Raw genomic sequence first — 125054 nt, 5'->3', positions numbered from 1 at the left:
ATTCATTAATATAAGATTCATCATTATTATATACTTTGGTATACTCCACAATCTTGTTTAGATGTTTTGTTAACTTCCTTGTGTTATCAGTAAATGCCTGTTTAATTAGTGAAACGATCGATGTTGACAAAGTCAGTTCGTTGGTTTTGCTGTATAACTATCAAGCATATTCGCTGGGTTTACTTTTAATTTTCTTATTTCTTGCAATAAATTTTTAAAAGTTTCATAATTAGCTTTTAAATATGAGTTTTTAAATATGAATTTAAGTAAAGATTTTTCAAATGTATATCCAACCTTTTTACAATGGCTAAACATGAGAGTAAGGTGCATGATGTTAAAATTGTTTGCTTAATTACACTGGTCTGCATCAAAAATGTTCCTAGGGTTTTTTTAGGTAATTCTCAATGAAACTTGCCTTCTAAATCCGAATCTAGGATTCAAATTTCTCAATTAGGTCAACGAGTGTCCATTTTATTGCAATTCCCAGATAACATTTGTGTGTTAATATATTTATAAACAGTATCTAAAGTATATTTATAAAGTTTTATTTATCATTGTCAATTTTTTTACAAGCTAATATATGAGATAAATAAAATTTATTTCATAAAAATAAATAGAAAACGTAAAAACAGTCCCGACAGATACTGCTATGTGCGTAGAAAGGTAACTTTTAGTGATCAGCAATGTACCATAACTACGCCAGTAAAGTCCCTTTACAATGCATATTTCAGAATAAGGCAATAAAGACAAAAGCTTTGCCCCAAGGACCATACTACAGACTGCTATTTTTGTATGACCAATCTTCAAGGTAAGATAACTTCTTAAAAAAACAATATTTAACTGATCCAAACATTTTTTTTTATATATAGTCTAATGAAGTTTAAACTGTTTATAAAAATTGTGTTGAAATTCAACAAAAAAATTCTTTATATTGTATAGAAAAGTGGATAAAAATCTGAAAATAAATATGTGAATTTTTTCAGACGTAAATAAGAAAAACAAACACATGGTGGTCTATCCTGATATTCTTTCTGCCATCAAACCAGTACCACATGGTCCAGGAGTTCCAGTTTCTTCTCCACCTGGGAAAGGCGAACTAGAAGAGGATATGGAAGGTGTAAAAGTGGAAGACACTGACATATATATGACATATGAGCCAACGTCTATTATGACTTTGCCAAGACCACTCATTCAAAATCAATTAAATGACTTGACCAAAGACTTTGGTCTTTCTAAAGAGAACGCACAACTTCTTGTTTCCCGTCTTAGTGAGAGCAATCTCCTCTCTAAAGAAACTACCGTCTATTGGTATAGAAACAGAGAAGAAAAGTTTCGAAGGTTCTTTGAAGTTGATTTTTCTAGCTCGTTGGCATACTGCAGAGTTTCTTAACCTTTTTGAAGTCGGGGAGCACATTTTATCATGACAAAAATTTGGGGAGCACTGAAATCAAGGAGTAAAAAAAAAACAAATACACATACGTGCGACTTTTATTGAAAATAAAAGATTATAACATAACAGTTTAAAATGATAAAATGACAAACAAATTGTTAATAAACATAAATTTAATAAGTAAAAAAATAACATTGAGCAAAATTTAATTCAGAAAAATAAAAAGATTTAATGTGAAACCTGAGCTTGACGATTTTTACAAATTTCAGTGATATTAGGCCTAATTTTAGAAATAGCTACCCTCAATTCTTCATCCAAATTAGTAAGTGTTGCTCGTTTTTTAGTTTTTATGTTGGTGACTATCGAGAAACCGAGTTCACAAAAATATGATGTTGAAAGTTGCAACAAGATTTTAAGTGCCTTCATGGATATAGCTGAGTATTCTTCTCGCACAAAGATCCAAAATCCCTCAAGAACCATATCGGAAAATTTCATTATAAGTGTGCGATCCGATGATAGGTTGATTAATTCTTCTTCTTCTTGGTATGACAACTTACTATTTGATGTATCAACCTTGGCAAAGGGATTACGTATCCGGTCATATGTTTCTACGTTTATTAATGGAAAATAAAATTAAATCTTTTCTTTTAATAAATTTAAATGCTTCGTTACTGCTGAAATAATTTCGTCGGTAGTGTTATCATTAAGAGAAGGAAAGATAACTACTTTTCTACTTTCTTCTTCTCCAACACACGATTTTTCCAAAAAATAACTTTTTTCCAAAAGGCTGTCAATTTGTCGGTCGATGTTAAAAAATTTTCTTTTCTTCCTTGAACGCTGGAGTTAACACAATTTAAATAATCAAAAATATCAGCTAAATATGCCAATTTAGCACATTAAATTTCATTTTGAAGATATTCCACAAAATCATCCTTATTTTTCTTTTGGAAAAAGGTCATCAATTCATCCTTCAGTTCTAAGATACGACTTAACACTTTTTCTCTAGATAACCATCTCACTTCAGTATGCGAAAGCAAAGATTCGTACTTGGCTTCCATAGAGATGCAAAGATTTTTAAAGACGCGATTTTAATGCTGCTGGTAATGTTTTGGATACCAGAGATTCTCTATGCATATATATTTTTTGTACTCGGTCCATTTTTAGTATTTTTTTCTTCCAAATCATTCGCTTTTCGTTTGATAATCCTATCGTTTGTATCAGACACTATTGTGTCTGATAGCAAGAGCATTACTATGTCTGTGTCTGTGCAGCAAGAGCATTACTATCGCTTCCACTTGTACTCGGTCCATTTTTAGTATTTTGTTTTTACGAATCATTCGCTTTTCGTTTGATAAGAAGTTTGTCCATTATGGGGTATTTCTGTAAAAACCAAAAATAATTTGGGAATTAATAAAGGGCTTATTTTAGTTTTTTATTAAGTCCCGGACAAAATTACATAGCTCAGTTTATATTACAGCCGTTAAAACGTTACGATAAACTAATTTTTAATTATTAATTTAAATAAATATTTCATTATTTATTTAAAATTATTATTTTTTCATAATTTTTAAAAATATTTTAGTTTTTAAAACCTTTTAGATTCCGTTTAATAACAATTTTTATCATACGTATTAAATTTAAAACATTAGACGAATGAGCGAATGTTTTTCACTTTGAAGTCACTGATTTTAATAGTCTTAACGAATAATAAAATCGGTGATTGCAAAGCAAGCAACATTAGCTCAAAAAATAAATTTTAAAGTAAAAAAAACACGTTGTTTAAAGTCTTCGTTGTTTGTAAAATTATTCGCTGATATTTAATTTAAAAAAAAATTATTCATAGAGTTTTAAATTAATAAAACTGCCTTTATATAATATAATTTTTTTTATGGTAACTTGAATAAAATGTAATTATTATTAACAATCTCTAGAACTTTTATTTCGTTGTTTGTTAAGTTTAATTAGTTTTTTCTTTTACTCAATATGTATTAGTTAAATGAATGTAAATGTACTTTTGTTTTCTCTTGAGTAGAATAAAAACTAACCTTATTATTATTTGGTTTCCTGTAAACTGCACTTTTTATTTTTATTTTCAAAATTTTGCATTCAATGTAGGTAGGTAATAAAACCCAATTATTTTAGCTTCTTACCTTATCTGTAATCATTACAATGTAATGTAATAAGTGAGTGAACATTAAATTTTGAGTTTCATAATTTCGCGGAGCACTTGCCACTACCTTGCGAAGCACCATTGCTCCGCGGAGCACCGGTTAAGAACCACTGGCACTGCAATGATATAAAAGGCTTAATAGAGGCACTTTGGATTCCTTACCAACCAAGAGAATGGAGGCTCTTTATTGATTCCTCAAGCAGAAGCCTAAAGGCATTACTCCTACACGTTGGCAATAAAATGGCGTCTGTACCTTACGGACATTCAGTTTACTTGACAGAAAGCTACAAGAACATGAAAATGCAGATAGTCTTTACTATAAGCAGAAAGACTGGCCATCTTGGGAGGCATTCACAATTGGCAGCTACAACGTGATATTCACTAGTCCCTCCAGAAAATGTTTTACTTCCTCCTCTCCATATCAAACTTGGTTCGATAAAAATTTTTGTAAAAGCACTGAATAAAGAAGGTCAAGCATTTAAATATCTATTGCAAAAATTCCCACAGATCAGTGATGCCAAGCTACATGCAAGTATATTTGACGAACCCAATATTAGAACTCTGTTAAAGGACAAAAATTTTGATATCAAAATGATAGGTATTGAACGAGATGCATGGCAAACGTTCAGCACAATGATTGAAGGATTTCTGGGAAATAAAAGAATCTCCGAATACGTTTCACATGTCAATGAGCTTATGAAAAGCTTTGAAAAACTATGAGCATTTTTATTGACATACAAGCGCATGTCAATAAAAATGCATTTTCTCCAGTCACATCTTGACTATTTTCCTGATAACTGTGGAGATTACAGTAAGGAACAGGGTGAAAGATTCCACCAGGACATAAAAACGTTGGAAACCAGATATTAAGGAAGTTGGGACATAAACATGTTAGCTGACTACTGTTTGTGTTTTAAACGCGATGGACCAATAACTTTTCACAATTCTTAAACTTGAATATTTTTGAAATTTTTTTACAGGGTTATAAAATAGATCTTAGTGACATATCAATCCAACATTGATAAAAATAATTCAAAACTTAGTTGTTCCGCAACAGTGAAACAAAAATTAATAAAAAAATGTTGCAACTTACCCCGCCTCGGGGCAAGTTGTAACAGTGAACGGGGTAAGTTGCGACACAATACTTTAAAAGCATAAACCTTGCAGAGTTTACAGAAAAATTACTAGTTAATCTGTAATTTCTATTTGGCAACAAAAATTTTATAATTACAATAAAAGAAAGTTGTATTTTCCTTGAGCAATACTTTTATTATGCTAGACTTTACATATACCTCACTTGTTTAGTAAACTAAACCTGCTTTAAAAACTGTTTTTTATAAAAAAAATTCTCTTAGTCAAATAAACAACAACTAAGTTAAAAAAAAGGCAAGAGGAGTATTTAGGATATTTAAGTTCTGCTTTTTTCTGTTTTTAGGAAATAAAATCACAATAACTTTTTGTTTAAAAAACAATTTTTTTAATTCAAAAAATTACATTAATTCCATTTTAATTCAACTTTAATGTTTTTTTTGTTTTGTTGATGTAGATGTATTAGACTTTCTTTTTCTAGAACTATTTTTTTTTCAGCCATAATTCGCTGTTTCACTGGAGTATCTGTATGAATTTCTGTATACTTCCTCTTTGGTCTAGCAAGTATTTCTTTCCTAGGTTGTGCTTTTGGTAAAGGTGTTACATTATTTGGGGAAAATTCTAATGATGCCGGAGATGGAATTGCATCTGAGATTGAAGTTAATATAATAATATCAATACCTGCTTTAGATTGAGTTGCTGAACAATCAGTAACAAATGATAGAGCAAAATCTGCCTCTGAAATTATATCTTTATCATATGGGAAGATTCTTGCCACTCTAAAACCAGATGTTATTTTTTGTAGTGTAAGAGAATGCTGTAAGGCTATTTTTGCAATTCCATATATACTCCTTGTTTTTCCTGGCCATTGTTTCATCCATGAGTCTTGTGCATTAGCGACGCATTTTTTGAATGGTCCAAAAACAGATCTATTTAGAGGTTGCAACTTATGTAAGCAACGAGGAGGGAAGGAAAGCAAAACTATACCATTATCTTTACACAATGTTATTAACTAAATTGATAAATGAGACTGATGGTTGTCAAAAAGTAATAGCACAGGACTTTCTTTTGTGGACTTGACATGGCGAAGTGGTTTAAGTAAGTAACAAAAGTTAAAGTGGTTTAAGTAAGTAACAAAGCACTCCTCATTCATACAGCCTGACCCATTCGAGGCACCAATGCATTAATTTTGTCCACCACAAACTAAGTGATCAAAAATTTTCTTTCTTGGAAATAGAAACATTGGAGACACACGATTGCCACATGCATTTACAGCTAACACCATTGCCATTGGTGTCCCTCGTTCTTTAGATGTAACGTTTTAATAAAAGTGGAAGTAAAAATATTATAAATAAAGGCAATGTAGTGATAATCCAAGATTCGAATTTGGTTCGAGGATTATGGAAATTAGGCATTATTGAAAAACTTTTACCGTCAATGGACGGACCAGTGCGTGCAGCAAATCTACGATGTGTCACCGCTGGAAAAATAATGTATTTGAATCGTCCAGCTAATAAAATGTGTTTACTTGAATAAAATAAATTTGATGTTGTTGAAAATACGTTTGTGAATGAAAATAACATTCAGCAATTTGTCACTACTGTTGGTGGTGGAAATGTTAATCAAATTGTCATAAGCGTAAATCGTTTGGATTGGCTGCTTATATAAACAATTAATGTCCAACTTGAGAATATGTATAAATAGCGTGCTTATCAAAGCTTCGCGCTCTTGGAGTAACCTATCAAACAACAACGGACTCGAGCAACTCTTTTACTACTAGCTGTGATCTACTATTTATTGGTATACTAATGCAACATTGCTAAACAACAAGTTTGATGAATTATTTATTAATATTGAAGTTAAGCAACCACATATGTAATGATATGTGAAACATGAAAAATTGAATCATTGACAACAAATATTCAGAGCTATTCCTTTTTCAAACATAACAGACTGATTAATAGGGGACATGGAGTTTGCAATTATAGTCATGAAAGTATCAGTTCTTTTAATTTGACCAACAGTTATTTACATAACGACGATATTGAGTAAATATGGTGCTCGGTTTGAACAGCTTCAGAAATATTTTTTGTGGGTGTATCTTTAGAGTAGAAGGTTGTAGTGAGGGAAATAACATGGAACTTGTAGATTAAATCAATTAATCCTATAAGTTGTTTAAAAAAAAATCAATATTCAGGTACATTATATATACAGTATTGGACAAAACATTTGCAACCAACATCGAACAATGCTAAAAAGTGTTCCTAATTTTAGATGTCTTAAAAACGAAACGAACTATACTACCACAGCAAACAGTTCAGGAGTCTGGAGTCATAGCATGCCATGATATGAGCAATAAGCTGACAGGTGACAGCACACAGACAGAATTTCGTTGACAAGTGCCATTTTGCAGCGGACAAAACAAGTGCAACTTTTTTGGTTTGTTTCATTTTCTTAAGTCTGGTCCGTGTCAACATCACGGAAGTTTTTAATAACCAAAGGAAGTATCCAGAAGTTTCCAGAAGCATGCAGAAGCTTCCAGAAGTTTCCAGAAGAAGCATCTGGAAGCATTCAGTAGCATCCAGAAATATCCAGAAACATTCAGAAGCATCCAGACGCATCCAGAAGCTTCCAGAAGCATCGAAAAGAAGCATCTAGAATCTTCCAGAACAGGTTCACACAGGTTCATTTTACTCTATATAAACGACATGTAAATCGACATGTAATTCAGTCCGTATATGGAAGTCAATCAGCCAGTATTATCAAGACAGTTTATCGAAGTGAGTTTTATCAAAGTGTTTGATCGAAGGACATCAATACAAGAAGTGAAATACAACAAGTGTTTCATTACATCAATACAGTCCACATCCAACCAAAACGTTGTGTTCTACAGAGCATTATTGTATCATCACAAGGTAAATGTAACACGGTAAGCCTTGAGAAGCGTGATTATTTATTTTTATTATTTTTATGACTTCAAGTGCAAAAATGGCTTCCGACAGTCTTGGATTGGAACTAAGAAAGAAAAGTGTTGGCGATTACGTAAGTGGAATATCACAAAAAAGTATTTGTGATAAATATCGCGTGAAAAAATGGACCGTTTCAAGACTATGTTCCAAATATCGTTCTACGGGGAAGTTGGCAGCAGATAATAAAGGTGGAAGACCGCAATCCACCACTTCTAGAGAGGATTCTATGATCGTCAGATCCGTCAAGAAAGATCCCTGGATATCATCAGTCGAGATACAAAAGCAATTAGAGCTGCTTGTATCGGACCGAACAATCAGACGACGTGCTGTTGAAGCTGGATTGTTTTCTCGACGCCCTGCAAAGAAACCGCTTTCACTAAAAAAGCAGAAGAAAAGACTCCTGTTTGCTACATCTCATATTGACTGGAATGTTCAGAAATGGCGAACTGTCCTGTTCAGTGATGAATCGAAGTTCAACATCATTGGGAGCGATGGCATTTGCCGTGTACGTCGACCGGCCGGAAAACGCCTCGATTTACGTTACTGCCATAAGACCGTGAAGCATGGTGAAGGCAATGTAATGGTCTGGGGGTGTTTTTCTGCTAACGGTCAATACATTGAAACGATGGAATAATGGACCGTTTTATGTATAAAAATATCCTGAAAGATGTTATGTTACCTTATGCTGAATGGAATATGCCAATAAAATGGGTTTTTCAGCAAGACAACGATCCGAAACACACTGCAAAAGTAGTCAAGCAGTGGTTTCAAGACAACCACCTATCGGTGATGGATTTGCCGCTTCAATCTCCGGATCTCAACCCTATCGAGAACTTGTGGGAGATCGTCAACCGCAGAATTAATCGTGAAGGTGTTCGTAATAAGGATCAACTGTTTGAACAAATCCAAAAGGCCTGGGCAGCGATTCCACAAAGTTTCATTGATCACCTGATTGAATCTATGCCTCGAAGATGCAAGGCTGTGATCGACAACAAAGGATTCGCCACGAAATATTGATAGCGAAATACAGCTTGGTCAACATTTTGTCGAGTTGCACTTGTTTTATCCAGAAGGAAATCAACTTTTTTTAATACTTTTGATTAATTTATTAATTTTCGCGTACAAATAATGAACTTTGTGATGAATAAAACTTGAAGAACTTTGTCTCTAAACAGTTACATAGCTATTTCTCTAAATTAAAAAAATGCAGCACTTTTATGTAAAGAAACTAAATTAGCATTATTTGGTTGCACATGTTTTGTCCGATACTGTATATATATATATATATATATATATATATATATATATATATATATATATATATATATATATATATATATATATATATATATATATATATATATATATATATATATATATATATAATAATTTTTTTTTTTAGTTTTAAAAGATATTAAAGTTAGTAAACATAACGATTAATTACCCGTTATATCAGGTTTTTAAACATAACGCCTACATAACGCTAACATAACGTCAGGTTTCGTGTTTTATAACGGGTAATTACCGTTATGTTCCATGTATAATTGGTATGAAAAAACATAACGGCAAATATTGTTATGTTTTTTTCATACGAATTATACGTTGAACATAGCGGGAAATACTCTTTATGTTTAATATATAATTCATATAAAAAACATAACGGTATTTGCCGTTTTGTTTTTTTCATACGAATTATACATTGAACAAAACGGTAATTACCCATTATAAAATCTAGCATTCTGTCTTTTAAAAATATAATGAATTTTTTCAACAGTGTATAAGACTCAACAAATCTCAAATTGCTGTTAAACACGATCTAATACTTTAAATGATAGATGGAACAACTTGCAATGTATTTGGGAACTTGACTGACACAAATTCCAAAAGAAAATGTTATATATGTGGTGCAACTCCTAAAATGATAAACGGTGAACTTGATTTTTAAAAAAGAACACTATGGTATTGGTCTCTCTAATTTCATGCACGAATTCGTTATTTTGAGTGCATCTTACAAATCAGCTATCGTTAAGACATAAAAGTGTGGCAAGTTAGAAGCGATGAAGATAATCTAGTGCCAAAAAACATTTAGAAGATATCAAACAAAACCATAAAAACCATATGGGTCTTATTGTAGATAAACCAAAACCTGGCTTTGGGAATACAAATGAGGGAACACAGCTCTCAGGTTTTTTAATAGGTCAGATTTAAGTGGTGAGATTTCGGGTTTAGAAGACAATCTTATTAAAAATTTCAGTAATTTATTAAGAACACTTTCCTCTGGCAGTGATATTAACTATTATGAATTTGTTCTAAAATCAACACTTTTTATCTTAATCAATATCCGTGGTACTATATGTCTGTTATCATGGTACACTATGTCTGTTACTGTGTACAAAATAATTTTACATAGCACGAAAGTTATAAAAAAATGCCTTCTTTTAATCGGACATCTATCAAAGTCTCAAGATGCCCGCAATAAAGTTTTTTGTCAATTCCGCAAGCACTATACAAGAAAAAACTCACGTATTTCAACAAATATAAAATTGCTCAATTTGCTTTTAGTAACATCCTGTCATCAACTCACTCAGAGAATTGTAAAGCAAGAAAACCGGCAAACTACCGTTAAAAGTTTTGAATTTATTTATCCTACCTGTAATGCCACCACAGCTGGTTGGAAATACAGTTTTGTGTGAAGATGAAGATTATTTAAAGCCCGATTCAAGATAGTGAAAAAAGCAATGATTCATCCAATTATAATTGTTAAGAAAGTGTTTTTTTATTGTACGTTATTGGCTGAATGATAGTGAGTATATTTTTTGATTTTAGACAAAATCTTATTACATAAACTAATTGTTAAAATAAAGTACTTATTTTTATTACTTAATTACCTTTTTTCAATGCTAAAATTCTCTAAAACTTAAAAATAATCAAAAAATGGCCAACTAATCAATAAAACACAAAAATATTATTAAAGACTCTTAAAAATCATTTTGCAGAACAAAATATATTTGTCCACCTAGCTTGTATAAAGCAATACACTGTGTAACCTCATGGTTGATGAGCCTTTTTATAGTAAAAAATCAAATTTTTTTTTAGAGAAAAAAAGCTTTAAAACGAAGATTTTTTTATTTGCTTCTTTTATTCGGCGTTTCTTTCATTTTTTGCGCTCGGGACAAACGTCCTTTTGGCCCTTGTCTCACTATACCACTGGCTCAAGCTATGTTTGTTTGCGTATATGAGGTAGCTATGTAAAGAGAAATGAATAAATTTTAATTTATTTTGTAATAACATAGGTCTTGCCAAATAAAAGTGTTTAGATACTTTGGCGTTTGATGCACTTATAAAAGAGATTTTCAACTTCTTAAAATTTGGTTTCCTGAGCTCTTTTAGTGATTGTATCTGTTATTTTTTGTAAGAGTAGAATAAAGTGTATTTTGTTTTTATGTTTAATGACAACTTAGTTAATTTAAAACACTTATTTCGTTTTTGAAGTTCTTCATTTACATTTTTATACAGATCATTGATGTTAGTTGAAGAGTTGAATAAATATGTATCACTTGCAAAAATTAAAAATTAAAGTTCATTAAAGACTTTTGGAAAGTTATTTATATAAATTAAAAATAAAAGTCATTGATAAATCGATAAAAAAGTTTCCGGTTTTAATTAAAATTTTATTAACTGTAAATAAAAAGTACAATAAAAAGATTCATTTTTTTTCAGTAATACAACTCAGTTGTATTAGATAGTTTATTTAATACACATTTGGTGTCATTATTTAGTGCACTAATCTAATTTTGAATTACTATTATTGTATTTATATCAATAACAAAGATTTCACTCACTTTCACGAAAAGTTGTTAATAACAATGGCCATGTTTATTATTATATTACTTGCACTTTCAAATCTATACCAAAATTGCTTTTGCTTCAAACCTATACCGAACTATACCTAACTATAGTACTGTCAAACTTTTTATAGCTACGTATCTTAATATTTACATTATTGGCATATTTTATATATTATATATATATATATATATATATATATATATATATATATATATATATATATATATATATATATATATATATATATATATTCATATATATATATATTCATATATATATATATATATATATATATATATATATACATATATATATATATATATATATATATATATATATATATATATATATATATATATATATATATATATATATATATATATATATATATATATATATATATATATATATATGTTAGATTTTTATAACTTTATAAGGGAGCATCCATAAATTACGAATGCAGGTATTATTGAAAAATTTCTCAAACGTACAAGGGTAGGGGGTAGGGGGTAGGGGGTGTTCAAGAGTATAAGTGCAGTTTGTCTATCATTCTCATTAATTTTTTTTAAAACTTGATTTTTTATTTATTTTGTTTCTAACATCTTGAAGTTTTACAAGGCATCTCAATTTTGCAATAAATAATATCTATGTTGGCAGTTGAAAGGGAAAGGGAAGTTGAAAGGCAGTTGAAAGGTTCACATTTTTACAACTTATTTGTTTTAATTTAAGGGTGATCAGCCTTTTTTTTTTCACCAATAAAAAAGAAATGTAATGAAAAGCAATTTAAATTCTATTGTACACATTTTTATATAAGAAACTTTTTGAAAACACCCGAAAGTTTCTTGAATTTAAGGGAAAGTTAAGTTTAAATTATACAATGTTTCTTACTTTTTAATGCTTGTTATATATTGCCGTTAGTATTTCTACATGTTTGTTTCCTGATAAAAACTTTTCAAAAGTTCTTGAGAAAAACTAATTTTAGTTGTTTGCTTTGTCTAAAATATAATTATGTAGGGTTAGAATATGTTTTTGGTTAATAAAGCCAAAAATGTATTTAATTATAGGCAACTTATCAAAGCAAAATTATGTTGTTGGGTATGTTGCTCTTGCTTATTCCATAGCCCCTTTCATTCTGTTTAAGACGTCGGAGTGAGAATAAAAAACAAAAGAGATTAAGAACAAAGAGTTATAAGCCATTAATGTAGTTTTTAAGATATGTAGCTATGAAATTATTGTTATGATTATATTATAGACACTGACTAAGACTTCAGAAAAATCTTTTCATGAAAACATGATTTACTTTCATAAACTAATTGGAAAGTCATAGGGCTTTAAGTATGCTTTGGCAATACGTTTTGTTACAGTTAACTCTTCAATAGTAAGAGATTCTTATTTTCTAAGAAATCCAAGAATGCATACTGTCGCTTGTTTTAATAGCAGCATATCTTGTATTGTGAAGCTTTATCAAATAATAAACTGTCACCAGAAATAATAAAATATTAAATGTCACACTATTAAAAAACTATGACATCATCAATACTTCCCTGATAAAGGGCTGAAACAAAACAAGCAGCTTTATTAGGATTTACCTTTAGACAGCTATTACCCTGTTTACCATTATCACATGGCATTTTCAAGACAAACTCAGAACAACAACTTTACTCTCTTATATCTTTTTTTTATAATTAAACTAGAAACTTGAGATTTTTTGAATCAATTAGTTTGACTCAACCTCTTTCCAATCATATATAGAATGTAGTAAGTTTTAAATGGCTTCATTTATATATTATTCATGTCTTTAGACCACTATTGATTAAAAAGATAGAATACGTACGCAATTTGACTCTCATTCTTTATTTCTCATAAAACTCGATTTCATTTTTTAACACGAGTTTAAAAAACCAATATTTTGTTATGTAAAAGAGGAATATCGAAAAAAAAACTAAAATCAGATTCTTGAACTTTTTACTGGATTTTAACGAATAGTGGAACAAATAGTAAATAGCATATTTATTGACAAAGTTTTATGAGGATCTAATTTTATTCGCTAAATGAATAGTACTATTTGTTAAACGAATAGTTCTATTCACTAAACGAGTCGCACTATTCGTTAAAAAAATGCTACTATTTGCTAAACAAGTCGTGCTATTCGTTAAACAAGTACTTCTATTCGCTTAACGAATAATACTATTCGTTTTTCGGAAGTTTAACAAACATTCGGCATTCGACTTCGTTTAACTTTGAAAGGCGCAGTTAAACAAACTTTCCCGGAACTTGATTGAGGTTGGTCTATTTTTTAGCTATTTGACGTAGAAGTTGTTTTTATTCCAATGATTTTTTATTCTGCTGTTATCTATGGACAATGACAAGTATTTGTTTTTTTTTCATGGAATTACGGGAGGAAAATGTTTATAAATTTTATAGACATAGGTCAAAAATTTTTCACATTCGTGATATACTTTTGACCAATTTTCTGCCGCAAATAATTTTTTAAACTTTTGGAAAAAAGATTTTGTTATAACTCTTCAGAAGATTTTTATTTTGTTATCAGGTTATTGATATTTAATTGTATATTATATTGTAATAAATAAAAATATTTATTATTATTATTTATTATAGATACAACTGCTACAAAATAATATTCTGTGAATCTAACAAATAATTTGTAGACTATGACAGTCCAATTGTGCTTCAGTATTGGTATCTCTATGATAAGTGCTTATTAAGTCTATTTTTAAATTGGAAGACATTACCAGCCTCGACAACTTCTTTCGGCAGTTGATTCCAATATGTAACGATTCTATTAGTGAAGAAGAATTCTCTTAGGCAAATGTTAATCTTGGTTTGCTTGATGATGGGGTGTTGATTATTTGTAATTGCTCCTGCAGGACCTTGTAGCTGATGCCAGTTTAGTTTAATTATTGGAGCCTGCCAGTTCACTTTTATAAAGCTATTGGAAGTTTTAAAATAATCAATTAGCATTCCTCTTATTCTTCTATCTTTAAGTGTAGTTAAACCAAGAACTTTGAGTCTTGATTCATGATTAAGTTTACTTAAAGCAGGCACTAGTTTAGTAGCTTGTTTTTGAACTTTTTTAAGATTTTACATGTTTTTTTTTCTATAAGACTTTCCAAGTACATGTTTTTTTTTCTATAAGGATTCCATGCTGAAGAAAATGTTTCAAGATGAGGTCTTGCAAATGATGTGTACAAAATCTTGAATGATTTTACGTTCCAATAAGTTAAAGTTCGCTTAAGCATTTCGAGAATACAATTAGCTTTTGACGTTAATAATAATAGCAATAATAATAGCAATAATAATAGTCATAATAATAATATATTATAATAATATAAGATAAAAAAAAATAATACAAATTATAGGAATAGTAATAATAAGTATATTTACAATAATTACAATGAAAAAATAATAATAATAACTAATATTATAATGTTAGTTATGAGCATAAAATTATTTATAATAATAAATTAATGATTTATTAGGATGGTGTCACTCATACAGATTTCTGATCAAAGGAGTGACACCAATTTTTAAACATATTATAAGTAATAATAAGCAAAGACATACATTGAAAAATATGGACCGTAAGCACATAGATTGAAGCACATAGAACAAACATTAAAACAAACATGTAAAAATCATAATTTGCAGGTTTTAAAATAAAAAAAATAAAAAAATAAACAAAAAGTATTTATGATAATTGTTGTAACGACGAAAAGGAAATTAAAAAAACATTTTAATCGTAAGGATAATATGTCTAAAAGTTAGAATAAAAAGTTTTTCAGAATTTTTTAAAATTGATATTGTTTAAGATGTAGCAAAGGTATTTTTGGATTTAGTTTTTTGGACTCATTCAAAATGCATGCAAGGCTCCTGTTCCATTCACAGACGCACTGATAAACAATAGAATTTTTACCATACTTCTGGGTTTTAAAAGATGACATTTAGTTTTCCATTGTGTATATTTCTAGTAGAGTAGGAATGTAATAGTCTACTTTCTGTGAACAAATCTGTGATAGGAAATGATAAGTTTTTATTTAAGGAGTCAAAAACAAAAAGAAGATTAGCATCCTTTAATAGCGCTGGAAATGTTGGAATGAAAAGTTTTTTGAATGTATGTTTCTATGTATCTGATTTAATTGGTTGAAAGCTTATTATTCTAATGGATTGACGCTGAGATGATAGCAACTTGTTAATACAATAGTTTCCAATTTGACCCCAAATTTGACAACAATATCTAAGATGAGATGAGAATAATGCATAGTAAATATTCTTTAGTGTAACATTATCGACATAATGACGAATTATCAAAAGCATATCGTTAGCTCGAGTTTCTTGCTTAGTTCATTAATATGAAAGTTCCATGAAAGATTGCAATCAATTAATACACCAAGATATTTAATAACTCATAAAGGTAATAGCCGTTGCTTATTAATTTTGATTTTGATTTTAACATTTTTAAAGAAATAGTTTTTTTCTTGGAGATGAAAAAAAAGTTAGTTTAGTTTTTTCTGTGTTGAGACGTATTAGGTTAGCATTTAACCAGTGAACTATACCTTTTAGATCCGAATTAACATTTTTTACATAAAGAATGATACAATTTGTTGATGTGCAAGAGATTTGTGTCATCAGCAAACAGATGAACTGAAGAGAAGTGAACAGAGTTGATAAGGTCGTTAATGTAGATTAAAAATAAAAGAAGACTTAGAACAGAACCTTGAAGAACACCACACAAAACTGATTTATTACTAGAATTGAAACCATTAATACTTACAAATTGTTTTTGATCTGATTTACATTACTCAATTCTCAATTTAGCTATATTGAGAACCTTTCCTAATTAGGCGAACTTCGAGAAGTTTTTAAAACTGATAAAAATGATTTTTTTGCAAAAGTTCACAAGAATACTTAGAAGGAACAGGTTTTAAAAGCCAATTCAGGGTGCATTTATCACCTCTAACTATATCTTTATATTAAAAAGTTTTATATTTATTTAATAATATATTTATCTTCAAAAAGAACTTCACATAAAACAGAATGTTTTGGTTGGAGTCCAATCTGAGCGATTAACAAATCGTACCCAAAATTGATTTAAGTTTTGATCTGTTGGAAAATGAAAAGATGCGATTTGTTTGTGTTTGTTGCTTAAATATTCCGATGTACATTTTAGTGCAGCACATTTGTTGACAATTTTTAATATAAATTATTTAAAAGTTCGTAAATTCATAGGGAAGAATGTTTTTAAAAATAATATTTTAGCGTATTTTGTGTCTTAAAATTTCAAAACCGGCCTCTTAATTTCCCCCTCAAAAATGTAAGATATACGGCCGTGAATATAGTAGGCCATACCAATGATTATACTTTTGAGAAAATTTAAACAAAAAAAAAAAAAAGGAAAAAATATTTGTTGGTAAGTTAATTTTATACTTATGCATAAATATTATAACCTGAAATAAATTAATACTTGCTATATCTAACATCTTCATTGTTTTTATTACATGGCTAGCATTATCTAACTTCTTAAATAATTTATTAAGAAAAAGTTTATTTTTGAAATTAAAATACTGATAGATAACTATCAGTATTTTAATTTCAAAATTAAATTATATTACTGGTAATGTCACGATATGTTATGACGTTTATTTTTGGCTCGTTAAAACCATGCTTGGTAACTTTTACATTAGATATATTAGAATTCAGTTTTTCTACCAAAAATGAATCAAAAGTTTTAATTAAATGCATAATGCAAGAGACTGCCTTACATTACCAAAATATTTGTTAAATATTTTTGAGGATGTTTTTTTTAGACGTATAGAACTTTGAAATGGAATAAAACAAGGTGTTTTTTTAAAAATGACATGTTATTGACTTTATTCAAAAGATTATGTTTTAGCATTATAATTTAAATATGATTTCTGGCATATGACCGCCACGGCTGATTCGAACGTAATCTAATCTGGAAGTCCAATTTTCAATCACTTTTTCCAACATTTGTGGCCGTATATCGGCAATAACGCTGCGAATGTTGTCCTCCAAGTGGTCGATTGTTTCGGGCTTATCGGCAAAGACCAGCACCTTCACATATTCCCACAGAAAATAGACAAGCGGCGTTGAGTCGCATGATCTTGGAGGCCAATTCACGGGCCCGGATCTTGAAATTACGCGGTTACCAAACATTTCCTTCAGTAAAGCGATAGTGGCACGAGCTGTGTGACATGTTGCGCCGTCTTGTTGAACCACAGCTCCTGCACATTATGGTTGTTCAATCGGGGAACGAAAAAAATTAGTAATCATGGTTTTATAGCGGTCACCATTTACTGTTACATTCTGGCCAACATCGTTCTTAAAGACGTACGGACCAATGATTCCACCAGCCCATAAAGCACACCAAACAGTCAGTTTTTCTGGAGGTAATAGTGTCTCAACATGCACTTGAGGATTGTCTTCGCTCCAAATACGGCAGTTCTGTTTATTGACGTAGCCATTTAACCTAAAGTGAGTTTCATCGCTAAACAAAATTTTCTTATGAAAATCGGGATTGACGGCAATCTTGTTTTGGGCCCATTCACCGAATGTACACCTTGCTAGGTGATCGCGTGGCTTCAATTCTTGCACGAGTTGGATTTTGTAAGCACGCAAACCAAGATCTTTACGCAAAATCTTCCACAAAGTGGATGGACATAATTCCGATTCCTGTGCACGATGCCGGATAGGCTGATTCGGGTCTTCCTATACACTACGCTCTACAGCAGCAATGACTTCTTCAGTACGTACTGTACGATGTCTCTGTGGGTGCGTATTATCATGTAGAGTAAAAGTGGTGCGAAAGTTAATCGAATTAATTGCTCTGATGGATAATTATGTTGACCGTAAAGTGGACGTAGTGCTCAATACGTATTTCGAACAGAACTATTGTTTTCAAAATAAATTTGCAATTTGGAAGCGTTGTTCTGGCGTCAGTCTATTCATGTTGAAATGCCTAACCAAACTAAATACAAATCACTTGACAGCTGACAAAAACAGTGTTGTTAACTTCAAGTTCTATACCTGTAAAAAAAACATCCTTTACATACATATAAAGAAATAAAAGGTACGCGCCCGCATATTGAGTATAAGATTGTATAGAGCAAATGCGTTTGACATTTTCAGAACAAGGTCAGGTTGTATTTAAGCTTTAACAAAGTTCACAAGGTAAAACTATAATGTATTGGTAAACAACTGACCAGCAAGCAATGATAAAGCAAATAATACTTTAGAATCATTTCTAAAGTATTTATAAACTTTGCCCTCACACACTCTAACCATGGTTAAATTACCTATTCAATAAAGTAGGCAATGTTTCCATTATCTTTAAATACAAAGATCAAATACAATATCTATGTAAACTTTAAATACAAAGATCAAATACAATATCTGTGTAAACTTTAAATACAAGGATCAAATACAATATCTATGTAAACTTTAAATACAAAGATCAAATACAATATCTATGTAAACTTTAAATACAAAGATCAAATACAATATTTGATCTTTGTATTTAAAGTATAATATCTGTATTATCTTTGTATTTAAAATATAATATCTATGTAAACTTTAAATACAAAGATCAAATACAATATCTATGTAAACTGAAGACTAAAAATAATCTAAATAAATCCAAATTTATTTCGTAAGACAGGGCTGACGACAAGGGTTTCAAAGTGGAGGGGCACAATTTATAAAAAGTCCTCTATATCTAAAATTTTCTTAAAAAAACCGCGCCCCCCGGTGTCGTCAGCTCTGTAAGAATTAGGTTCTGACAAGTTTTGAGGAAAATGTTTATGTAAAAAGACTGACAGGTTCAAGAAGGCTTTGATCTATTTAACGCTTTATTAGTGGAAGAAATATTACTGAGATTGCATTAACCATGTTATTGTTTAACAATGAAGAAAATGATATTTTTGAGCTGGCTGAGATAAAAAAGTTGGGTATTGCCTGTTGTTTTTTTTCGAGTTGCCAAAATATAGTCGGCAATATTTTTTTGTAAACCCCTCCCCAGGGCCAGCGAGGAGGGGGGGGGGAGTTGCAAAAAATGTCGCCGACTATATTTTGGCAATTCGTCAAAAAGGCATTAGTACTTTATTATTACTTACTTAGCATTGTTTTCAATTACCCATATAAAACAAAACTAATAAAAATGTTGCCTTGGCTATTCTGTTCATAAATTAGACATTTTTTACTTGTCTAACCTAATTAACGAAGCGCACCAACGAGAAGGTAAGCCATAGGACTTTGCACTCCATCTGTAAACTGTCATGTGGCCTAAGGTTAGCCCTCCATTTCTGGATTTTATCCTTTTCTTGATAGGCAGTTAGTGTGAAGTATTTTCATTGTTGCTTTAGGTTAGCCCTCCATTTCTGTATTCTTATCTCTTTTTGATAGGCAGTTAATGTAAAGTATTAAAATTGTTGTTTTACGTTAGCCATCCATTACTGGATTCTTTCCTTTTCTTGATAGGCAGTTTATGTAAAGTATTAATATTGTTGCCTTAAGTTAGCCCTCCATTTCTCGATTCTTTTCTTTTCTTGAAAGGCAGTTAGGCCAAATTTTTTTTAATAGTTTTTTTTATTTGTTATGTTGGTTTTTCTAATTTTCACAAAATATAAGATAAACTTAAATATAGAATAAAATACACGAATATAGTCAATAAACAAAAAAGAAATTAATAAATTAATATTAGGTAAAAACCAACTCTAAGCGTCGTTCCCCTAAAACAGAAAATATATTTAAAACTCTTCCTACATCAGGAATTATTTCTTGATAAATAGACATCAGAGCTAAAGAATTAAATCTTTACTCTATCGTGCGGCTTCACATATAAGTTTTCAGTCTGCATATAGCAGACGTAATTAGAATTGTTCCCATTATTAAAAAAACCTTTTATAATGTTTGGGAAACCCCTCATATCAACAGACTTTAAAGTCTCTGTAATAGTGGATAAGATCACAGATTGATTGTTCAAAAATGTTTCCCACAAATCTAATTCAGCATGAAATAAAATAAAAATGCAAAAATTCCATAAAATCTAACTTCCAAAAACATTTTTTTTTTATTTTTTTTTTTACAACAGTTGCAAGAATACCAGATAAACCTTTGTAACCATTCATCTTACCTTCATCAAATCTATCTTCTAATTCATTTGTTAAATGATCTAAAAGAGGAGATGTGATGGAAAATTTGAAATAATCTGAAACTGTGTCAGAGGGATAATTATCTCTATAAATTTGTCTGCCACAGAGCCTTGGTTTAACTTCTGAAACATCAAGAGACTTAGCTAGATTAACAGCAATTAAGTACAATTTGTTATGATAGACATCAATAATTTTTAATCTAAAATTTGAGTTTTTAAACAATTTATTTTATTACACTGTTGCGGTATATCATATGGTTTAGTTTGGAGAACAACAGCAATAGCATTGAAATAGTCCATTATTTGTTTTGTTAAAATTAAACGTACAATAAAAGAAAAATTTGTCATAAGATTTAAGAAACATGAAGCTATTGAATAAGTATCAATATTAAAACTCTTACTTTTATTGTATGCCATTTCTTCCATTGACTGAAAAACGGAATATCAAGACCAAGATCATCAATTGCAGAAATTTTGTTTTGCACAAGACTAAGACTATTTGTACCAGATTTACATTCAATAAACCATAAAAAGTCTTCACAAACAACATTATCACAGTCAATGTATCTTATAACTAAAGATAGCTGTTCAACATTAGAACAATCAGAGGCTCTGTCTCACAAGATGAAAAAATAACTTGACTTTTTCATTTTTTTAATTAGAACTTCTTTGATTGTTTTTCCACAATATTCAATAAGTTCGTTTTGTGCAGTTTTAGATATATAGGTTGCATTTTTAAGAGCAGAACGAATATGGTGCTCAAAAACTTTATCACCTGCTTCAATACAAAAATTTAAAAGCTCTACAAAGTTACCTATACCAATGTTGTCTTTGCATGTTTCTCCAATCTCTGGATGATACTTACTGCCATCACAATGACCTCGAAAAGCAATATCGTCGTAATTAATTGGAATTAATTTATTTTGATTACTTATAATAAGTCCTTTTCTTAGATTATCAGTGTCAACTTCAATCAGATTTTTTTTTGAATTAGATTTAGATTGCAGCATGTTAAGACAATGCATTGACATTTGATGAGTCAACAATTATTATTGTGATCCATATAAGCATGAGTTGCATTACCCCATATTGTAAAAGGTTTTCGAATAAAGTTGATTATTGTGGTATTGTTTGAAGTTCTGCTATCCAACAGTATACATGGAAGGCAGTATGCTCCATCTTCAATCTGAGAGTAAGTTAACCAAGAATATTCAAGTTGCCAGTTACGTAAAATTGATCTTTTTTTTTTCACCAGAAACATGAAAAACAAAAGACAAGTTAGGAATAAATATTTTATTAACTAGATCTAATAACATTGAAATATCTTTACCAGCAGATAGATGTCTACTGCGCTCATAGTAAGTAGAAGCATCATAAAAAGGAATGCTTGAAGACGGATCTGATGTACAAAGAATACAATTAAGTACGATTGGATTAGGAGTAATATCAATATTTACATCCATAATTTTAGTTTCATTATCTATGCAAAACTTTATCTGAGATTGAACTTGGTTTTTATTTGAAAATAGATTTTTAGGAGGTTGACATGATAAATTAAGAACCTTAATGGTAACAGAAGAATGCGATAGAACGCTTGGCAAAACTGAACACGATCCTCTATTTAAATCACTTTTGACAAACTTCTTTGAGCATAAAACTTCTCTTTTCACAATAGGTACCAATATAATAGGTACAAAATGATTTGGTGACCACATATCTTTATCCTTGGAAATAGAGCAACAATCAGTGTTACACCATAAAATACTCAGAATCTCTTTATTAGTTTTATGACCACCACGTGGGTATATACTTTATTTTTATTACATTAAATAACTTTTTGTATTTTTCAAGTCCGAACTTGCTTTCTTGTCTGTTTGTCCGGACACAAAATGTTTTTCTATAAAACACTGCGTAACTATCATGTTTAAAGTTAACCAACCACATTCCAATTTTAACAAAAATTATCCAATGGTATTGTTTCACAACTATATGAACAATTGCAAATAAAATATGGAAGTTAAAAAAATTCGTAAACAATATTTAAAGTTAGTTTATTATTTTTTTTTAGAGTTAGTTTATTATTTATTTCTTTATAAATGCTTTACAGTTACAACTAAAAAGGAGAAAATAATATTTGTGTAAATTAAAAAATTTAAAAATCCACGTTTTTCTATCCGACTAAAAAGAAGAAAATAATTTTCTTCTCTGTTACGTCTGAACTGATTTGTTAACATGTATGTAAATTTTTAATTCATATTACTTTGAAAAATTTATAAAATTTTAAAAGTGAAAACTTGATATATATATATATATATATATATATATATATATATATATATATATATATATATATATATATATATATATATATATATATATATATATATATATATATATATATATATATATACGAGGGGGTTGGGGTGAAATATGTTAAAAATACCGACTCTAAAATCCGTCACGTGACATTTTGAGAATTTGTTTTTTCTCTGTATCCATTATTCATAAGCACATTTTTTTGGAACGAACATAAAGACAATAGGCGGATAAAATCTCACTAGTGAATCTTTCTAGTCGACTAAATATTTTAAAATTTGAATTTCGCAGCTAAACGTACATTCGTCGACTAACCGATTTGGGTTAAGTGCAAAAAATTTTGTTTACAAAAAAAAAGTTAACTTACCAGGCTAAATTTAGGTTACCAGTTATTTAAATATTATTAGGGTACCTAATAATATTTAAAAGACTTTTCGAATGAAAATCTAAATTACATTATAATATTCACATAATAATATAAAAAATTAAAGATCTGGAGTTTTATTTTTTCAAACTTTTATTCTTCTTTGCTTAGCGGAAGACCTGCTTGACTTGCTTTGTCAGTAATATCTTTTTCACAACTTAACATCATTAGTGAACTTAATCTTTCAGTAGTCATAGTAGAGCGCAAACTATTTTTAACCAATTTTAGTTTACTAAACGTACGTTCATTTGATGCTGTAGATATTGGAGCTGTTAAAGCTAGGCGACATAACTGATTTGCCCAAAGTAATAAATTCTTCTAATCGTGAGATTTCCTAATTACTTCCATTATTGTTGCTAAACTTGAACATTGATGACATAATATCTCCCATTCAGTTGCAACTGCATCAAAGTCTAATAAATAGCCAGCCTGAGTATTAGTAGGAAAAAGTGAAAATGCTTTTTCTAAATTTTCTGGTGAAGCAGCTGTAAACTTTAGCGGAATATGTAAGATACTAAAAATCGGCTCGAGTTTCTCAATGAAGACTTTAAGATTTTGATTTGAAAAACTTAAAAGAAAAACTTATGCGGTAGTGGTGTAGTGGTAAAGCGCTCGCTTCAGAAGCGAGAGGTTCCGAGTTCGATCCCCACCACGTCCCTGGTAGTACCGCGCTCAACTTGTTTCTCCGCGCAGCGGCCTTGTTCGTCGAGGTTCGTGTTTCGGAGTTATAGAGTTGAGAGAGGGTTATAACCACTATTGAGTAGCCTCCTCATCTGTAGTGGCCTTCATGACCTTGAGGAGGTGAATAACAAAAAAAAAGTATCTAAAACCTAAAAAATTGTTTTCGATAAAAAGTTAATAAATCAATGTTTGCAGAATTATCATCAATTTTTTTTTTGGCATGCTTCTAACTCTGTGATATCGTTTATAATCTGCATCTGGATCAACTCCATACAATTGAACAGTTTTTTTTGAGCTTTCAATTAAGTTATTCATACTATCAGAATCTGATCTTATATTTGTTAAGGAAGAAACAGTATTTTTTATTAGTACTATTGCATCACATATATTCAATTCTTTTATTTTTAAATGTTCGGTTAAATATTTAAGTTTGTACATGATGTTTTTCATGAACATTAACGATACAAAGAAATCAAAACTTAGTATCTTTTTTTTTTATCCAAGAGCTTTAGTTTTTGTTAAACTGTTAAATTTATCTGAAGTTGTTATGTCTTTTAATGTATCAACAATTGGATTTAGCGATGTCCACACAGATTTTATACTTTCTGCTCGAGCAGTCCATGTTGTTTTCGATAGATTTCTTGGCTGTAAACTTCCTTCGATTTCTATCATACGGTCTGTTAAATCTTTGAACCTTTTTGTACTGGATAAAAAAAATACATAAATATTTTCAAGTTTATTTATAAATTCTCCAATTACAGGACTAGCATCACAACTATGCTCAAGAAAGGTATTTAATCGATGTGCTTGACATGGTATATATGGAACAGCGTGGCCGACAAATTCAGTAAAGCAATGCTGAGCTACTTTAATATGTCGCTCATATATACGATTGAAACGCTACATTATCAGTGATTGAAACGCTACATTATCGACATTAATTTTATGTCTTACTAGACAGTCATAAATATATTTAGCAATTTCATATCGAGTTTTGTAGTTGATTCAATAACATCAAGCAATCGTTCATTAGCTTTGCCGTTTGAATCAATATATCTTATACATACAGCCAATTGATCTTTGTTAGATATATCTGGTGTGGTTTTAGCCATAAAAGAAAATAGTTCTGATTTGGAAACTTCTTGAATTATAGTTTTTCGAGTTTCTGCAGCAAGAAGATCTATAAATTCATTTTTGGATCGACTTTTGGATTGAACCAAGATATGTAACATGGTGAGTAAGCATATATTTATCACTTAGCCATATTTTTATAATTGCATTGTGTCTAGAAAGTAAAAGAACTATTTGATAAAAATTGCCATCTTGAGACTCATTTTCTTTTTCTTTGTGGCTGCGAAAAGCCAACCCTTGTTTTCCTAAAGTGCGGGCCACATCAATCAAAATTCCGACTGCTTTTCTATTAAACTCTTGTTCATAGTTTTCACGTATTGCCAGTTCTCGAGCAGACTTATTAAAAATAAAATCAACACCACTTAATTGGCTAGTAAATGCACAATAATCTAACATAGCTCTTTTATGAGATACAGATGAAAAATGTTGTCTCAATTTTCTCTGTTTTAATTTTCCTCTGCTTTTCATTTTCAGCCATTGCCTTACACCACTATTAACCCAAACATTGTTTTCATTGATTTGAGAAAATAATGAACAGACAAAACAAAATACAGAATCAGCTACAATGCTATACTCCAGAGCATAAGAAATTCATTAAACCATATAGGAGTTAAGTGTTGTTGTTTATTTACTGGAGATATCTAGGATATCTGGCCAGTTTAGGTTGATGGGGTCCTAATGATATTAAAAATTGTCGTTGTAATATTGTTAAATTGTGAATACGTTTACCTGGATCATGTTCCACAAAACTATCTTTTGCACTAATGTTGTCATGTTCATTTCCAATCATTAAGTAATCTAATGCTTTTGTGGCGTAACTTATGTAATCACAAATACCATTTCTAATACTTGATATGTATTCTATACTATTGATCAAAAAGAGTACAGGGTTTGGAAACGTTGAACTCTTAACATTGTTTAAAATTTCATTACATCGCTCAAATTCTTGACTTATGGCTTTTAATTGTCCAATACAAGATATCCATGGGTGTTTTTTTGTCTCCACATCATCAATAATTTGTTTTTCATTAACTAGTTGGCTTCTTTTTTTAACTTCAACTAGAAATTAAAAATGAAAGTTTATAGTTAAATAGTATTATTTTATATAAAAACAATATGCATATATATGTAATAATATACAAACAGTCAAACCATTTTTTGCATTCTTCGAACACTACTGAAAACTCTACACACTAAAAAAAAAAGGTAGAAATTTCTACCTTAGGGTAGGATATAAGATATACCCTTAGTAAGGTATAATTTTCTACCTTTTAGGGTAGAAAATTATATTAAAAACAATTATTTATCACAATTTTCTAACTTAAAGTTATAATTTTCTACCTTATAAGGTAAACAATTATACCTTACTAAGGGTATATCACATATCCTACCTTAACTACAAATTTCTACCTTTATTTTTTAGTGTGTATGATAAGATAATAAAAATAATTTGTCAAAAATTATTCAACAAATGAAAAACACCTTTTAACTTTTCTCGATCTATTTTGTTAAATGCAATTTGTTGATTAATGACTTTTTTTCACAAAAGTTTAAAATCAATCGGATTTTTTGGTTTTAAATTCTGCATAACTAAAGATAAATGATAAAGTTAAAAAATCTAGAAAATCAACATCAAAACAATCAAAACTCATTTAAAATCAACCTTTTATCATATAGACTCGTAAAAATTTACTTGTATAGTTCTGAGCTACATCATTTATATTTGAACATGTTACTTCCATTTCAGAGTTCGATAAAAGATTGGTTTCTGCAAGTGACTCCTGTAAAATAATATATAACCTAAGTAAATAGTTATCTCAAGATAACATAGATCTTTGTTATTCAATGGTTATACATAATATAACTGCTAATTATAGTAGTGATTTGACAATAAAACATATAAACTACTGGTATTAACTAAAAATTATTTAATAAATTATAAAGCTCATGGACCAAAAGATTGACTTTGTTTCTTTGTTTGTGTCGGTAATAGAGCATTGATATCAATAAAATAAAAATCAAGAAAATACTGAAATATTGTCATGCATGTAAATATTAAAATATTAATGTAATATACACTTTGCAAGGCTATACGACAAAATGTTGACAATCTCTACAATATGCAGAAATCCGTATGCGCTGTGCTTTTTTATAACTCTGACATTGAGGATGAAAACATCCGCCATTAATTTTGTCTAAGGACAAAAACAAGCTGGTGCTTGTGGGAGTCTGATAAACTAGCTAACTTATTTAAATATAAAAAAATTGAGCCTTCCATTAGCTATTCACAAAGTTTTAATTCCTATATTTAAAGATCTATCTAATCAAGATTTACTAAAAAAGTGTCTTCATGGTCAAACACAAAATAATAATTAAAGCTTAAATGGTGTGATTTGGAAAAGATGCCCAAAAGATATATATGTTAGTAAAAGGTCTTTAGAACTATCTTTAAGTTCCGCTATTATTTCGTTTAATGATGGTTTTTAAGGAGTTTTAAAAGTGTTTAAAATTTTAGGTGTTAACACTGGGAGGTTTATGATTGATGTTTCTAAATTACATGATGCATTACGTATATCAAAAGGAAATTATAAATCCACCAATAAATGCAAAGTTAGAAGGCAAAAATTATGAGGAATTAAAAAGGGTTCTTAGATAAAGAAGAAGAAGATGAACCTGTATCATTTTATGAATCTGGAGCTTTTTAGATAAAATTTTATTTTTGCTTTGTGATTTTCTCCACATTAGCTTTTTAGCGAATCAAATAAAGTTAAAAAAAGATATCTCTTGATAGGCTTATTCTTTTTCTTTGAAAATTTCCCAGTTTGTTTAAAATATATTGGAAGAAGACAGGTAGCAGAATATTTATTTTTGCCTATTTTTAAGTTTGTGTTTTTGTCATCAAACAGTGAGAACTTCACGATAAAACAAGGAACCATTATGGCAATGTCTATAACTTTTGAAATATTTCAGTTAAATAGATAAAACTGCTAAGGTACCTGAGTAAACATGTTAGTGGCTGAAATACCAAATGGCATTAAAACGGGTCATTTACTACCTGAGAAATCTCTTTTTTTTAAAACACACCAAAAAAATTTTTTTTTTTTTTTTAATATTTTTTAGTAAAAACAACATAACTAGACTAATTTGAAAAATTTAAAGTCAATATTAAAGAAATTCATTTGAATTGGGGTGGACCACCTTACAAAAGTGGTTTTTTTTAATTATTATTTGACAAATACATTTGGCTATATTTAATTTGTGAATAAGTTAAGCAGCGTAAATTACGAGGGCGTTAAAATAATCTGCATTATGCATGCGTTTAAAAGTGAGAATAATACAAAAATATTTTAAGGTTTATTTACATTTTGATGCGTTTTCCGATTTTCCATTTTTAGCTTTAGAAAAATCTTTATATACTCCGCCTTCCAACCCACAGACGTTAACTAATTACGTCCCTGGCACAGTTGGGCAGTACCACAGTTTTGGAAAATAAGTTAGCGGTTTCAATGCTATATCCGAAAAGTTGTTTCTTTTTACACCGTATAAAAATTTAGGTCCATTCAAGTCAAGTTTAAAGCTTCAAATTTAAGTTGTTTGATACATCTTTTTATCAGTTATGTTTACCTTTTTACCATTTTTTTTCTTTTTACATTTGTTCCACATTTATAAATGTGAATGGCAAATGATTCCCAGAGATTTTTGTTCTATTGTTAATAGTAATTTAAATAAAAAATTACGTAGCCTAACGATTTAGGTTCGTTAAATAATTCCTAAATATTCTTAAATAAACTTTTGAGTTTTTTTTTTAAGTAGGATTAAATACATTATCAAACTTATAAACAAGTCGAAAGAAAAAAGTAAAATCATATAACTGTTAAAAAAATTTGAATGAGTAATAGAAATAAAGTTTGTTTGTTCATTGAATTTTAAAGGTTGCAAAAATAAATTCAATTCATTGGTATCTAGTGATAGTGCCACGTTAACAATCTAACGACTTTTTATATTATTCTTTTCTTATTTATCAACTTTAAAACTTTTTTGATCCCAAATAAAAACAAACATAATTATCGCAAATAAAAACAAACTTTACTTATCGCAAATAGCTCAAACCGTTACCACAATTAAATACATTACAATAATAGCACAAATAAATTTACGTTGTCGCAATTTGATTGACTTTTCTTTACTCTATAAATAGATAGCAATAAATACTGCTTTTGAGATGTCTTTAAGATAGTAATAAATACTGCTTTTAAGATGTCTTTTTTTTGTTAATAATTTTAATTATAAAAAACTGAGATTAATGAGAGCGCGAGACTTGAGTTTTTTTATTTTAAAAATTACGCAATTGTAATCTATTTGTTCAACTGTATAATTATTAGTTATATTTTGTGAACAAACATTTTTTTTATTTCAATAGAGTTTCTTAACATTATACAATTTAGGTATTTATTGTACTATAAGTAATTATCAGCTATTTGTCATTACTAAGAGAAATTTTTTCTTTGAAAAAAAAATCTTTTAAGATATAGTCTTTTTTTGTTCGAGTTTACAACATTTACTTATTTTTTTTAGTTTGAAAGAAAAGAATTATCGTTTTTTAGTTTTAACGAAACAAGATTTGATAGCGTCTGAAAAGCATCAGGGAATATTTGAAAAAATTTTTACCCATCGCAATTTAACTGTTTTGCATAAAATTTAAAATGCCATGCCCAATTGGAAACGAAACACAGCAAATGTAAGTATAGATGGACTATACCTGAATAATTCAAAATTATATGTTCTAATATCTGTAAACGGTTTTTATTTTCATGAGGTTAAAAAAATTTTAAAGATTTATTTTTAATCTTTTTTGGTATTTTTGTTAGCAAAAGTATCTTTAAGAACACTAAAATGAAAAAATGTTTGTCTTTCTTTAGAGAATCCCAGATGAAGAATGAAGAAGTGAAACTAGATTATTCAAAATACTTACAGGTTGATTAAGTTGCAAATATGTTAGGGCTAATAAATAGAAATAGGCATTAAATGCGGTAGTGGTGTAGTGATAGAGCGTTCACCTCATTCTTGGTAGTATTGCGCTCAACATGTTTCTTCACGCCTTGTTCGTGAAGGTTCTTTTTTCGGAGTTAAAAAGTTGAGAGAGGGTTGTAACCACAATAAAGTAGCCTCCTGTAGAGACTACTAGACTGTAGTGGCCCTCTTGGTTCTGGGGAGGTGAATAACGTTAGAAAAAAAGAAATGAAAAAAATAGAGAGATAAACAATGGTGGTTTGTTTTTTTTTTTTTTAGCTAGATACGTTGTTTTCAGCAATGAACCTTCGATCAAAAGTCCACGATGAACATTTGTTCATAATTATACACCAAGGTAAAAATGTTTTTTTTTTTGTTTTTTTTTGGCTCACTTCATTTATGCTTAATAATATTGGTTTTTAAACTGTTACCAGGAAACATCTTTTACCGTAATTAAAACTTTTTTTCTTTTTAATTCTTGTTGCATAGCGTTGCAGAAAAAACATTTGTTTAATTTTTGTTATTTTTACGTTTATTTAACTAATTAATTTTATTTGAAGTTTTAGTAAAACTAAGTTTAAATAACTTATTAAAAATAATAATATATCTACATAGATATTAAGGTGGTATCCAGCCATTATTTTGGTAAAAAATGAAAAAAAAAAAAAAGAAAAATCTGAAAAAATATTATTTAGACAATTAATCCTTGTAGAATTCAATAGTAAAAGTTATTTCTACAAAGTAATCTTAGAATATTAAGAGATTATTAAGTAATCTTAGAATATTAAGAGATTATTAAGTAATCTTAGAATATTAATAGATTATTAAGTAATCTTAGAATATTAAGAGTAATCTCCTTAAACACCTTATGGTTTATTTTAGTCACATTGCAACGGCCATAGCAACCTTTTTATCCTTTAAGTTAGTCCCTAAAAACTAAACATGCCAAGCCTGTAACTATTCTTTTTTTAAGGTTTTAAGTTTATATTGGTCTAATTGTCATAAATCTAAGTCTCATTGCTATTTTTAAACGGTTTAACAATGTTTTGTAATCTTTTTGAATTCAGATAAAATAGTGCTTTTAATTTTTGTATCTAACTTATTACAGTTAAGGGTTGAAAAGTAAATTATGACAAACAAAAAAAGAATAATAAGACCAAGGAAAAGAAAGTTTAATGGCAATCAGCATAATAATTCCAATAACACCAATAAGCAATTTGATACAAACACAGGAACTTGTTCTACAAGTAGTAAAAAGCTGAAAAGTAATCTTGAAAAAACATTATTTGATAAGGATGAATTTACATTTTTTATGCAATTTAAACAAATGAAAAGTTGTTTTGAAAAGTAGGCTACTTGTAGGATATGTGGTACAAAGCTTTCCATGTTACATGATCATTCAAAACGTTTGGGGTTTTCTTTGTTTTTTCAAATTTCTTGCAGTAGCTGTGCATTTAAAGAGACATTTTTTTCTTCTCCTGTTATCAAAAACAATAAACCTGGTATAAATACTAGCGAAATTAATATACGCAGTGATTGTGGTGTTTCTATCAATGGTACCTGGCAGCAGAGAGGATATTCTTCTTTGAACAGTGCAGTGGTGGCAATGTCTCACGACAACAACAAAGTACTGAATACTATTATATTATATATGTTTTGTAAAGGTTGTCAAATTTGGGAAGGAAAAAAGGGACACTTAAATATAAGCAGTGGAAAGTTAATCATTACTGCCAAGTAAATCACACTAAATCAGCTGGTGCCATGGAGCCAGCTGGTCCAACTGAAATATTTTGCTCTTCAGTAAATAAATATAACATTCGCTATTCTATATATCTTGGGGACGGAGACACTACCTCATTTAGCACAGTTATTGCACAAAAACCTTATGGCGATAACCGTGTTCCAATAAAACTAAAATGTATTGGGCATTACCAGAAGTGTACAGGGAATCTACTACGTCATAAAAGAAAAGAATTACGTCGGGTAAAACTATCTGACGGAAAAGGTATATCTGGTAAAGGTTGGCTCACGGATAATGTAATTAACATCTTGCAAAACTGTTGAAATGACTATTCAGCAAAATTCAAATAGTCTTTTGGAAATGAGTAACTCCGTAATAGCTTCTCTTCATCATTGCACTATTTTTACTTCTGAAGAATATCGTCATATATTTTGCACCAAGGGTGAAAAAAGCTGGTGTAAATGGCAGTCTGATGTAGCAACTTGTTACTTACAATAAATAGGTAAATTTACCAGTTGCCATTATGGAAAAGATTAAGCCAGTATTTCAAGATCTAGCAAATATTGATATGCTTACAAAATGTTTGCACAGCATGGCTCAAATAGGAAATGAATTGTTTAATCAATTAATTGGAACCGTTCCCTAAAACTATATCACCTCTAAAGCTGTTATTAAAATGGGTGTTTGCTCTGCAACCATTACTTACAATGATGGCTTTGCTAATCTTCTGTATTTGATGCTCTAAATATTAAATCTGATAGTTACTTTGAAATTTTGCAAGTAAAAAAAAACTCCATACGGTTAAAAAATATGAACAAAAAAATGTCAGATGAAACAAAAAAAAGAAGAAAAAAATTAAGATGTTAGAAAAAACTATTTTGGACAAAAATTAGATAAAGAAACTGCAAATGATTATTGTTCTGGTGGTTTTTAATAATTTATCTGAGTAGTGTACATGATTTATAATTTTAAAATTGATTTTTCTCAATTTTTGTTTTTTTTTATGAGAAGCCGTTGGAAAACAATATATCTCAATAAAAAACAACATTATTTTAGCTTCAAATTTTCAGGATCTGTTCATTAATCATGTTTTGAGTGCCTGAACCTAAAAAAAATTAAAAATAAAATTAAAATTAACCAACAAATACCATATCAAATGAGTGCTTTATCGCTAAAAATAGTTTTTTACACAATCAAGTCTGCCATTTTTGATCATTTAAATTTTTTCAAAAAATTTTTGGTTCAGGCACAAGCTACACTAGTATACTAGCATTTTGCAAAATTTCAACCTTTATATTGATGTAATCTAAAGATATTTATGTTCTTGGAACGTTAACTTTTTCAATTTTTTTTTGCTGAGTCAGCAATTATTTTTTTTCAAATTAAAAAATTTTTTTGCAATACGTTTTTATCTATTATGCTAGTAATTCATCAAAGGTATTTATTGTGTGTAAAGTATAAGAAAATTGAAATAATGGCTGGATACCATCTTAAAAAATAAATTTAAATAATTATTTATAAGCAAACCATATTATAAATGGATGACTAAGCGCCAAACCAGCCTATACTATGTTGAAATGAGATAATTTGACGCAAAGTTTATAAGTCTCTAACAAAAGCCACTAAACCGAAAAAACTAAAAGTAATTGCAGTTCAGTGCACTTAAAAGTTTTAATTATAGTATTTTGTTGTTTGCAAAGAAACACTACATAAATCATTTTTTAATATAAACTAGTTTTTTCAACTTTGTTATTTATTTATAAATCATCTCATTCAAAAATAAAAACTACTTAATATAACGGTGTTAGTTATTTACATCACGGTCCAAGAATTTTTTTTTTCAATTAAAAAAAATCCTTGAATTAGATTTAGCAGAGACCAAAGATAAATTTGTACATTTTTTGTTCGCATTATATTGATTGCAAACGCTAATTTAAGTAATCATATCTTCAGAAGTTCTATATTATAAAATGTGTTAAACCGTACATGCTAAAAATTTAAAATATAGTTGATGTTATAAGTTAAGATATAAGTTAATATTTATTTAAGGTGTGTCTATTTGTGAACACGTGCGAATAGACTCACTCATAAAAATATTTACTTATATCTTAGTCTATTTTTTATTATATTCTATTGGCACGTTAGAAAAATTTCAAAAAAAAAAAAATCTTTTGAAAAAAAATAATGTTCGCTTTTTTCTATTTTGTTGTAAGTAATATTTACTACTAACTACTAACTAATACTAACTAACAAATTAAAGCAAAAATTGAAAAAAAGCACTTTTTAAGACGTTTTTTTAACAATAACTTCTTGGTTACATTTGAAAAAGATCGTTGTTTATAAAATCTCTATAAAATTTCACTTCTTTTTAGGTCCAACATGATATACTTTAAGAGAAAAATATTTTTAGTAAAATAAGACACCCAACTTGCAAGTTGGGTGTCTTGATGCAGGAATTTTTTTTTAAAACCAGCTCTAATAATAATTTTTAAATAGTTAAGATACAAAAGTTCGTCATTTGAGACCACAGGAGTCATAACCCTACTGTACAACTCCGTTGCATTCGATTACTTTTAAATTTAAAAATCAAATATAAAAAATCTCACTTGTTGTAATTTACATTAAATTGAATGATTTTTGTCTTCTTTTTTTTTAATATACGAATAGACTATAATTAAATATATTCTATTTGCAGATGATGAATTGTATTGCATACTTAATAGCAAGATTATTTCACTGTTTGCAGTAAAATCTTTTATTTTATTAGTTATAACTAAGATTATAACTATAGATTGCAGTTTAATATAAAGGTTATGGTTATATTCAGCTTAAGTTTGAAACCCAAACTGTTTTAAATAAATCTAGTTTTTTTTTTTAAATGGATATGGTACATATAATACATAACTTTTTCCAATATGATGTCAATCTAATTGCAGTTTTATTACTATTGCAATTTTATTACAGATTCTGCTTCTTCCCGACACAATGCTACCTTAATCTAAAAAATTGTTGGTTAACAAAAATCCACACTTTTTTACAAGGGAATTTACTCCCATAATGTTTAAGGTAGAGATTAAATAAAAATATCATTAAATAGAGTTTTTAGCTATTTATTTATTTTAATTAAGTTTGTCTTGAACTAGCCTGTTTCTTCGAATTCAGCCAACTCTAAGACAAGATGACTCAAAAAGTGAAAATACAAGGCAAAGCTTTATTCTGGTTTGTAGTTACTCCACATCTTTTGCTTGCTTGTTACCCGCATACATTTTGCCTCAAAATAGCTCAAAAGTTTTTGATTGGGCAACACTTGGTACGGTGCGGGTGGCGGATTGTCAACTTTTGTGACAAAATTGATGTTATGTGCCTCATAGCAGTTGATCACGATTTGAATTTTCATGGTTTTGTATATTGCAATGAGGCCAGGTCCGGTCAAAATACATAATGACCATCAGCATAATGAGAGTTGATAAACGGCACTAATCTTCTCATTATACAATCTATTTTGTAAATGGCTTTGTTTACTGCAAGGTCGCTGGGGACGAAAAATGGCTCGGAAATACCTTTGTCAAGCGGCCAAAACTTACGCTTTTTGCAGTATTTAACGCTTAATGGAATTTTACCTTTGTCACTTGAGCAGTAGGTACTGTTTCCGTTAATTGTCGAGTGCGATAGCGGGAAATAGGACTCATTGTCAAGGATGACCGTTTTTCTTTGAAAATTTCAATAAAGACGATCAATGCTGGTCTTGATTAATTTTCGAGCAAAAGCAGGCTCTATCTTGCTGTGCTTACTCAGACAAGTTGCTAATATTGAGGAAAAGCAGACAAGTTCTGCTAGCATTTTGTGCAAAACCAAACAAATCCAACAACCAATCAAATTGATCAAAGTAAAACACGTGTTGTTTACAACTTCAAAAACGGAAAATTTTTATGAAAACGAGAGGACTACTTACAAATACAAAACAAGAGAGCTACCTGCAAATAAAACAAGGCTCAACATACATATGTTATGAACTTACAGCAGAAGATGTGCAGTAGTTTTAAAACTGCCTGTTTAAGAGAGCTGTCAAGACTAATCCAAATAGACGAGTGTCTCGCCTATTTGGAAGAATATCACAATTAGTAGCAGCAAGTCAAATATCACTACACCTGAAAAGTATTATGAAATTTTTAAGTTGCATGTTGGTGAAGTGTTTATGGTAAGAACTGGTTTTCGCATGATTTCAAAGCAGCAGCAACATACAAACGACTTGTTGGACTGCAAGAACTTAAGAGGATACTCGTTCATTTGCATGTAGAGAAAAAGCTTATAATACAATTACCAACAACTATTAGTCACTGACGGACAGTCAATATATTATTGATACAGATAATATAGCTATCATTTATACAGATAAAAATAACTGCAAATGCTGTACCGAAGATAACAGGGTTTGTGTCTAGCAAAAATTTAATTAAGTGGTGTAGACTTTTTGCAACAGATGTACCTAAGATGACAGGGTGTGTGTCTAGCAAAAATTTAATTTAATTAGACTTTGTGCAACAGCAGTAAGCAGTTATTATGGTCAAGAGTACACTGCAGTGAAATAAAGTTAAATTCATGGTGATATCACTAGTAAACAATGCTTTGTGTTAATAGTCGTTATAATAATGCATTCTGTAATACTATCATCGTTATCAATTATGTTGAGGAAATGATGCAAAACCAGACAACATCCTATTTTGGTGCAAATACAGTCAAACCCAAATTTTACCCCATTATAAAAAACCTCTAACAATTTTTTTCTAAGGAAACTTTTTATGTTCTGTAAACCATGAACTTTGTCAATGTATGCTTTGTTAGTGACATTAGAATGTCGCAAACAGAAATCAAGGAATTAGAATTATCAAGATGTGCTAAAATTTTAAAATATGGATTTGTCTGGTTTTTGCGTGGGAGCTCTTCAAATATTAGCCATATAGTTAATATTTGTATAACAGCAAAAAACAAATTCAAATGTGGTTGACAAAGTCGTTTTGTGTGCGCTAAAAGAGTTATAATAATTCTTAAATAGATCTATAAATAGTTTCTTCTTTAATAGATCTATAGTTTCTACAATAGATCTATTGTTTAAAACAATACAAATAAAAAACCTGCATAGAAAGAAGATGCCCTTCGTGCTAAAGTGTACAGAGGTATAATCTATTAAGAAAATGAAAGAGTAAATCAGCTTGATCTTTCAGATTGTGCAGAGTAAGAAATAATGAAGAAAATAAAAAAAATATTTGGAAACCCGTAATAAAGTAGAATACTAATGCTGATGTTTCAGATAGTTTTACACTAAGTATAAATTTAAAACTTACCCAAGCAGTCACTTCTTAGATAACTTTTACAATATTAAAAATGTGAATTTAAAAGTGTAACAAACATTTTTTTAATATTAATGGTATTAAATGAAGTGTGTTTTTTTAATTATTAGTTAACTTTAGAATATTTGTGAGTATCTTATTAATTTATATTGATTTAAAATGCAGTGTAAATTTTAAATACCTAAAATTTTTTCTAAAATATAAGGTCACGATGGAAAATCCTTATATTGCTATTTTATTTTATTTTTTTGATTTTTTTAAAATTTTAGTTGCCGTAAGAAGTCCTTACGGTCTTATCACAATGCACCGCGGAAGATCATACCGGTCAGATATATGTGAAATTTTGGACATGAATACTTTAATGTATTTATTTTTCAAAATTATTAATAATATCCTGTGCGGAAAAATAATTATGGCTACCCTTATGTACGGAACCGTCCCTCTGTGCTAAAAAAGTTGAAACAACAAAAAGTTTCATTCAGTGCTTTTTTCTTTTAATATAAATTGACTTTCACAAGTTTAAAAAAGATTTAAGTAAACTTTTAAATCAACGACTTTGATAGTTATGTAAGCTATTTTAATACCTTCAACAACACTCCACAAAAAACTAAATTTTTTAGGGGGGCCCTGGCGTCGTCGGCCCTGAAAAAATAGATTTAAAAACAGTAAAAAGTATCAAAATTGTTTCTATATTTATTCTATTTACTTTCTATTAAATTTCACAGACCTCGTTTTTTATTTTAAATTAGACTAATAATACTTTGTAAAGTAAATAAATAAAGACTTGTACCATTCTTCAGTTTTTTACAGTACTCTGGATGGCCCAAATATTTTTTTTAATATTCTTAAACATTTTTTCAGACAGAGCAAGCACATGAACTTTCGATTTTCATCAAGAAAAGATTTCACCATTTTTGCTGATTTGGCATTGTGACAATTCACTATATCTAACTTCACTAAATCAAACTGTGACTTTTACAAAATTTAACCTAAATTTACATCGGATAACAATCCACTTAACACACTTACAAATATTATTAAAGCTATTAAAATCCAGAAAATATTTACTTAAATTATAAGGAAATAACTCTTGAATAACTCTTTCCTTACAAGGAAACAATTATTTAAATTAATAATATTTGTCACACTCTATGACAATTTAGATGAGATCTTATTTGATGACACAGTCCATAAAACGAATTTTCCTGCTCTTCAAAGAGCTATTCTCTCCTTCATAATATCTTTTTCCTTTGATAGATTTTTTTTTGTGCCTCTAATAATTTTTATCAAATTTTTACAAATTTTGTTTCAAACCAACCCTAATCTGTAAAGAATAATTTTCCTCAAACTTTTTAGCGGTCAGTTATTTCAGTTACCTGTTATCTCACAGTTTTTTTGTTTTAAGAGAAATGAATACTTTTTATTTCTATCTAGGTATCCCTAAAAAATCTTTTCAACCATTTTTTTAAAGCATTTTTATGCATTTTGACAGTAGAAAAAGCTGAGATTTTTACGCTATGCATAAGCCACGCTTAGTCATACCACGCTTTAAATCATCTTTTAAATGAAAATGGTACATGTACCAGTAAAACAATTATAATAAAAATTGTTGTTATTACGTAGTAAAAAACTAATGTAAGAGTAAAATCTTTTCAGTTCATACAAAATAACACAAATCTGTACCCTACATCACCAAATTTTCTTAAATTTGGCACAAATGTTTAGAGACAACTTAGGAGAGACTGTAAATTTTTTTTAAAAAAAGTCCTAATCAAATTAGAAATTAAAAGTTTAATAACTTTATTATTTTTATTAATTTTTTACAACAAAGTTATAATGTATAAAAAAAACTTTTGAAAAATCAATTTAAGTGATTTTTATATATGCTTTTCATTTACATTATTTATAAATTGTACAAAAAACAAAAGAATGGATAAGACATATCTGACTCAGCGAACTTGAAATTAGATTAAACATAAAATCTCTATTTCCTAAGGAAAACAATTTTTTTCCAGTCGTCTTTGGCTAAATAAAAGCAAAGTCCTGTTTTGTAGTTCAAGTTAGCAAATGGAGTCCAGCATTGGCTATCCACTAATGGCCATTTAAACGACGGTGCAGGACCATTTAGACACATAAATTTGACAAGCATATCTTTTTCTTCTGGATTAATGTCTTTAATGACTCATATCCACCATTTTTGCTCATAGGAAACACAGGCATAATCATCTAGTACTAAGTTTACAGTTGTTACATGGATGTTTACAAAATCATGAATGAATTCAAGATCTTCATCAACACTGCATTGCTAGGCGCCTATCTCAACAAAATAGCAACATATACATTTATTCCGTCTTACTTATTATGTTATACATGTTTTATTAAAGGCATTAAAAAAAAATTGTAAGTCCAAAATAAAACAAAAATATTTTTGACGATGATTCCACACAAATAAAAAATCTATTTGAGTTTATCAATAAAAATTATGCATGTTTTTTTAAAGAAAAAAAATAAAACCTATATTAAATATATATTTTTTAATTTTTGATCGCCAAGTGGTACAAACTGATGGTAACTATGCATTCCAAGTATAATATTTGCAGTATCCAATCGTTCCTTTAAGAGTGTTTCTCACCAAAGTTAAATCTTCTGATAATATATAAATGAAATGTACACCTTCAATATTTTGATTGCAATATTTGTACATTGCTTGTGGAAATAAAATATGATTACCTATATCTCTTTGCAAGCTTGCTAATGTTGCTAAACGTTTGACTGTACCACGTATCCCATCACAAGGTTGCTTACCATGACTAGTTGCAAAAAAGTTCCATTTAGCAGAAAGACTAAAATCTTCAAGATGGAAACAAAGATTTAAAATATTTTTGCAATTCTTATATTGACCTGCACACCCATCTGAAAAGTATTCAATATTTATTATTTGAGGAAGGTTTGTTTTAATATCATTGTTGACAACATCAATAATTTTATACACTATGTTCACATCATGCATCATATCTGAAACAATACAATAAGATTTGTGCATGAGAAAACCTTTTTTGAAATAAAAAATCACAGGATGAAGTGTACATTGTAAATTTGTTCATTAAAAGCTTTGTACTTCGTCCTGAACTACAAATTTATAGTTTTCTGAAAAATCACCAGAAATAATGCTGTTACATTCATATCTTCCTTACTTGATCTCAGGTACGATGCTTGACTCTTTGCTAAATACAAGTGTGGTGCAAGTTTTGTCAGTTTTTTACATACTAGTTCAATGTATTCAGATACTGGCTCGTTATTATGTGTAAAGTTTGAACTATTTGTTGTTGTCCGATGATTCTACTTCATCGTCATTTTCAAACTCTCCAATTAAATCATAAAGTTTTTCAACCAATCCATTCATAGTTGCTGGGCATCTTTCACATTTCAGCATCATACAGTCTTTATTATCACATATAATATAAGGTAACAGTTCTTTGTATGTCATACCGAGAGAATGTAAAAGCAGTTTTAAATTCTGATAAGTAGCACAGATGCATACTGAATGTGTTCCTGAAGCACCAGCAATAATACATCATTTTGGTCGCAATGTGCAAAACCCTTGAAAACCCTATTTTTATTTTTGGGTTCATGGTTTTGAACGCAATAAACAGTTTCTTTAAATTACATAAGAGCAAACATTTTTGCATGTGAACATTTTTCTTTATGCTTACAGTCCTTTTTACCAGGGATTATATGGCTATATTCATTTTATATTTTACCTAGCTTATGCAATTGGAGATACTCCAGCAGCTGTAAAGTGTGTATTTACGCTCTTTTTTTTTATTTTGAATGGATGTTTCACTAACAATATCAAAATCTTCATAGTTTTTATATTCACTCATACTTTTGATAAACGTTTCATAACTTTACTTAGACAGGTTGGACACGACTTTTTTCTAGGTATAAGATTTAAACCTATGGTTTCTGCTTCTAACACAGTATGCACTGTAATCACAAATAGAGATGCTGAAAAGAAAATGTAACTACATTACTTAAATACTATAACATTAATTATACTATTTTTATAAATCAATGAACAAATCCTATTACAAAAAACTTATAAACAACTTATTAAGAATGGTATTACCCATTAAAACGTAAATATATAAACTTTTACCTCTACACACTTTTTTGTGAGTCATTACAGCAACTTTTCTGATTACACTCATATCTCACTATTAACATATCATGATGTGTGCATATACTTGTAATTTGTTCTTCTTTCAAGTATGTTAGTTTTACAAGTAATTTATGATCATTCCTGTCAATATCTTCAATCAGATTTCTTACTTGGGTATATGATTGTTTATAACAAGCTCCATAATCATTTACGAAAGGGCAGTTGATTTTGTCATACATATAAAGCTATAATAAGGAATTATAATCTAAACACTTAAATACAAGAAAACTTAAATACAATATTCCTAATGAGCAAAGTACACTTGAACACAAACAATATATTTAAATAAAAATAAAGTTATATTTATAAAAAAAATATTGCTTGAACAAATAGCTATTGGTTTTAATAGACATTTTAAATGCTCAATTATCTACTAATTTTTTTAATTCTCTACAATTTATCTACCAAAAATTAGGGTGAAAGTAGATTATAACTAAATATAATTATAGTTATTTATATAACATAACAAGGTAATATTTATTGAATATTATGTATATTTGTCATTTTATTACTTATTTTATTGATGAGATAATCACCATTTTATTGATGAGATAATCACCATTTTATTACAATAAAACAATCAATAACAAAAAAAATTAAATAAAACTTAATGACATAAATATTATGTAATGAAAATAAGGATGCAAATGACATAACTGTTATATAATGAAAGCAGCAAGTAACAAATTTATAAATTCACGAAATATTAAACAACATTTTGTGACAACTTTGTAAAAGTTTAAATCACATGACACACTGTTTTTTTTTTAAATTAACTGATTCAAAATTAGATTAAAAACAAATATAATTGTATCAAAAAGAATTTGTTAACTTATTTTTTTTTTTTAATTTCTTCAGAAAAATTGAAAAACCAAAACATCAATAATTCCTCAGCAAAACATAAGACCAAAACAAAATTAGTTCGTGGAGTAGATATTTGGTTTTAATCTTCCTAAAGATTAGATCTTTAAGAAAATTAAAACCAAAAGTTTTTTCTATCAGTCAGATTATTTCAAAAGCTAAAGTTGTCAATGCTCTTTTTTATTGTCATTAGTTAGTGCGTTTTGTAGATCATAAAATAAACTATATTTTGTTGTTTTGAGGAATACAAATCTATAATTTTCAGATTAAACAGGTTTTAAACTCCTTTGGTACCAAATTTTAGCTTCGCTAAATTACTACAAGCACCTTATTAGGGTAATAGTAAACGGACACATTTCCGGCGCATTTTCTACAGGTGTTTATGAAATGGCGCACTATGAAATCAAAATGTCACTTAATTTGAACATTCGAATTAAATGTTTTTTTTTGTATACTAAATTAAAGGATTTAAAAATCTGAATCACAGGGTATCTTGATGTGTACATGATCTTTCCGTATAACTTATATGATATAAGTGGCATTCTTGGGTCAGCAAGGTTGGCATCATCAGGTTTCATGATATGAAACCTGATAATGCTAAATCTGAAAATGCTGTGTTTTTTTTTTACAGCCTAATAAAATCTGCATAAACTGTTTCTAATGCTTGATCACTCCAAAGGCCAAGGCATCCTAAAACTTTTTGTAGAGTTGGAGAAAGTTTTGTTGAGTTGGGTAATTTCATGTAATTTCTGGTTAATATCATGTTTTTTAGTCTAATGGTCAATAAACTTAGGTATGTTCTTGTTGACAGCATGAACTTTGTAAGTGTAATTGAAATTTTGAAAGCTTTTTATGTTTTCTCAAAAAAAAAAATTTGTAAGATGAATTATGGACATTCCTGTCTTTCTAGCTGCATTGTCTGTCTGTTAGCATGTTTGTCTGGATGTATTGTTTGTCTGTTAGCATGTCTGCCTGACTGTATTGATTGTTTTAAACGCAACAATTAGCCAGTTATCTTCAGATGTAAAGTTTGTTTTACCACTTGGTAGCTTTCAAAGAATTTCAAAGGACAACTTTTCAACTTTTGAAGAACTTCAAAGAACAAGAGTTGCTTTGACTAAGGATGTTTATTACATGCATAAAAAGTCTGTTGGTTAATCCAAAAACCAACAGACTTTTTATGCATGTAATGTAAAAAAAAAAAAAGTGCAACTCCTTGATTGCCAATCATGGAATTGATTGATAAAATATCAAGAACTTTTGTTTTATTAGGAAGATCTAAATGAAAAACACAATTTTATTAACATGCTTATATCTACTTACTTTTATTTATTCATTAAATAAAACATTTTATGAAAAATTTGCATTATATTCAAGTTGGATATTTAAAGTAATAAAAATATTTAATGAATAAAAAAAACCCTAAACAAACTCAGAACACGGTTAACTCAAGTGAACCTAGTCACCCCAAGCTTATGTATGCAATTTCGGTTGCTTTTTTATCATACAATATTCGATTCAATTTTTTAGTTAGATGAGATTTCCAGCTTGTATATTAGAAAGAGGTTTACACAATTTTATTAACTTGCTACTTAGCGCTTTGATTTCTTTGAATGAATACCAAAAGCTTTCTGATTATTAATAGCATTGAATCATCTCTAGTGTTCTTAATTTCCTTGAGTTTGCTTAGTTTTTAAAATTGTTCTTAAAGGTTTAATGAGCAGACCAGGGATTTGTTAATGCAGCTAATCCTAATCCGAAAATATTATTTGAAAGATTCATGCGCACTCCATCAATGCCTACTTTGATAATACATTCATCTGATGGAATGTCAACTTATTTTAACCAAATCCAATAACGTCGTACCAAAAATAACTAAGCCCTGAGTTTTTTCCATTATCAAATTTTATAGTGCTTTGTCAGATTAACTTAATTTTCCAACTAAATTTGATTCAATTGATTTGCGACTTATCTGAGTTTAGAAGAAAGTAGGGTTTTTCTAATGTTTTTAAAAAAATCTTAAAGTAGATTGAAATATACTAATTTCATCACAAAAACAGGATTGGAACAATAAACTCTTGATTTTTTAGAATTGACACTTAATGTAACAGTCGAGTCATTTTTTTTGTTGCAAAGATCTTCCAATTACTCCTAGTGCTGCAAGCTCCAATGAGTTTATTCAATATAATTGGAACAGTTTGTTCCAATTATATTGAATGAGCAACTCTGTAAATAAGGTAATTGCACAAAGAATTTTATCTTGTCAGAGTTGTGAGATCAATTTCAGAAAAATTTAAAGTGCTAGATAGGTAATTGTTTGATTTCTCCCTTTTTTAATCTTAAGAAGGTTTTATCTACATCAAGCACAAATTGCAGCAGGTAAATATTATTTATTAGAATCATAGTTCTCAGTAAATTCTTTCAAGTATTGAGTCACTTCTAGCTGGCACCACATTAAAACTTTTTTAAAAGCACAACAAATATACTTTAACACATTTTGTAGAAACAGTTTCTAGTTTCTTTAAAATTTTGTTGGAAATGCTAAAATGGACAAATATTTATTGATTTGATAAAACTTTGTACATTAATCTGATTTGGGTTAGTGTTGCAAATTTTAACTGCTTTTTTCAGATTTTAAATAATTTAGAATTTTTATTGTGAGGATCAAATTAATAGTTTCCAGGATTTAAAAATTTATTAAAAATATTAAAATGACCATAACTTTAATGGCCTATGTTTGAAAAGTCAATATCAAAACCAAAAGTTTAGTACAAAAATATTTTGTAGAACATTTTTTAGGCCTTTCAGATAATTCCATTCCTATGCGTTAAAAAGTCTATTGATCGGAGAAAAATAAATAAGTTGTAAAGGTAAAGTATTCTAAAGTATGTAATGTATAAGATTGTTGATGCATACTACTTTAATCTCCTAATCCTATTATATATCTTTAATTGCACTGGCATGGTTTCAACGTAATGATATACAACAATAAAATAAGTTTTATTTGAGGAGATGCTTATAGAAATATTCAATAATTTAATGATAATTATATTTTTTTAAGAAAGACATATAGATAAGATAATTATATAGATAATAACTAATAGATAAACATATAGATATTAACTAATCGATAATAGTAAGAACAATAAAAAAAGCTATTTTTTCATTTAGCATATGAGCTTTGGTTTAAACAAGTTATTTATGAAATTGATTCAATAAGAGCAATCTTCATGCAACCAGTAAGTTGTACTAGTTTCGATATCTTTATTTTCTTTTTGGTTTAAACAAATTTTGTTTACAAAAAAAGTTTTCTACAAATCTATTTTAGTCATAGCAGCAACTTATCAAAAAAATTTTTTTAGAGGATTTGAAGACATTCACATATCAGTGTACATCATGTCTATGTGTGTGTGTATGTGTGTGTATAAATAATAATAAGACATTCACATATCAATTTTACACTAAAATTGTATACATACATCACAAACATGCAAGGGAGTGCCACTACATTAACTGAGAGATTGGGCTGGGGCACCAATCCTTTTTTTTTCATTACTTTCAAATCAATTTAAATTTGGATTTAAGTTGAAATGAAATTGTTTTATGTGATTATATGTGATTTGTTGTTTTTGTCCCTTAATAATTGTAGAAAGTTGATGAAAGTCATATGTTAAAAATCAATTCAAGACTTAATCGGATCAATAAAATTTTTACGGTATGTACCTCTTATTGCTTTATAATGTTTTTAAATGTTTCTTTTTATATTTTGTTTTCTTGTTTTTATTAAATCTAAATAACCAAATTATTTAATTAAATATTAGTTCACTATTGTTTGGAGACAAGTGTCAAACATGAACTTGCTTGCTCTTTAACAATGCATTACTTGGCTTGGACTAAAGAAAAAAAAAATTCCCTAAAGTTCTTTCTGATGATGATGGTGATGATGATGATGATGATGATGATGATGATGATGATGATGATGATGATGATGATGACGATTATGATGATGATGATGATGATGATGATGACGATGATGATGATGATGATGATGATGATGATGATGATGATGATGATGATGATGATGATGATGATGATGATGATGATGATGATGATGATGATGATGAAGATGATGATGATGAAGATGATGATGATGGTGATGATGGTGATGATGTTGATAATGATAATGAGCAAGATATACATATAATAATAAGTGGTTTTTATTTAATTCTAGGTATTAGTAGATCAAATGAAGATATTGGAAACAATGACACCATTGGATTTTATGGATTTTAGGTTTACTTTGATTTTTTCAAAAATGTTATTTAATTAAAGATAAAAAGATAAAAAATTAGAAATTTTGTGTTGTTGATACATTTAAAAACAATATCACATGTTTTAAATGTTTTTTAATCTTTAAAAATTTATTCAAAAATGTTTAATGAAATGACCTAATTTATGTAACTTACATAATAATTAAGAATATTCATTTTGTCATTTTAGTTTTGCAGTGTAAGTTTTTTTACTGTTTATGATACTTTTTTAATTAATACTCTGCATAAGACAGATTTCAACGGCCAAAAGTTAAGGTATCCAACATATATGTTTAATGGGTTTATAAAATATCAAACATTTCCACTTTATGGGTTTAAAAAACCCATAAAATAGAAAACGAGTTATTTTATTAGATATTGGTAATATATTTGATGTTGATGACTTGTTTGATGATCTGTTAGATAGATGCTACCTTGTCTAATCTAAATTTAATTTAACTTTTTAAATATATTTATAGAAATGTTCTAGAAACGTCCTCTGGGTTCCAAAGTTGGCAATTCAGAATAATTGAAAATAAACTGGGTGTCAAAAAGGTGAAGTTTTTCAAATTATTTTTAGTTTTTTATATCATATTGCAAATTCAGAGTATAATTCTAAAACAGGTTTGTGGACAATTTATCAATTTTGTACCAAGCTTCTTCACAGAAATTAGAAAACTATTATTTAGACTAATTATTCAGCCTAAACTTGTTCAAATTTTTCATCTTTTTAGAAGTTTTTAAATGATATGCAATAAATACCTTTTCTGTTTCGTAAAATAATATCTTGCTAAGCATGATATTTTTATTGTTTCTATCTAGAGGTGACTTTATTTTTTATATTTCCTGTTGTTGAAAATGTTTGAATTAAAAAGAAAACTGTATACTTTCTCAAATTTTGGTGATTTGATTTGGTTAAACTTTAGCGTTTAGACTAGCAGGATTTTGGTCAGTGATTGGTGATTGTTTGATGATTGAGCCAATAGTTAACGTTCACTTTTTGTAAGAAATTTTTTAGGACACCTTCTATTTGTTGCTTATATATTTACTATAGATGTTGAGTTATCTTTTACTTCAATAATTTCTTCACTTTTTAATTTTAATTTTTAGTTTTAATTTTTTAATTTTAACAAGTTAAATTTTAACATGTTCAAGTTTAACAAGTTTTAATTTTAACAAGTTCAAGTCAATGCTTTAAAAATTTTTTTAAAAAAATACAGGTTTATTTTAAAGTTTTGAAAAAAAAAACATGTTTATTTTAAAGTTTTGAAATAAAAAACAGGTTTATTTTAAAGTTTTGAAAAAAAAAAACAGGTTCATTTTAAAGTTTTGAAAAAAAAAAAAAGGTTCATTTTAAAGTTTAAAAAAAACAGGTTTATTTTAAAGTTTTGAAAAAAAAAAAAGTTTATTTCTAAGTTTTGAAAAGAAATTAGCATTATGAAAAACATTTCTTATAATAAATTTTTTTTCAATATACACATTTTTGAGCATCTTTTTTCTGTAAATGAAGTTTTTTCATTTGCAAGTCTCTTTCTCATAAAGTTTAAGTTAAACTTGGAGAAAGAGAGTTGCAAATGAAAAAACATTTACAGAAAAAAGATGCTCAAAATGTGTATATTGAAAAAAATTTTATTACAAGAAATGTTTTTCATTTTCCTGAAACTGTTAACTCACTACATGCTGATACCCAATCATATGCATTATCTGCTTTATCAGCCTTGGAGATAACAAAATTTTGAACTAATCACAGCCTTCAAGATAACAAATCCTGCTACTACACTACTATATATTTTAATATCTTTTTAAAATCCAGAAGTACATTTTCTACAATTTAAAATCAAGAATATTAGGAGCACTAAACAATAGGTTGAGTTTGCTCCAAATTATTTTCTATGTATTTCACTTATACACTTTCCAGTATTTTTTGATTTTATAATAACCTTTACTTTAAATCCATCATTCATTCCATCTTTTATTTTGGCTGATGTTTTAATATTTTCATGATTACCCATAATATCTTTTACCAGCCATTCTTTAACACGTAAATACCTCACTGTGACTACCACACAAGTGGTAACCTCTCATCTGGCCTCACACCACACTATCTCACTTGGTTATTTGTTGAAAATATTTTTAACATAACTGCAAATTCTGTGATGATCTTAAACTTGCAATAAATTGTACGATAAAGAAAAAGTGATAAATGAAAATCAATTCTGTAAATCAAAATTTATAAATTTATTCATTTATAAATTTTTCAAAATGAACCATCCACCTTAACTTAACTTTATTCGTAACAATTTTTTCATGGCTTACTATATCCAAGGTCAAGTATCTTTTGAAGGGGAAATTAAGAAGCTTTGAGTTTTCAAAGCTTTTTGATACAGAAAATTACTAAATTATTATATCGAAATTTATTTTTCTTGAAGAATTTAGTAACTTTAAAAAAAATCATATTAAAGATGATCAATAACAGGCTGCAAAAAATATTTGTCTGAATCAAGCACAAACAAACAGCAACAATTCATTTTACAAGCTTTTTCTCAAAATTTTTCAAATCTTTGAATACAATCAGTTACTTAGTTAGACTTGATTCCAAAAAAACAATCTATTTTATTTATTCTGCTGTTTGAAGAGAGTTAAATAACATGGACAGCAACAAATACGGTTTTAGATAATAAATACACAATAAATTGGCTCATTAACTTGTTTCATCCAAATATTCTTGAACTTTAGCAGAAAATCAATTTAAAAAATTTCAAAAAAATTATATGCTATTAATTTTAGATGACTTAATTGAATCATTAGCACCACCTGGATTTTAATGATTTAAAAAAGATGTATTTTTGTATAAATGTATTTTAGATGCCTAAAAGACATAATAAAATATCTTAATACATTATTTAAATATATTAAGCCTTGTGCTTATAGGATTGAATAATGTCCTTTAACTTTGTTAAAGTATATTATGCAACCCAGGATGTAATAAAAATATAGTATATAATAAAAATACACATACGTTTGTTTCCTTTATACTTACCACATTCTTTAAAATTTTCTATTTTTCGTTTACTTCTTTATTCACCTTTACATTCAACCAAATTCTTTGGATCTTTAAGAATCCTTCCACTTCATGAGATACTTTATTATAAATGCTGTTAAAGATTCTTTAGTCAAAAATACATCTAGAACACTTTAGCTGCTTGGTATTTTTTTAATTTATTTACTATTTTGGTTAAATGGCTCTTTTTTAATATCAAGTGCTAGCTGGGCACTGGGCACTATATTTGTATACATTTGTGAGTAAAGTTGAAACGTTTATTTGGCAGTAGATGGGTTGCATTTTCTTTCAAAGTGCATCACAACCCTCTTTTTTGGTTTTATAGGTAAAAAAATAGCAACAGTTTCAGCTTGATGTTCATTAACTGAAAATGATTTTGAATTCATATGAAAATGACTTATAATAACGTGTTCTTAGTTTATAAGAATTAAATTTACCAATTTAATGTTCTTGTGGACTACCAATTTAATTCCATGCAAAATAAAATATTATAAGGTATTTATTTTTTGCAAAGTATTAAAAATAGCCATTTAAATAATCTGTTTAAAACAAAGTTATTATTCAGATTAAATAAATATTCTATTTTTTACCACTATTGTACTATCTGTTGTTTTGTAAACAATGTTACTGGGCAGATAGATACCATTTTATGATATTTAAATAGCAGTGATTTAATATTGATGTCCACTTGTTGATTGAAAATCAACAAAGTAGACAAATCTCAAAATTATTTTGATGCAACCTTAGGTAATCAGATTTACAGAATAAAGAAAAACTAAAACCATCTTTGACAGTCATTACTAGTATAACCCCTGCTATAAGGTTTTCACTTTTGTTTGAAAAATATCTTGTAATTTTGTATTGAAAGTATTTTTCTACTTAGGCTATATCTTTTACTTTTTTTTTACCTTTTCTTTTTTGTACCTTTTTACTCACCTAGAAAAAATTAAAAAGCCAATGATTTTTTGTTAAATTATTACAACACTTTCTCACTCCAAACCTTTACTTTTTGAATTTGATTCTTAAATTTGATTCTTGATTCAAGTGAACAATCAGTTATGAAAAACATTAAGCACCTGTCTCTTTTTATTTTGCTTGCCATTTTTGTACTCCTGATTACATTCTCTACATCTTTAAATCAATTTAATAAATTTCTGAACTCTGTACTTTTATAAAATACATATGGTATACCATAATTTTGCTGTTTCTTTTAATAATGTTTAGACAAGAAAAAAACGCACTGTAAATGTAGTACTACTGCCAAGCTTGAGCGTATGTCCCATATTATCATTGTATTGCATCTCTTTCTTTTTTATATAACTATAATGGTTCCTGCTAATGTGTTCTCTCATCTGTTGTACCTTCATGCTCAAAAAACCTTTATTTAGCTAGTTTATTTCTTTGAACATCAATGCTTTAGAGTTCTCTGTTGTTTTCATGTTTTTAAGAGATTTTCCTTATACAATTTACTGTTTTTTAAAATTTTCTGTTGTATTTTCTTTTTTCTCTTTAACTTTCTTTTTCTCTTTAACTTTCTTAACTTTCTGTCAACTGTTTTCTAACTGTTTTCTATTATTATTTTCTAACTATTTATGATTGTTTTTTATATATTTTTAATTGATTAATTTAACAGGTGAACCGCATTAAGCATAATAAAGCAGAATACAGGTTGTTGTTTTTTTTTTTTTTAATTTTTTTTTTAATTTTTATTTGTGTTTTGGTATAACAATAACAATATATATATATATATATATATATATATATATATATATATATATATATATATATATATATATATATATATATATATATATATATATATATATAAGGGTGAAGCTTATTTTAGCGAAAAAAAATTTTTTTAATTTTGATGGTCCTACCCTTTTAAGTTGTTCCTTTCAAGTAGAAAATACTCCCATAAAAATTTCAGCAAAAAATGTTTATATTTAGGGGTAGCTCAAGTGCTCCAAAGTTTTGAAAGTTTTGAAAAATTTGACAGATTAAGAATAAATTAATGATTACTTTTCATTTCTGGTTACATCACAGTAATCATTAAATATTATAATTTTTGACAATCATTGATTAAACATAAACAAATTTAATAGGTTTATTAATTTCACAAACTATATTTTTGAGAAAATACAACTTAACGTTGTACAAGTGTTGTGTAAAATTTGCAATTATTGTCATGTTATGCAATATAAAATTTTTGATTAAAAATATAAACTTTAAAATTATTTAACAATAACTCTTAAGTTTAAATGATCTACTCTTTTGCTGGCTTCTTTGCCAAAGTTAGCTTTTGGCTGTCTGGGTAGGTTCGACAATGTTCTTCCACAACTTGTAGCAGAAACTGGAGCTGGGATTCATTGCGAGTGATAAGTCCACTATACTCCTGGATTAGTGCTCCTCGTTCTGCATGACCATTTACCACTTTCAACAATTTTACCACCTCTGTTGCTTGTTTGAAATCATCATGTTCATTCCATAATTCAGGATCAACATTTAGAAATCCATCTGGTAATTCCATCATTAAAAAGAATTTCATCGATTTGGCAGTCACAAAATCTTCCGAATTCTTGTTTTTTATTACATCCATTAGAACATTAAGCTTTTTGGTGTGATCTTGTTTTAAATCTTCGTTCTGCATGGCACTCGCCATAAGTTGATTTGTGGCTGAACTGACCTGATCATCTAATAATGCTAAACCCATAAGTTCAGGCAACAAATACCATAAATGATTGGATAGCTTGATTGATGTAGCTTTTGAAATTTCTGGACAGATGGTTGAGTACTTCAGCAAACATTTCATCAACATCAAATTGCTGTATAGAGCATTTGCAGCTAGTGGATCTGTGATCCATATTTTCAGGTAGACACAAACCATAAATACACAAACCATAAATACACAAACATCACATAATCCCAGTTGTTCTGTCAGTGTTAATATGAATTGATGTCTGAACATCCAGATTTTCACTGTAAATCACCTTCAACATCCAACATGCATGATGCATGGCTCCAGGGCTCGTAAACCGAGTTCTTCTTTTCAGGTACGGCACCGAGAAAGATAATGACGAGTTCCAAAAACTCCCTGTAGTCATCTCTAGGTTGACTTTGTTGAAGATTCTTGTTACAAAATTCGATTGTGCTCTCTTGAATATCTTCCACTAGATCAGATACATCACTTGCCATTCCAGTTTCATATCTGTAGGTGTCCATTAATCCCCACTTCTTGAAATCTCTTAAAGAGAAGAACCTCTGGAGCAGATGTTGACCACATGCCTACTTGGAATAGTGCACCAATGATGAGTTCCATAATATGATGTTGGCATGCAAAGTACAGAAGCTCCTTGCCAAGCAATTCTGCCTGTGTTGGAACTTGTTGTATCAAAACACATTGCTCGTATGCTATTGGTTATATTCCAATCTTCATTGCCCCAAAGACGGCAGAAGCTTGAGCCTCCCCAGTTCCAGATAACAGCTTGGCAACAATTAAAAGTTGAGAAACACCTTTGCCATAAACCAATATTTATATCTCGATTTATGGCAAGATTGTCAATATTTTGACCCAAACTTCTAGCTGTTTCAGCAACAGATTTTGTGCCCCTCTTTCTTTTTGCTGGAGTACAAAATGTGGTGCCTCCAACTGCTCCAGCGGCACTCTCGTCTTCAGTTTCCACATTAGAACTTCTTCGGATGATGAGCAACTTTCAGTTGTAGTCTGTATGTGCTGCATATCCTGATCCTCCATTGATGCCTGAATCCAGTTTCCTTTTTCTAACGGCTGCCCTTTTTTCTTTCATTGTCAAAGTTAGATCTAATCTGGCCATTGATCCTCCTCTTCCTTTCTCTCGCTGTGCAAGTCTTTGTCTTCTTGAATGTTAATCATGCTCACAGCATTAGCATGAGCCAAATCAAATAAATCATCCAATCTGGAGATAAAAGAATCCTCTCTTGCTTGCTGAGTTGCAGATTTTCTTTCTTTGTTTTTTTTTAGCAAATAAGTAATTCTTCAAATGATTGTTCCAGTTTGTATGGCAATTTCGATGTTCTCTCATTGAAATTCGAGCTTTCTGCCAAAACTTAGCAATTTCATTAACTGTAACAGATGATGATTGTCAAACAGTTTTTTCAGGTCTATGTGGTGATGCAAAAAAAAACCAAGAGACATACAAAAATATCGAAGCATACTTCCTGTGAGTTCAGCCACAGTATCTCCAAGTAGATACACCTGTGCTTTAGATCTAGTTGCTACTGACATTTTTCTATATTCTAAAATAAAAATAAATTCACATTATTCAAAGTTAGCTTATATTGCAGAATGTATTAATTTGTTTTAAAAAAGAGTTTCATTTAGATTACCCTGCATAACCATTCAAAACAATGCATAACCATTCAATAAAATACCAATTAAGTTGATTTAACCAATCAATAAATGGGAAGGAATAAACTGGCCAGAAAGGCCATTAAGAGAAAACAAGCAACAAAGTGCATAAAAGACCACGCAGAATCGTAAAGAAAAAAGGGTTACACATACCCAGTAAAAGTAAATGTCTTCCACAGTATGCCTCGCTCCCGTAAGGAGCTACGGAGAATTGAGCTACCTCTAAATTTTGTCCAAATGAGCCCATATTTGGTAGTAATTATTTGTATAGTTAAAGGAATAGAATGGGAGAATAGGACAATCAAAATTTGAAGCTTAAAAAATAAACTCCACCCTAATATATATGTATATATATATATATATATATATATATATATATATATATATATATATATATATATATATATATATATATATATATAATATATATATATATATATATATATATATATATATATATATATATATATATATATATATATATATATATATACTGCTCATGATGAGGCAGTATGCCATCTTCCCATTTTTTTATAAAGAATTCCACCATCCTTTCTAATACAACAATGATTAAGTGGGATTGTCAGGGTTGTTATCTGTCAAATATGTCTGAGACATATTTTCTGACGACATAAAATATGTCCCACATATTTTCTATCGACATATTTTGACATAATTTTATGTCTGAATTATTTTCTGCCGACATAAAATATGTCAGACATATTTTCTGTCGACATATTTTGACATAATTTTATGTCTGAACTATTTTCTGCTGACATAAAATATGTCAGACATATTTTCTGTCGACATATTTTGACATAATTTTATGTCTGAATTATTTTCTGCTGACATAAAATATGTCAGACATTTTTTATCGACATATTTTGACATAATTTTATATCTGAATTATTTGCTGTTTGATATTCTTGAAGAAAAAATCAATCTAACAAATTTATTGCGAATTTCAACTTAATTTACAGAGTTAAGTGAAAATAGTTTAACAAATCTGTTGCTTTTTTGCAATCAATTATGAATCATAAAACTTTTACTTTAAACCCTATAAGCAAACATCAGTTGTTTTATAAAGGTCTTTTTCTGCCCTTTTTAGCGATGTATCATTTGATAGTATTGACTAATATTGGCATTTATTGACTTATTTATTGATTATGACTTATTTATTGATTATGACTAATATTGACATTGATAGTATTGACTAATATTGACATTTGATAGTATTGACTAATATTGACTAGTATTGAGGCATCATTTGATAGTATTTGATAGTATTAATTAGTATTGGCGCTTTCCCTTATTAGATTGTAAAAACCATCTCAAGCTGAGTTTTTATTATTGAAAGTGGTTTTTATTAGTATGACTAAACTTAAAATTATTTCTTTGATTAAAATAATAATAAAAAAAAAACTTTTTCAGTTATTTTTAATTATTAGTTGATCTTGAAAAAGATTTCATTATGAAAAATTGAATTCAAAAGATTCTATGAAAAAAACGGTTCACAGAATTTCAAAAAATTCGTGCCAAATTAAATTCATTTAAGCTGAAGAATTTGAAATATTTCACAAAAGTTATATTCAGCTCATTAAATTCATATTAAGAAGACTAACCGGTAATAATTTATAACTAATTACGAATAATATACTTTTAGTCATAATAGTTATGATTTATTTAACAATAAAATAATTGACAGTTGCATTATAACAGCATAATTAACTGCCATAATCTTGCATAAAATGTTTTGAGTGAAATATATATTGGAATAATTATTTTTTTCGTTTTCCTTACGATTTAAAGTCAAAAATGGAGAATAATTTAGTGAATGAATCAACTATTAGTTAAAAATAACTAAAAATGTTTTTATTTAAATATTATTTTAATCAAGAGAATAATTTTAAGTTTAGTCATATTAATAAAAACCATTTTCAGTAATAAAAACTCAGCTTGAGATGGTTTTTACATTCTAATAAGGGAAATTGCCAATACTAATCCATACTAATTAATACTATCAAATACTATCAAATACTATCAAATTCTATTAAATGATGCATCAATACTAGTCGATACTCTCAAATGATACATTGCTAAAAATACTTTGTCAATACTATCAAATGATGCATCACTAAAAAGGGCAGAAAAAGACCTTTATGAAACAAAAGATATTTGCTTATAGGATTTAAAATAAAAGTTTTATGAAGCATAACACAGGTCAACAAAAACAAAATTTTTTTCTGGTGCCAAGAAAAAAATTTGTTTTTTATGTAGGATTTCTTATTTTGATTTCAAATATGCAACTCATTTTTTACCATCACGTCAAGTTGTAAAGATATTTGGGTTCAAATTTTTAGAATTTGGGGTAAAGTCCCTAATATTGTCGAAAAAAAAGTTGTTCAAAAGTATGTCAACCTGAGTCTCAAAAGAAGCGTATTTTATAAAGATTTTAAAGATGTTATTCGTTTGTAATAAAAGTAAGTTTTTTTTGTATTATTGCTGAAAAACATTTTGTTGACATTTTTTTAAGAGTCTTTAGCATTTTTTCAAATAATTTTTTTGCCAAAATATTTTAAGGAAAAATTTTTATGTTTTCTAAAATTTCTATACTATCTTCTAAAATACGCTTTTTTTGAGACCCAAGTTGACATACTTTTGAACAACTTTTTTTTTGACAATATTAGGGACTTTACCCCAAATATTAAAGATCTGAACCCAAATATCTTTACAACTTGACATGATGGTAAAAAATGAGTTGCATATTTGAAATCAAAATGTGAAATGCAATCCAAAAAACAAGTTGTTTGCTCGGCACCAGAAAAAAAATTTTTTTTTGTTGACCTTCAATTATAATTGATTGCAAAAAAGCAACAAATTTGTTAAACTATTTTTGCTTAACTCTGTAAATTAAGTTGAAATGCACAATAAATTTGTTAGATTGATTTTTTCTTCAAGAATATCAAACAGAAAATAATTCAGACATAAAATTATGTCAAAATATGTCGACAGAAAATATGTCTTACATATTTTATGTCAACAGAAAATAGTTCAGACATAAAATTATGTCAAAATATGTCGACAGAAAATATGTCTGACATATTTTATGTCAGCAGAAAATAATTCAGACATAAAATTATGTCAAAATATGTCGACAGAAAATATGTCTAACATTTTATGTCAGCAGAAAATAAGTTAGACATAAAATTATGTCAAAATATGCCGACAGAAAATATGTCTGACATATTTTGTCAGCAGAAAATAATTCAGACATAAAATTATGTCAAAATATGTCGACAGAAAATATGTCTGACATTTTATGTCAACAGAAAATAATTCAGACATAAAATTATGTCAAAATATGTCAATCGAAAATATGTAGGACATATTTTATGTCGGCAGAAAATATGTTTGAAAATATGTCAACAGATCTGCCAGACATATTATGTCGTAACAACTCTGGGGATTGTCATAGAAATAGTTATATATTAATATATATATATATATATATATATATATATATGTATATATATATATATATATATATATATTTTCATATATATATATATATATATATATATATATATATATATATATATATATATATATATATATATATATATAAAATATATATATATGTATAATATATATATATATATAAAATATATATATATGCATAATATATATATATATATATATATATATATATATATATATATATATATATATATATATATATATATATATATATATATATATATATATATATATATATATATATATATATATGCAGCTATGCTCAAATGTATGGAGCACCCCTATATTTTATTTAAAATTCAAAAGTAATGAACAAATAGTAAATGTGAATGTGTTTATTTGATACAAATTATTTCAATTCAACAATATTATTTAATATAATTAATATTTTGTAGCACCTCCCTTTGCCTTGATCACCGCACGTAGTCTTTTGGGCATGCTGTCCACAAGATCCTTACATACATTCGCTGGTATTTTTTCCCATTCATCCAGAATTTTCGCTTTAAATTCTTCTTTGGATTTACATCTGTAAATTGACAACTTCCTCTTCAAAATAGACCACAAATTTTCTATGGGTGACAAATCTGGAGACTGGGGGGGCCACGTAATGAGGGGAACTTCATTTGTTGAAAACCAGTCCAAACTTTTTTTTGCCTTGTGGCAAGGAGCGTTATCTTGTTGAAAATAATATTGAGGGACATCTTCGTCAAATAATTTCAATATTGATGGCTCCAAAACTTCATTTAGCATGGTAATGTAGCGCTCTGCATTCATCCTACCCTCACATAAAAATATTTCACCTACGCCACTGGAGGCCATGCAACCCCAGATCATTGTACCACCACCGCCAAATTTGACTGTAGGGATGATACATTCCGGCTCAAATGCTTCGCCTGGTCGTCGTCTTACAAAGGTGCCTCCAGGTTGCCCGAAAATCTAGGTCAAAAAAGTAAAGGAATACAAATTTGATATTATAAATTTCAACATGTAAAATTTCAGGTACTTAAAGGAATAATTTCGAAATGATATTTTATTTTTATTTTTTGGTTACACCGTAAGTCATAATGATGCCTTACCTCTATATTTGATTCGTCTGACCAAATAATTTTGGCCCAATCTTCTGATGACCAATTTTGGTGCTGTTTAGCCCATTCTAAACGAAGTTTCTTATGGTGCTCAGTCAGCAATGGTTTTCGGCGAGCCCTTCTTCCATGTAAATTACCTTCTTTTAAGTATCTTCTAACACTTGGAGCAGAAATTTGAATTTTTCTGTGCTCCCACAGATCGCTAACCAAGTCTTTAGAAGATTTGGTCTGATTTCGAAGTGAAATCCTGTTGAGGAAACGATGGTTTCTAGGAGAAAGTATACGTTTTCTTCCCGTTTTTGGTCTATTTTCGTATGAACCAGTTTCACTAAATCTATTTATAGCATTTTGCACTGCTTTACTTGAGCATTTCATAATTTTTGAAATTTCCACTTGGGAATGTCCTTGTTTATGGAGTATCACAATTTGGCTTCTTTCACTCACAGAAAGTTCGCGTGTTTTACTCATAATGAAAATAAATAAAGAACGATAAAAAAAATCACTACTTTTAAACAATAGATAATGAGCGGCTGACAATAGTTACGTTTAAGATAAGAATGAAATGAATATCTTAATTCGACAGAATTTATACTAAGTGAGTATGTAGACAAGTTAAGACAAGTCTAATCATGCCCAGACAAGCAAATTCAACATGCATTAAATGATTTACTAATGCTTAAACGTAAAAAACAAATAAAATACCATTTAAAAAAAAATTCATCATGTATATCTCATTTTTTAAACACAAATATATTTAAACAAATAGGTGCTCCATACATTTGAGCATAGCTGTATATATATATATATGTATAAACGTAAAAGAACGCACACACACATATATATATATATATGGGGGAAGGAGTAGGGGGGAAAAAGTACTAAAATAAACAAACAGAAAGGAGAGAGAAAGATTAAAAAAAGTTTTTATTCTTCACAAATGCATGGCACCCTGTAACTATGGTTTCATTTTGATCCATTTTCTTCTTTGTTGAATTTATTTGTGTATACACATGTTATACTTATGTTTATCTATATTTATATATGCGTACTTTTACATACTATAATTCTATAATTACGTTTGAAGTTAATTCTTTTTTTTTTATTGTTGATAGTGAAGCATTGAATGCTGAATATCGCATCTTGGTGGAGCTGTCTGAGAAGGAACCTTCATTATTTGCTCTGTTGGAAGTAATTTCTAAATTTTTTTGTAATAAATTGCTGCCAGTAACAATTATTATAAAATGAACATTATTTAAAAATTGAGTTTGAGTAATTGTAACCAATCTGTGAATTGTGCCACAAAAATTTTTGAAAATATTTTGTTTTTAGAAATGGTTAGAAAGAACCCCGGGTTTAGAAGATGAAAATTTCGATTTCATTACTGAGTTTTCCAAAAGTTGTAAGCTCTGGTTTAATCAGCAAAGATTAGAGGCAGAAGTAATTTTTTCATAAATTTTCATTTTAACAATCTCTTCAAATAAACTTAAAATAAAATAATTGGCCTTATCAAAAATCCTTTAAAAGAATCTTAAATTGCTCTGTTTAGAAAGAAGATGAAGAAGCTCGTGAACTTCTGTTAAATGCAATTGCTAAGAAAGAAGTATAAGTTAATTAATATATACTTTAATTGCAATTCACACAAACTAACTACTTTAAAAGGCTATTTGCAAATTATTTATTTTAAATGTATAAGGAACAAAAAAAAAAAATTAAAAAAAGACTTTTTCCCTGAAAAAAATCTTCAAAATTAAACTAAACTATTCTTAAACCAAATAAGTTTTTTGGTTAAATTTTTTTTCTGATTTTCAGCTTCGTTATACTTTTTTAACTTCGTTATAGGAGGAATATGAAAAAATTTCAGATCCAGCAAAATATGATGTGCTGTTAGCTAGATGTATGCTTCATTTGTTTCGCTTTATGTTATTTTGCTCTGTTTGTTAATTTTTTTCCCAATTTTTTTTAACTTACTTAAATTATTTTATATTGCTTTATTATTTCCTTCACGCCTGTTTTTAAATTTTTACTCATAAATAAAACTATACCTTTTTTTGAATATCTTATCTGTAGAATATATTAATTTTTTCTTTTACATTTAATAAGATTCTTTTTTTTATGTTTTTAATTAATCAATTGTTTTTTCTTAAACATTTTAATGTTTCTGATGATTGAATGAATTAATTGTGCAATGTTGTTCTGTCTGTTGCAATGATGTTGAAATATTGTTCTGAATAGAATTGTTACATGCCTTCAAAATCTGAATTTTCTTTAATGGTTAAAAAGTTTCTTTTTTTATATGTGCAACTGGTTTTTTATTTTTTGGAGTCACATGGAAAAAAATTTAATGGTAGAATAAGATTTTTTCAAAATATTTTTTTAATCTTAAATATTAGTTCTACGATATAAATATTTTAATGACATAGAAACCTGTATGTAAACAGTATGTAAGCATATGTTAAATAAGCATATGTTATAGCATATTCATATGTTAAAAATCTAGTCAAGGTTTTTTTTTCTTAAATTTAAGTGAGTTGCTTTTTCTTTCTTAGTTCTATTCTTCAATAGCATAAAGGCTAAGCACTGAAAAACAGTCTTGCACCATTGCACTATGTGTCACTCTAATACAAAATGAGGAAATAGGCTTATAAATAAGCAAGCATAAGCGAGAGGTTCCGAGTTCGATCCCCACCACGTCCTTTTTCGTCAAGGTTTTTCGGAGTTATAGAATTGAGAGAGGGTTATAACCACTATTAAGTAGCCTCCTTATCTGAAGTGGCCTTCTCGGCCTTGAGGAGGTGAATAACAAAAAAAAAAAAAAAAAAAGCATTCAACATATTGAGCTGATTTTTTCACATGACATCGAATTTTTGTTTATATTTCTATATTTAAAAGAAAAATATATTTATGAATAGTGATGTACTTGACGAGTCATCTACCCTTTATCTTCAGGATTAACTCTTCCGATCTTTCTTGGAAACCATATATCAAATCCATTGCAAAATTAGCATCTGCTAAAGATGCATCTCTTTATCGTGCTCAACACTTTCTTTCTCCGGATTCTATTCTTTATCTCTATAAATCTCAAATCCGTCTTTGTATGGAATATGGTTGCCATATCTGGGGTGGTTCTTCCAATGATGTCCTTTCTCTTTTAGATAAGGTGCAAAAACGCATTATAAGCATAGTTTGACTTGCTCTTGCAGCCAACCTCTAACCATTATCACATCATTTTAATGTTGCTTCTCTTTCTCTTTTCTACAAATAGTATAACGGGCACTGCATAAAGAGCTAGTGTCTCTACTAATCTTTATTCTAGTGCCATCTACTAAAATTTATTCTCATGTTACTTGTCAGTCAATTAAGTCTCATCCTTTTTCTTTGACCATTCCTAAGTGTTTCAAAAACTCTTATTTGTCTAGTATTTTTCCTCGGACATCTGTTCTTTGGAATTCGCTTCCTTCATCTTGCTTTCCTAATTCATATAGTTTGCAATCTTTTAAGTCATCTGTCAATCGTTATCTTGCTTTATAAATTTCATCTTTTCTTTTCCAGTAACTTCCACCTCTGATAGTTGTTGCTTGCAGCCTTGTTGGAAGTGAAGATGTTTAAATATATATATATATATATATATATATATATATATATATATATATATATATATATATATATATATATATATATATATATATATATATATATATAATATCTAAGAATATGACTTCATACTGAAATAGGTAGCTGTGAGCCCTTCAGTACTTACACCAACTGGCTAAAACATGCAAAGAGGTGCATTTTCTACCTAAATAGATCTTTAAGAATCACTCCACATTAGATTAGAAATCCCTTACCTACTAAACAAATTTCTCATTATACTATTATACTCATTATATCTCATTATACTATTATACTATGTACTAAACTTATTTATTTAATTAAACTGTTAGTTATTATTTTATATTTATTTTGTTGAGTCATTTCTGTAATCATTATTTTTTTATTATGCCCGTTAAGTATATTCACACACACACACATATAATTATATATAAACAACTGAGAAAGTATTCTAATTGGTTTTAGGTGAGATGTTTTTGTCAAGAAAAGCAGTTTTTGGAGCATTGATGATATCCTTTTATAGAGATGAAGTAATTTTTCATCAACCATTCACTATGCTTCACCTTTTGATGGATATTGATGTGTGCATAATGAAGTGGAGAAGTATTTATTTTTTCAATATTTTGTCAATGAGTAAATGCAATCTGTTTTTATTTGTTTTTAAAAGTAGACTAGTTTTGTACTTAGTTTAGGATATAAAAATTTTGAAAGAGTTGAATTATTTAAAAAAAGTTAAAACATTTTAATATTAAACTATTAATTAGGAGCTGTATCATTTGTAAACTAAGTTAGTACAAATGTTTCTGTTTTAATATAAAAATACAACAAATTATTACTGTATATTTTTTAAAAAGTTTTAAATTGGGTGTATGCTTTAAAATTATAGTTATTACTATCATGTTTTTGTGACATGTGAATTTGTATTATATACATGCACTCTTGCGTGCATTTGTTCTCATGACATATGGTTTTGTGTTGTATGCATGTGTTCTTGTGACATTTTTCAATTTTGTAATTTTTTAATAGTTTTTTTTTTTTTTTTGTCATCAAAAGATTATTCATTATCAGAAATTGTTACTTTTTTTTTATTTTATGGTTTCATTTTATTTTTATCTCTATTACAATATGTAAGATAAAGATACAAATATATAAAAAAAAAAAATTACAAGAGATGGTACTGTTAAAATATAAAGAATAAAAAATAAACTATAAAGAACACAAACACTCCAAGAAGACCATCAGATCTTTTCACAGAGAACCAGTGTTGGTGAAATTAGAACTTTTTCAACAAAAGTTTTTATGTTTATTTATTCATTTTGTTATTGTTATGTTGTATAAGTCATCCTACTACTATCAAACTACTGATTCTTCTTAACCGGTGACTTATGCAAACAATAATCTCTATAAACTTCCAAATAAACATTGCATCCAAAATGTCAATAGTTTAAAAACAAAATGTGGATAAAAATGTCTATAATTTTCAAAATATATATCACCTCTCGCACTCAATCAATCCCATTTGTTGGATATAACCATTATTAATGCTTGTATAAAATTTCAGTTATCTATAAATCATTTCAAAATGACTTTAGCCCTCTAAAAGGGTGATTGAGGAAAGTTGTGGAAGATAAAACAAAATTTTTGTAAAGGATGTTCATTTTTGTTTATTTAAATATATTTGTGTTAAACTTAAATATATCTGAATGATTCATAATAATCCTAATATTCATATTCACTAATATTAACAATTCAGTTTACTGTTTCGCTTTTAGATAACCATGCACTTTTAGTCCAGAGGATGTTGGGATCAAATTTAGGAAGTGGCGGTTCATCAGGGTATTCATACCTTCGTGCTACTATTAGGTAAAAAACAAGTATTATCATAAATTTATTTTGCAATTTAAATATATATACAGTAGCATCCAAAAGTAATTGGACAAATACCTTTTTGGTTATACTTTTTCATCAAGTTCACATTTTTAAATGAAATTTTGCATAAGCATGTCAAATTATACTACAATTATGAAAAAGAAAACAAAAATCCAAGTTTAGGAGTAATTACTCAAATTTCAATAAAAGAATGGAAATGATTGGCTCTAAAGTAATTGGACAAACTAAATATTTCGTTTAAAAAAAACTTTCTCAACAAAGGATAAATTTTCAGCATTTTTTATGAAGATTTTTGTTAAACATTATATATAATGTTACATAGTGTTATATTCTGTTACATAATGTATATATTATGTGCATAATCCTAGTACTTCGTTGGAAAACCTTTTGCTGCAATGACAGCATTGCATCTACGTGGCATTAAATCAACCAAATTAATTAAAACATCAATTGGTATTTCCTCCCAAGTGTGTTAAATCAACTCAAACAAATCATGCTGATTAGATGGTTTCTGAACACTAATTTTTCTCTCAATATGTTCCCAAAGATGTTCAATTGGATTCAGGTCTGAAGATTGTGACGGCCATTCCAAGATACAAACTTTCTTTTGAGCCAAAAATTCTGAACTTAAAACTTAACATCATTTTGAAGATCTATTGGACATCGAATATATTTAATACCATTAGAACCCAACTTATTAAACTTTGACTCATCATTCCATAGTATTTTCGACCATTGGTTTGTTGTCCAATTTAGATGTGTTTTAGCTATGATTTTTTGAAGAAACAAAAGGTTTTTTAACAAGACGACTGCCAAAAAGGTTGTTTTATTATATCTCTTGCTATAAGAGCAAGAAATTAGATGTGATTGTGTAAATTCTTTATGCATTTCTTTAGCACTCTTGTGTGGATCTGCCTTTGACGATCTTACTACAACATTATTAAGTTGTTAATTTCGGGCATCCTGACTTTGTTGAAACTTGGAAATGACTCCATTGTTGAAAAACTTTTAATGTTTAACCAATTGTTGATCGCCGAATGTTCATACCTATTGAAATTTGTTGCAGTCTTTATTAGATGCTTGTACAATCAACTTTTTCTCGCTTTTTTGCCTCGCTTAAATATTTATTATGTCCCATTGCAAATTATTGATCATTGAATGTTTTTATTAAAATCTGCCTTCAGAAAAAGAAGTTAAAATAGTCTAAGTTACATCAACGTTGTTAGAATTTTGTTTATCCAATTATTTTTAGGCCAATCATTTTTATTCTTTAAGCAAAATTTTGAGTAATTACTTCCAAAAGGGAATTTTTGTTTCGTTTTTCATTATTGTAGTATAATTTGACATGTTTATGTGAAATTTCATTTAAAAATGTTAACTTAATCAGAAAATATAATAAAAAAGGTATTTGTCCGATTACTTTTGGAAGCTACTGTATATATATATATGTATATATACATATATATATATATATATATATATATATATATATATATATATATATATATATATATATATATATATATATATATATTTATATATATATATATATCTAAAAATAAATATTATTTTAAAAATCAAACTTTGTTTGGTTATTTTAGAAAAAAATAAGATTTATATAAATTCTGTTATAATTATTCTGAAAGCAAATTTAATTATGCTTTTAAACGGTTGAAAAAAACACTATGTTAATTAACTTACATTGTTAAAATTTAACAACTCCTTGAGGAGTGTTGAAACCTCAATGGAAAATAATTATCTGAACATATTGTTTTGTAAACAATGATTTGAATGTGATTATTAAAAAATAAAGATCTTAATCAAAATATTTTTGTATAATAATGAGTACCCGTTAATAATTCAAATTCATTTGGTTTACAATTGATATCATCAAGTCAAAATCAAGAAATAGTCACATTGTTAAAACCTGTTCAAGGGGTAAAAGCAACTGGAATGGCATTAGAAACCATCAGCAATCTGATTAAAAAGTATAAAACGTTTAGATATGTGAAAAATCAGCCAATATCGGGAGTTAAGGGTAAAATGACTTCTAGAATTGATCGATAATGTAAAAATTGTTGAGAAAACTGATTTTTATCAACCCTAAAAGCATTAAGCCTTTTTGAGTAGTTGGAACACAAGTGAGTGCATGTACTGTTTGAAATCAATTGAAAAAGTGGATTTAAAGCAAGAGTTTAAAGAAACCATTCCTTTCAAAAACCCATCAAGACAGAAGACAATGTAAATATGGTATCATTCTGGAGGAAAGTTTTGTGGACTGATAACTCGAAGTTTCATCTCGTGAAATCAGATGAGCTTAAATTATTTAAAATAAAAGATATAAAGCATTCACACTCATTTGCATTCAAGTAGCAGTAAAATTCGGTGGAGTCAATGCTATGGTCTGAGGATTGATGGCTTGGAATGAAACAAGAAAGTTGAAGTTTCTTAAAAGAATTATGGACTCTGAGGTTTATGTCAATGTTCTCAATATAAATCTTTTGACCTCAAAAATTGTCTTGTTAGTAGAAAAAAATTTATCTACCAACAAGACAATGACCCTAAGCATACATCAAAGAAAGAAAAATTTTATCCAGAAGCAGATTGAGTTATTTGAATGGCCAGCTATTAATGACCAGCAAAGTCCAGATATTAATCCAATTGAACACCTGTGTGCCATTCTGTATCAAAAAAATGACACACTCTCTAAAAAAAAAGAAGAGATAAAGATCATTCTCCAAGAAGCTTGGACTCAAATAAATCCAGATATGACAAAGAAATTAATTGAATCAATTCAAAACCGCTTGTTAAAGTCATAAAAGCTAAATGTGGTCCTAGATATTTAAAAAAAATATATATATATATATATATATTTAATATATATATATATATATATATATATAAATAGATATTAAAATGTCAAAAAATTTATTTACCTAGAGAAACATTTAATATTTAAAATTTTATTTGGACACTAATCATTTTAATTTTTTTTTAAATTTAAAACATCCATAGTTAACCCATAGTTATGCATTGTTAAGTTTTTAGCAATTAATGTTAATTTATTGTATTTTTTTTTTTTTGCTAATTGAGTTTTAGATTAAATTTGCTATCATAAACATTTTTGTTATAAACTTATTTTTTTTCTGAAAATACTTGTTAATGTTTACTTTTAAAAAAAATTTTTTAGATAACACCTACTGTTTATATACATATACATACATGCCAAGTGTGGTCCCTCATAGACCATCTCAGATTTTGCTAAAACTTTTTAATTTTGTACATATATATGGAAAAAGCGTGTTTTTAAATAGATAATGGTATTTAATTAGTTGGCTGTTTTACATAAAATTTCACTCTTCAAGCAAAAAGGTTTTTTCATCAACTTTAACAGCTAATAGCTTTTGGACAAGTTGGTTTTATACTTCAATTATTTTAAGATGGCAAGTATGCTATGGATACTCTTGGAAAAACAAAAAAAATTTAAAATCTGACATTTTAACTTTTTTTTATATTGCCAGGCTAAAGTTAATTTTTATGTTTTGATAAAAAATTAATACAAATCACATTGCCTGTTGTTTTACATTTGGTGGATAAACATTTAAAAAATTTTTTGATTAGAAAGCTGCATTTAAAAGTCATCAAAGTGAGCAGGATCAAGGTTTTTTTTAAGTTGTTATCTAAGGTGGCACCTTGTTTTTTTTGACAATTTCTTATACGCATTAATCAAGGAGTGTTTATTAATAAAAACAAAATTAATGGGCACTTGTAATCCCAAAAGATAGCCTCCAAAAGCCAGGTAGATTTTTCTTAAAGTTAAATTAAAATTATTATTATTTTTTTTTTTAAACTCAGAAGTCAACAAAATAAATAGTTTTATCGAATTGAATAATGTTATTTGTTATAAAATGATAATTAAAAAATGTTGAAAAATGTAAAATATATATGTATGTAATATATAACTGCGATAAATATATATATATAGTTTATGGTCGCTCTAGATAAAAACATATAACCCCCTCTTTATAACACAATTTTTTAAAAACAAAAAACAAAATCTTTCACAATTTGTAAATCCAAGTAATGAAAAAAATTATACATAATAAACTATAAATATTTTTAATAAAAAAAAAATGCATAAAACTTTAAGATATATATATATATATATATATATATATATATATATATATATATATATATATATATATATATATATATATATATATATATATATATATATATATATATATATATATTGAAATTGTAGTTAAATTACAGTCAATATTATAAAATCTTCCCCGGTTAGACTGGACCTTAAAAGATTGAATTTTGAATAAAATATACAATAAAGGTACTTAACAAAGATCATCTCTGCATGGCCACGTGAATTTGCTACATAAAGAAGACTTTTATAATATTTTTGTGAAGGTTGATTTTCTTTTGAAATACTAAGAATATTTCAAATACAATTGAGCATCATAAATGCAAGCCTTATATATTTTTGAAATGTGTGTAGCTTAAAGTTTCATTAATACCAACTCTGCAGATAAAAACATCTGCATTAGTGAAATCATCATCAAATGAAACTCATCATTTTCCACGAGGTAAGTGACATTGGTATAAAACTGTGGTGGTTTCATGCCCTATATCTCCTTTCAAATTGAGATTTGGAATATGTGTTTCTATAGAAACTTTGTCAATAAAATAAATAATATTTCTTTTACATCGCCGTCGTGCAACAAGACGTGTTATCGTTCTACCAACTCCACCACAAGGACTTTTACTATGTAATGTTGCAAAATATTGCCACTCTGCAGTAATGTTGAAATTCTGTTTACAGTAGCATAAATTAATAAAATTTCTGTAATAGTTATATTGCGTTGCAGCTTCATTACTAAAATAGAAAATGTTTGCAGCTGTTTAAGTTTTTTTAATAACATTTTTGACAATCTAACTATTATCTAACTGTTCACAAACCGTTTCAATAAATTCATACAAGGTAAAGTTGCTGGGGCTAAATTACATTGGAAATTTAGTTTTTGCCATTGATAAAAATTAACTTCATTTATTTCATTTTCATCAATTAAATTTTTAAAGAATGTCATCAGGCAATTTTGTGAGTTCAAACCTGGGTTTGAACTCACAAAATTTTGAAAATCCAACTTCGAGATAATTTTTTTTTTTAAACTCAATATGAAGTTCTTACATATTGACTAAATGAAGTCGTTTTTAAATATATTTCTTTTTATTAGATACTTCAACTGACTTTAGCAAAACAACTAGTCGAAAGCTTAGGCAAAAATAATTCTTCTAAAAAACGATTAGATTTTATTTTGGTTCTAATGATATTTTTTAGATTGACGTATCAGTATTTTAAAATTCAATGAACCATTTTTTTTGCAAATTTTACCTGATCAAATTTGAGACTATATTTTGGGGTTACAAATTTTGGGAGTAATAAATAAGTGCTCGATAATTTTTGTTTTTATGAATAAACACTACTCGATTAATGCGCATTAGAAATTTCACGAAAAAAAAAAAGGTTTCATCACAGGTAACATATTTTTTGCATCGGGAATTAATTTTAAAAAACTCTTGATCCAGCTCAATTTGATGACTTTTAACTTTTGAATGCAGCACTCTAACCTTTAATCAGCTCTCTGAATTCAAAAAAAATGTTTAAATATGCTTTTCTTCCCAGGAAAAAAAGTTCTTTAGAATTTCTATAAACTTTTGGAACATATGGCCTATATAAATTATATAGAAATACTAAAAAATTTCTATAGAATGTCTATTAATTTCTATAGAAATTGCTATAAAACTTTTTTACTATAAAATAAAAAGTAGAAAAAAAAGTTCTATTGGAATTTCTATAAAAATTAACAGAGATTCTATAGAAATTCTATAGAATTCTATAGAATTTCTATAGACCATATGTTCCAAAAGTTTATAGAAATTCTATAAAACTTTTTTTCCTGGGTTATATACACTGAGGCATATTCGTTTAGACGCATCAATTTTTTTCTCTCTATCTTAATTTTTTTCTATGTATTGTCAACTGATATGCATGCAAGTTATTATCAAAATAATTGTTGTGTTGTGGGCTAATAAAAACCACAAAATGATTTTTTCTATGTGTCTTTAATAACATAATAACAAACGAGAGTATGTTTGATATACAAAAGCATATTTTTTAATTGGAATATATCTATAGACGCAATCAGGTTAATAACGGTAATTATTGATTTTTAATCACTTTTACATAAATAAATTGATAAATTTTAGTGTAATTTGATCTTTTGCTCTGCCAGTATCATTTTTATTGCATTTTACGAAATGCCTAAACAAAAGTATTTGACAGGTGCTGAAAAAATACAAATTTATTTATATCGTGGCTCAGAAATCTCACCAGCACTTTCTATACGAAAAATAGCAAGAAAAATTGGAAGATCTGACCATGTTGTACAAAACTACATTGCAAAAGGTGACAATTACGGTGTAAAAAAAGCAACAAACGGCAACAAAGTATTAACAAATCGGCAAATTAATCGAATTCGCTTCAAAGCAACCAAAAATAAATTGAATGCAACACAAATAAAGGATAAATTATTATTGCCTGTCACCAATAAACATGTTGCACATATTCTACGTACAACACCAAACGTAAAGTGGAAGAAACTACACAAAAAACCAATGTTAAAAAAACACCATAAAATTGCTAGATTACAGTTTGCTAAAAACCATATGCATTGGACTCATGAGTGGCAAAACGTAATATTTTCAGATAAAAAAAAGTTCAATTTAGATGGTCCGGACTCTTACAGTTGTTATTGGCATGATCTAAGAGGAATAAATGACCCACAAACAAAACGAAATTATGGAGGAGGAAGTTTAATGGTTTGGGGTGGATTTTCTTATTCAGGAAAATTGACTCTGTGTTGTGGTTTACCTAAAATGAACTCGATAAAGTATACAGAAATGTTGGATGATGTTCTCATAACTTATATGGATGAAAATATGGACGATAATGCCATATTTCAGCAAGATAATGCTGCAATTCACACATCTAGGCATTCTATGAAATGGTTTAAAGACCACAAAATCCCGGTTCTGGAATGGCCAGCTTGTAGCCCGGACTTAAATCCAATCGAGAACGTGTGGGGAATGCCATCAAGAAAAGTTTATGACGCTAAAGCAGCTGGACACCAATTTAAAACTGTTACTGAGTTAAAGTGTAAAATCCTTGAAGCATGGTCCGAGTTGGATCAAACTACACTTCAACGACTAGTGGAGTCAATGAAAGGCAGAATTTTTGAGGTGATCCAGTGTAATGGAGGACATACGCATTACTAATTTCCATCTTTCAATGTCAAAAATATGACTGCGTCTATAGATATATTCCAATTAAAAAATGTACTTTTGTATATCAAAAATGCTCTCATGTTAATAAAGACACATAAAAAAAATTTTTGTGTGATTTTTATTAGCCCACAACACAACAATTATTTTGATAATAACTTGAATGCATATCAGTTGACAATTCATAGAAAAAAATTAAGACAAAGAGAAAAAAATTGATGCGTCTGAACGAATATGCCTCAGTGTATATACAAAATTAAAAAGTTTTACCAAAATCTATAAAGAGAAGTCTATGAGAAACTCATAAAAATTTGCTCCATTTGACATTAAATGGCCCATAAAACAACAAATGTATTTAATTTGTTATTAAATTTTTTTATTTTTTATTTATTTTTTGTTTGTATGTGTGTGATATCATTTTATAACTTAGTGACCGTTACAAAGCCTTCCAAGATTTTTTTCTACTTTCAAACTTTACTTTGCCTCGTCAATATATACCTCACTTACACATAAATACTCGAAAAAGAATGAGTTCTGTATCAATGGATAAATAGTAGAAGCTACAATTTTGTTTTATTTTGTTCGCTAACGCATACTGGTATTACAACTGTCATTTCTTTGTATGTAATTATATAAGATTTAACATAAAATTTGAAATTTTTTTTTCATAATATTTGAAATTTTTTCTTCTTATGGTATGTTATATTTTTCTTTAAAAAAAAAATAATAAAAAATTAAAACTTTGTATTTAATGTTTGTTTATTTTTATTATTTTGAATATAGTATTTGTATTTAATATTTGCTTATTTGTTAATATATGATTTGCGAGTTATGTAAACGTTACTGATTGTTGTTCGTGATAGTTGCCTAGTTTTTTTATAAATTGCTTTTTTAAGTTACAACATTAAAAAAATATTATAATTGCTAATAATGTAAACCTGCGAATCTATTTGTGCAAAATGTACAGAAGTTGTATGTATCGAGCGTTAGAATGTGGACGTTTGTATGGAATGTTTGTATGTTAACGTTTAAGCGGAATGTTTGCACGTGAAACATTCGAGCGGAATGTTTGCACATTTGCACGATTCGAGCGGAATGTTTGCAAGTTAACGATTGTACATATTGATACCAATTGATAATTTTCGTGAAAATTTTGAAAAAACAAATTTCAATCAGCTGAAAATTCTTAAAGTTATAATTAAGTTATTGAGAAACGCAACATATAATGAAAAAATAGTTTTATGCATTTAATTGAGCAACGACATTACTATTCGTAATCAGAAATTCGAAGTTCTATAGATTTTGGGGAATCCCGATGGATTTTTAGGGAATCCAGACTCCAAGAAAAAAGATATAAATTTTTTGAATATATTATCCAAAGGGAGCATCCATAAAGTACGTACGTAGTAAGAACGAGCTGTAAGTGACCCGTAAAATGGGTCACGACTACCATTTATATACTAATCTCATTGTAGTCTATTAATTTCAATTTGCTTTAGTAAATGGTGAAAAAATAATATAAATATTTGCAACTCTCAAATTTATTTTGACACTTGACAAGCAAGAGTAGTTTCTTAAAACTAAATGCAATAAAATGAAAAATTAAAGTAGGTATATTTCCAACAAAATTAAAAAACAAATTAACAATAATTTACAAATTAACAAAACATAGCAAATGTCAATTTAATTCTTCTATATCACATCAATACGTATGATAAATCTAGAATAAAATAAGTAATGAAAATATATTATGCAAAAATAAAGATAAAAAATACATCACTACATAAAAAACTTGAAATCAAACTACCTGTTTTTTAGTAATCTTTTGTGATACTGCAGCAAATGTATATTGTAGTATAATTCTTATTATTACTATTTATTTTTTTGTAATTATTTTATTGCCAGGTTTTATAAGTGGTGTTACTTGGTAAACGTGTTGATTTGGGTTTTAATCTTAGCCAGTAAGTTGGCTTACCTGGCAGCCCTTAGTACCAAGCGGTGTTATTATTGTAAGACTAAATTTAACCAACGATAAAACTTGAGTCTCAAAGAGATAAATTACACAGGCCTGCAATGGTTTTCCTCTTTGAAATCTGAGTAACGTTTTTTATAGTTTCTGATGTGCTGATTACGAGAAAAATAATAAAAAAAATCCATCACGTCAGGATTTTTTGATATGGAATATTTAAGATTTTGCTTTAAAATGTTTGAGCGCCTACCTTTTGAAATGTCTAAAACGTTATTAATTTACTTCAGCTCAATTTTTATTTCATATAATTAGTGTAAGGGAACATAGAAATTAAAGCCAATTAGTAATTTGCTAATGACTACATAATAAGTATTAGTAATTCGCATTAAACATGTCAAAAACGGGTCATTTTGGCTTAATTTAATAATGAGCTCATTATTACATAATGATTTGGTAATATTAACTAATTGTTGTGAATATTATTAGAAAAGGGTGTAATTAAGATAAACCAAAGGATTTTTGTATAAGTACCCGCACTGATTTAGAAATTTAACAGTTGAAGTGCGCATCTTGCAACATAAACTTTAAAATGGCATCGCGAAGTTGTTTAAACTCTCCTAATTGTTTCTGTTATATTTGCGGGAAATTTATGGTGATAAAACAACGAAACAGTATTACAGACTTTGTAAAAAAAGTTTATAAAAGTTATTTTGGAATCGTTTTAAGTAATCAAGACAAAACTTGGGCACCTCATAAAATTTGTACGACTCGTTTATTAGAACTTCGCAAGTGGTCAAAAGGACAGAAAAATAGCTTCAAAATCGTTTCGCCTGTGCTATGGAGAGAGCCTAACGACCATGTTAAAGATTGCTACTTTTGTTGTTGTGACATAACTGGATACAATTCAAAAAATAAAAGGGACATAAACTATCCAAACGTGTTATCAGTTACGCCTGCAATATTTGGCGATTCAAAAATGGTGCAGCCCCCGGTTCCAGCTCTACAAATTGAAAATTCTGACTGTGATATAGAGGAAGAGGATGTACACCAATCTGATCCTGAATTTCATGGAGATTCTGACGCTTGTCAGCTCTTTTCACAGTCACATTTAAACGACTTGACAAGAGATTTGAATCTTCCCAAAGATGCAGCGGAACTCCTCGGATCACGATTAAAAGAAAGAAATATGCTGGCACCTGGTACTTCATTTTCATGGTACCGTCACAAAGAAAAAGATTTTCTTCCATTCTTCGCTGAAGATGAAGATTTAGTGTTCTGTAAAGATATTCCAGGCTTGACGAAAATGTACGACATTGAATACGATCCTAACGAGTGGAGATTGTTTATTGACTCCTCAAAAAGAAGTTTGAAAGCAGTTCTTCTGCATAATGGGAATACATATGCCTCGTTACCTGTTGCACATTCTGTCCATTTAAAGGAATGTTATGAAAATTTGGAAAAGCTTTTGACTAATATAGCTTATGAGCAACACGGTTGGATGTTGTGTGGAGATTTGAAAATCATAAGCATGCTACTAGGCCAACAAGGTGGTTATACAAAATACCCGTGCTTTCTTTGCGAGTGGGATAGCCGGGATAAACAACATCATTGAACCAAAAAGGAATGGACTCCAAGAACTGAACTAACCGCAGGATTCAAAAACGTACTTAAACAGAGTTTGGTTCCCAGAGAAAAAGTTTTACTGCCACCATTGCACATCAAATTGGGTATAATGAAGCAATTTTTGAAGGCTTTAAATAAAGAGGGGGAAGGCTTCAAATATCTGCATTCAGTTTTTCCATCTTTATCAGAAGCTAAGATAAAAAAAGGAATTTTCGTCGGCCCTGATATTAGGAAATTAATGTCGGATAAAAAGTTTGATGAAAAACTTAATGATATCGAGTTGCAAGCATGGCAGTCATTTAAGGAAGTGGTGACAAAATTTTTGGGGAACAATAAAAGCTCCGACTATAAAAAAATAGTGGCCAAAATGATTTCCAATTTGGGTGTAATGGGTTGTAATATGAGCATTAAACTTCATTTCTTAAATTCTCATTTTGATTACTTCCCAGAAAATCTAGGAGCCTTTAGCGAAGAACAAGGCAAAAGATTTCACCAAGATTTGAAAGAGCTTGAAGTCCGGTATCAAGGAAGATGGAATACCAACATGATGGCGGACTATTGTTGGTTATTGAAGCGCGACGATCCAAACCGGAAATTTAAGCGAAATCGTACAACCGAAGCTTCCAGGAGAAAAGGACCAGGTTCCACAAATGAAATTTAAATGTTATTTAGACTAGTGTTAAGTTGTTATTATATTTTAGTAGTTTTTTAAGTTAAAAATAATGTTCTGTTTTAAATATATATTTTTTAATGTGAAATCTTCTGTTTTTTTGCTATTTTCTATCTGTGCCTTTTTTGAAAAATCTGGAGGTGATAGAGAAAAACTAAGTACAAATTCGTAATCAGCGCACCAAAATACCCTAGAATCAGCTATCAAATTCCAGAGAGCAAGTTATGACTCTCATTTTGCAGGCCTGTGTTATTAACGATAAAATTTATACTAAATATGGCAATGGACAGAAAACTTACGACGTCTTAGAACAATAGGTAATTTAGAATCTGACGGAATAAACTAAATTCGAGAAGCTAATACCCATTCACAACTAAAAACAACTGTCAAAACCTCTCCATTAATATAACTATTTCGAAGCGTACAAACTTTCCTTCGAGTGCTTTTGCATAGCTCAGCTTTAAAATCTTCATTTCTAAGTAATATAATTACACAACCAATTTTCAATTTTAAACAATAAGGAGGCAAACCTGAAGGAGTAAATTTGCTTTAAAACTCAATAAGAAAGTTGTTTTTTCATTAGAGTTTTCAGTCTCAGTTTTATCTGCATTTAAATACGCTTTATTCCTTCCCAGTGATCCGATGGCAATGACAAATAATACCGAACATGTATTATAACTTATATTTTAAACATCTTAACCGTTTTTACATTAACTGTTTCAATTATATTTTCTATATTTTTATATCTCTAAAATAAAAACAACAAAACTCTATTTATACCAAAATTTTGTTGAATAACAAAAAACATTTAGTAAACACGATTGTTCAAATAGTCGCCATATAATTGTTATTTAGTTTGTTATAGTCATATTGGCGCTATCTACTGGTTATAGCTATCGTGGTATTGGAACGTTTTTTTTTGCTGATTCGGTTTTCTTCCGACCATTCTCCCCCTCTTTGATAGACTCCAGTCTATCAAATATTCTAAAGTGTCAAACTCAAGAAAACACGATCTTGTAATTGGTCATATAAATTCTATTTTGGCCAATTTTAACTTTCCCAACTCTTACACGTCCATCTTTACCTTCAAAGACTTCCGTAATTTTACCAGGCGGCCAATGTCCTCTCGGTGTATCTGGAGAAATTACTAACACAATGTAATCTTTTTTTTTTTTGCGTTTTTTTTTATCTCATTTATATCTTTTAGATAAAGATAGAAGCCATTCTCGCATCCACCGTTTTCAAAAATGACGTAGTAGTTCTTGCACTTGACGCCAGCGTTTTTTAGGATGATAGCCTTTAGATTGAACTGAGCCAAGTGCAAGTTGTCCTCTAAGAAATTTCACGAAAAAAAAAGGTTTTTTTTTCATGAAATTTCACAGGTTACTTCTCCTGTGTCATATAAACATTGTTGATAAGCAACAGCACCGTAAGCTTTACAAGACGCATCGGTAAAAACGTGGATTGACCTATTTGTAACTGTTTGAAGTTGTTTGTAAACATCACAATCCAGTAAACGTTTAGCACTTGTTCATTAATTAATAATAAATCCATATTAGTAGTGTTAAAATGACGCATTTAGCATAATCACCTCGTTCATAAAAATGGCAAAAAATTCAGTTCATCAATGACTTGCTGCAAAACAATGGAAGACATTTCGACAATTCTAGAATGGATTATATCATTTAAAACAGGCATCGCTCAACTTTCTATGTGGGGCTTTTTTTGTTGGACAATGTAATATGCAACTTTTTATGATGCTTTTAAACATTATTTTTCTGTTGGTGTAAAAAATAGTTTGGGTAAAGTGGTATCTTTCGCAATTGAGCTTTTTCGGCACCAAAAAAAAAAAAAATTGTCAAATGCGTTTTCTGACTGGACAAATTTAAAATGTTCTAACAATTTTGCTGGCTTCATATTGCCATTAGCAAGCACTACTGTGGCTTTTGTGTTTAATCTCGTTCAGTAACAAAAGAGAAACCGTAGATGACATATAAAAGGTTATATTTTTTTGTTTCAACATTTTTAACCAACTGTAACAAAGAATAAAATTATTTTTTAAAAGAATACACTTCAATTAATGAAAACCTAAACATTGTTTAGTTTTTCATAAACAATTTTTCTAAACATTGTTTAGATTTTCAGAGTTGTTTGTTAAACATCGGACTACATATATCTTGTTATCTACTATCAATAGAAAATATTTAAATTTTCTCGTTTAAAAAATCAAAACTCCACACTGTAACTATTTCTAAATCTGAGCCTGCTACATGGACCGCCTGAACGCATACCGTGGATCCTCGCATTAAAAAGATCTTTCTCTTTTACAAGCTATGTACCAAGATATATATATATATATATATATATATATATATATATATATATATATATATATATATATATATATATATATATATATATATATATATATATATATATATATATATATCCTCACCATAGGCATGAGAAACCGAAATATCGGTATTACCGGCATCAGAGACCGAAAGATCGGCATCAGAAACCGAAAGATATATATATCTTTCGGTTTCTGATACAATTGTAATAATAAACAAAAAATTAAAAAATATACTAGTGCCCACCTGTTACAGACCACCTGAAGGTGATATAAAAAACTTTTCAAATCACCTAAAACAAATGTTTTTAAAAAATAAAAAAGAGCACAAATTATTATTCTGTATTGGAGACATATATAAACTGTCTACAGTTCAATGAAGATGCTGTAACTAAAACTTTTTTTGACAATATGTTTCATCACCACATCTTTCTTATAATAAATAAACCAACCCAGGTAACATTTAATTCAATCACTGTAATAGACAACATATAGACTAATTCATTTTATGATTAAAAGCAGGTGTAATCAAAACAAATATATTTGATCACTTTCCGATATACTTTTCCTTTTTCCAAGATAAAAAAAAATAATAACTGTAAAACCAAAGTCTATAAACGAAAAATTAATAGTTTTACTATTCAACAATTTAAAGTTTCACTATCGGCAGTAAGGTGGGAACCTAAGATGCAACCTTGGGCATACCAACTCCGCTTATAATGAATTTATAAAAATATTCTTAAAGCACTATGATAATCACTTCCCAATTATAAAACAAGAATTAAAAGTAAAATACTTACAATGTCCATGGATTACCAGAGGTATAAAAAAATCTTCAAAAAAATTAAAAACTTTACATCAAGTATTTAAAAAATAGAAATGATAAAAACCTAAATACTTACAAACAATACAAAAATTAATTTGAAAAATTAAAAAAAAGTTCGAAGAAAAATTACTACTCGATGCAACTGGTGACATTAAAAAACATGGAAAATAAATAATTGGGAACTGTAAAATAAATAATTGGGAACAAAAAAATTAAATCAAGTAGTTTACCAGCTCAAATAGTCATAGATAATATAGAGTACAGTGACAAAAATACGATTGCTAAAAAGTTCAACGAATTTTTTGTTAACATTGGCCATAATCTTGCCTCAAAAATTAAGTCTCCTAATAACTCATTCAAATCATATCTAAGTGATACCCAGAGCAAACTAAAATACAAAGAATCAAACTACCAAGAACTTAATGTTGCTCTAAACTCCTTAAAATTAAAAAAACTCCAGGTATAGATGATATTTGTAGTAGGGTTGTGGCAAATGTCTTTAAAACGTTAAATAAACCGATATTTTAAATTTTTAAGTCCTCGTTTAAAATAGCAGTTGTACCGGACAAGCCTAAAGTAGCTAAAGTAATACCATTATTTAAAACAGGTGAAACATACTTAGTTAATAACTATAAACCTATCTCGGTACTCTCTACTTTTTCTAAGCTTTTTGAAAGAGTAATCTATAACAGATTGTATGAGTATTTAATCCAAAATAAAATTCTAAATAAATAGCAATTCGGTTTCCAAAAACAATATTCAACTGAACACGCAATCCTAGATCTAGTTAACAATATATGTGATTCTTTTGATAAAAAACAGTTTGTTCTAGGCATTTTTATAGACCTTTCAAAAGCGTTTGATACTGTAAATCATAATATCTTACTTAAAAAAAAGGAAAGCTCTGGGATTTAAAACATAACCTTTGACTGATTCAAAATCTAAGCAACAGACAACAATCTGTTTTTTCAGATAATTATGAACACTCAAAACTACTAAGAGTTGAGTGCGGTGTCCCCAAGGTTCCATTCTTGGACCTCTTCTGTTTTTTCTATATATTAACGACCTTACAAAAGCCTTGATGTATTTATGTTTGCCAATGACGCAAACTTATTTTATTCCTTGAACTCAATCAAAGACCTTTATGAATGTATGAACGAAGAGCTTAAAAGATTAAATATATGGTTGAAACTAAATAAGTTATCACTAAATACAGAAAAAACAAAATACATACTGTTTCATTCCAAAAAACAAAAATATAATATACCAACTATCCATCCTTCACTAAAAGTATAGAAGCTAAACATTGAAAGAACAGAAACAACTAAATATCTTGGGATCCTTATTGACGAAAATATATCTTGGAGAACCCATATAAGTACAATAAACACCAAAATTTCAAAAAATATTGGGATGCTCTACAAAGTTAAACCTATGTTGTCCCAACATAATCTTAAATCCCTTTATTTTTCTTACATCCAAAGCTTACGTGTGGCATATTACATGGGCAAGTTCACACAAATCCAAATTGAGTACTATTTATATAAGTCAAAAACATGCATCAAATTTAGTTTATAATAAACTCAACCATGCTGAACCCTCACTAAAAACCTTGAATGCACTAAGTGTTAACCAAATCAACATCTACCAAAATGTACTATTCGTGCTTAAATACAAACTTGGACTAGTCTGATCGCATTTTTCAGATAACTTCTGTCAAGTTAACTCTAATAGATATATACCAAGAGCAACAGGCAACTTCACACAATCTAAAAAAACAACAAAGTCTCACGGTTTTCTATTTCCTACTGGGCTCCGTACCTATATAACAAAATAATATCCAAAAATAAATAAAAACACCTCATACTTAATATCAACAATTACATTGACATGTATTAAACTTAACAACAAAGTTTATACTAAAACATTTATGTGTATCACTGACTGAATACTGTTTAAGCTGTTTTGACTATATATAAATATGAAATAGACTTTATTTAACCATTTAAAGAGGTACTCGAGGATAAGTCTTCATAGACTTCTACGAGTTTTCCTTTACAACAACATGTATATATCTGAAGTAACAAAAAAATTGTCTTTTCTTTTTTTTATTCTTTAATTTTTAAAAAATACTGATAGTTTTTATAATAAGAAACACTAATAGTTTACGTTATACTTAGTTATACTTGTTAAACCACTTTTTATTATGATACTTGTTAAACCACTTTTTATTATGATATTATGATATACGTGGTAATATTATGTTATATTTTTTACGCTGCATTATATTACATCATGTAGTTGTAAGGTAACGATGTGTAAATTTATTATTAGAAAAAAAAAAAAAAAAAAAAATGTATATATATATAATCTATAATCGTGTATATATATATATATATATATATATATATATATATATATATATATATATATATATATATATATATATATATATATATATATATATATATATATATATGATGATAAATTCGTTCTCAAATCTCTGAAGTGAAGTGGACTGGCTTTTCTTGCGTGGATAAAATTTAAGAAATTGTATATCAATAAATTTATCTTATTGACTATACATTTAAATAATAAATTAGTTAAAAAGAGCCAATCAGTTGAATATATTTCTATTGTAATGATGAGGGAACTTCTCAAAGTTCAAAAAAACAACAATTTTTTAACAATTTAATCTAAAATTTGAAGCTCTGCAACAAAATATGAACGGCTTAAGTATTGAACTTCAAGAAATAAAAAAATTTGTTGGTGACCTGTGTGTTGAAAAAATAAAGACGCAAAAAGAAAAAGTAAAGCAGGTAAGTTATGAATTATTTATAATTTAAAAAAATACAAGAAAAATTCCGTCAGATAATGAGTTAAAGTTAAAAAACGTTGACATAAGGGACTGGAATCGAAGCAGTAATTTACGAATTGACGGTCTAACGAAACAAGTGACAAAAAAGAAATTTACAAAATAAAAAGTTGAATATTTTTTGATGAAAATCTTGGGCAAGAATAGGACATTAAAATTGGACGCGCGCTTTGAGGTTGGGTTTGCTAACAATAAGCGTGCACGAACAATTGCACTCATACTACATGACTTTGAGGACATCAAAAATAGTATTGGATAAAGCTTTTTTTTGACTTACAGGTAACAATATTTATATTAACAGCAAAACCACAAGGAAAATTCGAAAAGAACTCCATACTTAAGCCAAAATTCATAAGCAAAACGGATACTGAGCGAAAGTGGTATACAACAAACTCGTTGTACACTCGTTGTAATACTTGTTGTATTTTACATGTTACATGTTACGTAATATATGCAAAACTTTATACGTAACGAGAGTTCCTATCAAGTGAACTTGATATCGAACATAAATTGCACATTCTAACATCTAATTCAATATCTGTCCACTTTCACTATGCTATCTTTCTCTTCTTCTTCTGACTTTCTCTCTATTATCCTTCATTCTTCTTAAAACCACTTACTCTTGGTCTGCGAAGCGGTGTATGAAGCTCTTTTTTGGTATGTGGCCTTTATATTGTAATTAGGTGGAGGAGGATAAACCACAATACAAACAAACTCGTTGTACATGAATTTAAAAAAAAGGAACTCCAACAACGCTCAAAATTTAAATTAAAAACTCTAAAGATATAAAAAAAAATTTGAACCAAACCGGTTTGATTTGAACCAAACCGGTTTGATCGGTTTGATTCAAATTTATTTTTATATTTTTAGAGTTATAAATTGAAATTCTTTTTATAATCTTATTTGTTTATTTTCAAAAATGTGAATGAATACTTTAATCAATAAAGATTCTCAAAATTTGAACTTTAACCTTTTTTGGAAGGATATTATTAATAGCTTATATAATGAAAATTTAAGTATTTTTAAAGAAACTTAAATCAACTTAATTAGCACACTATATTTTATTCAAATTATAGTTCTTTTTCTGTATAACACGTAAACATAAAAAGCATGCAGCAAAATATTGATAAGTTGAATGAACTTATAAGCATTTAAAATTATACGTTCGATGTCTTAGCTCTTACGACATTAGCATGATACAGATATTAGCATGATAAGTTCTGTTGGTATGAGTTGGTATGAGTTAAATTCTAATTATAGTTTGCCATCTTTTGAATTAGCTAGTTAATCAAGAGCCAGCGGAAAAAAGGTGGAGGCTATGGGTTTAGGTTTCCTATAAATATATTTATTAATGTTTCTCAAATACTAACAATGAAAAACCTTTCATTGAAATTATTAACAACAAATATGAAAATATATTAGTATGAATGTGTTTATCGTCCGCCGAATGGTAAAATGAAACCATTCGAAAATTGTATTAAAAAAACTATTATAAAAATTAGTAAAGAAAATAAAAGCCTATACATTATTGGTGACATTAACCTTGATGTTCTGTCTTATCAAAAATTTCTTAAAAGAAAATTTTTCTATTATTTACTTTTTAAATTCAATATCTTATCAATTATTAACCACTCAAATTATTAATCAACTCACACGTGTTACAAAAATTCAGCAACTGCAATTAGAAACGACGCACAGTGGGCCAGAATTGTCTAAATGTGGCAAAACTATTTATGGGTTAATTATAGACATACGATACATGTTTATAAGGGTTTTTGGGGCCAAAAAATTTTGAGTTTGGAGTGGTCATGACCCACACAGGTCATCATTTTAGTGGTTGTCAAGGGCGGTCATGGGATGTCTTGATGGTTTTAAAGTTAGATTGGACATATTGTATATTTAAATATAGGTAACTGTGGTCAGAGAATTTAAATCTGGATATATTTGGTCTTAATGAATGGTCACAACCACTTAAGTGATCATTTTGGGGTTGTCAAGGTTGGTCATGGTTTTTAAATTAGATGGGATATGTTGTATATCTAAATAAAGGTAATTATGGTCAGGAAATTCAAATCTGGATATACTTGGTCTTTAAGAGTGGTCATGATTATTTAAATGGTCATTTTAGAGGTGGTCAAGGATGTTACTGGGATGTCTCTATAATTTTTCAATTAGATGGGACATTTTTATGTCTAAATATAGGTAATTGAGGTTGGGGAATTCAAATCTGGGCATGTTTGGTCTCCAGGAGAGGTTATGATTGCGCATGTAGTCATTTTAGGTGTCATTATGTATGTGTGTCAAGACGGTATTTTCTTTATTTTAATTTTACTTTATGTACTTAATTTCTTTGATATTGTGAATATAAACATGTAACGTTAAATAAAATTGAACTTCATTAACACATTTTTTTTATAAATAAGAACTAGGTGATGCCATATATTAGCACATTAAGAGCTCCTTGGCCTCCTCAGGTTGATTGAAGTCTGACTTTTCCCTGACTCTTCCTCATTCTGGACACCTTAGTATTGAAGTTGCAAAGCAGTTTCATCATAAGATCATAGTTTGTCTAGGGCCTGAAGAATTACATTGTGTAGTGCTCTCTGTTGTTTTAGTAACATTAATATTAGGTGTATGAAATAATTATTTTTTACAAACAATATACTTTTTTCCATTTTTGGGAGTTATTTTAATGAACAAAACACATTTGACTCATTTAAAGTACAATTTCTGAGGGAAAACGGTTTTTAGAAAAGTAATTCCGACGACATTAAAATTAAAAGTACCAGATGATGTAGTTTTCTCGCTTTCAACATAACTAGAAATTAAAAACCCTTTTTTCTCGTAAACAAACTAATTCCTAATAACTAAATAAAACTCTTCTTTTTACATAAATAAAAACTCTTTGCATATAAATACAAATAATACATTTTCTCAATAAATACAAATAAATCATCTTTTTACACATGTTCACATAGATTTAACACAATACAATAATTCACAAAATCTAGTGCAAAAAACCAGTTAGACATAACAAAAATAATAATAAAAAAACTATTAAACGAAAATCACATAGCCGTCATAGAATGTTCCATAACTTTCCACAACAACATTAAACATGCTATTTAAAATATATTAAAACAGGTTTTAACAAGATTTAAACGATTAAAAATCTAAACATTTTAAACCCGAGTATTTTAGGAATATATTAGTTATCACTTTCCTATCTACTTTAAAGTAAGTTATTTAAAAACTGCGTCAGGTAGTTAACCAAATGTTATTAATTTGAAAACCGTAACCTAAACTCGAGTAATACTAATGAGCTAACATGCACATTATAAGAAGAAACAAGGAGAAATGAATATAAATATTAAGATATTAATGAAGCTTTTAACACCTTCTTAAGTACTTTATTGGAGTACTAACGAAACCAGCCGAAAAGAGGGTATAAAAATTAAGGCAAAAGCGTTTGATAAGCCGTTGATGAATAAATCGCTATTGAAATGCTCAAAAAAAAAAGCAAAAACTATATAATGAATTTCTAAAAAATAAAATTACAGAAATTGAAAAAAACTACAGCTTTTTTTTGTTTTTTAACTTGTATCTCAACTTGTTTCTCCGCTCAGCGGCATTGTTCGTCAAGGTTTGTGTTTTGGAGTTATAGAGTTGAGAGAGGGTTGTATTCACAACTAAAAGTAGCCTCCTCGACTCTAGTGGTCTTCATGGTCTTGCGGAGGTAAATTGAAATTTAAAAGAATAAATTTTTTTTACCTATAATGGTATCAAAAATCTATATACAGATATGAATATGAAATTAAAGTAAATGTTTGGTTTAGAGCAAACAAACTCTCACTAAATGTTGAGAAAATGAGTTGTACTCTATTCCGAAAAAAAAAAAAAAAAAAAAAAAAAAAAGAATTAAGCACTCCTCTTAAGTTGCGTGAACTTTACTTAAATCAAACAGTAATCAAAAAAGCTAGAATAAAATTATTATTCTTGTCAATTTATCCTGGCTTCCCCATATAATTTATATACAGTCAAAAGTTACCAAAACTATTGGTGTAATGTAGGGAAGACCGGGGCTAGTTGGCAGCAGGGGTAAGTTGACAAACTGCGTTTATCTTCAAAACTTTTCATCAGAAAGTGACATAAACGACACAGAACCTTCCTAATTGACCATTTCATCACTCACTATAGTATTATTAGGATTCGCGCATGCGCATGGGAGATATTAGGATTTATGTATTTTTTGGACAAAAACGTAACTTTTGGAACATCGCTTTCTTTTAACTTTACAAAGAAATTAGTCAGTAAAATGAAAAAAAAAATTATTATAAAAATTCCAATCACAATTGGTTCATTATTTCCAGTCAGACTTTTTTCAATAGTTGCTGTGTTTTAAGATCTATAGACTGTTTATTGAAAAAAAGGCTTTTGGAGTATGTTGGCAAAATTTTCAGTCAGCTCAAAGCATTTACTATGGAAAAAAATACATATTTTTATAAAATTAATTTTTTTTTTTTTTTAATTTTTAACAGTATTGAAAAAATTTATTTTTACAAAAAAAAAGAAAAAAAAGTTAGTTCAGTTTTGGCTGTTATACGTACTAATATATGGTACCAGCTAAATGGTATATTAAATGTTATATTTTGGTTTAAAACTGTTGCCAAAATAAATAGTAAAAAAATGTCTATAAATTTTGCACTTAACAGTACATTATTAATCATTTTGATAGTTTGCACCAACTTACTCGGAGTAAGGTAAGTTGGCAAACTTTTTTTTTTTTTTGAGGTTCCAGAAGGGCCCCAAGAAATTTTTTTATAATAAATGCAAGTTAAAAGTGTTACCTAAATTCATGCTCCTTAAGACTGCACTTTAATATTTACAAAAAATTTTGCCATTTGGGCTACAGAGCTCAAAGAGTAAAAACGGAGGCAAATAGCCCCGGTCTTCCCTATCGATTTTGATCATATGTCAAGTCTCAAATTAATATATTTTGAGACTTGACATATGATCAAAATATATATGATACTACAACAACCTTCTTACCAAAAGATTTCAACTACAAGTTTGAAATAAGTCTAAATGAAATTTGTAATCTAAGATCAAATGGAAACAACAACTACAAGTTGCCTCAGAAATATCTTATCAAGGGCTCAAATTGTGGAATTATTGTCAAAAGGAGTGTAAATCTATGGTGAAATCCATGAATTCATTTAAGTTTCAAACAAAAACAAAAATTTCAAGATTTGATCATAAAAAAAGTTTTTTTTTTTTTTTTTTTCATTTAATTTATTTTTGTTATTTTGTAATAACTTTCTTATTGTTATCTTTTCTAAAGCAAGCTTTTTTCAATTACGATATATTATTAAAACTTCTACAAAGAGGCTCCATGAAAAGATTGAGAGAACGTAATACTACCCTTATCTTCTTTGAGCCCCTCTGTACTTTAACTTTATTTTGTCGGCATATACTTTTATTTTTTATTTTACTTTAACTATATACGAACATAGTAAAAACAATATTTATACTACGTTAAACTAAAAAAAAAAAATGCTTTTAAAACTTCGGCTGGTTCCTTTTCAAAATAGGAAGGATTTGTCTAAAGTCTTTACTAAAAAGAATGACTTTTCCAAAAAACGGAAAATTCTTCTTGCAAACATCATTTAACAACCTATAAGCCTGTTGCATTTAAGACATGTTTGGAATTGTCAATGTCTCATCTAGCAAAAATTCAGAATAATTTGCCTTAAATGATTTATTAATGCTAGGAGTAACACTTAACTACTTTGAACAATGATCCAACTCGACGGCTAGTAGTTTTTTTAACGTAGAACTGATTGGTCTCAATTATAAAATATTACTTCTAAAAGGATTGTCAGATTCACAAAAGGTTAAAACAGTGAAAAATAACTGTATAATTTGCTTTAACATACGTATTAAAACCGCCTTAGAAAGAGTATTCTTCCATTAAGTGTCATCTTGCGTTACACAGGACCAGACTTACATTCTCAGGGCCCCTAGGCTGAGTCAATTCTCGGGTCCCTCAAAAGTATTTTGAATGAAAAACCATTATATAGTATATTTAGCATTAAACTGTTTATTGTTTGTTTTTGTTAATTTAATTCTTTAGTTTAGCGCTACACCTTTTATATAGATTTGTTCTATAATTCCTTTGTTCAGAATTAACTTCCAAGAGATTTAGTATTGCATTCGTTAATGATTGTGCAAATAGAATTACAAAATGTTAATAAATTAAATTTTAATTTTTAAAAATAAAAATCCAGGACTAAATTAAATGTCTTTGTGAAACAAGATGGGTTGAGAAACACAAATCTGTGCTACTCCTCAAACCAAGTTTTATAAATATTTTAGATTTATTAAATACAATATCCGAATGGAGAGATCAAGAAACGCCCTCAAAAACGGAAAATTAAAAACATGACATAATGTCAACAAATATTATTGTTTCTCTTTGTGTGATGTATTAACTCTAGATATTAATATATGTGAAATTTTGCAAACAAAATTTATAGAAAAAATGTATGCTGTTGATTGTATTTAGAACATATTAAAAATTTTAAACGAGAAACGAGCTACTTCCGAATAAAAACTAAACATCGACATGTCTTTACCACGACTCAAAAACAGGTAAAATATTGATGTGAGCAAGACTACTGTAGAATTACAGTAAACCTATATTCGAAAATAAGATCAAAAAATTTTTTTCGTTTTAATTAAGATAATCTAAATTGTTATGAACTCAATTTGTTCCATCCATCATAATTACAAAAATTCCATATGAACCCAAATTTATACAAAAACTCAAGGATGATTCAAAAGATTTTTGATTCTTTAAATTACAAACTTAAGATGAGTTGTGGTTATCAACAATAAAAAGTTCAAAAAAATTTCATCAAAAATATCTTCACACGGAGATTGGGATTGAGATATATTTCCCTCAATAAAAAAATGTCTTTAAATTTTAGTTATCCTGCCAATATATAATGCTTGAGCAAAAAGATTGACCTGGCTGCAAGCAACTATGACTGAAGAAAGATTGGTGGGGTTAGTTCTACTCAATATCCTCAGAGATATTAACTTAAATGTTTCTGAAATTATAAACAGGTTTGCTACAAAAAAGTCTAGAAAACTTGAATTCATATTGTAATATGATTGGTTGTAATTACTCATACTGTAATTTGATTGGTTGTAATGATTAATTTGTATTAATAAAATGGATTTTATTTTGTCAAAGATTTTTGTTGTCATCAAATTACGCATTTTACATTTTATACAAATTGTAACTTTTAAATTTTAATCCCATCTAACACCCCTCCCCTCAAATAAGTCCTTGAATGAATTTCTTGAAATGAAATCTTGTATCTAATAGTGCATTATAGAAAGGATTCTACTTCAGTTAGAGTAGTATGTCCCTTTGTCTTTTACAATAAAGCGGAAACAGTTTTGAATTTAAAAATGTCGTGAAATTAAAGTGACAATAGACTATTTGCTAAATTATCCATTAATAATGTTTGAAGTTTGCGATAAACGCAAACTTTTAAGAGCCGTTACTAACGCATATAAAATATAAGATCAAACAAACGGATCACAACTTTGTTGTTGGATTAATGCAAGAAACTAAAAAAAAAAAATTATTTATAATCAAATTATTAAAGGCATAACGCTGTTTTAAATTGTTATAAACTCTGACTTTGATGTCTTTAACCGTCATTTGATATCTTAAAATATTTTTTATTTTTTGGCCTACATGCTCACTTCAATACATAAAACATCAAAACTGCTTCATATGCGGCTCAGCAACTTACTTCAAAATTTAAACATATTTATGCAAACATTTTTTGCATATAAATGCTCTATTTTGCGTTAGGTAATATATCTTTTTAAGTTTGATGATTTTTTTTTAGAGGAAATATAGAAAATAAGATAAATATAGAAAAGAATAAACTGTTTAATAAACAAAATAGTTTAGAAAAGACTTTATCATAAATTATCATAATCAAGACATAACAAGAAGAAGAATTTCAAAACATTTTTTACAATAGTTTTTTTACTTTTTAAGCGCGTCAATTATTAAAGGTTCACACTTGTTTCAGACGTCACACTTACTTTTTAATGTTAAAAAAACGACGGTCGATCAATAAAAAATGATTCATTTTTGCTTGATCGTTTGGTTAAGAAGTAAATCATTAATTTATTTAATTGGGATAAAACGCACCTGCCATATTTTTAAATAAAAGCAAGCAAGAAAAATATATTATAAGTGGAAGGAAATATGAGATTTAACATAATCAAAAATAAAATTAATCTTTAATTAAAAAACAAAAACAGTCATAGAAAAGAGAAAACTGTTTTCAACACTGATTAAGCTTTCTGTTATGTATGAAATTGAGACAAAATGGAAAACTTTGTACAATTCGCCTAAACTTTCTATATTTACATATATTATGTTATGGTCTTTGTAATGTTTGTTAATGTGTGGGTGCATACGATTTAATAGTATTAGTGGATATTAGATTTGATAAATTAACGGATTCAGATTCAATAAATTAGGGTATATAGATTCGATAGATTACTGCACGCAGATTTTGTAAATTGTATAAATATACAGGGTGCGGAAAAAGTTCCCGTACAAAAATATAAACAGCAAAAACAGCAAAAGTTCCTGTACAAGACGAGAAACAAATTACACTTTAATTTAAAACAAAATAATACTAAAAAATACTAAAAGAATACGAAGAAGTACAAAAGAATATTAAAAACACACTATATATTGAAAGAAAACACCATACAGATATTTTTTTAAAATTATACTTTTGTACGGGAACTTTTTTCCGCACCCTGTGTGTGTATATATATATATATATATATATATATATATATATATATATATATATATATATATATATATATATATATATATTATTTTTTATATATATATATAAATATATATATATATATATATATATATATATATATATATATATATATATATATATATATATACACATGTTCCAAACAGCTTATAGATAAAATAATCTCTCAATGGCAAGGTAGGATGTCAAGCTTTCAGAAGCAATCCACTGAAAATTTTCATGATCAGGTTTGGAAAATATTCATTTTAATAAATAAATTTAATAGATAATTATATATGGGACGGTAGAGCGTGGTCAAGATTTATCATTAAAAATACTCTATAACAATTTAACTTCAACGCATCGTTTAGCTCCATCGCCAATATTTTCTTATATTTTATTTTTTATTTTTTATAAAACTATAAAATTTAGAATAATGCGTCGTTTCATTAAAATATTGAAAACAATTTTCTTTTAAAATAGTTGTTAAACTTGTGTAATTTTTTTATAAAAGCACAATTTTACCCATCACTCATAAATTCACTGCATTATTTAACGCTTTTATATACCAACTCTAACGCTGCTGACCGTTTAAAAATTTAAACGTAAACATTTATAAATTCACTCATTTTGTTGAGAGCCCAACACTTTTTATAAAAATACATCATTTATAAAAACTAATAACTTTCTTCACAATTTAAAATTTTTAAATATCTTTCTTTTTTTTTTTTTTTTTTTCGTAACAATAAATTAATGCATATAAATTAGCAAAATTATAGGATATGGATTGGATAAATTACTGCGTACGAATTCGGTAAATTAGGGTGTATAGGTTCGATAAATTATTGCATACAGAATCAGCAAATTAGCGTAGTATAAAGTAATAAATATCAAGAAGAAAAGGTCTTTTAAAAAAATTTATTTCACTTTTAAATTTGTTTTTCATGAAATCAAATCTTAATAAAAATTTTTATAAAGTTGAATGCATCCCAACGCAAGCGTTTACAAAGATTTATACGTTTTTTAAGATTTTTTTACTGCTAGCGGTCAGCAAAGTTTCTCTTAATATAATATATCATTAAACATTTATTTTTGTTTTGTTTGTTCATGTTTTACTTCATGTGGCGGTAAAGGGAAACCTAAATAAGTTTTTTTTTATATATATATAATTTTGAGTTTTTATTTGTATTTTCCGCAGTGAAATCTGTGAAATGAAGTTGTGGCGCTAATCATTGTGGCGCGCATCATAACCCTATTGTTAAATATTATTAAATAGGTTTTTATTGAATAGTGAATAGTGTTATAGATATTTTACATAACTATTTTTAAAAGATAAATAACAATTATATTTATGAGAATTCCTATTTTAAATACGTTTTTTCCCCCTATTTCTTTTATTAACGTATATTTCATCATTTGTCTCTATTTTTTCAATCAACGTTTCTTAATAATAATTATGAATAACCTTTTTTATAATAATTATAAATAATCTTTTATTTTATTGTTGTGTATTATATCTTTTTTTCTTTTTTTTTCCTTTCCTTAATTTATTGTTTTTTGCCCCTTTTTATTGTGATAATGTTATAATATATTGTAATAATGTTATAATATATTGTAATAATGTTATAATATATTGTAATAATGTTATAATATATTGATTATTATTGGACTATTTAAAATTTTTATTATCATTTTGTTACTGTAGTAACCTGTTTCTAGGCGCAGCGGTCTTGATAGATTTGTGCTTTGAAGTTATGGGACCAAAATAAAGTTCTAAAAACACTAGTGGCCTGCTCAACTGGAGTAGCCCCCTCGACCATACATTGTTGAACACATAAATGAAAAAAAAAATTATTGTACTAATATTAGTTTGATTGGTTCTCTTTCCCAACTCTCTTTCCCAACTCTCTTTCCCAACTCATTTTTCTACAATTTATTACTTTACTTTGTCCTTTGTCTTTCTTTTTTTTCAAATTTTTTTTTTGTCCTTCGACTGAGTTTTATTGTTACTTTTTAGTTTTTGTTTGTTTTGACGTTACTTGTTTAATTAGATTTCTGCCTCCTGACTTTTGCAACTATTTGAGTGTCTATTTACTTAGCATAATAAATTTATTTTCTTTTGAATGTTTTCTGACTAAATAAAAAAATACAACAAAATTTAATAATAATACATGTTTGTAATAGTAAATATTTATAATAATAATAATAATAATAATAATAATAATAATAATAATACTAACAACAAATTTATGTATCGCACTGCAACAGTTTTCACAAACTAATTAAAAGAATTCGAAGCCTTGTGGCTTTATTAAAATTTATTTTATCAACATTTTTTAAAGCACTTTCAACTTTGCTGAAATATCAACATTTGATAAGAATTGTTAGAAATGCGTTCGCTTTACTATGCACACGAAGGCATCACATAAGTTGAGGGCCGGCGTTTATCGTAAAAAATTCCGGTTTACAAGAAATTTTAAGAAACAAATGATAAGTTTCGAGAAACTCGTAAACAAGTTTTTCTCAAGGTTTGACGACCTTTCTGAGATTTTTGGAATTAAAAAAAAACTATCACTATCTAGACTACCATCGCGGATTGGTAGCATCATACAAAGCCATTATAGTGCAAGTTAATTAGCCAAAGGTGGACCAACACTATATTTAAAACTTATTTGTTGAGCACTTTTGAAATGTTTCTTATTTGATAGTATTATTTACTTGTATTACACATCATGAAAAGTGTTTATTTTTTTGATGAAAATTTATTTTGTTGATATTACGTCTATGATCCACTGGTCGTTTAAATTTTTTAAATATTACATAAAGGATAGATTTTATTATCTTCTTTTAAAATACCAGCAAGTTTTCTGTAAATTGAATTTACTATAATCTTTTTTGTCGTTTTGTAAATTATATCTATGAACCGTTTACATTCTAAAATAGTCTCACAGTTTGTTTATTTATAAAATAGACTGTGAGTCGTGATTCGTTATAATAAATAACAGAATGACCAAAATATTATAGTTAATTATAGACAGTCTATTTATAGACAGTCTATTTATAAACAGTCTATTTATAGACAGTCTATTTATAGACAGTCTATTTATAGACAGTCTATTTATAGACAACCAGCTGGTAGTTTAAACAGAAATCTTTTAACAATATTTTTTACGCAATAATCTCAGTGAGATCTTTACCTAATTGAGATCATTGCGTAAAAAAATGTTAATAGAATTGCGGGCAAATATACATGCAAAATAATGGTCCTATTTTTGACCAAAAATAAAACTTTAAATATCAAACAACTGTCATCATGCTGAAGTCAAAAAATGGTTTATAGAACTACTAACTATATTTATAGAACTAACTAAATAAAAAAATTTAAAAAAAAAAAAAATTATATGTATTATAAATATTTTATTATATTTGTATTTGGTTTATATTTTGTTATATTTTGTCAACGACAAAAATGGGGCAAGATGATAAGACTATTGTCTTCTACTTACTCCAGTCATATATTTCACGGTAAAATGTTGTACAAACTTATATTAATAATGACGAATATATATAAAAATAAATAAAATAAAATAAAAAAAACTACTTCGACAAAAAAATCCCAGAATTTAGTTACCAACTGACAACTTGTAAATAATGTGGCTAAAAGCTGAACATGCCATGGTTATATACCTTAATTTTACTCAATTTGAAAAATTTTTTGAGTGTCTAGCGTAAAACAAAAAATCTACGTGAGGATGCAGGTAAGCAGGCTTGAACTACGCAATATTAGGTAGTAAGGGGGCACCAGATGGAAGTGCCTTTGAAAGTAACTACTTTAATGTCTTCATCACGAAATAAAATATTGTTTTCACAACATACTCATGCCTCTAAATCAATTTTTATAAATGTCACTTAGATCCTTTTGATATCAAGGGTACTCAGTTATTTTTGCCAATTAAAAAAATCACTAATTTACATAACTTTTTTTCTTTATTTAATTTAAAATTATGCTTTTTCAGCTTCGCAAGATGTCGTTGTTTTTATAAAAAATAAATTTTGAATTAAACAGACAAGGACTTGAAAAAGATGAGAATGACAAAAAGTCATCGCCATCTTTTTATAGAACCTCAAGTAAAGTTAAAAGACAAACTTTTTGCATGAGCAAAAATTCATAGACAAACTATTTTTTGTGCTAAAGTTATGATAAACTGATTGTCTGTGAATTTTGAAAAAAAGCCACTTGATAGCACACGAAATTTAATTTCCTAAGATAAATAAAATATAAAATGGATAAAATCATGTCAGTGTTATATGTGGTACAGTAATTACCCAAAAGACTATTGCTGTAGTAAGTAAAAAAAGTTAGTATTACCCATATTGATTGTTTCTTATAGAAATGGTTACTAATGGTTACTAATGTTAGTTCTTATGTATATATCAGAAATGTTCTCGATGATCAACATATGTTTTTGTAATGATCACAAAGATTTTAATGTGTGATACTAACTTGAAATAGAATTTCAAAGCAACACTCCTGTCACATTTGTACCCCTGTCACACCTGACACGTATGTACGGATGTTTGTTTCTTAAATGTTAGATTAACTTCATTGTTCATTTAGAAAAGAAATACATAAGATATCTCTGAAGTTTACTATTGTTATCATTTTGAGATAAAAATCTTATATTAAACTCAAAAATTAATAAAGGTTTGAGTTAAATAATTTGAGAAAATAAATTTGTCGAACAAAATGAGACTGTGACATGTTGACTGTGAAAATTTTATTAACTTGTAAAAACATTTACGTTCTGCGTTTTTTTATCCTCATTACATTGCACGTAGTTAACATTATAGTTCCGCTTTCATTTGTTTAAATAGTGGATTGTTTTTTCAACCAACCGGATACTAGATAGTTGCCGTATCTTCGTCTGATATCTAACCAAATAAAGCAAATATCTGGAACACACCTGACAATTACATTTAAACAATAGCGGCATAAATAAAACATTCTAGCAATTATCATAAGCAAAACTTTCAACTCTTGTTTTTATATTTTAGACACAGAGCAGACAAGTTAGAAACGGAAAAAAAATTCGATATGTTAAATCCCCAAGCTATATTCCTACTTTTGAACAAAAGTTTGAAAATGTAAACCTTCTGGACAACAGCAGTACTTGTGATTACAGAAGTAGAAAGGTATCAAAGCTGCCTAATAATACATTAAAAAATTTATTTTTCTTCAAAATAATTTTCATGTACGAATTTTTTAAAATAATAAGTTTATAGGGTTTCACTTCGTGCTGCCAATACTTACATCGTTCTAAAGTTGGAATGACATTGATTTGCGTAGCAATGTTTATGATGGGGGTCGTGGTTGGTTTCATTCCATTCATTAAAGTTTATGTCGATTCCTGTCAAGGTATTAACTTGTAAATATTAGTAATGCAGTAATTACTTACTAAAATTTTCCCTTGATTCTTCACTGCATAATAAATATGCAGTGACGAACCAAGGGAAATATCTAATAATAATAAGGAAAAATGATGCGCCTTTCTCCTGGGAATAGTTAACTGCATTTAACAACCATGCATAATTGAAAAATAACACGTAAAGTCTTTATATATTCTGTGATTATCTGCTTTATCTCCTAGCCTGTGACCCTTATTCCGTCACTCTCAGTATGTAAAGTAGGGTAGTAAGAGGAAAAATAAGGTACTTAAGCACTAGTGTATCTAATATATCCCATGTAACAAGTTTTTAAAAGAGAGCTTGATATTTTTAAATTTTCTAACATCCTAATATAATCCTACAAAATATGAGATGCAAAACGGCATAATTAGGTCTCTAGAGATCATTTGATGACTATATCTATCTAGTCTCATTTTGCCCCATATTGTAGGATATAATGAGATTAATTTTAAGAATTAATTAAGATACACAAACCAGATCTTTAATATAAGCTTAATAAATTTTTTTTACAATAAAATATTTTTTACAACTTATTATACGAATCAAACACACTGCCATCAGTCATATATAAACCAGATATTGCTTTACTATTATTTTGAAATGAATAACAGTCCGCATTTTGTACACTGACTCTCTTTCTCTATTTTTGCAGAGACCTTTCAGATTTATGTACGATTTTATTAGATCTTTTGTAATCATTAAACTCAGTGTCTGGAATTTTATTCCGTTACCAAAAATACAAAATGTTTTTCTTTTTCTGGTGCAATTTGAACATGTTTATGCACAGTTACAAAACTTGATTCATAACTGTTAAAAATTTGATAAGGTTCTGCATTTTCTCCCCCCCCCCCCCTTTTTTTTTTTTTTACTGCTGATTATGATAGAGAATTTTATGCTAATTAATCGTATAAAAACATAGGTCTGAAAATCAACAGAAAGTGCTCTAATTTGCTGTTGAAGTTTAAAAAATTACACTAAAGAACGCAAACATTCGCCATTTCGTCGCATGATAATTATAGGGTTCTATCTGCATTTTTTTATGCTGTGAGAACTTAACTTTCGATATTTAACTTTAAAATGTTTTAATGCTGTTATTCTTTATAGTTATAAATTACAAGTCGTTTATGTTATTATGGCTTCATTATTAAAAATATATTATTATTCATAATATTTTTAAAGTTGTTTGTTTTTATTATTAATTATTAATTTAAACTTTAATTGATAAATTCTTTTAACATAAAAAAATGCAGGTAGAACCCTATAATTCTCATGCGACGATTTTTTAAAAACGTTAAACATCAAAGTTTACATTTTTAAATCAATCGTTTAGAAAATCTTTTTTCAATTACGCAACCCGGTTTTTATTGTCGTCAAAATTATATTATAATTAGATTAAAATTAAATGTTTTTATGAATAAATTTTATATATTTTTAAATGCACATGCATCGACTGACAAATAGGGATTGGTGCGATTAATCGTACATGATTTGGGACAGGGTTAGGGTTTAGGTCAGAGATAAATTAGAAAATGATCCGTTCAGCATTTTTTGATAGAAACCAGACATTCTTGAATTCGTCTTTGAAAAGGATTTTAATTAGAGAATGAAAAAAATGGCAAATTAGCGTTTTTTAGTGTAATTTTTTAAACCTCAACAGTGAATTAGAGCACTTTATGTTGATTTTCAAATCTATTTTTTATACGATTCTTAATCAGCATAAAATTTTCTATCATAATCAGCAATAAAAAAAGGGGGGAGGGGGAAAACTGTAGTAGCGCCCCCACTGTTTAAATAAGTAAGGATTATTTTCTGGAAATCCAAAAATTGGATGCTTTTCAGGAATAAAATTAAGTTGATTCACTCTCTTTTATATCCAGTTTTACAGTAAACTACAGCACATGTAATAAACATATTATGAATATTTAAATAAACAATTTTATAAGACCTTTAATAAAGTACGAAAGGTATCCTTCTAATTTTTCGCTTCGAAAAGCAAAATATCCGGCCGTGTAAAGTGTAGGCTATGGAAATACATATTAGGGGTTGTCCATAAAGTACGTACACTCATAAGGGGAGGGGTAGGTCTTCAAAAAGCGTAGAGGGTATAGTTTCCCTCTATGCACACACATGCATGAGCGCCCGCAGGATTTTTTAATGTTCCAGATAGGGCATTTTCACACATTGTGCAAACTCCAAATTTAAGTATTTTACCTATGCCAAATGTGGAGGCCTTGTAAAAAATTGGGAAGGCGGAAGCCTGGGAACAAAAATGCCTTCTAACGCTTTCCCCTGCCGCTTGGGGGTGGGCTAGCGTTTTAGGGCTTTTTGTTCACAGGCCTCCATCATACCATTTTTAGTAAGGCTTCCTCATTTGGCACAGGTATAAACATACTTAAGTTTGAAGTTTGCACAATTTGTGAAAGTGTCCTATCTGGAACATCAAAAAATCCTGTGGGCGCCCTTTCACACATTCCACCTTTTATATACTGACGCTGAGTAAGGCGTATTTCAGGCAACCTATTTTAATATATTTTGAGTCAGCAAAAAACAGGTTTTAGCAGTGCCGTGGCTAATGGGTTGGATGCCCCTCCTCCCCCCCCCCCCAAAAAAAAAAACAACAACAACTTGTTTTTAGGGTCTCAAAATCTTCCAAATTTTCATAACATTAACCTCTCGGCTAAGCACACTCTTACCGACATGGAATTTAATTTCATTGAAATTAATATTTGTATATATATTTGAAGACGTTTTATAAATTGGGATCCTGTGCCGAAAACAAAGGGTTTTGGGGTCGTATAAAGTATTTAAGGTACCTCCTCCACCTTTTTCTTTTCCAATAAACTTTTTATAGAAAAAAAAAGTTGGGAAGGGGGGGTATTTGAAATACGTACGTACTTTTTAAGGGGAGTGGGGACTTAAAAGTACACATGGCGGAGAGGGTCAAATTTCAAAATTTTTGGCCTACGTACTTTATGGTCATAAAATTCGTGGTTTGATCCTCGCACTACTTATATGCTTTAGCGGATATTATTAGATCTTGGAATACCTTAAATAATCATAAAAATAAAAACCACATGAAAAAAAAAACAGCTCCTACTGCAAAGTCTGTTATAGTAGAATGCTGATATAATTGTAAACAGACGTGTTGGTTTTTACGAATGAATTTTCATAAACAATTTAACTAATCAGTTTAAGTTTAGATGATCGCCGCGTTCTTCAAAAGATGGTAAATTTCTTTGATACTACCAACGGATCATTTTCAAAGGGTGAGTCATAGTTTATACGTTTTTTCGAAGTAAATATATTTCTAATCAACATTAAACTAAATTTTTAAACTAAAAAATTTTTTCCAACTAGATTAATTTTTGATTAACTTAAATTTTATAAAATAAAAATTTTTTGTTTGCGTTTTCTTAATTTATTTGCTCGCTAAATGCTTACTTTGTTATTAAATTAACTGTTCCACCAATTCAAATAAGGATAGGTGCAGCAAAACATGCAAAAACTATTTAAAAGTTTCAGTAGGCCAGTTTTAAGTAATGATTACTGATTAAAAAATTGTTTGTTTTATTACTGAGATATGAAGGCATTACCCATAGTTAGAGGTTTCATAATATGTCTCCAACATGCATAGTTCATTTGAGGCATTATTTTCACCCAATTAGTTACAAAGCCTTTCTGTTTCTTTTTCAATTAAATATAATCTAGTAAAATAAGTTAATGAGTTTGTTTTTTTTAGTTTTTTTTTCAGTTTACAATTAAAATTAATAAGATAAATGTTCCGCTGATTGAGCTTGATAGCAATTGAACCATGACCAATAGAATTAAGATCTAATGCTCTAAGGCACCAAAGCAACAGTTTAATCGTTTTTTTTTACTGAACCATTGTATTTTATTATGTACTGCGTGTACTAAGGCCCATTTTGATAAAACATTGTTTTGTTCTGCCATACAATTGCCTAATTGTAGAATCAAACTAGTGATTCTAGTGCGTTTTTGCAGATATATTGATTGATCCGGCATTATACAGCTCAGACATATCAAGACTTTGTTGGGCAAACATCCCTTATCTGTCTAATGAGACTTGATTAACTTTTTTGCAAGTAGCATTTGCAGTATTTCTCAGTTTCGAATCTTTTAATAAAAATTCAAATTAGAATTTCTTTAGAATGTCTATTAATTTCTATAAAAATTGCTATAAAACATTTTTTTCAACAGAAAAAAAGTAGAAAAAAAGTTCTATAGAAATTCCTGTGGAAATTAACAGAGATTCTATAGAAATTTTGTAGAATTTCTATAGAATTTCTATAGGTCATATGTTTCAAAAGCTTTTACAAATTCTATAGAGCTTTTTTTCCTTGGTCATTTGATATTAACATAAGCATACCCAAGTTTAAAGTTTATATCACTATCCAAAAGTTATCTTTTTTAAATGTAAAAAAACCTGCCGCGATCTCTATATTAGAAATATTTAAATAATTTAAAACAATTAATCTATCTTTAGTTGTAAAATGAAAGTTCCCAAAAAAAAATGTTTTGCCATCACTTAATTGTTGATATTTTACCCATTCATTTATTTATTGGACTTAGGATAATGGTTAGCATTTTTTTTTTTGTTAAGCCATAAAGTTCTGTTTATGACCTTATCATCTTGTATAGTTGAGATAAGTTGAGCAAATGCTTTAAAAAAATAATAATGATAAATAACTTCATTATCAAACATGAATAAACAACTTTGTCAAATAAATATTTTGAAACTAATTATATAAATCAATTATTAAAATACATATTTTGTAATTAGCAATTATTAAAAAGGTCCACAAAATTAGAGTTAATTGAGTAAAGTCATTTTTTTATGTAATTTTTTACTATTTAAATTTTTTTCTTCATTTTGAAATAACTTTATTTAAATCTTACGTCATTAAAATATATAGAAAATATAAAAAAATGTTAAAAAAAGTTAGAAGCTCATTGCTAACAGTTAAAAAGTTGAAGTCTTATTGTTAACAGCAATTTTTATTCAAGATTTATTATTAAAGTAAACTTGACAAGAGACCTGTTATAATTGCTCATGTAGCTCCGATCTACCTTACCAGTTCACCAATAGCTCCAATCTGCCTGCTTTATTTAAATAAACAATAGTTAGTACAAAGTACGAATTCGAGCATTTTTATTTTTAAAATATTTTATGGAACCCATAAGACAAACTTATGATTTTTATTTCTTAAATTTTTCGTTTAAAGATTTTGAGTCGTGAAATTGTTGTTTTTTAGGGCACATGCCTTCAGAGCCAACAATTTATATAGGTATGTTTACGCATTTGTATTATCACTAAATTTTCTCTTACAAAAACGTTAATGTATAGAAATATTTGGTGCAAAAGTAAGTTTTCATATTTGAAAATTTAAATTTTTATATACATTCGTAAGAAAATGGAGACAATATAATACTTGAAAAGTCAATGTTTTTATACATTAAAAATTATAAATTAAAATATTGTGTTTTTATATATGATTGGTAATTTAAAAGGCTTTAAAAAGCTACATTTTAGAAATTACAATCTTAACTAGTTTTCGCATGGTAAAAATGCAACGAAGGCAATAGAGGCACTTTGTTCTGTTTACGACTTGATTTGACCAAATTTGCTTACTTGGTTTTGTACTTGAAACTTAGATCTTGAGGACCAGCAACAATCCAGAAGGCATCAGAATTTAGAGACGGACAAGTTAGAATTATTGATTGAGAAAAATCCACGGCAATCGACAAGAAAATTAGCTGAACAAATAAGAATTAATCATAAAATTCTTTTAAGAAGTTTACATGGAAAGGTTTAAAAGGTCGATAAATGAGTTCCATATGACTTGTCCCAAAATCAAAAAATACAGCGTATGAACACCTTTATTTCTCATCTGAAAAAGTACAAAAAGTGGACTTTTTGTGGAAAATTGTAACCGGTAATGAAAAGTAGGTTTATTATAAAAAGCCTATAAAACAAAAAACAGTGGTTGAGTCCATGCCAATCAGCAGCTGCCTAGTCTAATCCCGTTATTCATAGAAAATAGGAAACACTATGTATTTGGTGATGTTTCAAAGGTATAATGAATTGGAATTTCTGGAATCAAAGCAAACTATAAATGTTGACATGTCGACATGAAATCTTACATTGATCTTGTGCCATTTCATAGTGAGCTGATTTCATGTCGACATGAAATCAGCTCACTATGAAATGGCACAAGATCATAGATAAATAAGGAAATTATTTTGATGACAGATATTTTTTGTTTATTTTTTTGCTTTATTAAATGAATAAAAAAAAAATTTACTTTTGCGCCAAATAAAAACAGACAATAAAAAACTTTTATACTTTTAATATATTAATTGTAACAAAATTTATTTTTTGTATATATATATATATATGTATTATATATATATATATATATATATATATATATATATATATATATATATATATATATATATATATATATATATATATATATATATATATATATATATATATATATTATTTGCATTAAACAGGGCATGCTAAGGGAAACAATGATATTGTGCTTGAATGTTCTGGAGAAATTGAAATACAAGAAATTGAGTATTCTGGTATTGCATCTAGTAAAGAGTCAAAAGAAAAAGTGTCTGAATACTGTAAAGAACACTCACAAAAAGCATTTAATAATGTCAGGTGTGTCGTAAGTTTGAAAAAAGTGTATCAAGTACCTTACGATGAAGAGTCTTTCACGCAAATTTCTTATACGTGCAAATTACCGACAAAGTAAAAACAATATATATGTAATTAACCCACAACTTACTTTATTTGTGAATTAGTATATGAACCACGCTAAAACTTTCGGTTCCTTGAGTAAAAACTCTTGCTCCTTAGTGATTTAAGCAGTTTACGTGCGAAGATGATTGTTAAAATAAAAGGTTTGAATGTATATAAGTATATGAGTTTAATTATGTAAATTATATGATGAAATGTTTTTTGAAACTCCACACATTTTTATAAAGAACTGTTATAAAAAAGAAAATATCAAAATATTTCTTGTTTTCTTTTTCTATTTTTATCAAAATCAAAAAAAGCAACTAATGATTTTTTTAAAACACATTTAAAAATACAATAAAATAACACTGCCCAACAGTGATTTTGTTTTGGAATCAAAATTAGTTATTTTTTATATATTTCCACCTGCTGAATTCAAAAATGACGTTAAAATTTTTTTTATAAAAATGACATATTAGCTCTAGTTAAAGAAACAAAAAACAAAATTTTTCTCTCAAGGCAATAAATTTTCATTTTTTGAAAGAAAAAAAAAATTGTTTTTGACAATTCATGTTTTATTCATGTTTAAAACTTGTGATATTAGTTATGTGTGTTTGCTAAAGTTTCTGGTCTAATTTATTCTCTTTTTTTTTTCATTTACCAGTGTAAAATTTGACAAATCAACATGCCAACGACGTGTGTAAATTTAGTTGACAATTTTTGTTACATTTGTGGTGAAATAACATTTTCTGCACAGAAAAAAACTATGGCACCTCTTGTGAAGACTGCTTACCAGCATTACTTCGATATGAAGGTAGGGAACCAGGATAAGTCATGGGGTCCAAATATATGCTGTAGCTCTTGTTCGGTTACACTACGAGAATGGTTTAAAAATAAAAAAAGACCTTTGGCTTTTGCTGTTCCTATCGTATGGAGGGAGCCTAAAAACCATACAGATGACTGCTATTTCTGCTTGACTTCATTCATTAAGGCAGGTTTGTCAATGAAGAAAATAGGAACAGTTAAGTATTCGAATCTTCCATCTGCCATTCGACCTATTTCACATTCGGATAGTTTATCAGTTCCTACTCCACCACAAATTGTGAGTTAGAAGCAGAAAATGAAGTAGAAATAGACAAATAAGAAGAAAACAAGCCTTCCACATTAAATGATCCTGATGACAGATCAAGTCAAGCAGAATTAAGTGATCTTGTTTGAGATCTGGAATTGTCAAAAGAAAAGGCAGAACTTCTAGGGTCAAGACTAAAGCAGTGGAATTTGATGCCAAGGTTTCACATTACAGAAAACGGTGGCAGAATCTGCTTTCATTTTTTTTGAGAAGAAAAATAATCTCGTTGTTTCGATGTCTTTGGATTAATGGATTGTCTTAAATTGAACTATGATCTAACTGAATGGAGATTATTTATAGACTCATCTAAGCTAAGCTTAAAAGCTATATTACTGCACAATTGAAACTGTCTTCATTTTGTTCCTATTGGCCATGCAGCTCACATGAAAGAGACTTATATAAAAATGAAAGAAAAATTTTTGGTGATCCTAAAGTCATTGCTATACTTTTAGGAATTTTGTGTATGTGTGGCAGTAGAGATAGAAGTTCACATTAGATAAAAGAAGACTGGCTTGCAAGAAATCTCAACACAGATGAAAAAAATGTTATTGCTGAACCACTCGTGGATCCAAAAGATGTTCTTTCCACAAAAGATCACGATCTCGTGGCAATACCCCATAACCCTCTTTACACCTATTTGCGTGATTATCATGTTTTAACAGTTTTAAACAAAAAAAATCATATTTGTGATAAAAAAACCAAATGTACTTTAAATATTATTGAATATGTAAATTACATGTCATATTGTTCTGTTGCAAATTAACTGAAATAAAAATTTGTTGCAATCGTATATCTCAGAAACTAGAGCTAATAAATAATTTTCGTTGTCATTTTCTTTTTTCTCAGTCCAAAATTAGTTAATTAATAAAATTGCTAAAAATACAAAAAAAAAAATTTTTTATTGCCCAGTGTAATTAAGCGTTATATAAAATAATGAAAAATCACGGAAAGAATCCCAGTCAGCTTTAAGGTAGTTATAAGAGGTACGATAATAGAGGGATTTAAGTGATAAAGCACTGACTAGAATCAGAAACAAGACATAAGTTGAGTAGAGAAAGTAAATGATTCGGGTTGTCTGGAAAGCGAGTTGGAAAGTTGACTATTTGGGTAAGGGATTGAGAAAGGCAAAAGTTGTGGACTTTAATGCCTTCAGAATCACTGACACTAGAAATAAAGAAGGGGTGTGAGGCTGGTCATCTGTTTACCCCTTTCGTCTTTGCCGGGGAGACTCTATACGAGACAGTAGCCGGATGCATTTAACATCTGCCCAAGATGAGTACTTTTATCGAGACACCATCTTTAGTCTTTACTCAACCAAGAGCCCCGTGGCAGGGGGTGTTTTAAGTTGGAGTTATCATCTTCTAGCCTTTTTTGTCTAAAAAGGCGTATCCTACAAGGCAGCAGGACATGAAGCAGATTGTACTGGGTTACATGTTACCAGTAGCAGGATAACCTGACCTGAAAGTTGTTTTGCAAAGAGAATGAGAACCTGTATAAACTGCAAATTAAGTGCAAAGGTGTGCCACCAGTTTTTTAGTGAGGTCATTGAAATCTCAGCCCCTGCATGCTGGAACTTTTAACCATTTTAGCTCTTCTTACGTTTGTTCTGATGCCTAAAACCCGTATCAGGCTGCGTAAAAATCCTACACGTGGGTCTACCACTGATTTTGCAGTCAATTGTTCCCCGATGAAGATTTTGATGAACTATCTACAGCGCTGAATGACAATTCAAAAGGTCTCAGATGCTTGCAAAACCACTGGAAAACATAAATCTCCGATCGACAACGCCCGAAGAAACATGAGCTGTGAGCGTGCAATCGAAGACCTGAATGACTCCTGCCACAACATGGACAACCTCCCACTCAGATTCATCCTGTTCAATAACATTATTGTCAATAATTGACTTCCTTGTGTGTTTGATGATTCTATAAAATATTGCATACATATGACTCTGAAGCTTGGGTTTAATTGTGTAAACTGCTTAAAGGGACCTCAAAAATTAGGCAAAAAAGTACAATAACTAAAAAATTTTAAGTCATTTTGTGCGTGACATTTTTTTATCAAATTACCTTGAAAATAAGATTTTATCAAATCTTTAATAAAAGCTCATCAAGTAAGGATACAGGGAAACAAGATTGTAACAGGTTATCAACCTAGTGTTCACGTTGACGAAATAAAAATAAACTTTTTTAAAATAATCTAAAATAATTTTAAAATAATTTAAAAATAAACTTTTTTACACATTTGCTTTGTATAATAGACACTGTCTATTATAGAAAGCAAATGTCTAAAAAAGACCATTCATATTATTTTTTCTTTAAAATCGTCAGCTTCTTACAAATAGCGGCTCTTAAAAAAAGTTGTTTGCTATTGTCACTATTTTAAAAAAGATTATTTTAAACTTATCTAATTATTTAAAAAAGATTATTTAGATTGTCCCAAAAAAACACTTTTTTTTTAATTTCAATGTGCTCTCAACTGATTCCCATTCTATAGATCCTAAATAACCACCAAAATTTTTTTTAAATTTTTTTAATGACTAGAACTGATAGATGTAAATTCTGAGTTTTACGACTTTGTACACATATGTGTATTTACATAAAAACAGCGCTATCTAGTACTTTAATACGTTTTAACACGATGTAATAATTGGTACACAAATTATTCCCATAGGACATTATTAAAGATCGGCAGCATTCCCTATGAACATTGTTAGCGATTGATATAATTCCCTCTGAACAATATTATTTGTTGGTATAATTCCCCATGGATTGGCACAAATAATTTTATTTAGAAATTTAATTTGAAGGAAAAAATTTCTAAATGGAATTATTTGTGCACGAAGGAGTTCTAATTTGTGTACGAAGAAATTCTCGTGTAAACGATTATAAAAGCCGTAACGGTAAACTTAAAAAAAAAAATGATACGAGAAGGAATAACAACTTCATAGATTTTTGATGCAAGTGTAATATATAGTATAAATCTAGTTAAAATACTGATTATTTCGGAATTTATATAAAAAATGGGTAGAACAGCTAAAGAAAAGGTTGATAATAGGATAGAATAAGAAAAAACGAAAAAATACAGAAAGGTTGAGGTATATTTACCTATTGAAGTACCCACTGAGGAATTTACCTCAGAGACAGCGTCCATCTAATGGTGATATTCTAAGATACTATCAATTTATCCTTCGCGAGCCACAGGCTAAATACAAACCAACTTCTACTAATGTTGGTTGCAAATTGAAATCAAAATCCAAGGATTTTGTTTGTGAAAATGGTGCTTGTACAGATCCTGATAATTCTTGTTTGGTAACTTGGATTAAAAAGTTGGGATAATGCTGGGTTTGGCAAGAAATTTGTGATGTCTGGGTACAAATAAAGACCAAAATCATTGAAAGGTCATTAAATGTACTGCTATTCCAGCAACAAGGTTCAGTATTGGTGTACGAGCTCATCTGGCAATTTTAGGTGAAGTATTTAAAGCTTGAGGTATAGAAATTAAGGATATACTGCTTTCACAAAGTACACTTCATACAAAAAAGTCCAAATATGTAGAACTTGAAGGAGATTTGGAGTGGATTTAATAACGAATCATCTGAAAGGCCGACGGCTTATTCTTCATTTTGATACCAAACTGTTGGAACAAATTACCACTGGGCTAAACATTATTCAAAAAATTGAGCGACTTGCAGTTTCAGTGAACTCCCCAGATATCATGTAAGACCATCTTTTAGGTGTTGTTCAATGTCCCTCTTCAAAGATAGTTGACCAAGCAGAACAAGTGCACAATCTTTTAAAATATTATGGATGTAAAGAGAAGATCATTGGTATATGCTGTCATACAACTGCAAGCATTACAGGCAGAGTCAATGGAGCAGTCCAAATTCTTACAGGTATTTTAAAATTACCAATGTTGTGGATAATGTGTAGGAGACACATATATGAAGTACATATATCTCACTATATGGCTGCTCTTACTGGTGAGAAAACTAAAGATCCAAGAAAAGCTCTTTATGTCAAGCGCAAGAACAAGTGGCCTGAAATCTGCAAGAAAGTTAATGAAGTAAAATTTATGTAAATTGAACTAGCAAAAAAATACTATAGATATAAATACTATAATTTATAGTATTTATATCTTAAAAATTTATAGTATAAATTTTTTTCTTAATACTATAAATTTTTTTAAACCATCCTCAGTTGCTAGATTTTATTGTGTGGATCAAAAACATATCTGTTGTAAATGATGGTGCAGAAAGAAACATTAAGCTCATTAAAGATTTTATTTCAGCTACTAGAAATGAAGATCACCTTCAAAATGTACTTTTTGTAGTTGAAAAGTCGAGAAAAAACTTGACTAAGAGTATGACCAAAAAGGAGCCTGGGAACTGTTCAAAAAGTTGTATTTTTTGAGAAATGTTTCACCACAATAAAATTTTAAATTTTCTAACAAATATTAGTTTTTATGTATTTTTTTCATAGAAGGGGTGAAGAGGAAAGCATCATAATATTGCCTAAAATTAGCAATGATTTAAAAATCAATGGAAAATACTCACAGCTAAATTTCAAAAAAAAAAAGGTCATTTACCCATTTTCATCCTCAAAAAAACTAGGTGGGGAGGTAATTTTGAGTTTCTTTAAAATAAATAATTTTTAAGGAAAAATTACAAAGAGTAAGATTTTTTATGTAGTTTCCGAAGTTTTATGTATTTTCCAGATAAAATTATTTGCTTTATTATTGCTTTTTAATTCTAATTGTAACTAACTCCTGCATCGTTCACGTAATCACTTCATCATCACGCACGTTATTAAAGTGTTTTTTTTTTAATTTTGTTATTTAGGTACCCCAAGAAGACCCAACGGTCTTGTCACAGAGCACCGCGGAAGTGCATATGACAGGAAGTCATATGCACTTCCGCGGTGACGCGAAAATATGTCCAGAGTTCGTTTTGATCCTCGATCTCCTGCTTCTAAAGAAGGCGCTCTAACCACTTCGTCACGGCCGCACAAATTTTTATTAAATTGATAAATACCGTAAAATAAAAGATTCTATTCAGCTTTTATTGATAAAACGTGTTTGAAAAAACCAACCTTATCGCAAATATATGATGAGCTACTCATCATATCTAAATCAGCTGGTTTATTGGCAACACGTCTATGTACGTCGATGTAAAGCAGCTTAGATACAACATATGTATCAGCAGCTTTTCTTATACTGAGATTCTTTTGGCTCACAGCTAAAACTGCATTTTTCATAGAGTTTTCATCCAATTTTAAACGATAGGCATATCTTATACAATTTCTTATCATTTTTTTTACATTAAATACTAAATATAATTGAAGTTGAGTTAAAAAAATAACAATTTCTTTGAATTTATTACTAATATTGCTTTTCTAAAAAAGGGAAAATTTTAGATTAAAAATAAAGTCATCAACCCGTAAACAGCATAAAATGGTAATATAGCCAATTAAATAAATAATTTGTTATCCCGATATGCCCCACAAAGTCATTTTACTGAAATAAATACTATTCAAAAAGTTCAATTCCAGATATTTATTTAAAATCAGATTCTAAAAGAGGAAAAAATACTGTTGGAAAAATATAAACTTTTTATAAATAAAGCAAATTAGCAATAGTTTAAGATAAACCTTATGTCGTTGTATCGCTTTAGAAAATACGCAAATTTTGTTTTTCGCCAACTTTCTGATGCATTTTGGTACTTCCAAAATTAAATTTTTTTTACATTAATGAAGCACACTAGTTTAAGATGTTTTATCAAAAAAAAAATATTAGAGAAAAAATAATTATCAGCTGAGATATAAAGCTTCAGGCATAACTATCCCGTAATGCCCCGCTCTACCCTATAACATTCAACACTACGAATCAATTTTTTTAAAGAGAAAAAAAAATAAAGTGTAACAAAAATGCTCAATAAAAAGTCTGGGTTCGAAGGTAATTAAGTATAAAGAAAAAAAAAAGTTTAATTATTTAATCGACAATATTGTAGATTTTATAAATGCACAACGTAACGAGCTTTTCTGTCGCGAAAATCAGTCAACGTCAAAAACAGTTTATTTCATATAGCTCAAAATGTTGCATAAAATATTAAAAAATAAATTAAAATACTAATGTATTTTAACTAACTACAACGTATGCAATTTTTATTCAAATATAATCTAAAATACTATATTGTTCTTCAAAAATTAATTTTAACATAAAAGATAAGAAAGAAGCACAAAAAACAAAGAAAAAAAAATTATTGCAAGCAGTTTAAAAGCATTTTTTTGTAAAGCTCAACATTTACTTGGTCTACAATTATGACATTTGGATTATTAATTGTTTTTCCGTCAGAACGTTTGTTAGGATACCAGTCAATTACCATTTGCCCTTTTGTATATTCTCCATACAACTCAACTACCGCATAAACACTATGATATTTTGTTATCAACTTCGGATCAACAGCCACCGCCACAGCCAATGCATCACACAGTTCCATTTCCTCAACATGTGAATGTTTCTCAAGAATAGTTTTGTAAAAACGCGACACCTTGTTGTCTTGGCCCACTAACGTTTTTGTTTCTTCCTTTGATAACGGTACTGTTTTTGTAAACTCCCATGTGACTAACATTTTTGTACAGGAGAACTCCTTTATAACAATGTGTGCAGCAACGGGATCAATATAAAAATTAAACTCAGCTGCCATAGAAATATTTCCAACACCTTTGTAATTTCCTCCCATAATGACCAATTCTTTAAGAAGTGATGGAAGACTATCGTTTAACCTAATTTATAAGAAAAAAATATTTAAATTTAAATTAAAGTAATAATTAAAAATAATTAAATCAATAAACCAATAAGAGAAGAGTTACTGTTACCAAAATATCAGGCGGATTAGCATTTTTAAAAATCCATAATTCTGAAATTCGCATTTAGACAACTAGTCTACCAAGATACCACCCTGAGAGACCAAGGTTGGTTATTTTTTAATCATAAAAACCTTTTTCTTCTTTTGCCTAAGGTTTTTCATTTTCTTTCTCAGATTAAGTAAGTTTACAACTAGTGATCAAAAAATTTATAAAACAAATTGTTTTAACAAAGCTGTGTTTTAAATATCACTTTTAATTTCTGTTACTTACTTTTTCTTTAAATTTTCATCATTTTTTATCTTGTGTGTAATGTATATTAAGATAAAACTATATTTCTTTTAAAATATATAATATATCAGACTTTGATTTAATTGATACCTCAATAATATCGTTATCTTTTCCCACCAACCCTAAGCCTATTAGGCCCCCCTCCCCCTTCCGTTCATTAATTTTTACAAGTTATCAACAAAAAAATATATCTCAAAACTAAAAAAAAATTCAGTGAAAACATGCTTTAAAAATCTTCAGCCAGTAAATCTCGATTTGTCGAAAATGAGCTTTTGGTTTATTTCTCACTGAAGTATAAAACTTATATCAGAATATTAAATCCTATTAAAATTATAAAACAGCTGTTACAAAATGCACATTTGACCGCAAGCCACGATAGAATTAAATAGTTTTAAGCACACTGCTCCCAGATAGGGAGTTTAGGTTGAAGGTGAAGGTACCTGGATTTTTTCTTCGCAGAACTATCGGGTGGATATAGCAGATTAACGCTAAACAAAAATTAAAATCTTAGCCACTCCTAAATTAAGAATTGGATGATTTTTTTATTTTTAAAAGTGATAATATTTTTACTGTCATAACCGTGTTGTCTACGGTGCTACAGATAGCTTAAATAAACCCTATGGAGCAGAAGTAATCTTACAATTTAAAATTATAACGATAATGTATAAATATAGGTCTGGCGGAACAGGCGAAGCTTTGGGGTCTTCAGCCCCTTCACTTTTAAAAATCTTGGGGGCTTTGGTATTTTAAGTCCCTTCTCCCCCACCCTTTAACTTTTAGGTCTGTTATTTCAAAATGTTTAATCTTGATAGTAGCAAATGACGCCAAATGTAAAAAAAGATGATAAATCAACAAGAAACCACTGCAAAATTAATATTATTTTTAAATAATTCCAGTTATATGTTAACAGTTGTGTTACCATTTAAAAACATTTTAACCTATAGGGATAAAATTATATTGAAGCGATTAAAATTATTTTATTGAAAATTTTATAAAAATATTTTTAGCACCCTCCCCCCCATATTATTTCTTTCCGCCACCCCTGTATAAATGTATTATTTTTGTAAAATTTTGGAATCAAATTTTGATATTAAATTTAAAATGCCTAGAAAAAATTTTTTTTAATGAATTTAAATCTAAACAATAGCTACAAATATTTTTAATAGTTTGAAAATATACTATTATAGTTGTTTCATCAAAAATTCTCATATCTTTAACATAAATTTAAAAAAAAAAGGAAAACAAAAAGATTAAAAGACGTTTATGAGGATATTTTAGTAGTTTATATATATTAGTGATGTACCGATTAATCGGCATCGGCTTAATCGGCCACTTTTTGTACAATCGGAATCGGTATCGGCATCGGCCTTTTTTTATTAACTTACCGATATGCATTACCGATGGCATTTTAATACTTTTATCCTACATTTTGATAATAATTAAATAATAAATAATCTAAACTTTATGCATCGCTTAGAATTTTTTGAAAAATTGTTTATTTTGACTTTGTTTTAAAATTAAAAAATAAGACAAAAGCAACAAAAAAACAGATTTTCACTGACTTCTTTTTGAATCTTTTGTATTATTTTTGTAGATTCTGTGAGTTTACTTGAAAAAATGATAAAATAAAGTTGAGGGAAGCAAAGGAACCTAAGTTTTTAAGACGAAACCCCTTTTTCTGTATAAAAACTTACTTAAACAACTAACACCGCGGATAAGCATTTAACCAGGATGTCCACGCTTCCTTCCTTTCCAATGTGCATTATATGGCTAGATATTATATGTCAAAAATTAACCCGATTTAAAATTCTATGGTTTTATATCTTCAAAACTTTAATAATTACTTAATTCATCGGTATCGGCATCGGTATCGGCCTTTTCCTATCCATCGGCATTGGTATCGGCATCGGCCAAAAAAGTGTTATCGGTACATCACTAATATATATACAAGTTCTTTATCTTAACCAACTTAAACTTTATACTTTCATCGAGCTGTATGTCTCAGCCATTCTTCTCAGTTTTATTACATGACAAGAATTACTTTTAGAGACACTAAACCTCTTGATAGTCTTATTAATGTTCTTGTGAACAGCTTCTAAGGTTTGTTCTGATGTCAGACTGAGAGACATCTGATGGCGGTCCAAATAATCATTCAAGTGATATTTAATGATATGGTACTTCCATCCGAGTGACATACTGATGTTAAACCTTTCTTCAATATAATTGTTCATGTAGTCCATGGAGTCTATGAAAACTCTAATTTTGTAACCAGACCGATCTAATGTCATTCCAAAACAACTCTCAGTCACTAAAAACAAAATTATAAATCTTATCAAGATCCTTAAGTATGTTAATAATATTGTATTTATTAATACTTACCTGCTTTAAATTTTCTTAGTGTGTTAATACACTCATGGTACTTCAGCTGCGCTACAGTTATCATCTCATGTAATGACATTAGAACTTTTTGACAATTAGGTCCATCTGGTCCTCCACCATTGTAGCCATGCTGAGTAACAGTGTTTTTTTCTAAGAATTTAGTTAAGGTTTTATCTGAAAATAGTACTCTGGACACCTGTGTGATAATATGCTCATATAAATGCAGCTCTGGTGGAGGTATAACATCCAATACCAGGCTATCGGGGCTCTCATCAAAAAGACATGGGTTAATGACATTATAGAAGCTCTGCATCAACTTGTGTGTTTTCCCTGCATCAACAAATCGTTGATACTGATGGGATAAACTACCAAAAGTTCTAAATTCTCCTAATTTGTCCTTTGCACCAATACAATGAGCACAGGCATATTTCCCACCATGGGCAGATAATCCTAGTATGATATTGATCAGCTTAAGATCTGATGCAAGGAAGTATTTCCATTCATGCAGTTTGAAAAGGTGGACAATTTGGGCTAAATTGTAGCTGCTTTCTTCAACATGTCCGACATTTGCCAATAAAATAACTTTGTTTACACCCGATTCCTTTTGGTTCCTGATTGAAAAAGACTTATAACAACTTTAATTGACCCTTGGCCACCGTCAATACCAAGCCTCACAATTGATTTTTGGAGAACAATATCTCTTTGTTTGCATATTTCATCAAGCATAGATTTATCTTCAACATATACTACATCTTTTTTAACCTCTGTATGGTTAGCACCTTTCTGAAATGTCAACTGCTGAACGCAATAAAACTGATTTAGTGAATGGGACTTTCTATTCACTCCAATCTCGGTTGATCTTGGATTTGAAACCACATTGGTTTCAAATCCTGATCAACTAACATCTTTCTTGTTTCAGTCAACATACTTTTAATAACACATTCAGGCAGATCGTGTTTTTTTTAATATTAAATACTGTAGCTAAAATAATCTTTTTTGGAGAGAGGAATCTCCAAAAAAGATTAGTTTAGACACAGTATTTAATATTTAAAAAAAACACACTTTTTTGGACTTTTTCCAAGGTGTACATGCAGTGATGTTCCACATGTTGATAGTTTAACTTTACTCTGTTTTTCATCCCTAATAATTGTTTTTAGAATTTTTGATGTTACCTGTTCAGATAATTTAAGATCTGTTGACATAATCATTTTTTCTAAGTTTTCAGCAGTTGATTTTCTATTGCAGGGAAGTCTATTACCTCTTTCTATATATTGAAAACAATCTCCACACATTGACGCATTAGTATGAGAACTTGAATTTGGACTACATTTTTTTTCCTGTGGTAAGATTGGGTCAATGTACTCCCTTAAGTTCATCTCAATGTTACTTCTAGTGTCCTTTGCCAGACTACAGATTGAGCATTGACATAATTCAGACACCACTTGTATTCTGCCAAGCATTGAAATAGTAACTCTTCTTCTTTTCCAGGAGATTTCTGCACTTTGTACATTTTTCCCTTTCTGTAATTAAATATTTTTATCTTGCATTTAAGAAATGAAAAATATTATTACAAAAAGTGACAAATAAAAATGACAAAAAAAGATAAATACCTCTTTCTTATATATTACAGTCTCGCACTTCGGACAAATTCCAGTAGGAAAGGAGTTCACTTTAACATCAAAACCTTTATCTATATACTTCCTTACTATATTTTTTCAAAGCAATTTGAGCTGTATTTTGTAAGGATATACATTGTTTGTTCTTGTTGCAACATCTACAACAGACTATACCTTTGCACTCCTGATGATTTCTTTTCCGATTCTTTTTTTTTTTTCAGTAATAATTTTTTCCTGCTAAAGTACATGAAATATTTTACACACACATTTTAAATTTTAAATATATATGTTTACATATATAACATATATAATTCTAAAAAATAAATGTATTCTCATTATATTTTGAAATTTATTAGGTCATCTGTAATGCCAAAGACAACAAAGTTTCGGTACATAACTACTTATTATTAAAAAAAAACAAAAAAATGTTAAACTTCAATTTAGGAGCGGATACAGTTTTAATTTTTGGCTAGGGTCATTTGAGTATGTCTTTCTAATATTTCTGCCAGAAAAAATCCCAGGTATCTTCACTTTTAACCTAAACCCTCTATCTGGGAGCAGTGAGTGTGTTTTGTAAAAATTATTAGTTTGGATTTATAAACTGAGGTTTTTTATAAAAAATACTTATATTGTAACAATGTGTAAGATTAGAAGTTTTCACGAACTGACCAAGATAAATATAGTTTAGAAAAAAAAAAAAATGCTTAAGGCATTGTGTTTTTTGGTCTTTTATGGTCAATATCTTTTGTTATAATGGAATATTTTATTCACTTTTAGTATTTTGATATTTTATTATGCATGAAAGAAAAAATTGCTACCTCCCCCTCCTTTATTAGATCTGGACTAAAATTCCCACCCCCTTTGTATTAAGGACTTGAGAGTACCTCGACAGAACCTGATTTTTATGTTGCTTTTTTTCTTAGGTGCTGTTTATGTTGGGCAGGCCCAGTTATTAGGTTGAAAAAAAAAAAAAATAAAACATAAAAAAATGTTTATATTGGAATTTTAGTTTAAATTTGAATAATTCATTTTTATTTAATTGGTAGTTTTAAAAACAATCGGGAATATCTATGATCGGATAAAAGAAATGGTGTGAATTATTTTATCCAATCAGCTACATTTATGAGCAACGCTGGCTCACTTGTTTATGTTTATATGGAAAAAAAATCGTCTCACCCGAGTGAGATCCCACTGAAATTAGGCGAGATCTCAGTTATCCGGACTAGTCTGTTTGTCATACAAACAAATTTAATTTTTATAACTAAATAATAAACATGGCAAAATCTCATTAAAGTAAGCCAGCCCGGCAAACCGGGCTTGCCTGCCTTATATAAACAGCCCTTTTTACATTTTATGATATTTTGAATAATATACAACATTCACACTGACGCGTTTTTTATTTTTCAACTATTAAAACAATGTTGTTTTATTTGTTGTTTTATTGTTGTTTTATTGTTGTTTTATTGTTGTTTTATTGTTATCTTATTTGCTTTTTTATTTGTTTTATACAGCTTTTTGTAAAACGATTTAACTTGAACTTAAAACAAAACGTGTTTTATTGCGAAAATGAAAAGCCATTGCTTTTCTTTTATTTAAATTTAGATGGTGTTAAACGTTTTTTAACTTTAAAACCGCAAATTGCTCTTTTTTGCTATTTTTATTTTATTTTTTTAGTTTCTGACTATGCATAAGACAACTTTGTGTAATTCATGTGTAACTAACTACCATTACAAATCTTGGTTGCTTTGATGAACTTTTGGAGCTGAGGAAACAAAAATACTTGAGTGAAAGTGATCTGTAAGGTTCACAAGATTTTAAGTAAATTCATGTTAATAGTATTATACTATTTTGTATAACTGAAGATGATCTGTAGATGATGAACTGTGAATTATCTGTAGATGGTGAACTATAGATGATGAACCGTAAATGATCTGTAGATGATGAACTGTAGATGATGATCTGTAAGTGATGAACTGTAGATGATGAACTGCAGATGATCTGTAAATGATGAACTGCAGCTTAGATATTGGACCAGAATAAAATTAGTATAAAAATCATTTATTAAAAAATACAATTACGCATTTAACTAACTTTACTGCATTTAATATAAAAAGTGAAATGGAAAAAATATAAATGAAAATTTTAAACAACAATGAAGACTTATTTCCTTTTTTATTTCGTAAAAATGAAGAAATTCTTGTAAAAATCTAAAATTATTATAAAAAATATTCATTTATCACAACATGAATTAATTAAAATTTATCATAAAAATAATAATTAAAAAAGTAAGTTCTTGTAAAAATCAAATATATATTAGCAAATTGATAAATAAGAAAATAACTTTAAACAAATTAAGATTTGAAATTTTTTATGACAAAAATATATTTACATACCAATCATTTTAAAAATCTTGTTTTGTTTCATAACAATTTTATTTAAAGTTTTTTACTGATTCAACTTCATATCACAACATTTTAAGTCGTAAGTGCTTTATTTAAAAAATTTATAATTGATGTGTCAAAATGTTATACATAGCATTCCTCATTATAATCTTGCTTACTGTGAAACTATGACTACAACCTTGATGGTCGTACTCAAGGTAGTAGTCATAGTTTCATCTTGATGACTAGGACCTTGTTGATTACTACCTTGATGACTAGGATCGTGATGACTAGGATCTTGATGACTACTACCATGATGACTACTACCTTGATGACTACTACCTTGATGACTACTACCTGATGACTACTACCTTAATGACTACTGCCTGATGATAACTACCTTGATGACTAATACCTTAATGATTATAATCTTGATGACTATTACCTTGTTGATTACCCACTTAAATAGTAGTGACTTCAATTTTTTTGAAACGCTGACTACTTAATGGAATATTTAAACCTTAAAAATAGCAACAACATTATAGAATATCTAAACTAATTGAGATATTTAAATCTAACCTAAAATGCATCAATAAAATAAAAAGATTAAAAGACAGAATAGTTACCTGTAAGCCAGAGCAACATTTGTTAATGGTCCTAATGCTATTAATACAAGCTCATTTTTATATAGATTAGCTAATCTGTTAATGGCATCAACTGCATGCTCAGCTTTCAGCGGAGAGTAGTCTGGTTCATAATTAAGATAATCTCCAAGACCATCATCTCCGTGAAAGTGTGTGGCATAATGCGGAGAGTCTATAAAGAATAATATTTATATAATTCAACTTAATAAACAATTTTTAAATTACATGACTAAATATACTAAAATTTTATATTAAACAAAATAAACAATAAATAAAAAGTAGAATTATGATAATTTAAAAAAATTAAACTCAAATATGAAACTCAAATATACCATTAAAAATTTAGCTCAAAAACTCAACTCAAATATACTTTATATATGTTGAAAATACATATGTTTTTTTTCATTCATGTTGAAAAGAATTACAAAACCTGGCTTTTGCCTAAAATATTTTTGATCTATGTATTTGTATATGTATATGTAATTATTTATTAAATAATTACAAATACATATATCAAAAAATGTTCATCATGGTTTCACTTTAATTTTTGGTGAAACAAATCACTCACTTACTTTATTGCAACCACCAAATAATAATTTTTATGTAGTCTGCATAAAAAAAAAATCCTATTTTCATTTTAATAAATTAGGAAGCTTAACTTGCCTAATGATGGAGTCTTAACTTGCCTAATGGTAGAGCCTTAACTAGAGTTGCCAGACATCTAGCTTTTACAGAGAAGAATACAGCACCAAAACCTGTGAAAATAAATTTACTGCGTTCTCCTTTGTAAAAGCCAAACATCTGGAAAACCTAGTCTTTACTTGCTTAATGGTAGAGTTAGCCCAGTATTATTCACGATACTTCTGGTGACCATTAAAACCTAAAACATCTTGTGTAGAAATATTGGAAAAATTTTTGTAAAAATATAGTGTAAAAATATTAGAAGTATCAGATTTTATTGAAATTGATATAGGTAGTTGGAAAATTCCATGTGAAAACAGCTTTGTAATACAACAACCATAATTCTCAAAGTTTGTTGTTTTGTTGATTCACCACTTAAAGGTTTTTGCAAATTAAGAACCATCCCAAAATTTGATATCAAAAACATCATCTCTTTAAAACTGTTTAAGCAAATTTAAATTTATGTTTTAAATTTATGAAAATGTTATTTGATTTCATATTTATATATTTAAAAAAAAAAATCATTACAAAATGCCAATAGCATAGAAAATAAATTTATGGAGGCTTAACACAGGGGTAAAAAAATGTGTATATATATTTATACATATATATATATATATATATATATATATATATATATATATATATATATATATATATATATATATATATATATATATATATATATATATATATATATATATATATATATATAGTGTTTCTATTCAGAAATTTATTTCTTTTGAGGAAAAACAAATAGTAAAAAAAAAAAAGTTAATTCAATACTTAATAAAAAATTGATTTAAGTAATTTCTTTTGTAAAATATTCCTAAAATAAGGAAAAACAAATAGTAAAAAAAAAAAGTTAATTCAATACTTAATAAAAAATTGATTTAAGTAATTTCTTTTGTAAAATATTCCTAAAATAATTGGCTTTTGAAAGTAACTTCAAAAATAGTAGTTAAAACCTCTGTATAATAAAAAACTAAAACTGACATGTAATGTGAAATTAAAATAAAATAATAAATATAATAATAAATATAAAAACTTATTTACTAAAATATTTTGACTTATTTAATCTTACCCAGAATGGGAGAATGAGCTCCCTGAAAAACAGGAATATCTTTGCGATCAAATTCTTGTAAAATTTTTAGAACATTTTTTGTTGACTGAACTACATCTACATTTCCACGAACCGTTGTAATACCAACAATATCTAGATCAGTACGTTTTAATACTAAGCCAAGTGCAACAGCATCATCTATACCAGGATCAGTGTCAATTAAAATTTTCATTGTTTTTATCAATATTTTAGAAATCTGAAAGGATAAAATAAAAAAATAGTTTAATTTATTATTGCAATTTATAAGTTTAGTGAAATAGTTAATGAATAAAATAAAACTGTATTAAACATACAATTATATAAATAACAATTCACATGATTTAAAATTTAAAATTTTTTTAGCATTATTTTAATATTATAGCCTAAAATTAAAACATCTCAATTAACTTGATTGCTCCTAACTTGTTAGTTGTCTTCTTGGTCAATGAATTCAGTCTGACACTTCCAATTCCAGTGGTAGTGATGCAGTTACCAAGGTAGAGCAAGGTACCAAGTTTAAACCTCATTTTGTTCTTGGAAATGAGCTCAACTTGTTTTTTCATCCAGTAGCATTGTTTGTCAATATTTGTGTTTTGAAATGTTTTTTTTGTAGAGAGTGCATGAAACATCATTTATATCATACTAAAATAGCCATCAATAAAAACTCAAAGGAGCAAAATTTATTAGTATTCTGCAGACCTAAGCAGTTACAAATAACAAACTTTTAAATAAAAATAGCATTGTAGTAACATGTAAAACTGTCCACATGCGCAAATGCATTAAAATTATTGCTTAGTGATGATTAAAACACTGCTTTATCTAATAACATCAAAGATGTATTATATTAAGATGTAATCATTTAAGATGACAAAGTGTGTCAACTTAAATATAAAATAAATATAACATAAACATAAGTTATATTTTGAACACCCTAGGTGCACTTCTTACTCTTAAAATACATATTTATGATGATGAAAATAAATGACATCATTTCAAATAAAAAGCCAGTCAAATTTTGTTAAATGTTTATATATAGTATTGTTATATAGTATTGTTATATAGTTTGATATATAGTAAGTTAATATCCTATGATCAGGCAACATAATAAAGACTTCTTCATACCAATTTTCAAAACTCGAAAGCTATGATTAAACTTTGTTTATAAGATTACTTAATTCATGAAATATTTTCACAATTCCCACTTTCGATGACTCTAATAAAAGCAACTGTACAAAAAAACCCTTGAAAGCGGATTTGCTAATTTGGAAAATCATATCTTAAATAAGCAAAAATTTTTACTGTGTAACATTTTCTAGATAAAGGAATAGCAAAATCTATCATCTAATGAGTTCACTATTGTGTAGAAAATAATTTAGGATTATCAAGATATTGATAATCTCAAATATTGTTTAAGTTCTTTTTGTCCTTTATCCTCAGGTAGCCAGTTAGCTTAGATCAAATCTTTGGGTCAAAATCTGTATCGCTATTTTAGGAATATAGATTTTGTATTGGATGATGAGCCATACTTCAACTTTGCTAACTTAATTTGGCAAGAAATGGATTCTATTCTAGAAGTGCTTGATGTACAATAAGCACCCTTGGAATAGAAACATTTAATAGAAGAAAAAAATTGAAAAATTTTAATTTTACAGTTTTATAATTATAAATGGCTTATTTAATTGGATGCAATTTAAGGAAATTTTTTTTCGTTGATTTATGATCAATCAATCAAGTTTATCTACAGGCTCAAGGCCCAAAAAAATAATAAGGATAAAGTAAGTAAGCTAAAGAAAATAATAATAATTACAATGTACTAAATAGTAGCAAGAAAAAAATAAATAAACGATAAGCATAATTCTAATCTCCACTTATTTATCAAAAATTGATTGCAAGAACCTGTACACATTTATAAAAAGTTTGGTTCAGTTTACAACTAATGAGGCTCTTACTGTTTTGCAACAACAATAAAGAAGAATATTGTTGCTTACAAATAACAACATTAAGTAGATGGCCACCATGCCTTACAAATAGTTCGCTAGCACTGTTCCAAGGCGGTATGTTTAGAATCAGTCAAAGGGATTACTAGATTACTGCAACATGTAGTCGATGGAATGAGTCTTTCCGCAAAAGATACCAAAGCTGACAACCATAAATAGGACTGCAAAAGGCATTCAACAACATGATCTTCTTCTGAACCTGTGTTGAGCAGAACCTCTTACGAATGATATATATATATATATATATATATATATATATATATATATATATATATATCAATATATATATATATATATATCAATATATATATATATATATATATCAATATATATATATATCAAATATATACACACATATATTTATATATATATATATATATATATATATATATATATATATATATATATATCAATATATATATATCAATATATATATATATATATATATATATATATATATATATATATCAATATATATATATATATATATATATATATATATATATATCAATATATATATATATATATATATATATATATATATATATATATATATATATATATATATATATATATATATATATTATGGTTATAAAACTCCAAAATTAATATGACTACCATATAGAACCATATAAAAATACTATATAAAAATGCCGCAGTACCATATAAAAATGTTGCAGTAACCAGGATTTGTTTTGATTTTATTAAAATATAATTTTTGCTGTAAAACACATTATAACTAAATATGATATTATGAAAAATGGTACTTTTGGTAAATTTATTTTACAAATCTTATCCACGATACAAGCTGTTTTGAAACATGCAATTCTTTAATGAATTTTTTTATATATATATAAAAAACCAAGCTAATGCTTAAATACATAAAACTAATATGTCTAAAGATTGAAGTATCCCATTAGTGTCATTATAAAGTAAAATGACCGTAAGATATTGTAAAATAGAACTCCTGATTTACTTGTTGCAATAATGCAACACAGTCTATTAAGGTACATAAACTGCTAATTTTTTTTAATGTTTTTTTTTTTTACTATACAAGAAGCTGTTAACTATGTGCTCAAAGTTCTAATTTTGAGTTATTAAACCTTCTTGAGTCAGACGAATCAAGGAATGAAGCAGAAATCAAAATGCATAATGTTGCTCCAAGTAAATTTCAACTATAATCGAGTTAGGACTGATTAGAAAGAAAATGCTTCTCCAACAAGATAGAACTTTAGTATTTGAAGAGTCACGGTATTTTTCAAGTTGCATAATGGATTTCATGTTTTAAAAACAAACTCACATCTTTATTTTTCTATGTGGAAAAAAAGTGTGAATAAAAGTTTTAAATGTTTGAATAAAGTCATAAAATTTGAATAAAACTTTAAAAAAAAAGAAAAAAAAAAAGGAACTACCAATATTTGATGCAGTTTTCAAAGGAGACACCATTTGAGTACTTGGTAGGAGAAACTAATCTTTAAAGTGTTTAGTTGACAGATACTGCAATAGCCACAAATTTAATAGAGATTGAGCAATTCTAAGTTATCAAACACTGATATCATTAATTCGTGTCCTTGGCTATAATTAGTTTTGTTCAACAAAATTCCAATGTGGTGCTGTTGCTGATGTTCTGAGCTTAAAGCGTTATGAATATCTGAAAAGATACTTGCACGCAGTGGACAGCAACTGATTACAAAAAATAAAAACTGTGGCAAATTGTTCAAGGTCAAAACCTGTTTTGGATGCTGTATGTAATAACTGCATCAAAATTGAACAAGAGCAAGACTGATCTGCAAAATAATGAGCAAATTATGCCATTACGAAGTCAAAAGGTTTGACAGCAAAAAAAAGGTGTGTTGATGTAGCAACTCCTATTGTTATTGAACATTGCGCCAATATATGGTTTAGATCTCTCCATCATGCTGATATTATAAAGATTACAAGAATCATTACAAAGAACATAAAATTGGTACTAAAACATGATTTTTCACTGTATCACCTATCAAAAATAAATGCTTGGTTGTTATACGGTATAACAAAATTAGTATCGCTCATAATTGTTACTATTCTATAATTATTGCAAATATGCAAATTTACTAAAAAAAGCTATTGAAATTAATATTTTTTTAGAAAGCAAAAGCTAAAAAACAGGTCATGTTACACGTTCTGCACTATCCGCGATTGTCCTCAATTTCATGCCAGGGACAGAATCTATCATATCTGATATCACTAATTGGTTTGGGGTTAAATTTTTTTTTTTTTACGAGTCTGTTGACAATCTTTTCCGGGATGCATATTTTGAAACCCTATACAGACTCAGAATAGGCTGAGATATGCGCAATCTGATTCGCTGATTTTGAAAGAGAGGCTTTTGCGCGTATGTTTAAATCAAAACAAATGTCAAAAAACGTATTGAATAATAATTGAATTTGAGTAATTTCATAAAAAACCAAATAATAATAGCAAAAAAATTATGATTTTTCTATCCAATTTTGTGCAATATAATACAAATACTTATACAAACCCTCACAACTCAAAACATCCGTGATTTTCAGAATTTTTTCTTAAAGAAAAAGATTTAAAAAAATTAGTTTGTTTTTCTAATTGTTTTTATAATTCTAAGATATAAAAGACAACCATTGTAACAAACTATAAACCAGATGGTGAAACTTGACTATGCTGTGATTCTCATACGATAGATTTTTTAAAACAGTTTTAAAATTTACCTCCTAATATCAATAGACTATTATTAGAAAAAATCTATAACCTGATGTCCACAAGTGTGTTTTGATATAGTAAACTGATTACCAAAAGCAATAACTCTCAACTTACTACACCTTTATGAAAAACTAAGTGTAAAAAGGTAGAAACATGAAAGATTGCAAACATGAAAGATTGCGAACATGCAAGTTAAT

General features: G+C 28.3%; 3 protein-coding genes across 4 annotated transcripts; 2 read left to right on the top strand and 1 right to left on the bottom strand.

The window, feature by feature from the left end:
- The first annotated feature begins 29782 nt into the window (after window positions 1-29782).
- LOC101235959 (tryptophan 2,3-dioxygenase) lies at window positions 29783-72469 on the top strand. The gene is made up of 15 exons (XM_065807440.1): window positions 29783-29944; window positions 30126-30180; window positions 30496-30571; window positions 45560-45627; window positions 46038-46103; window positions 46620-46681; window positions 47178-47253; window positions 51393-51427; window positions 59881-59956; window positions 60098-60205; window positions 60315-60368; window positions 60608-60662; window positions 62843-62980; window positions 64150-64240; window positions 72057-72469. Exons 1-15 carry the CDS (start codon window positions 29910-29912, stop codon window positions 72178-72180), a joined length of 1119 nt encoding a protein of 372 aa, XP_065663512.1. The 5' UTR covers window positions 29783-29909; the 3' UTR covers window positions 72181-72469.
- A 9293-nt stretch (window positions 72470-81762) lies between these two features.
- On the top strand, window positions 81763-103327 carry LOC100209497 (uncharacterized). Of its 2 annotated transcripts, none has more exons than XM_065807438.1 (6): window positions 81763-81886; window positions 95874-96011; window positions 96102-96234; window positions 99485-99550; window positions 101558-101590; window positions 102825-103327. In XM_065807438.1, exons 1-6 carry the CDS (start codon window positions 81791-81793, stop codon window positions 103073-103075), a joined length of 717 nt encoding a protein of 238 aa, XP_065663510.1. In that variant the 5' UTR covers window positions 81763-81790; the 3' UTR covers window positions 103076-103327. The 2 variants fall into 2 exon arrangements, with proteins under 2 accessions (XP_065663510.1, XP_065663511.1); XM_065807439.1 differs by lacking the exon at window positions 81763-81886 and adding an exon at window positions 90985-91066.
- Window positions 103328-110301: 6974 nt separating this feature from the next.
- Window positions 110302-121338, bottom strand: LOC100197535 (uncharacterized). The gene is made up of 3 exons (XM_065807437.1): window positions 120128-121338; window positions 118345-118534; window positions 110302-110970 (listed from the first exon to the last, which is right to left on the bottom strand). The coding sequence occupies exons 1-3, from the start codon at window positions 120336-120338 to the stop codon at window positions 110445-110447; spliced, it is 927 nt and encodes a 308-aa protein (XP_065663509.1). The 5' UTR covers window positions 120339-121338; the 3' UTR covers window positions 110302-110444.
- Between the last annotated feature and the right edge of the window lie 3716 nt (window positions 121339-125054).

Source organism: Hydra vulgaris, chromosome 10 (assembly GCF_038396675.1).
Source record: "Hydra vulgaris chromosome 10, alternate assembly HydraT2T_AEP".
NCBI classification, from domain to species: Eukaryota; Metazoa; Cnidaria; class Hydrozoa; order Anthoathecata; family Hydridae; genus Hydra; species Hydra vulgaris.
The sequence above is the reverse complement of the archived record's forward strand: the minus strand, read 5'-3'. Positions and strand labels throughout refer to the sequence as shown.

Coding starts and splice junctions, on each gene's coding strand:
- LOC101235959 (XM_065807440.1), top strand. CDS start 29,910: ATGCCATGCCCAATTGGAAACGAAACACAGCAAAT. Junction 60,206..60,314: donor AGCAAAGATTAGAGGCAGAA/GTAATTTTTTCA, acceptor TGCTCTGTTTAG/AAAGAAGATGAAGAAGCTCG. Junction 62,981..64,149: donor GTGCATAATGAAGTGGAGAA/GTATTTATTTTT, acceptor TTTCGCTTTTAG/ATAACCATGCACTTTTAGTC.
- LOC100209497 (XM_065807438.1), top strand. CDS start 81,791: ATGAACGGCTTAAGTATTGAACTTCAAGAAATAAAAAAATTTGTTGGT. Junction 99,551..101,557: donor CAACGGATCATTTTCAAAGG/GTGAGTCATAGT, acceptor GTTGTTTTTTAG/GGCACATGCCTTCAGAGCCA. Junction 101,591..102,824: donor AGAGCCAACAATTTATATAG/GTATGTTTACGC, acceptor TGCATTAAACAG/GGCATGCTAAGGGAAACAAT.
- LOC100197535 (XM_065807437.1), bottom strand. CDS start 120,338: ATGAAAATTTTAATTGACACTGATCCTGGTATAGATGATGCTGTTGCA. Junction 118,535..120,127: donor AGCTCATTCTCCCATTCTGG/GTAAGATTAAAT, acceptor TATTCTTTATAG/ACTCTCCGCATTATGCCACA. Junction 110,971..118,344: donor AATGTTGCTCTGGCTTACAG/GTAACTATTCTG, acceptor CTTATAAATTAG/GTTAAACGATAGTCTTCCAT.